At 47.2% G+C, this 144,179-nt stretch overlaps 3 protein-coding genes and 1 pseudogene across 3 annotated transcripts; 2 read left to right on the top strand and 2 right to left on the bottom strand.

Annotated features, from left to right (window-relative positions):
• Positions 1 to 5,405: 5,405 nt before the first annotated feature.
• On the bottom strand, positions 5,406 to 31,103 carry p2rx7 (purinergic receptor P2X, ligand-gated ion channel, 7). The gene is made up of 13 exons (XM_056284530.1): positions 30,851 to 31,103; positions 27,869 to 28,016; positions 27,714 to 27,785; positions 26,280 to 26,352; positions 24,851 to 24,944; positions 22,932 to 23,012; positions 21,369 to 21,504; positions 18,086 to 18,222; positions 17,475 to 17,565; positions 14,346 to 14,411; positions 12,308 to 12,412; positions 8,366 to 8,473; positions 5,406 to 6,978 (listed from the first exon to the last, which is right to left on the bottom strand). Exons 1-13 carry the CDS (start codon positions 30,967 to 30,969, stop codon positions 6,397 to 6,399), a joined length of 1,812 nt encoding a protein of 603 aa, XP_056140505.1. The 5' UTR covers positions 30,970 to 31,103; the 3' UTR covers positions 5,406 to 6,396.
• A 14,246-nt stretch (positions 31,104 to 45,349) lies between these two features.
• Positions 45,350 to 46,297, top strand: LOC130112773 (taste receptor type 2 member 16-like). Its single transcript, XM_056280260.1, has one exon. The coding sequence runs from the start codon at positions 45,350 to 45,352 to the stop codon at positions 46,295 to 46,297; it is 948 nt and encodes a 315-aa protein (XP_056136235.1).
• Positions 46,298 to 54,154: 7,857 nt separating this feature from the next.
• On the bottom strand, positions 54,155 to 93,421 carry LOC130112763 (glutathione S-transferase theta-1-like; annotated as a pseudogene).
• A 1,090-nt stretch (positions 93,422 to 94,511) lies between these two features.
• Positions 94,512 to 142,497, top strand: mmp11a (matrix metallopeptidase 11a). The gene is made up of 8 exons (XM_056280239.1): positions 94,512 to 94,613; positions 114,406 to 114,644; positions 124,091 to 124,234; positions 129,473 to 129,606; positions 130,857 to 131,080; positions 134,166 to 134,370; positions 138,621 to 138,881; positions 142,379 to 142,497. The coding sequence occupies exons 1-8, from the start codon at positions 94,512 to 94,514 to the stop codon at positions 142,495 to 142,497; spliced, it is 1,428 nt and encodes a 475-aa protein (XP_056136214.1).
• The last annotated feature ends 1,682 nt before the right edge of the window (positions 142,498 to 144,179 follow it).

The raw sequence follows: 144,179 nt of genomic DNA, 5'->3' as shown, positions 1-144,179 counted from the left end.
GGTCAACTGTACCTCCTTACGGTGTGGGGTGGTACTGCAGGTAAGTAGACTATGACCAGGTCGTCAGTATACCACACACATGAAACCGATCACTGGTTTCAGTTGTGACGCAATTGTGCCGGTTTCGGTCGCTATGCCACTGTGTTGTTTATAAGGGTGGGGACGCCTGCAGTCAGCTGAGACTGTCAAAATCACTTAGATGAGTGATTAAACGTTTCTGCCTCTAAACGTTGGGTCCAGATGAGCCGATTCTACTTGCTGGGATGTAATGGTTTGTGAATTTGTGAACTCGGCTCGCTGACCCTCATTCATTTTACACTTAATGCTCTACGAGCGCCCCCTTTTGGCCATTTTGAGAGTGACATAACTTTCGTTTAGGCCAAAGTACCTTAAGCTGAAACATCTGACACAACTGGTTAATGTAATGAACTACCTGGCCGAATAGCAAACCAGCCTGCTGGTACCTGAGGACCTAAATGAGAACCACTGATGTGGGCAATCAGGGGACTCTGCGGACTAAGTGCCTCCGGTTCGGTGAGGTATAGATCCTAACTAGTGATGATCTCGGGCAGGGAGCAAGCTGCGGTAACATGTCATAGTGCCTCCTACAGGTGAAGGGATGTCTGTACAGCTGTGGGCAGATGTCGTGGTTGGCAAATGGCAGGATTTTAGGACAGAGGATTGGACGGGGGCGGGGGGGGGGGGGGCAGTTGCACTTTTGTCTGGTTTTCATGATTAAAACACCCAGACATTTTTCTGAAACTCTAAATCCTAAACGTCTCAATTTCTTCGTGCGTGCAGTAGACCAGTGTTTCTCAACCGGGAGTCCGCGGACCCCTAGTGGTCCGTGGGGTAATTGCAAGGGGTCCGTGAAAATAAAATATCTTTAAAAAAAGATCCTGTGACATTTATAGAAATAGGATTATTTTACTCAAATCTGACTGAGACCTTTATCTACCTAAACTATAAAGGGTAACAGGACTTTTTTCTCTAATTACATCTGTTTCACAAGTGTAATTTATTGTGTTTTAATAAGAGATCTCGCTCCCGTTTGCATTGTTAAAAGTTACTGCATAAAAATTCTGTTTTTACATATATCTGAAAGTTACTGAATACATATTCTGTTTTGTTACATATATCTGAAAGTTACTGAATACATATTCTGTTTTGTTACATATATCTGAAAGTTACTGCATAAGAATTCTGTTTTGTTACATATATCTGAAAGTTACTGCATAAGAAATCTGTTTTGTTACATATATCTGAAAGTTACTGCATAAGAAATCTGTGTTGTTACATATATATCTGAAAGTTACTGAATACATATTCTGTTTTGTTACATATATCTGAAAGTTACTGAATACATATTCTGTTTTGTTAACTATATCTAAGTTACAACTGAAAGCTCTTATTTTTGCCCCAAAGAGTGAATAAATGCTACAATGCAATTTAAAATGCAGTTTCTACTGTTTCTATTAAATTACAATCCCCCCCCCCCCAAGATCAGGTGGAGGGGTCCTCAGGGTAGATCAAAAATACGCAGGGGGTCCAGGACCCCAAAAAGGTTGAGAACCACTGCAGTAGACTATCATAGTGTGGTACAACATCAGTCCTGTATTATACGCCAGCGTTACTTCACCCATCCTTCCATTTACCTGTTGATCAATTTAGTAATCTGACTCATCTACAAAACTATTTATCCTTCCATTTATCCCTAATCCATCAATCTATTAATGTTTCCATCTATCCATCCATCCAGCTCTCCATCAGTATTCTAACCCATTTGAAAATCTACCAACCATCTAGCTGTCCATTAATCTACTCTACATCCATCCATCCATGGATGGTCATTCCACCAAGCAAAGGTTCCAAGATCAACATTGGGCAGTCCAGCTGGCAGGCCTCCGTCTCTCCCATCGATTCTCAGAATAAATGTTTTGCTCTCTGATCTGCGGGAGAGTCATAGCAGACAAGTCACATGGGACGGCGGCCAAGTTGGAAAAAACAAAACAAAAAGAAAACTCACTCCTTCATGTAATTTAGTTTTACTGGAAGCCCCCCGCCCCCTGTTAACAAAGACATGCTCACAGATTAACCTGTAAATCACCACTTAGGGATTCTGGGCAACTAAAAGGAGGAAACGAGGATGTCTGGCTGCCACCAGGACAAGCTGTTGGGAGCTACTTCAAGTTTGAGGCTGTTAAACAAAGGAACCATATTTGGCTCTAGAGGTGCACTTATAAAACAAAGGCTGTTGTCTGGAGGTCAGACCCAAAACCAGCTCGCCTGGTCTTAAATACACCACCTGAAGAATAGCCTGGGAATGATATATATACACTATATTTGAACAAGTCTAACAGTCTTAAAATACCAGAAACATGTTTTATCACCTTTTTCCAAGATTCATTTACTCATTAAGAACTAATATGTAAGGTTATTCATCATGACCTACTTGTACTTGTGTGTTTTCTGACTTGTCAGTGTAAATCTACTTTGTACTTTTGATTCTCCCACTCATTTCCTATTGATGACTCAAGACACACTAACACTAAATAATAATAATAATAATAATTTTATTTATATAGCACCTTTCTAAAACAATGTAACAAAGTGCTTCACAAAAAAACAAACAAGATAAAACCTGACAAGGCAGGAATAAGAGTAAGATCAAATAAGAGTAAAATTAAAAACAGTAAAAATAAAAACAAATATCAAGCATTTGTAAAAGCTTTCATAAAAAGAAAAGTTTTAAGACGAGGTTTAAAAGAAGCTAAAGACTTAGTTCGTCTTAGCTCAGCAGGAAGAGGGGTCCATAGTGTGGGGGCTCTCACAGCAAAAGCCCCATCACCCTTTTTGTGCAAAGATGCGGTGCTCTCGGCAACATGTAATCTGGATGTGACCCTGAAGTGCCCCGTGTGGTGAATGGGGAATATGGCCCAAATATCACAAAACAAATATGGGCCACCTTTGGCAAATATGTGGCACATGCGGCATTGCTATCTATGGCTTGGTTCTGGCCCAGATCTGGCAAACAGGAGCGGACCGCCCAAGTGCCATCATTCCACGCAGTATGTGGGCCGGATCAAGTGCCAGTGTGGGACGGGTCCGGGCCACGGCAATTTTGCTATATGGGCTACTACTACTACCTCGTATAGTACTACTGTGATAGGATTACAGTGTGGAGCGATGAGATGGCAGCTGGTGAAACTTGTGTCTGCTCATAAGTGACTGTACTGGAAGTCGGTTTGGATAAAAGTGTCTGCCAAATGAGCAAATGTAAATGTAACGATGTAAAAAATATGCATCCCATGTTATCTTAGTTATTTCATCTTAAAAAGAGGATTTAAAGAAGTAAATCATTTTGTGAAGAATTGCTTTAAGTGGTTTTGTGTAATAACTGCATGCGAACAAGTGATTGTTTTCTTGCGTCTGGGTCGTTATGCCGCTGTATTGTTTATAAGGGTGGGATACCTGCAGTCAGTTGAGACTGGAGAGGTCATTTAGATGAGCGATGAAACGTTTCTCTCAATAAACGTTTTGTACACATGAACTGATTCAACCTTCTGTGATGTTCTTAGTTAGTTTCTCATCTAATTTGATATTATTTTTTAAAACATATTGTAGCGAATTCAGAGGGCAGCAAGGAACTGCCACAGCCGGGAAGCGAACCCGAGTCTCCCGCACAATGGCCGACTACGTTAACCAGTCAACTAAAGGGTCTGACACATTAGCCAAGGGCTAGCGAGTCTACACATCTGTAGTTGTTACACTAGCCCCCTACTTCGGGAAGTGAGTCTCCGCACTTCAGCATATCAGCCCCCCCACGCCTCTGGGCGCACGTGCTTCTGCTGGCCTCAAGGTCTCACCACCCCACAATGTAGTGAATTTGGGGGGCAGCCGGGAACCACCACAGCCGGGACGCGAACCCAGATCTCCTGCACCACGGGCGACTACGTTAACCAGTTGACTGAAGGGTCCGACCCATTAGCCAACGGGCTAGCGAGTCTACCCCAGATAGCAAAGTTGCTGTGGCCCGGACCGGTCACACACCCGACTTTCATCTGGCCCACATACCGCGTGGAATGATGGCACTTGGGCAGTCTGCTCCTGTTTGCCAGATCTGGGCCAGAACCAAGCCATAGCAATGCCGCATGTGCCACATATTTGCCAAAGGTGGGCCATATTTGTTTTGTGATATTTGGGCCATATTCACCATTTACCACACGGGCCACTTCAGGGTCACATCCAGATTACATGTTGCCCAGAGCACCGCATCGTTGCCAAAAAAGGCCCACATTTGATTTGGCATATTTGGGCCATATTTACTATTATACATGTGGGCCACTTCAGGCTCACATCCATTTTGTCAGGGTCAGAAGAAGACCATCAGTGCCGCATCATTGCCTGAAGTGGCCCACATCCGGAGGCTATCTGGGACACATCCGTGGTTGTTACACTATTTTTTACTGGGAACCTGCAAGGTATGTACATGTAAGTAAGGCAGTGATAAGCAAGTAACTAGTAGTCACTTGAGAGTAGTGGAGGTTAACATGCCATGGTGCTAACAGCATGTATCCTGTTTTCCCATGTCTTCATCAGTCCACCTGCACTTCAAACAGTTTAGCTCCTCTTCATCTCCTCACAACACATCCCCACAACCGAATGGTGAAAATGTGTCCCCCCCCCCCCAACATTTAATTTGAAGGTATGGTGAATGATTAGCATACAATTTGAGAGAGGAGGTCTGATTCGTGAGGGATGGGCAACATGATCCAGAAAGGGCCAGTGTGGGTGCAGGTCTTTGTTCTAACCAAGCAGTTACACGTCCGAGTCTACAAATCAAGGTCCTTAGCAAAGACTATTGGTTGACTAATAGAATCAGGTGTATAACTGCTATGTTGGAACAAAGACCTGCATCCACACCGTCCCTTTCTGGATCATGTTGCCCATCCCTGGATGATGGATGAGACTGGTTCCGAATACACGGACACGTCCCCTTTTTTCAGTCTGCTGTGTAAAAACACAGAGGATCGGCCGGTAGATGTTTTTAGGTTTGTCAAACGGAGACCTAACTGACACCAGAAATGTGCTTTACAAAGTGACCATTAGCCATTTTAGCTCTGTCGTATGAATCATTTTGTAAAATCAGATGTTACTTTAGACAAACAGTGAAAACCCCCTAAATCTACTTTCGCTGGGTGCAGATGGACATCGCACCCACTTTATAATAAATCTATTTATTTTGTATACGATATGATGGATGGACACATTCTAGGTGAGATGAACCCTTTTTCTGAGGAGGGTCGCTGCGTTAAATACTATTTCTGCCCTATAAAGGCAAACTTCAGCGAGCGCTCCGAGTGTGCAGCGGAGAAAAATGACTTCAAAAGTTTTTTTTTCCCTGTTGTTTTATTTTTCATGTACAAGAGACTTGGCCAAGAGACTTGGAAAAAAGGGGCTCTTTGAAAATGTGGTGATTTGTTGATGTTAATAAGAGGCAATTCTTTACACTTGCTATCCTCCAATGACCCAAAACTGACCGGCCAGACTATCAAAGTCTCACTCCCAGTCCGGATAAGAGCCGCCAGAGTCCTGCAGCAGCCCACATCACATACAGCTAGCGGCTATGTTTCTGTTGTAGTTCAATCTTACAGGCACGAATGAGGGCCAAAAAACATACACGGGTCGTTTGCAGATAATAATAATATACCATAAACATTCATACCTATGAAACTAAACCCATCAATCACACACATCTCCTGTACTGCGGATGTGTAGCACTCATGCTTGGCTTTTGTTGAAATAGCCACTGACGCCCTTGTGTGAAATGACTGAGGACTTATGTGGTGTTTTCTCGTCGGCATTTGATAACTGTCATACGTCATGCGTCTGTGGATTTGGTTGTCAAAAGCAACGGCACATGGCAGATTGCAGCATGTTGCCATGGTGACCGCATCATCTTCGGAATCCGCCAAAAAAAAAGAGACGCGGACGACGATCAAAGGAGAGCTATGGCAGTCCGGAGATGGAAAAACGCAGGGGGACGTTAAGGAGCTGATGGCCGTCTAAGCGTCATGTCGCTTGTTTGCGTTACTTTTTTTCAACTAACAAAACCGGGTGTGTTTTCACCAAATTCATCAGCCAGTCAGTCACTCAGCCTCCATGTTGGCTCAGTAAATCAACATCCGCTTTCTTCTTTTGCTCAGCAGGACGGCAAATGTTGTGAAAACGGAATTCTCGGCAGGTCCGCTGGACTTTGTGGTACACAGACGAACCCGTGCAGGACTCTGGCTTCCGTCTCCTCCCTTTGTCAAGGTGGACTGAACACTGTTAGTGTTGTTAGTGGGTCAGTCTGTCGGCGAGTCTCTGAATTTGGTAATAAAGAGCCATTCTCCATCAGAGTCGTCCGTTTGAACAGGCCTGCATGGACACCACTCCACCCAGCCTGAACCCGCTGTACTGTCCATCAAGAGAGGGATACTCTGCCCGGATCCTCCGCACACAGCAGCTGGGGATTGCTGGGTGCGTGTCGAGTGGTGGAACCCCAAACCTCCATCTGATGTACTGCTCATAGGCACAGTGGCGCAGGGCGGCAGTTTGCATACCCTCCGTGGGCTGCCCGATGAAAGGGTCACGGTACAGAAGCACAGTGTCTAGGAGGGACCGACGGAGCACCAGCTGTTCAAACAGGGGGGAGGAGGTGATGCAGGGGCCGTCAGAGTGCCGGCAGCACAGCTCCTCCTGGGGGTGAGAGGAGGATTTGCAGTTGCCGCACACACACCAGGCTGGGCGAGCGGGACCGGAGTCTTCGCTGAGGCCAGACCCAGACCCTGTGTTGGACCCAGACCCTGTGCTGGACCCAGACCCGGGTGTGGGCTGGGGGTCGGGGCCGGGGTCACTGGCAGGTTTGGGGGGTTCGTCTTGTGGGTTTCGTTGCTGCAGGGCTCCCAGCATGGCTGTCAGGTGTCCAGTGTCCTCCTGGTGACGACAAGCCAATAGGACTGTTTAAAGCTGCATTAAGCGATGTCTTTATGCATGCCCAATAATCCAGGTAAGAAAATCAAAGAACTGATTCAACTTTCTTTGCTGCATTAAGCAATATTTTTGTTATTAAAAGGGAATCTAATGACTTCCTGTAATGTGAAAGGCACTTGTACTGCCGACCGCATTGAGAATCAACATGGCAGTCCAGTTTTCCTTAACCAGGGAGCCCGTCTTCAGCTTCAGCTCACTGTTTACATTATTTGGCCTGAAGGTGGTGGTGGCGCCCCCCCTCACCCCACCCCCCGCTACTATAAAACTGAATAAACTGCTCCTACGCGGCCACGGGTGAAGCTCACAGATTTAAGTAGGTTTCCACCGCCCTGGTGCCGGTGCCAGCGCAACAAAATCGCTGGAGCAGAAGTTGGAACCGGATGTCAGTGGCTATGGGAGGGGCTACCGCAAGAAATTCGCCACCCCTTAACCGTTGGCGCATGTCTGTTGGCGTTTAGTTTTGCAGTAAAAAGAAATTCGCTGCCATTTTGAGAAAACGAGTGAAAGTAGAGTGAAAGCTTCAAGAGACGACAGTTTTAAAGAAGAGGATTGGCGCCACCTTCCGGCCAGATAACGTTAAAAACAATGAGCTGCAAGTGAGTCTTCCTGGTTAAGGAAAGCTGAACTGCCGTGTTTGCGCTCGGCGGATCCTTTCACGTCACAGGAAGTCACTGTTAATATCAAAACGATCGCTTAATGCAGCTTTAATCAGCGTGTTTATGTCCGTGTCTTCATGCAGACATCCAGACATGACTAATTCCTCATGTGTGTATTCACACTCGGCCGGCACCGAATTTCAACTTGAGCTCAACTTTACAGAAGCATAAAACACAGAAATCAAAAACGTTGGTACACACATAATGAACTGAGGCGTGTGTTTATATTCACATTACTTTGGAAATGTTGCACTGTGCCGACCTCCCCACCGAGAAACCCAACAAGTCCAAGTTCAGGTGAAACAAAACTGATTCTGGTTCCAGCTGAACTTTTTCTGGTATGAAAGGAAAAATCCATATAAAAGTTTTTTTTGCTATTTTTCATCATTTTTATTATTATTATTTATTTTTATTATTGCTTTGAGTGGCTGTTGCAGCTAAAAAGCACTATAAAAATGCAACTTGATTGATTGATTGATTGACTGATTGATATTTCAAATCTTTTTGATTTTCAAGTTTTGTGGATGGATCCAAAACATCTCGGAATGAAATCCTTTTTATTCGTTCCCTTTTACAAATGAAAAAATCCACTGACACAAATACATTCACTGAATAACAGACAACATTAATCACTTCATCGGTTTTTCTCATTGTAAGTCAGTTTGAAAGCGTACCTGGTGCTGTTGTACAGCCATGGGCTTGACAAGCTGTAAGCTCTTCTTCTGTGACCTTTTCACCAGGCGGATGTGCGGCTCATCCACATAGGAGACGGAGAGAATGCACTGCAACAAAAGAAGAAGAAAAACAAAAAACAACTTTCAACCAGTTCAGATTGAGATAATTTAGAGCTAGTGTTCAAGAAGGTCCTGGGCTTGAACCCCGGGGTTCTCCGACCTGGGGGGGGGGGTGTCATCCCAGGTCGTCCTCTGTGTGGAGTTTGCATGTTCTCCCCGTGTCTGCGTGGGTTTCCTCCGGGTGCTCCGGTTTCCTCCCACAGTCCAAAGACATGTAGGTCAGGTGAATCGGCCGTACTACATTGTCCCTAGGTGTGAATGTGTCAGCCCTGTGATGGCCTGGTGGTCTGTCCAGGGTGTCTCCCTGCCTGCCGCCCAATGACTGCTGGGATAGGCTCCAGCATCCCGTGACCCTGAGTAGGATAAGTGGTTTGGATAATGGGTGGATGGATGGCTGGTTCAGATAGTCTGAATGTAAACTCATGGCCCTGACATCGCTTTCATCCACTGACCGAACCAAATTCAGGGTCGTGAGAGTCTGGAGTCTATCCCAGCATGGATCAGGAGCAAAGCAAGGAGGCACCCTGGACATGTCACCAGTCCATCACAGGACAAACAAACAAACTAACACACACACACACACACACACACACACACACACACACACACACACACACACACACACACACAGAGACACCATTCATACCTAAGGACAATTTACAGCCTCCAGTCCATTTCACGTGCATGTCTTTGGACTGTGGGAGGAAACCAACATGAACACTTTGAGAACATGTAAAGTCCAAACCGATGAGTTGGGATCGAACCCGGAACCAGACCTTTACATGCAGTTCCTTGGTAAAATTATGAGTCAGAAAAATATCTTTTAGAAATGTCTTTAGGGCGTCTGGGTAGCGTGGCGGTCTGTTCCGTTGTCTACCAACACGGGAATCGCCAGTTCGAGTCCCCGTGTTACCCCCGGCTTGGTCGGGCATCCCTACAGACACAATTGGCCATGTCTGCGGGTGGGAAGCCGCAGACATGGCCACCGCGAACAGGTGGGCGCCTGTTCGGGGTGGGGGGAGGGGGAACAGCGTGATCCTCCCACGCACTACGTCCCCCTGGTGAAACACCTCACTGTCAGGTGAAAAGAGGCGGCTGGCGACTCCACATGTATCGGAGGAGGCATGTGGTAGTCTGCAGCCCAGATAGCATCCGGATGTGGGCCACTTCAGGCAATGACATGGCACTGATGGTCTTCTTCTGGCCCTGACAAAAGGGATGTGAGCCTGAAGTGGCCCACATGTATAATAGCAAATATGGCCCAAATATGCCAAATCAGATGTGGCCCTTTTTTGGCAAAGATGCGGTGCTCTTGGCAACATGTAATCTGGATGTGACCCTGAAGTGGCCCATGTGGTAAATGGTGAATATGGCCCAAATATCACAAAACAAATATGGGCCACCTTTGGCAAATATGTGGCACATTGTGGCATTGCTATGGCTTGGTTCTGGCCCAGATCTGGCAAAAAGGAGAGGACCGCCCAAGTGCCATCATTCCATGCGGTATGTGGGCCGGATGAAGTGTCGGTGTGTGAAAATGCCAGGACGGGTCTGGGCCACAGCAATTTTGCTATCTCGGAGCCCTCCCCGGATCGGCAGAGGGGGTGGAGCAGCGACCCGGACGGCTCGGAAGAGTGGGGTAATTGGCCAAGTACAACTGGGGAGGGGAAAAAAAAAAGTCTTTATGCATGCTCCAGGTAAGAAAATCAAAGAAAGTTGAGGATCCTTTGAGGATGAGGATGTGCACATCCTTGATAGGGAGGAACGCTGGTTTGAACGGGGAGTAAAAGAGGCCGTCTATGTGAAGAGGGAACGGCCATCCCTGAACCAGGGGGCAGGGGTTAAGAGTCCATCTGTCACCATCTTACAATTCTGTGATTGTAAACATTCCCAAATCCTCTGTGAATAGTACACATGGCCATCGTAACTGTCGTTAATGGTCACACCCATATTTGCATATGAAACCGATCGTTGGTTTTGGTGGTTACGCCACTGTGTTGTTTATAAACACTGTATTGTTTATAAGGGTGGGATACCTGCAGTCACTGTGTTGTTTATAAGGGTGGGGATACCTGCAGTCACTGTGTTGTTTATAAGGGTGGGGATACCTGCAGTCACTGTATTGTTTATAAGGGTGGGGATACCTGCAGTCACTGTGTTGTTTATAAGGGTGGGGATACCTGCAGTCACTGTGTTGTTTATAAGGGTGGGGATACCTGCAGTCACTGTGTTGTTTATAAGGGTGGGGATAGCTGCAGTCAGTTGAGACTGGAGATTTACTGTGGCGGAAAGAGCGTCTTGTAAGCACAGTATAACCAGGGCAGTGAATATGCAGGACATAATGAATGGAACAGACGTGATATTAAAGTCCACCAGGTATTGCAGCGGCGGGTGGAGCAGTGATTGAGTGTTGGCTGGCAGAAAGAGAAAGCAGAGAGAGTGACGGGAAATGGAAACAGACCTCCACCGCATTAATTAATGAGATGACACCAGATAAAGTAAGGTAAGACGAGGCTCAGAAAACAAAGAGTAATAATAAAACCATGACACACGGTGTCGTGTGGGCAGCGACGCCCTGCAGAATAAAACTCGCCTACGGGAAACCATCAGACAGGAAGCCACAACGTCACACCCTCAATTTACATGTTAACATAAACTGTCTTGTGAGTTTGATGATCACATCTTACATCCTACCTGACAGCAAATAAAAACCAAGAACATCAGCATTAAAAGATAATGGCCACAGGGATCGCCGGTTCGTATCCCTGTGGTACCTCCGGCTTGGTCAGGCGTCCCAACAGACACAATTGGCTGTGTCTGCAGGTGGGAAACCGGATGTGGGTATGTGTCCTGGTCGTTGCACTTGTGCCTCTTCTGGTCAGTCGGGGCACCTGTTTGGGGGGGAGGGGGAACTGGGGGGGAATAACATGATACGTCCCCCTGGTGAACCTCCTCACTGTCAGGTGAAAAGAAGTGGCTGGTGACTCCACATGTATCGGAGGAGGCATGTGGTAGTCTGCAGCCCTCCCCGGATTAGCAGAGGGGGTGGAGCAGAGACCGGGACGGCTCGGAAGTGTGGGGTAATTGGCCAAGTACAATTGGGGAGAAAAAGGGGGAGGGAAAAAAATGTAAAAAAGATAATGGCCGTTAACCTCGGCACGGCACGGTGGCGCAGTGGTTAGCGCAGTCGCCTCACAGCAAGAAGGGATTGGGTTTGAGCCCCGGGGTAGTCCAACCTTGGGGGTCGTCCTCTGTGTGGAGTTTGCATGTGCTCCCCGTGTCTGTGTGGGTTTCCTCCGGGGGCTCCAGTTTCCTCCCACAGTCCAAAGACATGTAGGTCAGGTGAATCGGCCGTACTAAATTGTCCCTAAGTATGAATGTGTGTGTGTGTGTGTGTGTGAGGGCCCTGTGTGATGGCCTGGCGGCCTGTCCAGGGTGTCTCCCCGCCTGCCACCCAATGACTGCTGGGATAGGCTCCAGCATCCCCGCGACCCTGAGAGCAGGATAAGCGGTTCAGATAATGGATGGATGGATATCGGCCATTAAGCCAAGCAGATGTACACACACACCCAGACTTTTGTTTTGCTCCCGAGCCCAACACTGCGGACAGGGCTCGGTACAGACACCAAGACAGACACCTCCTGCAGGGACGATGACTAGTTTGTGTTGTTTAATTTGTCGTTTTGCCGCTTCATAAATCCAAATGCGTGGGCGAACCGGACCGGCCTCTCAGTGCATCCCACCTAGCTCGTTGCTCACTGTACTCCATCAAATCCCATCTCCCAGCTCCAGAAAGCCATCCCCGTCACGCCGCTTCACTACCTGCTGTTTGTCTTGGACCGACTCCACCTTCCGCTCCGAGTAGTTCTGTCTGGACTCCACGGAGTAACAGCTGGTCCCAATGAGCCAGTCGATGAACACTGTGGTCTGGGAAAACAAAGGGAGGTGTGTTGGTGTCATAAATCATTCAATGTGTGTGTCTGCATCACACACATTCATCCTCCATACAGCTACTGCTGTGACCGAGACCATGCAGATGAGCAGTCCGCAGAATCCTATTTACTGCACATTTATTTGCATGCATTTTTGCTAATATTATTACTCAGTGCATCGCTCTACGTCTGAATGTTGTATGAAGGACGCCATTTCATGTGTCTATGACTGTAAATGTGTCACATGTACATGGATAATAGCTTGTTTTGCTTTTGTTGACTTGTCCTACCACCTCCTGCACATGGAGAATCTAGCTGGCTCATGCAGACCTGTTTCACTTCATCTAGTACACACGCACTTGATTGACATTATCCTTATTGATTTCTGTAGACGTTTAAATCCGAATTTCAAATATGCAACAAAAACCTGTCTTATTTACATAATAATATACATTTGTTTACTTTGTGTCATGATGAGCAAGGCAGCTAGTCATCCATCCCTCCATTATCCAGGCCGCTTATCCTAACTAGGGCCGCAGGGATGCTGGAGCCTATCCCAGCAGTCATTGGGCGGCAGGCAGGGAGACACTCTGGACAGGCAGGCAGGCTGGCTGGCTGGCTGCCCCCCCCCCCACACACCTAGGGACACTTTAGTATGGCCAATTCACCTGACCTACATGTCTTAGGACTGTGGGAGGAAACCGGAGCACCCGGAGGAAACCCACGCAGACACGGGGAGAACATGCAAACTCCACACAGAGGACGACCCGGGATGACCCCCAAGGATGGACTACCCTGCGGCTCGAACCCAGGACCTTCTTGCTGTGAGGCGACTGCACTAGCCACTGTGCCACCGTGTCACCAAGGGCTAACATATTCTATGGAATACTGCTACTATGGCAATAGTACTTGCTATAGAGTACCCACTTTTAGTGTCCATCCATCCATTACCCGAACCGCTTATCCTGCTCTCAGGGTTGTGTGAGGCGACCGTGCTAACTACTGTGCCGCCGCACATTTGAATTTTTGTAGTGTGGAAACATGCCAGGATGTTTTCTATTTCTGCTTATAAAATCAAATATGAATGGACTGGACAAGATTCTGGAAGAAAATGGTGATGCTGCATAGTTATCATGGTAATACAGGTTGCATGAGCCATAGCCACATGTCACTTCTATTGGTTGACTGAGGACAGTATCATAGATTGACAATGCATACTACATGTGTTTTAATGGAAAGTTAATACTCAGCTTTGCGTGGTTCTGTTAGCACGCAGTATATGCCAACTTTTCAACTCATGAGCGTGTGAAAACAAATTTGTGCTTGAGAACATTTCAGAAACATGTCCCCGGAAACAAGCCATTTCAAGTGTGTGTACATGTTTAGCTATCCTTGTGTGGACATTTGGTCCACACAAGGATAGCAAAACCTGACAGCACGTACCTTGTGCAGACATTTCAGAGGTCCGCACAAGGAAAAGGGTCTATCTTAGGGTTAGGACTTGGTTTTAGGGTTACGGTTAGAATCAGGGTTAGGGTAAAGGTTAGGGTTAGGCATGTAGTTTGCGTGTTTAAGGTTAGGGTTAAGGGTGAGGAAATGAATGTAGTCAATGAGGGGTCCACACAAGGATAGTGAAACACGACTGTGTGTGTGTGTGTGTGTGAATCTAGTCAAATATCTAAAAATACTGACTCAAGATGAAAAAAATAATTCAGACCGCTACTTGCTTCAACTATTGCTGTTGCATTCTGGCTCCATCCCAGTGAGGAATGATTTGAAAACTGAACTTCTGATTTTAAAGGAGAGAGTTTGGTAAGGAGTCGGTGGGAGACGCTAGGTGTCTGTAAGGTTTTAGCATCGTTCATGTCACCAACTAACAGGGAATACAGGACTGCTACGATTCACTGTCAGCGTGTGTCTTCTCTCACCAGGGCGTAATAGGACAACGTAGATCCAATGTAGATGATCAGCTGGATGAAGCTGAACCTCCCCGCCTGCACAGAAAACACACCGTCAGTTTTTAGGTTTGATGACAGTCAGTGCGTTTACATGCACAGTCAAGTCAAGCTACGGTTATAGCTCCATTAGAAAATGTAACTGGACAACTGTCGTTGTCCCTGTATACAAGAACCGGGGGAGAATTGATTTATTGACGGGAGTATGTCCGACCCCGGTACGGTAGGTGGCGATATGCTCCCTGTCAGCTGGTTACTATTGGACCTTCTTCCGGTTGACCTATTGCATCACATACCAAACAAGCGACAAACAAGTTAGCAAGCCATGTACTTTAGGATATTCACCTCCTTTAGCTGACACAACATTAAGTTTGTCTCCTTGTCTGTCCAGAAATGCGTAGCTCTCACTCTAGCACTCGCCATGTTGATACTACGCTGTTCCACTTCCGGGTGAAAGACCGCCGCGGGACCTATGGATCATGCGCAGAACACCTAAGCCAGTTCGGGGCCAATTAAAGCGTATACATGCCAGAGTAAATCCATCCCCAACCGCATTATCTAGGTGTGTTAGTCCGACTTCGAGAAATTCGATTTAGTACGATTTCAGTCGGACTAACACGTTTACATGTATTTTAAAAGTCCAGTTTTAGTCAGACTAACACAACAAATCCACTTTTTCCAACATCATGTAAATGTTCTGAATGGTGCTCTTTAAAGGTCCCATCAAATGGAACAGTCCGGTGGGATTTAGTGAAGGGAGGGAGACCGATTTGACTGACAGCCAATCACAGCTGAGCATTTTTAGAAGAACGTGCACATCAATATGCGATTGGCTAGTTTCACTGTGGCGGTAGAACATTGCTCATCTTCTCTCCATCACACTTGCATTCATTCACTGGACTTTTTTTCTGTAAATTTATTTCTAGTTTTGCCCCTTATCCCACCCGATTAACCCAATGGCATATGGCCGGAACTCTTGTTGAATAACTCCCCTGGCACACATTTCCACAGGAAGGAGATAGTCGTAACAGCAGCTTCCTTCAAACTCATGTCGGCGGCTCTCGCTATTTTACACGGTGAAGCCTCGCATGGATTGCATCACCTTCAAGCCGCGAAGGAGGCGTAGGGAGAATGCTTTCAGTTGATTGGCTGCAGGCGCCCGGATGGGCCAGAGGGGTCGCTGGAGAACGACGAGTCCCCGAAAACTATGCCGATCTACACCCACTATCCCTCGGGTAAGGGTGGCCTAATGAATGCCTTACCCCGTGGACGCTCTGGCCGTGACCGGTTACGGCGAGTCTGGGATACGAACCTCCCAGCCACGTGACGAGCGGATTGCAGGAACGGCGGTTTAGTCCGCTTGGCCATCAGAGCGGCCATTCAGTGGACATTTTTGTTAGTGCACACCCCCAAGTGCAGGATGCCGTAACTTAAAAAAAAAAAATATATATATATAACATTTGTCAGTAAGAAAATTTTTTTTACTCTTAAAAATAAAACAAAAAAGTTAAATTTTTAGAAAAAGAAGTCTTATAGATGTAAATTAAGTAAGGGATAGTGTTACAATGGCCATGTTGACTATTCACAGAGGACTGGGGAATGTTTGCAATCACAGCACTGTAAGATGGTGACAGGTGTACTCTTAGTCCCCCCACTTGGTTCAGGGATGGTCGTTCACTCTTCACATAGGTGGCCTCTTTGACTCCCCGTTCCAACCAGCGTTCCTCCCTATCAAGGATGTGCACATCCTCATCCTTGAAAGAGTGGCCACTGGCCTGTAGATGGGTGTAGACTGGAGTCCTGGCCTGACGTGTTAGCTCTCCTGGGTTGTGCCGTCCTCCTGGCCAGTGTCTGTTTAGTTTCCCCAATTTACAAGTCACGGCAATCCTCCTTGGCACTTAACAGTGTACACTATACTGCTATGTTTGAGCCGGGGGACCCGATCCTTGGGGTGGAGCAGAAATTGGTCCACCCACCTGTATCATTTATAAGGTTGGGGATACCTGCAGTCAGTAGACTGACTGACTGACTACCACATGGTACTGGCTCAACTCGACTCCACTCGACTCGCTCCTGTGTCGTTTTCCATCAACAACAGACCACGGCTGGGATTTTCGGGTCTCCATTTTTTTAAATTTCAAAATGTACTTTTAAGATCACTCCCGTTTCGTCCGCTTCGGTATTTAATAACGCCGGATGATATCCTATGCGCGCATTGATGACGCAGTGATGCAAAATGACACAATGATGCATTTCTCTGACCAGTCAGAGGTCTGCATTGATTTTGGTGCCCGCTCCAGTGTTTTTGGAACCTCGACAAAGGTGGTGCCAGAAAAGTGGTAACAGTTACCAACATGCCGGTGCTTTCCAGTAATGGAAAACGAAAAAAGACGAGTCGGGTCAATAAGCCGGTAACCATGTAGTGGAGAAGGGGCATAACACTCCCAATTTAACACTCCAATCTGATGTATCACATGCAAACAAACTTATTCTTGACCCCCCCCCCCTTTTTCTCCCCAATTGTACTTGGCCAGTTAGGTTGCTGCTCCACCCCTGGAGCCACCAGCCGCTTCTTTTCACCTGACAGTGAGTGGTTTCGCCAGGGGGACGCTGCGCGTGGGAAGCTCATACTATCCCCCCCCCCCCCCCAAGTTCCTCCTGCCCCCTGAACAGGCACTCCGACTGACCACAGGAGGCGCTAGTGCAGCAACCAGGACACATACCCACATCCGGCTTCCCACCCGCAGACACGGCCAATTGTGTCTGTAGGGACGCGCGACCAAGCCGGAGGTAACACTGAGATTCGAACAGGTGATCCCCGTGTTGGTAGGCAACGGAATAGACCAGCACACTACCCGGATGCCCTATTCTTGACTTTTCATCATTTAGAGCTTGCAGTGACTCTGATAAAAGGTTTTTGTTCCCTGCACTGGTGTGAGGTGGAATAACAAAGAAAAAGCAAACACGGGTGACACAAAGACAGCACATCTTATAATAACGAAACTCTAAAAAGAAGGAAATAAAAGAAGGAAAATATGAAAAAAAAAATCAGGAAAATCATCAATGAATCAAGGGGAAAAAAAATAAAGGAAGCAGACAAACCTGTCCAAACACCATGATGTCAAACCGGATGCCAAACGCTTTATACAGTGTTCGCCCCTCGACTCCATTTTGTGTGTGGTACTTTGCAAACCTGGACATAAAACCCAAAAACACAGTTTAAAGTTAGACACTGAACGAGACACACGCCGTTAGATGAACACTTGAGAGGAAGAATGTTTGGAGACCAATCAATCGATCAAGCAACCACTCAAAAAAAAAAAATAAGTCAATATCTTTGTGGTCCCAAACAGGAGTTTGCTGTGCAGTCAGGATAAAAACAGTCTCAAACCCAATAGCCCCAGCAGACATCAGCAGATGGAACAAAGGAGGACTGTTCATGACCGTTGTGATTGGCCATGTTGGAAGAGTACCAGAACTGAAGGTTGTCAGTTCTTAGTTTTCAGAGCGAAGGAATGTTTTACGTCACAAAGACTTAAATTTCTGCAACATGGCACAGCACTGTAATTGCGCTGTAAAGAAAAATACATGACAATTTAAAAGATTACTATGTATAATATCACAATGGAGAAAGGCTTTTTCCTTATTTCTGATGGGTACACCGGTCACAGAGTGTGACCTCTGACCCCAGAGACATGCCCAGTCACGGTAACCTGAAGTTGAGGCCGGGGTAAAGCGTCCGGTTGCTCTCCTTCTCATCCAGCCGTCTGAAGGAGTATTTGGGCAGACACCTCTGAAACCACCGGTCCAAGTTGCAGTCCCATTTGATTTGGATGGCAATGACGCCCCCCTGTGGCGGATAGAGGTAACAGACTGAAACAGTAATTTCACTGAACTGTGGATGGCAAGCCGGAGCTGCCATCTACACAGAATGAGAGAATGACGACAGGATGTACTACTTAAGATCATTTTCTCTAATACAGCAAAAATTGCGGAACAGACCATTTAAATATGTTTTGTTTCTTAGTTGGCGTACAATATTTTAAAATGATCCCCATTATTACATTTCAGGCCTTTATATGGCGCTTTAAACCAGAGCTTCCTGCAGAGACAGGTTATAAAATGTTAAAGGAAGGATAAACCCACGGTAAAAAAAAAAGAGGAGATAGAACTTAATATATATTTACGATTCATGTGAAAATAAAATAAAGAGTTCATCCAACTCAGATCTGCATCTCTGAAAGTCAGTTTTAATCAGGATGTCCTCATCATGAAGGTTTCCATGTAAACTATGTGACGGTGTCAGAGAAATCCCCCGGAAGTATTGTGTAAACGCTCTGACGTCACGTCCGCTCAGCACACGGCCAGCAAGACTGGGAGCACTGGGATGGCAGCGCATAACATCAAGAGTTTTTTAAAGGACACCGTTAGTCTGATTCAGCCATTCCCAGAGACTGGGTCGAGATTTTATCTGGGTCGCCAAATAAATTTGCTGAATTTCTTCGTCTTTTAAGCTTTATATCTGCAGTACACCTTTAAGCCACATGAGGGAGTTGGTATTTCTACCACACTCACGGTTTCCGCCATAAGACTTGGACTGCTTTTATTGTCCTTGCCTCATATGCATGTCTCATACATACAAGGGAACGAAATTACGTTTCACAAGGACCACAGTGTCACATAAAAACAAATAACACACAATAAATATTAAAAACAAAAAGTGCATTAAAAACAAAAATCACTTCACAGACTTAAACTTCACAAGCACACCTTACACGGAGAGTGAGTAAGAGGGTCAAAAAGTCATCTTGTGCAAGGTCTAAGTGTTCAGGCTGTTGAGGAACCTCACAGCCTGAGGAATTAAACTATTGCAGTCTGGTGGAGGAAGCATGGATGCTGCGGTACCTCCTGCCAGAGGGTAGGAGGGTGAAGTGGATGTGGGAAGGGTGGGTGGGGTCCTTCATGATGCTAAGAGCCTCCCGGGTGCACCGTGTGTCATAGATGGCCTGGATGGAAGGGAGGGCAGTTCCTATGATCTTTAATTACCCGATATGCGTGTTGCACTTTCCTCCTGTGCACCAGACTGGAATGCAATACTAAAAACCAAGCAGGCCCACCCATTACATTAGCAACATGCAAGTAAAATTAATTTGCATGATTGGATATTATAAACTGCCCCAGTGCGCGCTGAAGGTCGCGTTCTGATGAAGCCAACCAAACTGCATCAACTGCAAAGAGCAGAGATGCAATTCTGAGGTTCCCGAAACACACTCCTCACCTTGAGATCCTGTCCACGAATATCACAAACAGATTCAAAGAACAGGGACAACCTTGGCGGAGTCCGAAATGGCCGGGATGAGAGTCAGCACCTCCAAGTCTGAGGCCGTGGTTCTCTACCAGAAAATGGTGGATTGCTCCCTCCGGGTTGGGGATGAGTTGTTGCCTCAAGTGAAAGAGTTCAAGCATCTCGGGGTCTTGTTCACGAGTGAGGGTAGGATGGAGCGGGAGATTGACAGGCGGATTGGTGCAGCACCAGTAGTAATGCGGACGTTGTACCGGACCGTTGTGGTGAAGAGGGAGCTGAGCCGGAAGGCAAAGCTCTCAGTTTACCAGTCAACCTTCGTTCCAACCCTCACCTATGGTCATGAGCTTTGGGTAGTGACCGAAAGGGTGAGATCGCGGATACAAGAGGCTGAAATGAGTTTCCTCCGTAGGGTGTCTGGCCTCAGCCTTAGACATAGGGTGAGGAGTTCGGACATCCGGAGGGAGCTCTAAGTAGAACCACTGCTCCGTCGCGTCGAAAGGAGCCAGTTAAGGTGGCTTGGGCGCCTTCCTTTGGAGGTAATCCAGGCACGGCTAACTGGGGGGAGACCCCAGGGTAGACCCAGAACTCGCTGGAGGGACTACATGTCCAATCTGACCTGGAAATGCCTTGGGATTCCCCAGGAGGAGTTGGAGGGCGTTGCTGGGGAAAGGGACATCTGAAGTGCCCTATTTAGCTTGCTGCCACCGCGACCCGACCCCGGAGAAGCGGCTGAAGATGAATGAATGAATGAATGAATGAATGAGTGAATGAATGAATTTGATATTTGGAGTAGGCCTGAAAAGATAATATTTAGGGTAAGTAAATAGCATGTAATGGGCCTAAAGAGGCCCATGACGTGGAATAGACCAGATGTGGTTAACCAAATGATTGTTGACTGTTTGACAACAACAATAACAACAGCTGTATTTAAACACAAGCCTAATTGTTCTGATAATAGACATGATCATTTCAAAAAATGTTCAACAAGAAGCATGTTTTTAATCGTACTGAATGTTCGTATTGCTCTGATGTAACTTATAACATTGACTCTCGTATGAAAGGCTAGCATACATTGTTTTAATGATAAGAGGAAAAAAAAGAGAGCCTGTTAACGCCGCCTAAATTAAATTATTTTGTCTCATTTATAAAGTATTTATATGTTTTCAATAACACCTGTACAAAACCAAGTTATGTTTTATCAATCTGTTCGAAATGACTGGTTTACCTATTCAAGATAATATAAATGAAATGGCAGTAAAAATTGTCAGAAACGTCCATTTATGCACAAATTTGCTCTTCTCATGATTCATAGATAAGGTCTATTGTGAACTGGATCTCAATGGATTGTAATTTTTAAAAAGTGTGTCCCCAGAAAAACAGTTTGGGGTCTGATTCATACTGGCTGCCTCCCCAGCCACTTTCCACCATCTGGTCTGTGGGAGTTGATTTGGGCTTTACGTGTTTTGTCTCTTCTGTATTGAAGAATGACATCAGTGAAGGTTCTCAGCATTGAGTCTATGTGACGTCACGTCACACAGCAACATGGCGCCTCCAGCGGCGTTACAGGATCACTCACAACTGTCTCATAAACAGTCAAACATGCTTTAAACTTTTCTTATGAGGTCTTTATACTACAAAATACGAACCCAGATGGATTCTATTTATATTTACTGTCCCTTAGGTCCCCTCACCTCCACAGCCATCTTGGAGAAATCCTCCTTGGCCTCTTTCACGATGTCTCCCAGCCGGAAGATAGGACAGAGAGGGTCAGTCCTACGCTGACAGTGGCTCAGGTAGCTGTCATTCATCCACGGCAGGATGTTCCGTCTGTCCAGGCGACACAGACGTCAGTGAAATGAGAACAGAAATAAAACAACATACAGGACCATGTGCCATGACCGGACACCATCCTGCCTTCTGCTAACAGACTTATGACTTTGCTCCATCTGTATCCTTTATTCCCTGCACTTTCATCCATATTCACTTGAGCCTGATGCACTTGAATCCACTATTTTTCAAATTTGATTTTACTATTTTTCTTTTTAGCTGATTCTAAATTTAATTCATTCATACTTTGACCCGTGTCTACATTCTCATTACAAGTGTATTAATATAATGTGTATGTGACAAACTCTGATTTGATTTGATTTAATTTGGTGTACACGCATGAATGAAATGGCTAAATTGTACAGCCAAGATGAAGACAGGTTATTAAAAAATATCTTGCCTCAAAACCAAAGACTACAAAACAACAAAGAGAAAATAAATTAATATGACCAGCAAAACACACCTGACTTTTCCTTTCGACAAAACATTATATTATGAACAGAGTAAACATATATGACAAAATTTGAATTTAGCTTTTCTTCGTAATTTCCAATTCATCCATTATCCAAACCACTTATCCTGGTCTCAGGGTCGCAGGGATGCTGGAGCCTATCCCAGCAGTCATTGGGCGGCAGGCGGGGAGACACCCTGGACAGGCTGCCAGGCCATCACAGGGCCGCCTATTATAAAAGCTAATATCAAAAAGGCAAAAAACTAACTAAACCACCACCGCCACACAAAAGACTATTAAAATGAAATAAACTCTATATTGATGTAAAACGTATCTCTACAATAACGACTCTATTGTCTCACTGCTCGTGATTAAACACCAGAGGTAGCTAACATTAGATATGACATTTTAAATTGGTAATGAATTACCAAGCCATAGGCACAGCTAGCTTGCTATTTAGGCAACACTGGAAATGAAAGGGTGAACTATCACGTTAGCTTAAGCTAGCTAATGTGAGTTAGCTAAACTGTAACTTAATGTGAAAGCAGTGGACAATGAAGACTTTGATCCTGAACACTTTTGGATGTATTTTATGGATTTTGGGCTGCTGATCACGAAAATCACCTTAATATTTTCCTATCTCATACCGTTTTGTAGATATAACCTATTTTTTTCTAAGATTTCCTGTCATATTTTAAGTCTATTAGTATATTGCTCACAAAGCAAGCTGTCAGTCCAAGCATGCCTGGGCATAATTTCAAAATTATTCCCAATTTCCAATTCATAACTCGTTCATTTCTTATTTTAATGACTTAATGTGTGTACTTAATGTGTAGATGAATTATTGACGCTCCATTTTCTGTTTAAATAAAAAAGCAACAGATATTCTCTGATATGAATGTACAGCCTCGGAGCTTTTTAAAACTGTTCCCCACCGGGAAAACCCTTTAGCAAGAGAAGAGAATGACAGACTGACCGGATGAAGTTGAAGGCAGGAAATCGGATGTTGTTTTTTATCAGGACAGTGAAGTTCTCAGCTGCTGCCAGCAGAGCCGGCCTGGATGGAAACACAAAAATACAAATACACTGTATCAGGAATCAGCTGACTGAAGTGGTCAGGGTTTTGGGTACTTTATTGTTGCATAACATAACACTCGTGAACATCTTCACTTTGCTTCTTCTCTTCCTGATATGCTACTCTGCATCTTCTCCTCTACCCCAGCATCTGCCTTCACAGACCCTCTATTGCCCACTAGTGACTATCCTGCTTTACTACAGCTGTGAACCAAAACAATGGAGTCATACAATAGAAATACAAAACTTTAGTGGCGCCACTGCAAAATGTTAAATAAATAATAAATGGACTGCATTTATATAGCGCTTTTCTAGTCTACCGACCACTTAAAGTGCTTTTTGTATGCCTTACATTCACCCACTCACACAATCATCCATCCACTGATGGTGGAGGCTGCCATGCAAGGTGCCAACCTGCTCACCAGGAGCAGTTAGGGGTTCTGTTTCTTGCTCAAGGACACTTCCACATTTGATGTCACGTCTGAATGACAATGATTTTAGATTAAGAAGAAGCTAAGATAAGATTTTTTTAAAAACTTTATTTCCCCTTTTCTAGTTTGGCACTCCCTGTGTGTTCCTGGATGAGCCTTATGCAGCGGCGGGGCATGCATGGTGGTCGTCTGGGTAGCTGCAGGGGGGCCATGCTAGATGAACCTCCCCTTGTGCCTTCCTTTGGGGAGGGTTTCTCCGACTGCTATGTGTGCCTCCTTCTGGGAGGTGCTGGGGCAGGTGTGGCTTGGTGCCCCTGGGCGGTGTAGGAAACTCGGCCAGCTGTGGAGGGCCTGGCTGGGTGTTCTGCCCACAATTGTTGGTGTCTACATGTTTATAATGCTGTAGGGCTTTATGTTGTATTGTCTATAGTGTTGGCGCAGTGGTTAGTGGTTGGGTTAGTCCAACCTTGGGAGTCGTCCCGGGTCGTCCTCTGTGTGGAGTTTGCATGTTCTCCCCGTGTCTGTGTGGGTTTCCTCCGGGTGCTCCGGTTTCCTCCCAGTCCAAAGACATGCAGGTCAGGTGAATCGGCCGTACTAAATTGTCCCTAGGTGTGTGTGTGTGTGGGAATTGTGATGGCCTGGCAGCCTGTCCAGGGTGTCTCTCCACCTGCCGCCCAAATGACTGCTGGGATAGGCTCCAGCACCCCTGTGACCCTGAGTAAGGATAAGCGGTTTGGATAATGGATGGATGGATGTCTATAGTGTGTCATAATGTGTTTTATGTGATATGGAAAAAAATATCACAAAAAAAAGAACCACACTTCAGTGGCTCCACTGCAAAATATGACCATGATATGGTTATTTTAGATTAAGAATAAGATAAGATGAGGTGATAAGATAAGATAGGGCACCGGGTAGCTGAAAGTTTACATCACATGGCACAACTGCAACGTCTCTGGTTCTGTTCCAACCAGTGATATTTGTTGTGTGTCATGCCCATCTCTCCCTCCCCTTGTTTCCAGTCTGCCACTTCACTTTTCTTTATCCAATAAAGGCAACAATGCCACAAAAAAAAGAAGTTAAAAACAAAGAAAAGCAAGGGATAATTGAAGCAAACCTCCACGTCGCTCATCGTTTTTCAATAGAACATCACCTCAGAGTGGAATATCCCACCTATTACATGCCTTATGAAATATACCTTATGAATGACATCGATACACTGACAGAAAATTTCTTTTTTACTTAGCTTGCATTTTTTACTGAAGTTTGACTAAATATCAGGTGACTGTTTTCATTTTCCATAACATGAATAGTGTTTCACTTATTTATTCATTTATTTTTACAGGGGCCACAGCAGAGCGATGTTAGCGTTAGCGGGCTTGTGTTTCACCTGGGCGGGTTTCTCTTGGTCTCTATTGGACACCACGCAGAAACCTCACAGGTCTTCCTAAATCCGGACTTCACACAAGAGCCAGTCTGGATCCCTGAAAAAGCAAAGAAAACCTGTTATAAATGAATACACTGCATCGCTCTCCGGTAAGTACAACCCATCCACACAGGTCTTTCAAAGGGATGTAGATTCTATTTTTTAAAATGATGTGATCTTCTAAGGTTTTTCTACAATAAAAAGTTGTGTTCATATCCTTGCATCTTTATGTCTAAACTGACTGAGCAGTTAAATCTCAGCTAATCATAGGGTTATGATTTCTTTTTCGTTTTTAAATTTCCACCTATTTCTCCCCAATTCCCAGGGAGTAAAATTGCTGTGGCCCGGACTCGTCCCACACCGACACTTTCATCCGGCCCACACACTGCATGGAATGATGGCACTTGAGTGATCCACTCCTGTTTGCCAGATCTGGGCCAGAACCAAGCCATAGCAATGCCGCATGTGCCACATATTTGCCAAAGGTGGCCCATATTTGTTTTGTGATATTTGGGCCATATTCACCATTTAGCAATCGGGCCACTTCAGGGTCACATCCAGATTACATGTTGCCAACAGCAACACATCTTTGCCAAAAGAGGCCCCCATTTGATTTGGCATATTTGGGCCATATTTGCTATTATACATGTGGGCCACTTCAGGCTCCAGGCCACATCCATTTTGTCAGGGCCAGAAGAAGGCCATCAATGCCGCATCATTGCCTGAAGTGACCCACATCCGGATGCTATCTGGGTTGTATCTGGCCAATTACCCCACTCTTCCAAGCCGCCCCAGTCGCTGCTCCAGCCCCTCTGCCAATCCGGGGAGGGCTGCAGACTACCACATGCCTCCTCCGATACATGTGGAGTCGCCAGCCGCTTCTTTTCACCTGACAGTGAGGAGGTTCACCAGGGGGCATAGCGTGTGGGAGGATCACACTATTCCCCGCAGTACCCCCCCCCCCGAACAGGCGCCCCGACAGACCAGAGGAGGCACACTGCCGTGTGTGTGTGTGTGTGTGAGAGGTATTCAGTGATTATAAAGCGCTTGGGTGGTTGTTGCAGCTACAAAAGTGCTATATAAATGGAATTCGACACTTTTTAATTGAAACGAAAATAGAAATCATGTTCTTTACAATTATCCTGTTTTGTTCGATGAATCACATTCATCTGTTACTGGTGTTGAGGGAAACTGGTCACCATGGAGAGGGGAAAGTGAAATAGATGAAGTGAAACTAAACGACTCGACACGGAGTCACTTGTCAGGGAATACAACTAAATATAATGGTTTCTGAATATACAATGTACGTTTCTCATCTCACACTACAAACACAGTGTAATGGATGTTACGGATCGCTGGGGCATGAAACACACATGGAGAGAAGTTACTGTACCGTGGCTGTGCTGGGTCGAGGCTCCTACCTCACAGTCCTTGTTAGTTTCACACACTTTGCCATAGGGGAGCACCTGTAATGGAAAAACTGCTGCAAAATCAGATTTAGGGTTTTAATCCACCTCAAATATTGATATCAGTTATTGTACATTACTGATAAACTACCATCACATTGGAATTAACTTTAAAATTCTACTACAACTACTACTAATAATCATAATAATTACTAATAAAGTTATAAGAAATATTTTTGTTGTATTTTATATATATATATTTTTACTTAAGAATGCACTGATCTTTTGTCTTTTATCGCTCTATACTAGGCCTATGTCTTTTTTCACAGTGACAGACTAAGTACCCCCTTCCATTTCACTGCATGTTTTACTCTATTTCTGTGCATGTGACAAATATTATATATATTATATTATTATATATTAATTATATATATATTCATATGAAAGTCAGTAGGAGCAAGACGGAATACCTATGCGTGAATGAGAGAGAGGACAGTGGAATGGTCAGGATGCAAGGAGTGGAGGTGACAAAGGCATTGGAGTTTAAATACTTGGGGTCAACTGTCCAAAGTAACGAGGAGTGCAGTAGAGAGGTGAAAAAGAGAGTGCAGGCAGGGTGGAGTGGGTGGAGAAGTGTGTCAGGAGTGATTTGCGACAGAAGGGTACCAGCAAGAGTTAAAGGGAAAGTTTACAAGATGGTTGTGAGACCAGCTATGTTATATGGTTTGGAGACAGTGGCACTGACGAAAAGACAGGAGGCGGAGCTGGAGGTGGCAGAGTTGAAGATGCTAAGATTTTCACAGGGAGTAACGAAGAAGGACAGGATTAGGAACGATTATATTAGAGGGACCGCTCAGGTTGGACAGTTTGGAGGCAAAGAAAGAGAGGCAAGATTGAGATGGCTTGGACATGTGTGGAGGAGAGATGCTGAGTATATTGGGAGAAGGATGCTGAATATGGAGCTGCCAGGGAAGAGGAGAAGAGGAAGGCCAAAGAGGAGGTTTATGGATGTGGTGAGGGAGGACATGCAGGTGGCTGGTGTGACAGAGGAAGACGCAGAAGACAGGAAGAAATGGAAACGGATGATCCGCTGTGGCGCCCCTAACGGGAGCAGCCGAAAGTAGTAGTAATTATATATATATTCATAATATTATATTTTATATATTATCATATATTAGTTATAATTATCATGTTATAAGAAAATGATAATGTTACTGATAAACTACCATCACATTGGAACTAACGTCAACATTCTACTATTAATACTACCACTACTGCTACTAATAATAATAACGATATTAATAATGTGGTGGCCTTAGTGGAGAGTATACAGGTGTTTCTACTGAATCTACAAGTAAAAGCAATACAAATATGAATATTACTATTGATGATCATCATAAGAATGAAGAGGATGAAGGCACCTCTGGACATTTCCCCTGCTTTTGGTTCTGTGTCACAATGACGTTGGTCACCACAAAGAAGGAGTTCCTCCCCTAAAAGGAAACCAGATCGATAATAATAAAAATCAGATTCTGGTGACGTCCCGTGGACAGCGCACAGACGAAGAGGAGCCCACCTGAGGAGTGGGGCTGTAGTCCACGTGGTCCCACACCAGCGGGCCAACGCCGGGCAGGCTGGCCAGGGCCACCCCCTTCACCTTGGAGGTGACGGAGCTCACCACCAGGTCAAAGTCTTGGTATGTTTTGTTCCACAGCAGCATTACGCTGCAAATTAAAAAGAAAACAGTTACCTTTTGTTAGAAACACGTGACTTGGTGTTCTCGTTTAATCGCCACGGTATCTTGAACGCCGCCAAATTCCTTATTCCCGTCGGTGCCGCCATATTGGAGCACGACCTGGTTGTGAAGGCGCGTAGCAACGCGTTCCCGCCGCGGTTTTGCTCGAAAGTGCGTTTAAAAGTTATGAAAAGCACATTCTTACTTCGTAAAATTGTTTTTGTTTCGTTTAGTTAAACTTGATAAGTAGCTAGCTCTGACGGAAGTAGGAACAATTCTTCGAGTTAGTGTCTACCGTTTTAGGCCATAAGCCTACCCGATCAAACGTATCCGACATGGCGGCAACGGTACCTGTATCCAACATGGCGGCACCGCTGCCTGTATCCAACATGGCGGCAACAGTGCCTGTATCCAACATGGCGGCAACGCTGCTGTATCCAACATGGCGGCAACGCTGTCTGTATCCAACATGGCGGCAACGGTACTGTATCCAACATGGCGGCAACGGTACCTGTATCCAACATGGCGGCAACGCTGCCTGTATCCAACATGGCGGCAACGCTGCCTGTATCCAACATGGCGGCACCGAGACGGTGACGTGGCCGACGGGAATAATGAATGATAAACGCGAGCGGCGCTTCGCCACCCGAATACGATCAACTGAAGGGGGGGCGAAGCAAGACTAAAACAAAGGAAAAGGCACTCGGGTAGTGTAGCGGTCTATTCCGATGCCTACCAACAAGGGGCTCGCCGGTTCGAATCCCCGCGTTCCCTCCCTCCGGCTTGGTCGGGCGTCAGACACGAAATTGGCCGTGTCTGCGGGCGGGGAGCCGGATGTGGGTCTGTGTCCGGGTCGCTGCACTTCCGCCGTCCGTATATCAGGCGGCTCGCCTGCACGGCGCCATCTTCTTCGTCTGGTTTAGCGGCGGTTCCGAAAACGCTGCTTCCAGTCCGGCCACTCCGCCTGGCTTACCGGAGGGAACGTTCGTCGGGGGGGGGGGGGGGGGTTGAATTTAACCACGACCCTCTCGTTGTTTGGGGCTTTCTTTAGCTTTCGCCGGTTTTAATGAATCACCGTCACACAGCACTCATGTACACTCCCTCCGGAACTAGTCCTACGTTTCCTGTATAGCGACGTACGTCACACCGTATATGCGCAAGCGCATTTGGCTACCGTATATGGCGGTTATGTGTCCGGGTCGCTGTAAAGTTGTTAAATCTAATTCCAAGGCAGCAACGTCATGTTTCAATTCCTTTATCAACTTCTTTAGCTTCAGTGCTTGGCAATCGTAACTACCTAAGGCGATTCTACATTTCCGGGTTCTTTTCTTCTTTTGTCTTTCAACCCACAACCGCTCACAACAAAATGAACCAAGAGCGCCCCCTAATGGGAAACCCCCCCCCCAAAACAAACATCAAGTTACAACACAAGAAGCATCACATGCGTTATAAACCATAAACATTACAGCCGCTGCACTAGCGCCTCCTCTGGTCGATCGTGACGACTGTTCGGGGATGGGGGAACTGGGGGGAGGGGGGATAGCGTGATCCTCCCACGCGCTACGCCCCCCCCCGGCGAAACTCCGCACTGTCAGTTGAAAAGAAGCGGCTGGTGACTCCACATGTATGGGAGGAGGCATGTGGTAGTCTGCAGCCCTCCCCGGATCGGCAGAGGAGGTGGAGCAGCGACCGGGACGGCTCGGAAGAGAGGGGTAATTGGCCAAGCACAATTGGGTAGAAAAAACAAAAACAAACAAAGGAAAAATATGTTCAGCTGACAAACACAAACGTCTGTACAGAAGACTACATAACAACACAATAGATAAGTAGACAATAAGTAGAAGCAGAAGCCCCCTGGTCAGTGGCGGCTGGCCAGTAGAGGGCGCTGGGGTGCCGCCCCCTTCAAATATCAAGAGATGAGAATCTACTTAAACATGTTAAATATAATTTAGTTGTATAATGTCAATAATTATGAAATAAAAATTTTATCTGGTTGGTTTCTGCCTGAATACATATACTTCCTGGGTGAGGGGCGCCGGCCAAACCAGACCTTATGTAAGCCCTCAAACTTGTGGCGAGCATGTGACCTGAGGCTGCTGTCTGATTGGTTTCTTCGGATTTTCCAGGGGGCGCAGTTCTGTGCTGCCCCAGACACTCCCACTTTTATTGGCATTGAATTGGTATTGTTCTAATGTTTTTTGATTTGCTGTGATTGGACAATTCTCGTGGCTGTCAATCATGTTCACACCCTCCACGACGCGTCGTCTCGGCTGTCAATCATCCACCGTCTACGAACCCTGATAAAATCTATGGGCTACATTGTTCTTCTTAATAACTCTGTGACTGTGTGGACACTAAAGCAGCTGTCAGGTGTGCTGCGCCAAGCTAAATTGCGCCCCCCCCCAAAAAAATTTGTTTTAGCACCAGCCGCCACTGCGAACAGGAGCCTAAACTACATTGTTTCTAGTGAGAAAGTCATGTCAGGTCATGTAGAAACACAAAACCAAGTATATTTCCATCAGCCAGCTATAGAAGGTTCCTCGTCCGTTGTTGTAAATTAATTGCACAGAATATAAAGATATTACAAACTTTTCCCTTTGACATATCAACTATACAATTGTTGCTTGATACCCCCCCCCTCCCAAAATAAAGACAGTATAAAGTCTGTAATTACTGACAAAGTCAATGGTGCAACATATCACAGAACAACGAGAAAGGAGATGGATGTGGTTAGGGGCGGTTTGGGGGGGCTCGTGGTATAAAGTGGAATTCTACTGACTCGCGTTCCAAGACGCGGAGGCGTCAGAAACATGTCTTACTCACCAGATGAACATCAGAATCAGCCCGTTCAGGGTCCATTTCAGCGAGCCCAGTCTCACGCTCCTTATCCGGACCAGTTTGTTGGTTTCGTACTGACAGAGATTGAACAGCTTGCTCGACATGTCTTTTACCCGAGGAGGATTTTGAGGAGGAATCTCTCTGACTCATTCGGGACTCTTCTCTCCTTCCTGTGTGCGGGTCACATGTGCAAGCGTTTCTGCAGCTGTCCGCAGCGGCACCCAGGCCAGAGAGACTGTCCCGCCAAGTTTCGCATCCCCCCCGTAGAAAAATGTATCCCAGACACGTGATTACCCGCCTGCCGCCCAATGACGGCTGCGATAGGCTCCAGCATCCCCGCGACCCTGACAGCGGGATAAGCGGGATGGACGGACGGATGGATGGAGCAACATGAAGTTGGACGGGCCCCGTTATAACAACGTGATCTGCACGCGATCCCAAACTGATGGTAGTTCGTCCAGTCGTGCAAAAGAATCAATAATTGATTGTGATTCACGTTTTCTACTCTGGTCATTTGGAGAAGATGCAGACGAGCCGAAAGCGTTTTCCCAGTTTGCAGCTGGCCCGTTTTCACTGTGCTACTTTTGTTAAACCCAAGTCGACGGAATAGACATAGTAACAAGAGAGTAAACTAAGCAATCTCCGCCATATGTTTAATTTCATCCTCCTCTTAAGTGGAAGTGGAGACCCAAGGTCCGGTTTAGCTGACCATAAGGGATACGTATTCTATCGGTGGGTACAAATCTCGGCAGAACACGTCCCGAGGTCCGGTTCCGCTGGTTCGGTTCTGTCTTCTCTCTGGTCGGTCTTTCTGGGTGGCAGATTAAATGCATTCAAAGCCCGAACAAAGCGGACATCCGCTGTTATCAGTCTAAGTCCGTTTTGCTTTACCGAGTTCAGAGATGTTGTATAGCCAGCTGACGGAGCAGAACTCGGTTTCTTATTCCAATTCTTCATTCCACCTTAAAAGATTCTGCAATGGCGTTATTTGGCGGGTAGGTGGCAGTGTAGCCCTTTACCTCTAATCTGTAATCAATACTGGGGAGTAGAAGAAAAAAACAAAAACATTTACTTTGTAGTTCCATGTTTTGATTAGAAATACTTAATAATGTTGAAAATCTACTTTTAAAATGCACAGTCACTATGAGACAAGATGGACTGTGTAATGATCTGTGCCCTCTGGCTATGTTAACTTATAACATTAATAAAGCAAGGACGACTTCTCTCGTGCTGGGTGTTTATTCACCGACCGGATTCCGACTGACGTTGTTACGTACATCACGTGACTTTGTTGTGGCGCTACGGAAAGCCGTAAGGGACATTAGCAAATCAAATATTACTAGCAAATATTACATCTCCCTTTTTCTGAAAAGTGCTGCTTTCTCTGCAGAGATACAGACCACGTTGAGCACGTTTATAAGCGAATACAATCTTAATAAGAAAGAATATGAAAGTGGAACTCTTATATAACTGGACTGCAACAAAGTAGTGTAAAACATTTCCTTCACTGTCTAAATGTGACACCGTAATAACATTTCATCTTTTTTTTTCATTTCATTACTGGTAACTGCAAACAGCAGGTAGGTACACAAGGTAAGTGAACGCTGTAAATATTTCTTTTCAAAACATAGCAGGTATAGTACAGGTTGGTGTAAAATTCTCTTTTTTTTTTTTAACATTCATAAGTCAAGGATTTGTCTTGGTTTGATCGTGCGACCTGACCTCGTGGTGTAACCAGGCTGTGTGTCTGGTTGTCGCTGATTGTTCGTGTCTGGAGGTTCAGCATGCTCTTGCTGATGGGCTTGTGTGTTGTTGTTAGCGCTGGTAACAGTCTGCTGTGAAGTGTGTGTGTGCGTAGTGTGAGTGTTCACTCTGCTTTGTCGCAGGTGTTGACGGTTGCGTTGGTAGATCTGACCTTCTTTGGTTTGGATGTGGTAGCTCCTCTCTGTGTTCGCTGGTCTTTCCACAGTTGCAGGTCTCCAGGATCCATCCTCCTGCCGGAAGCGGATTGGTGTGCCTGCGGGCAGGTGGGGCAGAGGTTTGGCTGTTCGGTTGTAGTATGCCTGCTGGCGCTGTTGACATACCTCTCTCCTTTTGTGAACATCCTCCTGACTGGCGATCTGTGGCTGCAGGTGTTTTGCTGTTGATGGGAGAATGGACCGCAGCCTCCGACTCATCAGTAGCTGTGCCGGTGATTTCAGGTTGTCCACCGGTGTGTTGCGATACTCCAGTAAGCTCATGTAGGGGTCTTTGTTCTCAGCTTTGGCTTTGTCCAGGATGCGTTTGGCCGTCTGGACAGTCTTCTCGGAGAGGCCGTTGCTCTGTGGGTAGTGGGGGCTTGTGGTGGTGTGTGAGAAACCCCATGTCTGTGAGAAGTTGCGGAACTCACCAGAGCTGTAGCACGGACCGTTGTCGCTGATGATAGTCTCGGGGATTCCGTGTCGAGCCATTGCTGCTTTCAGCTTCATGATGACGGCAGATGAGGTGCAGCTGTAAAGTCTCTCTAGCTCGAAGAATCTGGAGTAGTAGTCCACAGTGACTATGAAGTCCTGTGAGTTCCATGTGAATAGGTCTGTGCCTATCACTTGCCACGGCCGCTCGGGTATGGCGTGTGACATCATTGGTTCCTTTGCATTTGCGCTGCGCCGTTCTTGGCATATGCTGCAGTCTGCTACCGCATCCTCGATCTGTTTCCCCATGCCAGGCCAGAACAGTAAGTCTCTTGCTCGGCATTTGCTTTTTTCCACGCCAAGGTGGCTGGCATGGATGCGCTGTATCATGTCCTTGCGAAGCTTTTGGGGGACAATGATTCTCTCACCTTTGAACAGGATACCGTCCATTTCTGAGATTTCTGCTCTGTGGTTCCAGTATTCCTGGATGCTGGGCGGGCACTTTTTCTTTGTGTCTGGCCAGCCAGTGAGTGTGGCTCGTCTGAGTGCGGTGAGCTGTGGATCTTGCGCTGTTTCCTGCTTGATTTCTGTGAGTCTTGTGTCGCTCACAGGGATGTTGCTGAGGACTGTGTGCACTTGGGCCTCCATCCCTTCCTGTAGGTCACTGTCGTGGTGTTCTATTGACTTGCGTGACAGTGTGTCGGCCACCGGTATATCCTTACCGGGGCGGTGGATGATTTGGATGTCGTATTTTTGGAGCGCCAGGATCATCCGTTGCAGCCGGGGTGGTGCTGCTGCCAGTGGCTTTTTTAGTATTGCCTCCAGAGGCTTGTGGTCTGACTCCACAATCACTTTTCGTCCATACATGTACTCGTGGAACCTCTTGCAGCCGAAGACCACAGCGTAGAGCTCCTTCTCTATCTGTGCGTAGTTTTCTTCAGTGCTGTTGAGTGACTTGGACGCATAGGCAATTGGTTTGCCATCTTGGAGCATGACAGCCCCAAGGCCACTTTTGGATGCATCCACTTGGAGTCGCAGCTCTTTCTGCGGGTCGAAATGTGAGAGTACTGGACCTGGGTGCTGTGTAATGAGATTCTTCATCTCTTGGAACGCCTTGTCGTGGACTGCATCCCACACAAACTCACTGTCCTGTTTCAGAAGCTGTCTGAGGGGTGAGTTTATCTGTGAGAGGTGTGGAGCAAATCTGGCGAGGTAGTTGATCATGCCGAGGACTGTCTCCAGCTCTGCTTTGTTCTGTGGGGGTTGCATGTCCTTGACCGCCTTCACCTTGTGTGGGTCTGGTTTGATGCCTTCGTGTGAGAGCGTGTGGCCGAAGTAGCTTACCTCGGACACGCATATGTGACACTTGTCGGGGTTGAGCCTCACCCCTCGCTCCCTTGTGCGCTTCAGCATCGCTCTGAGACGCTGGTCATGTTCCTCTTTAGTCTTGCCGAACACTAGTATGTCGTCCACTATGGCCGTCACACCGTCCAATCCTTCATATGTTTCATCCACGCGTCTCTGGAACTCGTCTTGAGCGGACACGATTCCGAATGGCAGTCTGAGGAAACGATACCTGCCAAACACTGTGTTAAATGTCGTCAACATTGAGGATTCAGTGCTCAGTTTGATGGCCCAATAGCCTGACCGCGCGTCTAACACGCTAAAGTACTCAGCTCCAGCAAGCTTTGTGGTGGCGTCCTCCAGCGTGGGGAGGGGGTAGTGAGGTCGTTGTATCACTTTGTTAAGAGCTCTGGGGTCTAAACACACTCTAAGTTTGCCTGTCTTTGGCTTCTCAACAATGACGAGTGCGTTCACCCATTCTGTGGGTTCTGTTACCTTACAGATTATGCCGCCTTTCTCCATGCTGTCAAGCTCGTCCCTCAGTTTGCTGCGTAGGGCGATGGGGATTCTGCGTGGCGGGCAGACGACCGGCGTTGCATCTGGTGTGACGCGGAAGGTGCATTCGCCTGGGAACTCTCCTATTCCCTGGAAAACATCTGCATACTCATCCATTATGCTCTGTGATGTGACATTGTTTTCCTCGCTCACAGCCATCACTATTTTTACCAAGTTTAGGTCACGGCATGTTTTCATTGCCATGACTGGTGGGGCGTTTGTGTCAATGACGTAAAAGTCCAGCATCATTGCATTGTCTCTGTACTTACATTTGAGTTTGCATGTGCCTTTCACGCTCAGCGCGCCTCCTCCATATTCAGTGAGTCTGTGTATTGCTGGTTTCAGTGTCACATTTTTGAACAGCGCCTGGAACAGGTTGGTGGGAATAGTATTGGCCTGTGCCCCAGTGTCTAGTTTAAACTTTACCTTCTGTGGAGGTGTGCCTATTCCAACCTCTACGTAGGCCTGCTCGTTGCTTTTTCCGTTGTTCTCTATTGAGATGCAGTCTATGTACAGCTCTGTCTGTTCTCCCACAGCGGTGCTCTCCACTGTAATGTTGTCGAAGTACAGTTCTTCCTGTTCTCTGTCAGTGGTGCACTCTTCTGGGTTCTCTCCGACGGCATGTACTGTGCCGCGGTAGTACTTTGTCTGTCCCTGGGAGCTAGACTTGCATACTTTAGCAAAATGATTGAGCTTCTTGCATTTAATGCATTGTTTACCCTTAGCTGGGCAAGTGGCTTTAGCGCCGTGTAGCCCTCCACAATAGCTACACGCCCTGGCGGCGGTGCTAACGTCCCTTTGTCTGAAGTTAGCGTTAGCTGCTTTGGGTGCGTTCGGTTTGTAAGTCTTTCTGCCTATTGCGTGCACCGTTTCATGTGTGCTGCCCTGGCCCATAAACGTTAGCTGTTGCTTTGCTAGCTCGTGTGAGCGGGCTACATCTATGGCTTTTTCTAGCGTTAGCTCAGCTCCCTGGCTAAGTAGCTTTTCTCTCACTCTGGGTGAGTTGGTGGCAAACACGATGCGGTCCCTGACCATCTCGTCGGCATTTGGGTAGCCACAGTCTTTGACTAGGAGCTTTAGCTCAGTTACAAATCGTTCGAAGGATTCACTCTCTCCCTGCATCTTTTCATGAAATTTATATCTGGCATAAATCGGGTTTGCTTTGGGGGTGATGTACTCAGTGTACTTATCGTAGTACGTTTCTAGCTTCTTGGCTTGTTCTCCGCTGAGTGTCCAAGTGTTGTGCACATCGCGCCCTTTTTCCCCTATCCAGAGCAGGAGGTAGCTGCATTTCTCCTCTTCATTCTTCCCGCGCAGGGGGCCCGTGAACATTAGCTCCGTTGTTTGTCGAAATCGTCTCCATGCTTCAGGTAAGTTCGCCGATTCCCAGTCCATCCGTGGAGCTGGAACGCCGTACGAATCCATATTGGGTATTTAAACTCCGCTACTCTGACACCATGTAATGATCTGTGCCCTCTGGCTATGTTAACTTATAACATTAATAAAGCAAGGACGACTTCTCTCGTGCTGGGTGTTTATTCACCGACCGGATTCCGACTGACGTTGTTACGTACATCACGTGACTTTGTTGTGGCGCTACGGAAAGCCGTAAGGGACATTAGCAAATCAAATATTACTAGCAAATATTACAGACTGTACATAAATAAGTGGTTCCGCTTTCTGTCTTGTTCCGTATCGGTTTTTACGTGTTTTATGCCTTTATGCAAAGCCTTTACATTGGGCTTGTGTATGAAATATGCTGCACATGGGCGATTCTTCAATTTGGGGCACTTTTGGCTTTAGAAATGTTGAAAATATAACATATGGATTTCTTTCAAATCTGCCCCCCCCAAAAAAAAAGCTCTATTAATTAAGTGGTCTGGAACAAACATCTTAATAAGGTTGACGTTATGACGCCTCTTTCAAAGCTGTAACAGCAGCGTGTGACGTCATGACGCGTGACGTCATGACGCTCCTCACCTTTTGGAGAAAAAGTTGGCAGTCTTAGACTTGCTAAGCTAACCTGTTAGCTAGCACACAGTGTACAATGAATATACGTGAATGGAGTGAATTTTCTTATTTCTGCTAATAAGCATGCTCTCAGATCAGGACACATAAATCTTCACATGACATTTGCGGCCATGAAAAGTCTCGCTTCCGCCATGACTGGTCACGCGCCTCTGGCACGTCTCGTTTCCATGGCAACCACACTGTTTGAAAAACGTCCTGGCTCTAAAATGCTGGGTGTGATGTAATGACAGAAGTATGTGGGACAGCGACATTTAACTATAAAAATGTGCAAATTGCACATATATAAACCACATGCATTTGAAATATGTCTTTATAAATTATTATGGCAAAATGCAAAGTAAAGCTTTAATGAATGTAACAATTTTCATTACTTTATTACTTTAGAGGGGAAGTTAAGAAGTCTGGGTTGGGGACAAGCCCAAAACAGTGAAATTCTGGCACATGTGAATTTTCAACACACTGAAAAAGTATTAAAATGTCACCACTGAGACACGAATCTTTTTTTTTTAATAACTAACACAACCTTACTCTAACTGTTTTTTAAAAATCAAATCAAATCAATTTTATTTGTGTAGCCCAATATCACAAATTAAACATTTGCCTCAGTGGGCTTAACAGCAACACAACATCCTGTCCTTAGACCCTCTCTTCGGATAAGGAACAACTCCCTAAAAAAACCCTTTAACAGGGAGAGAAAATAGGAAGAAACCTCAGGGAGAGCAACACAGGAGGGCTCTCTCTCCCAAGACGGACAGCGTGCAATGGATGTTGTGTTCACGCAATTCACATAATACAACACTGAAAGAGGATAACAGAATTATAATGGACAAAAAAATGTTTACAAAATTTTTTGTTTTTGTTCTTGTTTTTCTCTTGAAAATCTACCCTGGGGCCAGAAAAACTCCCTTAACTGAAGAAACAAACACCCAGTTGCCGTGGCCCTCGCTCCTGCCTACTGAAACGTCAGAAAAACCAAAACACTTAGGCCTGACAAACAAGGTAACGCAGCACCAGGAAATACTGAATGATTTTACTGCAGCATTTTCACTGTCGGACATATAAACCTGGTATATCAGACTGTGTGGCCCAGTGAGCAAAGTGTCATCGCGTAATTTCCCAATTCTCGTGATTGTGAAGACGTCAGAAAAGCCAGATGCTAAGGCCTGAGAACATGCAACTGAGCTACCGGAAGAGAGAGGAACAAGAGATTTGCTGCCATTATCTCTGACCCCTCTGTGTCAGCTCTTACAGAGTTTGGGGTGTTTACAAGGTAAGATCACGAGAAACCAAAACACCATATCTCATACACAAAGGCAATTCAAAGTGCTTTACATAAAGGCATAAACCACAAAAAACACAGAACAAGCAATAAATCACCTATTTGTCTACAGTCCATCTTGTCTCATAGTGTGACTGAGTTTCAAGTATAACAAGTAAACTGGAAGGTCGATGTATTTTCTCTCTTCTACTGGGGACGTTTCCACTATTGATTACTGATCAGCAGTAAAAGACTTCTTTAAAAAAATTTAATTGCAAAAAATACACATACAGGAATCAACACAACAGCAATGCACATGCAACGTCAGACAGAAAACAGAGACTCGCGGTGAACAAAACAGATTCCCCATTTGAAATATAACAATGTTCTGTATCATGAAAAAATACATAACCTGAATAAAAAATAAGCAGAATTAAAAAGGAAAACAACTGCATTGAAATTGAAAATAAAATATAAGAATAAAGAAGCATTAAGTCACAGAATTGTCAGAGGATTCTTTCAAGATGTTGTCACAGGAGTTTAACAATTTTCCACTCTTGTTGTCTTTTAATAACCTAACAGAATTTAAGAGAGATTCAAGTTCAAGCAGGGAATGTTGCAAATAAGGTCGGGAATTAGAGAATTCCTGCTTGTGCACAAAAAAATTTGCCAATGAAATTAAAATAAACCACGTGTTCCAAGATTTTATTTTGTGAATTGCCATAGCAACAAACTGTGTCTTTCAGGGTAAACGAATGTGTGAAGTTTGCATTTAAGAAAATGTGAGATCCTGGGCCTTTCCACAACTTATCTGTTACTGAACAACTAAGAAATAAATGAACAGGAGTCTCCTCATCGTTTCCACAAAAAAACAGCCGCCTACGGGCCAAATGACGTCATCGCCGAATCTTTTAAGGTGGCACGAAGATTTCGACTAAAGAGCCAAGTGCAGCCTCGCAGCCAAGGCGTGTTGCGTAACCAGTTTGCTGTAGTAAACAGTTGAGGAGGCTCGTGCCGGCTTAACCATAAAACAAATGAGGTTGATTGATTATCAAAACTGTGCAGAATACATGCAGCTGGTGAAGTATACCTATCACCACAGGGGATTTATTTGGTAATCAGACACTGTTTTCAGACCATGGCGTGGCTGTCTCTATGAAACCGGACCCAGACTAAGAGAAGAAATTAGAGAAGTGCAATAAATAAATAAATAGATAAGTTTTAAAAAATGAAACTACAGTTTAATATAAAGCCACAGAATAAAGACATAAAACAGTAGATGGCAGTATTATTCAAACTGGGTTTAAAACGAACACAGCCAACTGTAAAGTTCAGATAAGCCTTTAAACCTCCCAGTGTTTCTCAACCGGGGGTCCGCGGACCCCTAGTGGTCCGTGGTGTAATTGCAAGGGGTCAGTGAAAATAAAATATCTTTAAAAAAAAGATCCTATGACATTTATAGAAATAGGATTATTTTACTCAAATGTGACTGAGACCTTTATCTACCTAAACTATAAAGGGTAACAGGACTTTTTTCTCTAATTACATCTGTTTCACAAGTGTAATTTATTGTATTTTAATAAGAGATCTCGCTCCCGTTTGCATTGTTAGAAGTTACTGCATAAAAATTCTGTTGTTACATACATCTGAAAGTTACTGAATACATATTCTGTTTTGTTACATATATCTGAAAGTTACTGAATACATATTCTGTTTTGTTACATATATCTGAAAGTTACTGAATACATATTCTGTTTTGTTACATATATCTGAATGTTACTGCATAAGAATTCTGTTTTGTTAACTATATCTAAGTTCCAACTGAAAGCTCTTATTTTTGCCCCAAAGAGTGAATAAATGCTATAATGCAATTTAACATGCAGTTTCTACTGTTTCTATCAAATTGCAACCCCCCTCCCCCAAGATCAGGTGGAGGGGTCCTCAGGGTAGATCAAAAATACGCAGGGGGTCCAGGACCCCAAAAAGGTTGAGAACCACTGGACTAATGACGCCATCGGCGTTTGGATTGGTTCCCTATAAGCCTCGCTTTCAACATGCAACTCTGTCTGCCGCCGGGTCCGAGCTCCTGGGAAAACGAAGGCTCGATTTACGGCACAGAGGAAGTGAGTCAACCATTGCCCAACCAAAAGAGGAAGTCAAGTGAAGTCAATTTTATTTCTATAGCCCATTATCACAAATTATACCTTTTCTTCAGTGGGGTTTACTGCAATACCACATCCTGTCCTTAGACCCTCACATCGGATGAGGAACAACTCTCAAAAAAGCCCCAAAAAAACCTTTAACAGGGAGAAAAATAGGAAGAAACCTCAGGGAGAGCAACAGAGCAGGATCTCTCTCCAAAGATGGACAGACGTGCAATGGACGTTGTGTTTACACAATGTATTGAAGGGACAGCGCTAGAGGAAGAGGATGGCGCTTGTGTTTTCCAGCAGCTACCAGTAACTATCCTCAGTAGCGGAGATGGCGGATGGCGGAACAATTAGCGTGACAGTGGAAACTCTACCCGGCTAGAGAAAACGAACCTTGTTGATAAATGGTGCCATGATAACAACCTTGCTCCACATGCCTACTTACTTCTACTTTTGGCTGCTCCCATTAGGGGTTGCCATAGAGCACCATTCGTTTCCATCTCTTCCTGTCCTCCCTCACCACATCCATAAATCTCCTCATTGGCCTTCCTCTTTTCCTCTTACCTGGCAGCTCCATATTCAGCATCCTTCCTTACTCCCCCTTCACCTGGTCTCTTGGACACCGAGTATATCCTTCCTTCTCTCCATCATATCAGCCAGCTCTCTCCCTTTACCAGTCATAGTGCCAACATTCAAGATTCCGACTCTCACCTCCACACTCCTACCCCTCCTCCTCTCCCGCTGCCTCTGGACATGCCTCCCCCCTCTCCTTCTCCTAACAGTAGCATAGTTTCCACCGGCACCCTGCTGGCCAACAGTACCGGTGGCGGTCGTTGATAACTCGGGCCTCAACCGATCTGTTATGGAAATCTGATTTATGAACCACATATTTGATTTGGCAAAGGTTTTACGCCGGATGCCCTTCCTGGCGCACCCATCCATTATCCAAACCGCTTATCCTGCTCTCTGGGGTCGCGGGGATGCTGGAGTCTATCCCAGCAGTCATTTGGCGGCAGGCGGGGAGACACCCAGGACAGGCCATCATCCTGCTCGACCATACATCTCCAAGTTTCTCCCTATAAAATTTCCGAACTCATGTGGGTCCTTGAAAATCCCTTCTCTTTTTTTTATTTCCCCCCCTTTTTCTCTCAATTGTACTTGGCCAATATTACCCCACTCCCCCGAGCCGTCCCGGTCGCTGCTTCACCCCCTCTGCGATCCGTGGAGGGGTGCAGACTACCACATGCCTCCTCCGATACATGTGGAGTCGCCAGCCGCCTCTTTTCACCTGACAGTGGGGGGGAGGGGGGTCATGTGGAATACGAGGGCGAAGGGGAGGAGATGGTTAGGTGGGTATTTACCGGAAGTGGTGCGGTTCACGCGTGGTCCTGCTCTTGAAACACGCTAGATAAGCTTTAATTCATTAGCAAGGACCAAACCGTCATCAAGATGCGTTTAAATGATTTATTAAAGACAAAGATAGCTCTTGTTCTTCCAGTTGCTGGCTGCATTGTGGGGAGCTTCATAGGGAATCGGCCGTAACAGCTGGGCAAAGACGGACCCCCACTGAGTGGATCTAAGATCTTTGAGATCTGAACGGATGTAGTGGTGATATGTTTGGGAGGACCAATGGCCCATGAGTTGTATGAGGTGTTCTGGGATGCCATTGCAGGAGGCTGAAGTGGTGGCTCCGATCCTGACGGAGTGTCCAGAGTAATGAACGGGAGAAATGCCAGACAAGGAGTATGTGGCGGAAGTGACGGTGGAACCAGAATTGAATAGCCACTTGTCGGGATTTGGAGATGAAGAGAATCTGTTGATGTTGTGGTCTGAGATGACCGGAATAGCAAGTAATTTGCGAGGGTCTTGGAAAGATGTAGTGGTGATTCGACTTTGAAGTAAAAACGGGTGTAAGTTGACTGGATTGATTGTTTTTTGTTCACTTTAGGTAGAATACCATGGTGTCCGCTGAGAAATAAGATGTCTGACACGCAAGCGTGGTGGCGTGGGTCAAAGCGAATGGTTGAGGTGTTGAATTCGGAGTATCTGAGGAAACCAATAAAGCTAGCAAGACCATGGCTTCTTGAGTTTGAACAATGTCAGGAGTGCTGTATCCGGAGCAGATGGTATGGATGCACTCTGACAGCAAGTTGGCAGTAAGAGGAAGGCAGCGAGGAGTTATAGTTGGCCCCTGGCAAAGGAGTCCTTTAAGGTTGAAATTATCTGAGGATGGCTGGAGGCTGGGCTCAGACTGCCGGTTATCAGTTTGGAGAAGAAGCTGATGGCGCTGAGATAAATCCTGATGCTATGTGTTTTAATAGCCATCATGGAATGGGCGTTGGTAATGAAACAAGTCAAGGTGATGAGATCGAACGACAGGAAGGTTATGTTATACTGGTCGTGAAAGTAATGGAAACTTTTCCAAGCTGTCCAGTAGCATGAGAGGGTTGAGGGTGGTAGGCTGTCGATGATGGAGTTCTGGGAGTCAACGATCAGGGGTATTAGGGCAGGATTTACAAGTTGAATGCCAGTGATGAATATGCAAAATATTATTTCCACCCCATGAAAATTGGAGAACATGATACTACCATCTGGGTGTGGAAACAAAACAAAGAACTCTTTTATGTAGCTTTGACAAGAGGGCTCTCTCCAAACAATTCAGACATTCCTGCAGTAAAATCAAAAAGACCAGCTTGAAATGTTAGCTGGTACGATCTGGTCAAGCTGGTTGTAAACTGATGTGAGCTGGCGGACCAATTGGTCTGGCTGGTAGACCAGTTTCTGTGTTCTAGCTGGTAGAACAATTTAGCCAAACTGGTCAAACTAGCAATGAACTGGTTGACCAGTTTGAACCAGCTAACAGTCATCACCATTTTTAAGTACATGTTGAAACAGCTGGTCCAGGTGATGACCTAAACTGGTGACCAGCAACTCAAACTGGATCTTACAGGGAACCGCATCAACCCTTTATCTGTACCCTCACTTCTCTCACTTGCTTTATTTTCCTCCACTCAACTTTGTTTGTCTCGTTTATAATGACGTGTTATGTGTTTGATTATCCCAATGTCATTCCTGCACTCATACATTGAAACCTGTAATGGCTAAATTAGTTAATTCACTATGTATTACTTAGCAAATGTGCTTGCAGTTTTGTTTTGGAGTCTGACATCCACAAAAACGACTGACAGCTTCAGGACATTGATTGATAATTATTAATTGATTGATAAATATTGAGTCCAGGCTATGGTCATGAGCTATGGGTAGTGACCGAAAGGGTGAGATCGCGGATACAAGCGGCTGAAAGGAATTTCCTCCGTAGGGTGTCTGGGCTCAGCTTTAGAGATAGGGTGAGGAGCTCGGACATTGGGAGGGAGCTCGGAGTAGAGCCGCTGCTCCTTCGCATCGAAAGGAGCCAGTTGAAGTGGTTCGGGCATCTGATTAGGATGCCTCCTGGGCGCCTTCCTTTGGAGGTTTACCGGGCATGGCCAACTGGGAGGAGACCCCGGGGTAGACCCAGAACTCGCTGGAGGGACTACGTCCAATCTGGCCTGCGAATGCCTTGGGATCCCCAGGAGGAGCTGGGGGGCGTTACTGGGGAGAGGGTCATCTGGAGTGTCCTACTTAGCTTGCTGCCACCGCGACCCGACCCCGGAGAAGCGGCTGAAGATAGATGAATGACAAATATTGATTGATTGGTGTTTATTTTGTTTTTTGAACTAGTCTTCAGTCTGAATGATCATTCTGGGAAATGGTACAAGGATTCTTACATCATATCCTGTGTAGTGATACACATTTTGTGTTTCATGTGAATCAAGTCAAATTTATTTGTATCACCCAAAATCACAGTTCAGTCTCAGAGGGCTTTGAAAATCACATTACAATCTCCAACAGGTCGAATTCATTGCACGTAGAAACTTACTTGGTAAACCAATTTGAGACCTCGATGTGTAATATTTCCTTTTTCCTGAAGCATATCATGAATATTAAATATTTGTAATGTCTGGTGAATAGTACTGACTGAAACAAAGTGAGCGACTCCCATGGCTGTTCTTCTCCTATGGATCAAATCAGCCATATCCATTTGAATATCTAAAAGTCAGTTCAAAACGGATTTGTATATGCCGGCCATTCACTTTGTCAGCAGCTTTAACTTCTTGGGCATTTTTATTTCTGATCGTTCTTTCTTACTTTTACTTTTGGTCTTGAGAGAAAACTTAGTTTTCATTCCTCCTGATTGTGTGCGGACCAGCTTTGTTTGTTTGTGTTTCACAGTGCAACACAACAAAGATGATTTTGTGGTGTTGTTGAGCTAGAACATGTATTATTTCCTTTTGTTTCACTCTGGATGAGAGCATCAAGTAAATTACTCAAATGTAAATTTTTATGCTAAATTCAGTCTGGTTTCAAGAAATGCAAATTCTGTCTGACCACAAGACATGAACCAGGAGGAATAAGGTCAGAGTACTGTATAAAGTACCCTGTTAAAACATGCACACACACAACTGTGACATTATAAAAACTGCAGTTTTTCCTTCCATAGAAGATGACCACACTACTTTGGTCATTTTCACAAATGAATTAATCACTGACTACTGATCTTCAGGAGACTGATTCATATTTTCATATGTGTCTTCATGAACAGACAGGTGACGCACAGGAGCTGATTTGCATTTACAGGGCACTTTTATGTTCTGTTCCTGGTAACACTTCTCAGTCTCCTCCAAAGACCGGTGACAGTTTGACTGCAGCTGCCATCATGTTCGGGTTATTAGACCTCAAATTGTACGGGACTGCGATTCTGGTTCTGGTCGGAGTTCTGTGGAACATCTTCAACCTGACTGCCACCATCGTGGAGCAGCTGCGGTCTGGAGGCATCTGGATGGTGGCTGCCATCATCTGCTCCATCTCCCTGTGCAACATCCTCCTGCACATCGCCACCTTCTTGTTGGCGATGTCGGAGTGGTTCGGAGTGCCCTGCTGGAGCGACCTGCCTTGGCTACACAGTCTGGTTCTGTTCATCTGGTTCTGTGGCAGCTGCACCAGCTTCTGGTCCACTGCCTGTCTGAGCCTGATCTACTGCATCAAGGTGGTGAGCTTCTCCTCGCCGCTATTCCACGGGATCAAGAGGAACATCTCGGCCATTACTGGCGTGATCATGGCGTTGACCCTAATGACCTCCTGTCTGTTCGTCACCCCCATGTTATTACTGCGCCGCATCAAAGTCAACGAGTCCCTCCCTATTAACGCCCTTGAGAACACCACCTGCACGAAGGAGATACACCTGTTCCCCTCTTGGATCGACACCAGTTCGTACATGGTCAGCTTTGTCTGCTATCTGGCTCTGCTGCCCTTGGTGGTGTTGCTGCCCACGGCCCTCCGGCTGGTCATCTTCCTGTGCAGACACACCATATCCATGCAGAAGAACCAGAACACCCCATCTGGCATCTCTTCCTACCTCTTGGTGTCCCAGCTCACAGTGGCCCTAGTGGGGGTCTATGTGACCACGACGTTCACCATCTCTCTGTATTATTTCAGCTATTTCTTCAAATTTTCCCTCAGCACGGACATGGTGTTTTTGAGTTTGTCCATTTACTGCATCGCCTCCGCGGTCCTCCAGACCGCCTCCAACCGCCGCCTGCGGGAACACCTCTGTGCGCTATTCTGCAACGCAAAACCACCGAACACGTCCACAGCAACCATATGAAGGCAGACAATGGGAAAATACATTGACATGCTCATAAAATCATCGTCTCACCCCTTTAAAGACCCAATCTATAATTTTTGATTTGACCATATAAATTTGAGGTATAGTCACATGGATAATTAAAAGGTTTGAGTTATAGATGGAAAGTAAGGATTTTGTGTCTTTCTCAAACGATCAAAACTGAAAATATAGGTCTGTTTTACTCCAAACTTTACAACCATTAGTGAAGTGAACAAACCTTTTACGGCATCAATCAATCTGGGAGTGACAGCAGCTTCTAATACTGTGTTTTGAATTTTAGAAGCAGGACAAACCTTAGGTCTACATCTGGATAACAGATTGTGCCTTTAACTAAGTGTAGAATTACTTAATATCTTTACTTATGATTCATTTGAGAACAGTTCAGAACATGAAATTAGAGCTGTAATTTCATGTCTTGTTTAAAAGGTTGTGTGACAACACTATCTTTTTGGGGGGTTTAAATGCAGAGGACAGGAAGAGATGGAAACGGATGATCTGCTGTGGCGCCCCCTAACGGGAGCAGGCAAAAGTAGTAGTAGTAGTAATAGTAAATCTTACTGGAGTCATCACTGCTGATAATAAATGCAGGTATTGTGCTTTGGACAAAAACAGTCAACAACAGCGACGATGTTGTTAGGATGGCGTATGTTAACTGGATCAAATTCTATAAAATATGTTTTAAAATATCCTTCGAGTTGTCTTTTATGGTCTACAGGTGGGTCTAAACTGTACAAGTGTATAATAAAAAATGTCAAAAAAATTACTGTGGGATTTTTAAATGATGTTACTGTTATTTTATTTCTCTTTTCTTCTTTGAAATAAAAAACAGTTATTTCAAAAAGCACCACGTCTTACGTATTGTATTCCGAGCATAGCAGATACGACCTGCCTTTGGGACTTTTCTTTTGAAAGTGGAGCTTTTATTCTGAACGGCCAGTAGTGCTTCCTTTGCCCTAAGAAAGGAAGTTGTCACAGCCTCTCGCCCTTGACATCAAAGCGTTCGCCCCTGACACCTGCTGACCCCCCCTGTCACAACCTCTCTCCCTTGACTTTAAAGCAGTCAGCCGCTCTCCCTTGACATCAAAGCGATCATCACCCTTAAAAAGCCTCCACTGTGGTCCAGTCTTCGCTGGAACGTCGCCTTTCATGGACTTCTGCCTGCCTGCCTGCCTACCTGCCACTGAGCCGACTCCTGCTCTACCCCTGAGATCGGTTACTTCAATAAAGACTTGATTCTTCCCTTACCTGGTTGTCCCATCTGCTTTTGGGTTCTTTCCTGATACGTGACAGTACGTTCCAGCCACTATGGACCTAGCAGACCATTCCACCACAGACCTGGCCACAGTCTGCCAGGCTGTAGCCAACCAGGAATCGGTCCTCGGCCAGCACAGCCAGGTGCTACAGGAGATGGCTGACGCCCTCCGTGAGCTCGGCTCAAAGATCTCCGGAATCCAGACCCAACTTGGTGCCTCTGCTAGCCCGGGACCCGCCCCTCCAGCTCCGCCACCCTCAGCGCCATCAACTTTGGCCAAGGAACCATGGGTTGCCCCGCCCGATAAGTATGATGGAGATTTTGGACTTTGTCGCCCTTTTTTGATGCAGTGTGAGATTGTGTTTAACCAGTAGCCCCAGTCATATTCCACGGATGGAGCCAAAGTCGCTTACATCATGGGTCTTCTCCGGGGAAGCGCCCTGGATTGGGCTACAGCGGTGTGGGAAATGCGGGCCTCCACTTCCTCATCCTACGCTGAGTTCACCACCGCTTTTCGCCAGGTTTTTGATCATCCCGTGCGGATAAAGGATGCGTCAAAAAGACTGATCTCTTTCCGCCAGGGTTCCCGCAGCGTCGCCGACTACTCAGTTGAGTTCCGTACGCTATCAGCGGAGAGCGGATGGAACGAGTCCCTCCAGGCCGGCTTTTCCAACGGTCTCAGCGAATCGATAAAGGACGAATTGGTTTCCTACCCCGAGCCTGGGGGGTTGGAGGAATTGGTTACCCTGGCCATTCGTGTGGACAACCGTCTCCGGGAGCGGAGGCGAGAGAGGACGCGCCGCTTTCCTGGTCACAACAACTTACCACGGGTCACACCTCCAAACTCTGGGGGCCGAGCTCGCTCGACTGAGGTTGCCGTCCTCCGAGAAAGCCCGAGGCGGGACTCTTCCCCAGCTTCAGAGCCGATGCAACTCGGCCGCTTCCGGCTCAACCCGGAGGAGCGTCAACGCCGCATCACCGAGAACAGCTGCTTGTATTGTGGTCAGCCTGGTCACTTTCTCGCCTCCTGCCCTCACCGTCCGTCAAGACTAGCAGGCTCACGAGGGAGGGGGAGGATCCTCGTGAGCCCAACTGTCTGCCCTCCGTCTCCTCGTCCACGTACCCAGTTGCAAGCTACCATCAGTTTTAAAGGTCAGTCCCCTAAACTTTTGGCTTTAATTAACTCTGGAGCTGATGAAAGCTTTTTGGATGCAAGTGTTGTGAAGCAGTTAGGTCTTGCCACTGTGAGTCTGGACCAGCCTCTTGAAAACCCCTGGATGGACGTCTCCTGGCCCGGATAACCTCTAAGACCGAGCCTGTGCGCCTCCTGTTGTCGGGAAACCATCAAGAGGAGTTAAGTTTTTTTGTTATCAATTCTCCACTTGCTCCCATTATACTTGGTCATCCTTGGCTGGTTAAGCATAGTCCCCATATTGATTGGTCATCGGCCAGAATTTCAAGTTGGAGTCCCGTCTGTCATGCCATATGCCTCCAGTCTGCTCTGCCTCAGTCTGTCCCCTGTCGGGTGTCAAGCCCTGGCTCCAGGAATGCCAAGCCCGATGCTCTGTCTCGTGTGCATGGGGAGGAGTCTGAGCCCAAGCTCCAACCTGACACCATCGTTCCCTCTACCTGTGTGGTTGCGGCTGCGGCTGTCACCTGGAACATTGAAAGGGAGGTCATGGCAGCACAACAGACTCAGCCTGACCTAGGTAACGGTCCCCCCGGGTGCTTGTTTGTTCCAGACGCTGTTAAATCTAGCGTGTTGCAGTGGGCTCACTCTTCCAAACTTACCTGCCATCCTGGAGTAACCCGTACCCTAGCCTTCCTCCGCAGGCGGTTCTGGTGGCCCTCCATGACGGAGGATACTGGGTCTTTTGTTTCTGCCTGTCCTGTTTGTACCCAGAATAAGCCCTCCACTCGGGCCAGTGCCGGTCTGCTGCGCCCCCTGCCTGTTCCACACCGTCCCTGGTCGCATCTGTCCTTGGATTTCGTCTCTGGTCTGCCCGCCTCCGACGGTAACACCGTCGTATTGACTGTTGTTGATCGCTTCAGTAAATTTGCTCACTTTTTGCCCTTGTCTAAACTGCCTTCGGCCCGAGAGACTGCGGATCTGCTGGTCAGGGAGGTTTTCCGGGTCCACGGTCTTCCCCGTGATATAGTGTCTGACGTGGTCCCCAGTTCACTTCTGCTGTCTGGAAGGCTTTCTGCTCTGCCATCGGTGCCACCGTCAGCCTGTCATCGGGGTTCCATCCTCAGACCAACGGCCAGGCCGAGAGGGCCAACCAGGCATTGGAGACTGTCCTCCGCTGTCTGGTGTCTGCCAACCCATCCTCTTGGTCCTTACAACTTCCCTGGGTGGAATATGCCCATAACGGTTCCATGACAAATGCTCACAAGACAAATGCTCACAACACTAAAAGAAAAAGAGACAAATGCTCACAAATTGTTTTATAATCTATATTTACAGCGAAAAATGATAGTATACAGATATACAAATATGAAATATGTTTACATATCGATTTAATTATGAAAATATGTACAAATACTTTAAAAACCCAATGCACTAGTAAAATATGTACATGAAATCGATTTCCTTTGTAGTTCTATTTCACACCTCTTAATTAGGTCACTGTGATCCCTATTACATGCTTAGACCTATGTGATATTTCTTGTGACATGCAACAGACTGTTCAATGGAATATTTTTCCATGAATAAAGGTTAATTAAGATTATGTACTACCAAACAGTAATTGATAGTCTCATTATCATGATTATCTTTAAGATCACCATTTCATTTGTCAGGGAGATGTGATCCCTCTCACATGCTCAGGCCTATGTGATATGTCTTATGTGACATGCAACAGAATGTTCAGTTGACTTTTTGAAAAATAAAGATTGTAAAACAATTTGTGAGCATTTGTCTCTTTTTCTATTAGTATTGTGAGCATTTTTCTTGTGAGCATTTGTCTACACACCGCCCATAACACCTTGCCATCGTCTGCTACTGGGTTGTCTCCTTTTCAATGCCTTTACGGCTATCAGCCCCCCCTTTTTCCTTCTCAAGAGGTAGACCTTCCGGTTCCGTCTGTCCAGGCCCATGTCCGTCGGTGCCGTCGGACCTGGCGGCGAGCCCGTGCTGCGCTGCTCAGGGCCTCCGGCCGTTACCAGCGCTTGGCGGATCGTCATCGCACCCCGGCTCCGGACTACTCCCCCGGTGACCAGGTATGGCTCTCTACCAAGGATCTACCCTTGAAATCGGACGCTAAGAAACTGTCCCCCAGGTATATTGGTCCCTTTCCCATTGTCAAAGTCATTAACCCCTCTGTGGTCCATCTGAAGCTGCCCCGCACTCTCCACCCTTCCTTCCATGTGTCCTGCCTCAAACCTGTCTCTACCAGCACTCTAGTTCCTCCGGCCCCCCCGCCCCCACCTCCTCGTATGATCAACGATCATCCGGCTTACACCGTTCGTTGTCCCCTGGACTCTCGGCGCCGCGGTCGCGGCCTGCAGTATCTCGTGGACTGGGAGGGATATGGCCCGGAGGAGAGGTGTTGGGTCCCTCGTCGCCTGGTCCTGGACGCGAACCTCATCCGGGACTTCCACAGGACGCACCCTGACGGGTCTGGTAGGTCGCCCGGTGGCGCCCCTCGGAGGGGGGGTACTGTCACAGCCTCTCGCCCTTGACATCAAAGCGCTCGCCCCTGACACCTGCTGACCCCCCCTGTCACAGCCTCTCTCCCTTGACTTCAAAGCAATCAGCCGCTCTCCCTTGACATCAAAGCGATCATCACCCTTAAAAAGCCTCCACTGTGGTCCAGTCTTCGCTGGAACGTCGCCTTTCATGGACTTCTGCCTGCCTGCCTGCCTACCTGCCACTGAGCCGACTCCTGCTCTACCCCTGAGATCGGTTACTTCAATAAAGAGTTGATTCTTCCCTTACCTGGTTGTCCCGTCTGCTTTTGGGTTCTTTCCTGATACGTGACAGAAGTCGGCCATTTTAGTTTGCCAAGAAGTCAGCGGGACATGCGACAAAAGCATCCACTGTAATCCTTGCTTCTTGTGTTGCCTTCGTAGGCGTTGTCTGTGAGTAGTTGTCCATCACATATTGTAGTTTATTGTTCTTTCATTATTTTGGGGAATTTGGGTGGTAGCGATACATGGGGCCTGATTTGAGATGAGCATGTGTTTTCGGTGTGCAAGTTAGCTTAGCTTACACTGTTTAGCCTAGCTTCACGTAGCCAATTGTTTATTTAGCCTAGCCTAGCCTGCTATTTTCTAGGCTAGCCTATTTTAGCATATGCTATTATTTGATGCAACTGTTTGAATGTGAGTTGTATTAATGTCTATGTATGCCGATGTTTAAATACTGCTTTATTGTTTTTATTTTCAGTTTTACCCCATTCATTGTGAATGCAACAGTGCCGCAAAATAAAGCACTAAGAGCATAGAAAGCTACTCCCTGACTCTGGTATTCATTTTGACGGAGTTTGGCTGGCTGCTTAGTTGTGTTTCTTTCCTCTTTACACACAATGAGAGCAGTACATCTTAGAAGTTCTGTCATGAAATGTGCAGGTATAATACAAAGTCACATTTGGCAAATAAACTGACACCGTCACATCTGGCTTGATCATTTTCAGGCATTATTATTTTCCATTTCATTTATTATCATTTCACACCCGTATCTAGAAGGGAGGATTCTGTGAGTTCGGGTTGGAAGATTTAACAGTGTTTCTCAATCTGAGGGCCATGGACTCCCAGGTGGTCTTAAAATGAATTTGGGGGAGACGACAGATGGTTTGTTTAATCTGTACATATTCATCCGTTATTAAAGAATTCAGATCGTAGTCATTGTAGTAAATTCTGTTTGTGATATAAAGAATATGCAAAACCACTGGTGTGAATAATAATCGGGAAGCTATCCTGAAAGTGGAAAATAAAAATAAAAAAACAATGTTGAGGAGGGTTGTGCTTTTTTTCCTCTCCAAATTTACGGAATTTTTTCTGCATTGTGCTTGAATTTCTGTACTGGGTTTGACAATCTGAGAGTAGATCAATAGGGTATGACCATGATGTTTGGTGTTATCTCGGTCACATCACTACGGTCATTATCTGTCCCTCAATATGCGATACGAAAGTAAAATTTGGTTGGGTTTCAAAATGTTTGGGATTGGTTACAAGCTTCCGGTGTGGGAAGATGGCGGCGCAGAGTCACATTTGCAGAGGCCTCGCCCAGTACCTGTGTGAGAAGATGGCGGCGTGAATTCACGTTTGTGGCGGCCTCACCCAGTACCATCCATGCAGTGTCCTTGTCCACGTCTGCGTCTAGGTTTGTCTTCGTTTCATGGCTGGGAGAGCTGGCGCTGGATTGGTTGAGAGAGCTTGGTCTGCTGCATCCTGTGGGCCCAGGGACCACGGCCCTGCCTGGAGCTGTGCCCGAAGTGGTAACAGCGAGGACAGTCTGACAGGATGCGGAAGCGGGGCAGGCTAAGCTAATTGCTAGCCCATGCAGACCAGCAGTTCCAATAACACCAAGGGTGGTCTGGCGGCGGCCTCACCTAGCCATGACTGTGTTTTTAGTGTCATCACGTGGAGTGTGGGGAGGTGTGTCGAAGGTGTCTGGCTGGGAGAACTAGCATTGGATCGGCTGAGGGAGCCTGGTCTGCTGCGTCCTGTGGGCCTAAGGACCATGGCCCTGACTGGAGCTGCGACCGAAGAGGAAACACAGAGGGCGGTCAGACAGGACGCGGAAACAGGGCAAGCTAAACTAACTGCTAGCCCATGCAGACTGGCAGTTCCGGTGGCGCAGTGGTTAGCGCGGTCACCTCACAGCAAGAAGGTCCCGGGTTTGAGTCCCGGGGTAGTCCAACCTTGGGGGTCATCCTGGGTTGTCCTCTGTGTGGGGTTTGTATGTTCTTCCAGTGTCTGTGTGGGTTTCCTCCTGGGGCTCCGGTTTCCTCCCACAGTACAAAGACATGTAGGTCAGGTGAATCAGTTGTACTAAATTGTCCCTAGGTGTGTGTGTGTGTGTGTGTGTGTGTGTGTGTGTGTGTGTGTGTGATGGCCTGGTGGTCTGTCCAGGGTGTCTCCCCGCCTGCTGCCCAATGACTGCTGGGATAGGTTCCAGCATCCCTGAGAGCAGGATAAGCGGTTCGGATAATGGATGGATGTGTTAGTTTGAATCAAGGTGTTCTTGTAGTTTTTGGATGTGTGTTTTTTTTTAACCCTATGTTGCACTGCCTTGGGCTGGGGAAAACAATATTTCCTTTCATTTCATGTGCGCAAGTACATGAAATTAAATGACATAAATAAGTGTTTCTGATTCAGAAATATGTTTTAGTTTTACGAACATCAGGACTGATCGTTAACACTTTTCCAGATGTTTCCAGACTTTCTGTCACTCCTCAAACTTTTCAAGACAACTGATATTTTAAACTGAATTTTCTCAGACTTTTCCAAAACTAACAGCTTAGAGCACAACTAAAATATCAGTGTTTGCTGGCTGTGTTTGACAGTGGTGATAGGTTAAACCTTCCTCCGTGTTTCTGAGACGGTTCCTAGCTGGACCTCTTCTGGAATGCGAGGCGTCAGGACTTCCAGCATGCCGTTCTTCTCCACGGTCTGCTGGAGGCTGTTCTCTTGTGGACTTCGTTGAAAAAATCCTCGCCGATCTGCTTCACCTGGTCTGTCCACGTGCTCAGCGCTGGCCTGCCTTCAAACACGTCCAACCGAGTCCGGCCAGCTGTAAAACAGGAAATGAAAGAAAAACAAAGCGGAAAAAAAACAAAACTTAATTCAGTCCAGGTTTCTGGAGATCAAGTCCTACAACATTTAGGCTGAAGACAGAATGTAATTTAGGATATCACACAGACAACTGCTTTTATAGGGGACACATCATCCACACTTTCACACACATCTACACACAACACACACATCCACACACAAGCAGTGGTAGTAGGAGTAGCAGTAGTATCTGTAGTAGTAGAACTTGTGGAAACATTCATATTAGTTGTAGTAGGAGAACTAGAAACGGTAGTAAGTAGCGGTATTACTAGACATGACAGTAATGGTAGTAGTAGCAGTAGTAGTGGTACTAGTAGTAGTAAAAGAAACAGTAGCAGAGGCATTAGTACTAGCAGTAATAATACTACTACTATTGTATTGACTTCAAGATCCTGCTCCCCACCTTTAAGGCCCTTAATAACCTAGCTCCTTCATATCTTTCTGAACTCCTTCATATCCACACGCCCTCCCGCACTCTCAGATCCTCTTCTGTCCCCCGCCTATGGAACTCTCTCCCACAAGACATTCACAACAATGAGTCTCTTTCAACCTTCACATCCCATCTCAAAATGCACCTTTTCAGACTGGTAAATTCAGTCTGATCCACGCTTCATTGAGTTTTGTGTAGATGATGATTTTATACTTATCCGTTGTGTTAACTTTTTAATGTCTACCCTGCTTTGTTTTGATTTTATGCTGTCTGATACAGTGCTGCTTGTTTTATTTACTGTGTTCTGTAAGGTGTCCTTGAGTGCTCTGAAAGGTACCCACAAATAAAATGTATTATTATTATTACTACTACTACTACTACTACTACTTTCGGCTGCTCCCGTTAGGGGGCGCCACATCAGATCATCCGTTTCCATCTCTTCCTGTCCTCTGCATCTTCCTCTGTCACACCAGCCACCTGCATGTCCTCTCTCACCACATCCATAAACCTCCTCTTTGGCCTTCCTCTTCTCCTCTTCCCTGGCAGCTCCATATTCAGCATCCTTCTCCCAATATACCCAGCATCTCTCCTCCACACATGTCCAAACCATCTCAATCTTGCCTCTCTTGCTTTGTCTCCAAACCGTCCAACCTGAGCTGGCCCTCTAATATACTCGTTCCTAATCCTGTCCTTCTTCATCACTTCCAATGAAAATCTTATCATCTTCAACTCTGCCAGTAGCATTATTACTAGTGCTACTATTACCTGCATAATCTCCATTATTGCCACCAGATCGGCGAGAAGGATTTTCTCTCAGCGATAAAAGCTTTGTCCTGGAGGAAGTTCGACTCAAAAAAGATCAAGGAATAGTTGAGGTCCACCAGGGTGGCGGCCCTCTTCTCCTTCGGTACCTCTGAACCTGTCACCAGGGCAGTATGGCCTGCGTAGGGACAGTATTTGTATTTTGTTTTCAAAGGGAAATTTCACCGGTTTTTATGTGGATGTCCCATCAGTGTTATTGGCAAATATCTGAGTTCTTCTGGTCACGGAGCCGTGCTGGCAGTGCCTACATGTACCAGGATGCATTGTGCGCAAACTTCCGGCAAACGACCCTCAAGTCATTCCAAAACCCACCCAGCTCATGGAGGTGGGAATTTCTTGTGGCTTTGTGTACTGAAAAACAACATAAATTGCATTGGATTAGTTTTATCGACAACAAACATGCCTTCTTGTTTTATAGTTCCTGGATGCGACAACTACAGGAAAAGGAGAGAGGAGGGATTAAGCGTAAACTACCACTGATTACCAACACATGTTGAATGGTGCAAACAATGGCTCCAAGTGCTAAAAAATTTTTTTTTTACAACAACGCACTGACATCAGTACTGGGAAATCTTCAGGTATGCTCTTTGGATTTTGCAGCAGATGACTACAACACGGACAGATACTTCAAATGTGCAATACTCTGGTGTACATTTATACTGCAGGAGTACTGCATTCATATTCTGCACAAATCTTTACATATGACTCATGCAGACCCAAGAAACGTCGGATCCGAACCCGCCAGGCAGCTTCTTCAGGCCAAAGAGGCAGTCTACAGGAGTGGCGATAGGATCAAGTATAACAAAGCCAGAAATACAATCAGAAAGGAGATCGGAGAGGTAAAAAGGTGCTACTCTGAAAAGTTGAAAAACAGGTTTTCTGCCAACGACCCATCATCAGTCTGGAGAGGTTTGAAAGACAGTACCAAATACAGGTGAGCCCCCCCCACACACACACACACACACACTGCAGGGAACCATCAACTGGCTGATGACCTAAATGGGTTTTACTGCAGGTTTGAAAAGTGAACTTTCACACCCCTCACCCTCTCCAGCCACAACACACAACCAACTGCACTCCCAGCCAGCCACTCTCCCCTCCTCACCGAACCCCCACCCACATTCAGGATCTGTGTTGAGGACGTGTGTCAGCTCTTCCAGAGACGGAAGACCAGTAAGGCACCAAGCCTGGATGGTGTCTCACCCTCCTGTCTTAAAGTCTGTGCTGACCAGCTGGCCCTCATTTTCAGACTGATCTTGAACAGATCACTGGAGCTGTGTGAAGTCCCCTCCTGCTTCAACAGCTCCACTATCATCCTGGTCCCCAAGAAACCCTGTATTGCAGGATTAAATGACTACAGGACCATTGCCTTAATGTCTGTGGTCATGAAATCCTTCAAGAGACTGGTGTTGGCCCACCTGAAGGAAATCACAGGCCTCCTGCTCGACCCCCTGCAGTTGGCCTACCCAGCAAACAGGTCAGTGGGTGAGGCAGTCAACATGGGATTGCACTACATCTTCCAACACCTCAACTCCCCAGGGACATATGCAAAGGTCCTATATGTGGACTTCAGCTCAGCATTCAACACCATGATCCCAGATATCCTCCACTCCAAACTCACCCAGCTCATTGTACCAGCCCCCATCTGCCGGTGGATTAAAAACTTCCTGACAGACAGGAGGCAGCTGGTGAGGCTGGGGAAAATCACATCCAGCACCCGGACAATCAGCACTGGTGTCCCCCAGGGATGTGTGCTCTCCCCTCTACTCTTCACATAAATGACTGCACCTCAGGAGACCCGTCTGGTAAACTCCTTAAGTTTTTGGACGACACAACCATCACTGGCTGTGTCATCCATCATCATCTGGGATGGTGACGAGTCTGCAAATAGACGGGAGGTTGATCAGCTCGTCCTCTGGTGCGGCCATAACAACCTGGAGCTGAACATGCTCAAAACAGTGGAGATGACAATGGACTTCAGGAGGAACCCCCCAACGCCTGCCCTCCCTCACCGTACTCAACAACATTGTGTTTACAGTGAAAACCTACAGATTTCTGGGTTCCATAATCTCTCAGGACCTAAGTCAGACATCCAAAATAGACACAATCATCAAAAAGGCCCAGCAGAGGATGTACTCTCTCCGCCAGCTCAAGAAGTTCAACCCGCACATCCATCCATCACTGTCTGGTTTGGTTCGGCCACCAAACAGGACAGGGACAGACTACAACAGGCAGTTAGGTCTGCGGAGAAAATCCTTGGTGCCAATCTGCCCTCCATTCAGGACTTATACACCTCCAGACTCAAGAAACGGGCAGGCAACATCACTGCATACCCATCACACCCTGGTCACACCCTGGTCACAACCTGTTCCAACTCCTCTCCTCTGGTAGGCGCTACAGAGCACTGTACCCCAAAACAACCAGATATAAAAAGTTTATTTGCGCGGGCTGTCATTCAAATGAACGCTTAACACTGTCACATAAATCCCACCATTTTGTATTAAACTGAGCGTTGTAAATTCTTAAAATTTATTCTTAAATTTAAAAAAAAACTTAAATTCTTAAAAAATTTTAAAACATTCTTATAAGCCTCTTTTTTCTTTTTACAAAAAGGCCTTTGTAATGGTGTCATGTATGTGCTACTGCAAAGTATGGTGCTTCTGTTTACATTTTTATACTGTTTTAAGGGTTTTTTTCTTTTTCCTGTTTTACTTTTATTTTATGTATGTGTTTAGCTGTTGTAACTGTGAAGCGTTTTGTAACTTCATTAAAAAGGTGCAATACAAAGAAAGTATGATTATAATGTGACTAGTAAATATAATTGCTAGTAAATATATAAATTAAAATGATCAATTAGTAAATATAATTTCTAGTAAATATATAAATATGTAAATATCATATGACTTTCAAATATATGTGGGACCGGTATAACCAGTAAATAGGATGATGTGATGAGTAAATATGACATGACTACTCTGTATGATGGTAAGACTAGTAAATAGCAGTAGGTGATACTCGGTGGGGCTGAATCAAACCAAGTACACGAGTCAGGTTTCTCCTGCTCTACAGGACCTGCTGACTGTTTCAGTTGTTGTTTGCCACCCTCCAAAAGTCATGGAGGAGGTCAACTGAGGGTGTCTGAAGACGTGTTTGGCCTCTATTATCGTCCTTTTTGAATTACTGTAATTTGTCTCGTCTTTCAACGTGTTGTTGTCATTCACACGTGTGACCCATAGAGGGCAGCACTTAAGCAGAAATGAAACATGGCTCCTTTGCAGAACGATATTACAATTCGAGTTCGGCTGTATGAGAGTCTTTCTGTCGGGTTGCTGTGCTACCGTGGCTCTGACGGATAGCGCCACCTCAGTTTAGAGGGGACATAATGTGACGTGAAGGGGACGTGACATGGTGGTTACACAGAGTGGGCTTACTGAGGGCGAGATTGTTGTGAAACGGGGTTGGTTTTTCGCTCCCTGAACCAGAAGACCTTTGACCCCTGGGCTCTGATGGATGAGTGCTGCCAGGCGGGGTGCTCGTTAACCCGGACCCGACTCCACATGTCAGCTGGGTACCAGTACTGCAGGAGAGAGGAGGAAAACTTCTCCACCGTGTACTTCAGGATGGGAATGCTGTAATGAAGGGGGAGGGGGAGAGAGCGATAGACAGACAGAGAGAGAGAATGATCAAGAGAAGGAGAAAGACAGAATGACGGAGAATGAGAGAAACAGAGAGGGGGGAGAAAGAGAAGGGGGGGAGAGAAAGAGAGAGAGATGGGGGAGAGAAATATGTACATTGTTACAGCATGCCAATAAAGCCATTTGAATTTGAGGGGGGGGATGGGGGGTGGGGGTGAGCGACTGAAGAGAATGTGAATGAAACAATGTCCCCCAAAAGATTCAGGTGTGAGTTAAGGCTGGACGCAGCATGAAGGCTGCAGGGCTTCCTGTCTCTCCATGCTTCTCTTCTTCCTTCCTGTCTCTCCATGCTTCTCTTCTTCCTTCCTGTCTCTCCACGCTTCTCTTCTTCCTTCCTGTCTCTCTATGCTTCTCTTCCTCCTTCCTGTCTCTCCATGCTTCTCTTCTTCCTTCCTGTCTCTCCACGCTTCTCTTCTTCCTTCCTGTCTCTCCACGCTTCTCTTCCTCCTTCCTGTCTCTCTATGCTTCTCTTCTTCCTTCCTGTCTCTCCATGCTTCTCTTCTTCCTTCCTGTCTCTCTATGCTTCTCTTCCTCCTTCCTGTCTCTCTATGCTTCTCTTCTTCCTTCCTGTCTCTCTAAGCTTCTCTTCTTCCTTCCTGTCTCTCCATGCTTCTCTTCTTCCTTCCTGTCTCTCTATGCTTCTCTTCTTCCTTCCTGTCTCTCCATGCTTCTCTTCTTCCTTCCTGTCTCTCCATGCTTCTCTTCTTCCTTCCTGTCTCTCTATGCTTCTCTTCTTCCTTCCTGTCTCTCTATGCTTCTCTTCTTCCTTCCTGTCTCTCCATGCTGCTCTTCTTCCTTCCTGTCTCTCCATGCTGCTCTTCTTCCTTCCTGTCTCTCCATGCTTCTCTTCTTCCTTCCTGTCTCTCCGTGCTTCTCTTCTTCCTTCCTGTCTCTCCGTGCTTCTCTTCTTCCTTCCTGTCTCTCCGTGCTTCTCTTCTTCCTTCCTGTCTCTCCATGCTTCTCTTCTTCCTTCCTGTCTCTCCACGCTTCTCTTCTTCCTCCCTGTCTCTCCACGCTTCTCTTCTTCCTTCCTGTCTCTCCACGCTTCTCTTCTTCCTTCCTGTCTCTCCACGCTTCTCTTCTTCCTCCCTGTCTCTCCACGCTTCTCTTCTTCCTTCCTGTCTCTCCACGCTTCTCTTCTTCCTCCCTGTCTCTCCACGCTTCTCTTCTTCCTCCCTGTCTCTCCACGCTTCTCTTCCTCCTTCCTGTCTCTCCGTGCTTCTCTTCTTCCTTCCTGTCTCTCCATGCTTCTCTTCTTCCTTCCTGTCTCTCCATGCTTCTCTTCTTCCTTCCTGTCTCTCCATGCTTCTCTTCTTCCTTCCTGTCTCTCCACGCTTCTCTTCTTCCTCCCTGTCTCTCCACGCTTCTCTTCTTCCTTCCTGTCTCTCCATGCATCTCTTCTTCCTTCCTGTCTCTCCATGCTTCTCTTCTTCCTTCCTGTCTCTCCATGCTTCTCTTCTTCCTCCCTGTCTCTCTATGCATCTCTTCTTCCTTCCTGTCTCTCCACGCTTCTCTTCTTCCTTTCTGTCTCTCCATGCTTCTCTTCCTCCTTCCTGTCTCTCCATGCTTCTCTTCTTCTTTTCTGTCTCTCCATGCTTCTCTTCTTCCTTCCTGTCTCTCCATGCTTCTCTTCTTCCTTCCTGTCTCTCCATGCTTCTCTTCTTCCTTCCTGTCTCTCCATGCTTCTCTTCTTCCTTCCTGTCTCTCCACGCTTCTCTTCTTCCTTCCTGTCTCTCCACGCTTCTCTTCTTCCTTTCTGTCTCTCCATGCTTCTCTTCCTCCTTCCTGTCTCTCCATGCTTCTCTTCCTCCTTCCTGTCTCTCCACGCTTCTCTTCTTCCTTCCTGTCTCTCCACGCTTCTCTTCTTCCTTCCTGTCTCTCCACGCTTCTCTTCTTCCTTCCTGTCTCTCCATGCTTCTCTTCTTCCTTTCTGTCTCTCCATGCTTCTCTTCCTCCTTCCTGTCTCTCCATGCTTCTCTTCTTCCTCCCTGTCTCTCCATGCTTCTCTTCTTCCTTCCTGTCTCTCCATGCTTCTCTTCTTCCTTCCTGTCTCTCCACGCTTCTCTTCTTCCTTCCTGTCTCTCTATGCTTCTCTTCTTCCTTCCTGTCTCTCTACGCTTCTCTTCTTCCTTCCTGTCTCTCCACGCTTCTCTTCTTCCTTCCTGTCTCTCCATGCTTCTCTTCTTCCTTCCTGTCTCTCTATGCTTCTCTTCTTCCTCCCTGTCTCTCTATGCTTCTCTTCTTCCTTCCTGTCTCTCCATGCTTCTCTTCTTCCTCCCTGTCTCTCCATGCTTCTCTTCTTCCTTCCTGTCTCTCCATGCTTCTCTTCTTCCTTCCTGTCTCTCTATGCTTCTCTTCTTCTTTCCTGTCTCTCCATGCTTCTCTTCCTCCTCCCTGTCTCTCCATGCTTCTCTTCTTCCTTCCTGTCTCTCCATGCTTCTCTTCTTCCTTCCTGTCTCTCCACGCTTCTCTTCTTCCTTCCTGTCTCTCCACGCTTCTCTTCCTCCTTCCTGTCTCTCCATGCTTCTCTTCTTCCTTCCTGTCTCTCTACGCTTCTCTTCTTCCTTCCTGTCTCTCCATGCTTCTCTTCTTCCTTCCTGTCTCTCCATGCTTCTCTTCTTCCTTCCTGTCTCTCCATGCTTCTCTTCTTCCTTCCTGTCTCTCCACGCTTCTCTTCTTCCTTCCTGTCTCTCCACGCTTCTCTTCCTCCTTCCTGTCTCTCCATGCTTCTCTTCTTCCTTCCTGTCTCTCTACGCTTCTCTTCTTCCTTCCTGTCTCTCCATGCTTCTCTTCTTCCTTCCTGTCTCTCTATGCTTCTCTTCTTCCTCCCTGTCTCTCCATGCTTCTCTTCTTCCTTCCTGTCTCTCCATGCTTCTCTTCTTCCTTCCTGTCTCTCCATGCTTCTCCTCTTCCTTCCTGTCTCTCCACGCTTCTCTTCCTCCTCCCTGTCTCTCCACGCTTCTCTTCTTCCTTCCTGTCTCTCCACGCTTCTCTTCCTCCTCCCTGTCTCTCCATGCTTCTCTTCTTCCTTCCTGTCTCTCCATGCTTCTCTTCTTCCTTCCTGTCTCTCCACGCTTCTCTTCCTCCTTCCTGTCTCTCCATGCTTCTCTTCTTCCCCTTCACAGCTGTGGACAAGTCCATCATGAAGACCCTGCATGCAGACCAGCAGAGAAGAGTGATGATGTGTTTCCCTCCAGGCTGCTCCCTCCTTCATCACAGCACTCTTCTTCAGAATGCTGACTGGAGCCATGCCCTCCCTGCACCGCTCACCTGTGATACACATCCATACACAACACACACACATCCAACACACAACGTACACATCCGCACACAACACACACATATCCACAACACACACACACACACATCCAACACAACACACATATCCACAACACACACACACATCCAACAGAAAACACACATCCAACACACAACGCACACATCCACACACAACTTGCTTGCTTGCTGGTTGTCCATGGTGCCCGATGATGACCATCTTCTTCTATTTGTGGGTCCTTTGAGGACTCAGATAGCAGAAGATCCCTGCGCAGCAGAGATGGTTTTTAAAGTGGCATGGGGGGTGCGCTTCTCCCAACGCCACATGACTTGATTGTAGAGGAGATGGTTCCGATGGCAAGGGGGATCCCTAGACGACCGGCACCTCCACACAACTGCAGGGGGCTGCCGGAAATCCAGTTTTTCGGAAACCGCCTCGAAGCGTACCGCCACAGCTTGCTATTCTGTTGGGGTAAGCTCCCTTAGCCTTATGTCTTCCAGACTCACCCACAAGGCAGCGGGGCAGTGGTTGATAGGTGCCAGGGCGTGTCCACCAGGGTGGGCCTGCACACCATATCTCTGGGGCCCACTGCTGCTCCGAGATCCCCTGCCCAGTTAGCCTGGGGCCGCAAGACCCCAGTTACCACGTGTGGCCACGGGGAGGCCTGGCAGGAGTCTTGGTGAAGGAGAGGCTATGTACTGGCAAGGGAAGGGTTACACGCTAGCATGCTTCCCTATTAGCCACAGAGGCTAGCCAGCGGCAGCAAGCTAAGGGCAGAAAGGACACAAGCGGGTTGGAAGAACACATGCACCTTCCCTCCAACTACACACTGCTGCACTAGACGCATCACAACACCCTGTGTGTATGTACACACACACACTCCACATACACACATCACACAACGTACACATCCACACACAACACACACACCACATACACATCCACACACAACATACACATCCACACACAACACAACACACGTCCAACACACAATGTACACATCCAACACAACACACATAATGTACACATCCAACACACAATGTACACATCCAACACAACACCAACACATCCACACACAACGTACACAGCCATACACAAAACACACACATCCAGCACAATGTATACATTCGACACAACACACATTCACACACAATACACACATACAGACATACACACAACAACACAACACACACAAATATACACACACAGTGTATACATCCATACACAAAACACACACACATCCAACACACAATGTATACATCCAACACAACACACACACACACACATCCACACACAATACACACATACATACACACAACAACACAACACACACACAAATATACACACACAACACACACACAACATACACATCCAACACAGTGTACACATCCAACACACAACATACACATCTCACACACACACATCCAACACAGTGTACACATCCAACACACAACGTACACATCCAACACACAAACATACACATCCAACACACAGTGTACACATCCAACACACACACACACATCCTCACAACCATACACAAAACCCACACATCCAATACACAGCGTACACATCCAACACACACATCCACACAATACACACATATACATACATACACATAAAACACACACATCCTCACAACCATACACACAAGCCACACATCAACACACAACGTACACATCCAACAACTACAACTTCCACACAATACACACACATACATACATACACACAACACACACACACATATCCACACACAACACACACCCATTCATACATACGCAACACACACACACACATCTAACACGCACATGCACGCAGGCGCGCGCGCACACACATACACACAACACATCCACACGTAAACACTCAAACTCAAATCCACAAACAACACATACAAAACAGACATGTCCACACACACAGTGCACACATACCGCCAACCACATGCAGTAGTAGGATGGGTGTGCAGGTTGGAACAGACAAACAGGCCGATCTAACACACTGCAGAACAACAGACTGGTCCCGGTCCGTCTGAGGACACACAACTGACACAACCCCTCCCCCTCCACGGATCCTCGTGCCTCAGCAGAGCATCACGCGCGTTACGGCGCGGTCCCACCAAACGCTTTACGTGCAGCGAGTTTGATCGCGGGATCATTTGTTTTGCGTTACTCGCGCGAGTTTGGCCGCAGGATCGAGTACGCGAACCCGCGACGACCAGCTCGTCCTCCGTCCTCTGACTCAACAGGACGCCGGAATCAGTGACGTCAGGAGAATCTCGACGCTGATAGGCTTTCGCGACACAGCGTCGCGCGAATTTCTCGCTCAAGCCGAATATTTTCAACTCGCGCGAACACTGCAGCACCCGGGGAACAACTCCAGTTCTTCTTTCCATTGCCTTGCTCAGGGGCACAGGCAGGAGAATTAACCCCAACATGCATGTCTTTTTGATGGTGGGAGGAAACCGGAGCACCCGGAGAAAATCCACGCAGACACGGCGAGAACATGCAAACTCCACAGAGAAAGGACTTGGGACAACCCCCAAGGTTGGACGACCCCGGGTTCGAACCCAGGACCTTCTTGCTGTGAGGCGACAGCGCTAACCACTGGGCCATCGGGCCACCCATCTTAGGCTTCACTGCCGCATTTATCATCACTTCTTCTGGGCTGGAGCTAATGTAATTTTGGATCTACTACTATTACCTTCGGCTGCTCCCGTTAGGGGGCGCCACAGTGGATCATCCGTTTTCATCTCTTCCTGTCCTCTGCGTCTTCCTCTGTCACACCAGCCACCTGCATGTCCTCCCTCACCACATCCATATACTTCCTCTTTGGCCTTCCTCTTTTCCTCTTCCCTGGCAGCTCCATATTCAGCATCCTTCTCCCAATATACCCAGCTGTGCCTCTAATATACTCGTTCCTAATCCTGTCCTTCTTCCTCACTCCCAATGAAAATCTTAGCATCTTCAACTCTGCCACCTCCAGCTCCACCTCCTGTCTTTTCATCAGTGCCACTGTCTCCAAACCATATAACATAGCTGGTCTCACAACCATCTTGTAAACCTTCCCTTTAACTCTTGCTGGTACCCTTCTGTCGCAAATCACTCCTGACACTCTTCTCCACCCACTCCACCCTGCCTGCACTCTCTTCTTCACCTCTCTTCTGCACTCCCCGTTACTTTGGACAGTTGACCCCAAGTATTTAAACTCATACGCCTTCGTCACCTCCACTCCTTGCATCCTGACCACTCCACTGTCCTCCCTCTCATTCATGCATAGGTGTTCCGTCTTGCTCCTACTGACTAATGTCATGTTCGATCAAATGGCTAAAATGTGAAAATGGACAACACTTCTATAGCAAAGCATGCAGGATGTTCCAACCCACGCCCACAAATTTTCTATGAAGTTACAAAACCCCCAAAAGTAAAGACAACAAAAAAAGAGTATTCACAAAAAATGGCTGCAAAATTATTCATGCAAAATATCAAACTCAAACCAAAAAAAATCTGAAGTGCATCCACCCAGCATGTATAGGGCCTGTCTGTAAAAGGCCTACCTGAGGAGAGGTCCACAGCCTCATACTCAAACAGGATGGCGTTTATTCTGACGAGCAGAAAACAGGACCAACATGGCTGAGAATGGAGATGGAGGTGAAGCTGCAGCGGCATTTAATCCAGACGGCCGGTGGCTCCAGATGTCAGTGGTCAAAGTTCTCTCTGCTCCCGTTTCCTTCTTTATGTGTCCAAAACTCCTCCTCCCGCTGAGGCCGAGTCATTTTTAAGTGGAGGTGACGGTTCCAAGTGAGCGGTCTGACACATCCTGGACCAGAGACAATTCAAAATATATTACATCCAACTGTCAGTAACTTTAAAGTAATGATTAACAACAGGGCTCCACACACTTTAAAGGCATGTGTGATGTTGTAATTATGTTGTAGGCTTACATAGAAGGAAGTAAAAGTCCTGAGACTTTGGATCCTTCAGTTTCTCTTTAGGTACGTCATTTTACAGCCTGTAGTGCCGGACTGGAATGTGATGGCCTGTAGTGTTAAACCAGAGCTAGCTCGTTGTTTTCTCCCCACCCCCCCTAAATTAGCCCTTCCCTTACACTGACTTCATAAAAAAAGTCTTTGAATGATGTATCAGATTGCAAAGCATCTCACAAACTTACTGCATCAAAGTGTCTTTATGCATGCTCAATAATTCAGGTAAGGAAACCTGCATCAAATGACTACATCAAATTGATGGGTGACGTAAAGCAAGGCCGGAAAACCCAGTCATCCACCACAAACAAAAACATGATTATGGAAACCAAAACCCAGATTAGCCCCGCCGTTTTGATCTGCAGGGCTTCGCTCACCTCAGCCGGGGCTTTGTTGTGGTGAGTCCCATCAGAGGTTGGCCGGGGTCATGCCAAAAGCAGAAAAAGAGGCCTAATGGCCTCGCTGCCCCCCCCCCCGCCCCGGGGTTGGCTTTCAGAGCACTGCGCCCCGCCAACGAGAGGAGGCAGCTGGAGACCGATTGCTTCCATCCACGAGTATGGTTCGCATTAAACCAACACATGTGCTCTTTGTTTTGAGGCGAAGCTGACACGAATCCATAACGGAGCCTATGAAAAATGGACTCCTCACAGAGCGGATTTAGACACCACTTAGTTAGAGCCCATGCTTCAGTCCACGATGAGGGGGTACAACCAGGAGACGTGTTGCAGGACTTGACGTCGGCGTCAGGGAGTTTCATTTTGTTAGAAGTAGCAGAGTGGCTCAAATGTGTTCAGCCTTCATAGAAGGAGCTTATCCCGGATAGCTGAATATATATCTCCCAGATTAACTTCAAACGTCACATTTCACAAGTTATGGTTAAGGCTCACGCAGAAACATCTGGGCATTAAGTTGACGCTCTGAAGCCGAGGGAGACACAAAGGAAAGTATTTCTCTAAGGAGACAGAGTGCAGGACCATCTACTGACATGCTGGATGTGTCGGATCCAATAGTTAAATTGCTGTGACCCGGACCCGTCCTACACCCGACACTTTCATCTGGCCCACATACTGCGTGGAATGATGGCCCTTGGGCGGTCCGTTCCTGTTTGCCAGATCTGGGCCAGAGCCAAGCCATAGCAATGCCGCATGTGCCACATATTTGCCAAAGGTGGCCCTATTAGTTTTGTGATATTTGGGCCATATTCACCATTTACCACACGGGCCACTTCAGGGTCACATCCAGATCACGTTGCCGAGAACACCGCATCTTTGCGGCCACATTTGATTTGGCATATTTGGGCCATATTTGCTATTACACATGTGGGCCACTTCAGGCTCACATCCATTTTGTCAGGCCAGAAGAAGGCCATCAGTGCCGCATCACTGCCTGAAGTGGCCCACATCCGGATGCTATCTGGGACACCATTTTGTCATTTTTTTATCAATCATTCATTGAAAGTCTTAACTTTCTCATTTACTTGCTGGTTTAATTGGTGATCTATGAAGGACAAGAATAGCCTAAATGGTATTGTTAAGGTCTGTTCCGAGATAATTGGAATCCAGCAACCATCAGTCTACCATCAGGATGCTATCTGGGGAGGGTTTTGAACCCACGACTCTTTGATATCAAAACAGTCCTTACGGCCTTGTAACCGGTCCTGCCACGCTAAACACAACAGCATATTTCTGAAACAGGAAAGTTTAAGGAAAAAGTTTCTTAAGGCCTCCTGCTGTGACACGCACCATTAAGAGGCCAACAGGCAGCAAGGCCTTAATTCAGCAACATTTATAACAGCCATTTGCTTCAGAGTGAACCCGCTAACAAGTGCAGAAACACAAACACAAACACGCACACAAACACACACACACACACACACACACACCGCATTAGCTCACTGGATCGGAGCGCAGTTCCGTTTGGAAGAAAAAGCAAAACCATAAAAGTGGCTCAACAAAAGGAAACACTGGGATCCAGCAAGTTGACCTGCACCGATAAGCAGACGGAGCTCCCATTCACAACACGGCAGCGCCGCGCCAGATGCTAAACAGCCAAGCCTTTTATGTGTAACCAAAAGATCGCCGGGTTGATTTTCATGTGGACAAAAGCGAGAGAGAGAAACCGCAGGCGTGCCAAGATTGAGTTGGCAGATGTCACATAATTGACTCCCATATTCTTTTATTTACAATAAAACATGAGCCCTATTTAAGTTTCTGATTGAAAAGTTGTGCGAGGGCTTTGAAATGAAAACGTTATGTGCTGAAGTGAAGGACTCCCTATAAAAATCCCTTCAATCTTTATAATTTTGTCAATTGAAGGCTGAAGTTCAAGCTAGTTTCATTTGGATTTGATCTGAATTAATGACGCATTAACAGCGCTACGCTAGCTCTCCAAGTTTACCCAACACAACCAGGCTAACGTGACTGAATGCCTTGTAAAAAGAGTATCCAACGTTATTTTTGGGAGTTTTTTGGATCCCCCCCTTTTCTCCCCAATTGTATTTGGCACAGCGGCGTCGTAGTGGGGGGGGGGAACCTACCAGGGCCCAGAAGGGAGGGGGGGCCCTCAGGAAGCCTGGAATTAAAAGTTTGTTTTGGTTTGCACATTTTTATTTCTAACTAATTAGTGTCAAATTAGCTCAATACATTGGTTGAGGGACAAAGAAAATAGTGCATGCGTGAGAGACGAAACAGGAAAGGGGCCCACAGAGACTGCTTATGCATAGGGCCCAGAATTTTGTGCTACACCCCTGCTTGGCCAATTACCCCACTCTTCCGAGCCGTCCCGGTCGCTGCTCCACCCCCTCTGCTGATCCGGGGAGGGCTGCAGACTACCACTTGCCTCCGCCGATACATGTGGAGTCGCCTGCTGCTTCATTTCACCTGACAGTGAGGAGTTGCACCGGGGGGACATAGCATGTGGGAAGATCATGCTACCCCCCCCCCCAAACCGGCGCCCCGACCAACCAGAGGAGGCACTAGTGCAGCGACCAGGACACATACCAACATCCAGCTCCCTACCCGCAGACACGGCCAATTGACCCGACCAAGTCGAAGGCAACACGGGGATTCAAATTTGCCTACCAAGGCAACGGACTGCCACGCCACCCGGACACCCCTATCCTACGTTTAGTCTGGACGCTGTCATATGCTATCCCATTTCACACCAAAACCACTCATGACAAACCACTCATCCCATCGACAGGTAAACAATGTCAAGAGGCAATAATAGTCTACATTGGCAGATGGCATTGTTGTACATAACTTTTACTTTTGCACATTTTCTTTTGTATAAATAGTATGCCTCATCTTTGTTTTGTGTTTTCTTTGTTCATTATGGGGGTTTTTTCAGAACGGGTTGATTTGTTTGAGTCGACTGAGATAGATATCATGGATGCTGATGGCTGTAAACTGAGCTTTCATTTCAACAGTATATATAAGTTCTCCACTTCTTCTGACCCCTACACTTATATGCTGCTGATGATAGTTTATTTGCCTTTAATGCTTGTTTTTTAACATGTTCAATAAAATTGATTGATTGATTGCTTGATTGATTTATTGCTTGATTGATTGATTGATTTGTTGGGCTGTTTTGTTGCATGTTTTCATTGTTGCTGTTTCCTTGTCATACTGTAAGAGCCTGAAAGGTAATATAAATTTTCCTGTTCTAATTAACTTTTCTGACATCATCCATTCTGTAAGATGACACTTAAAGCATACAGGTGCACCTCAAAAAATTAGAATATGGTGGAAAAGTTGATTATTTTCCGTAATTTAATTCAAAAAGTTAAATATGTCAAACCTTTTTTGTTTTAATCTTGATGATTACGGCTTACAGCTCATGAAAATAAAAAATCCAGTATCTCAAAATATTAGATTACATAAGACCAATCAAAAAAAGGATTTATAATTCAGAAATGTCGACCTTCTGAAAAGTATCTTCATTTATGCATTCAATACTTGGTCGGGGCTCCTTTGTATGAATTAGTGCATCAATGCGGTGTGGCGTGGAGGCGATCAGCCTGAGGTGTTATGGAAGCCCAGGTTGCTTTGATAGCGGCCTTCAGCTCGTCTGCATTGTTGGGTCTGGTGTCTCTCATCTTCCTCTTGACAATACCCCATAAGCCACAGAAGGTCATTGCTGAAAGGGCTGGCTGTTCGCAGAGTGCTGTATCAAAGCATGGAAAGTTGACTGGAAGGGGAAAGTGTGGTAGGAAAATGTGCACAAGCAACAGGGATGACCGCAGCCTTGACAGGCTTGTCAAGCAAGGCCGATTCAAGAACTTGGGGGAGCTTCACAAGGAGTGGACCGAGGCTGGAGTTAGTGCATCAAGAGCCACCACGCACAGACGTGCGCAGGAACTGGGCTACAAGTGTCGCATTCCTAGTGTCAAGCCACTCCTGAACCAGAAACAACGTCAGAAGCGTCTTACCTGGGCTAAGGAGAAAAAGAACTGGACCGTTGGTCAGTGGTCCAAAGTCCTCTTTTCAGATGAAAGTAAATGTTGTATTTCATTTGGAAACCAAGGTCCCAGAGTCTGGGGGAAGAGTGGAGAGGCACAGAATCCAAGTTTCTTGAAGTCCAGTGTGACACTTCCACACTCAGTGATGATTTGGGGTGCCGTGTCATCTGCTGGTGTTGGTCCACCGTGTTTCATCAAGCTCAGAGTCAACGCAGCCGTCTACCAGGACATTTTAGAGCACTTCATGCTTCCGTCTGCTGACAAGCTTTATGGAGATGCTGATTTCATTTTCCAGCAGGACTTGGCACCTGCCCACAGTGCCAAAACTACCATGGTATTACTGTGCTTGATTGGCCACCAACTCGCCTGACCTGATACCCCATAAAGAATCCATGCAGACAAGCTGAAGGCCACTATCAAAGCAACCTGGGCTTCCATAACACCTCAGCAGTGCCATAGGCTGATTGCCTCCATGCCACGTCGCATTGATGCAGTAATTCGTGCAAAAGGAGCCCTGACCAAGTATTGAGTGCATAAATGAACATACTTTTCAGAAGGTCGACATTTCTGTATTATAAATCCTTTTTTTGATTGGTCTTAAGGAATATTCTAATATTTTGAGATACTGGAGTTTTGATTTTCATGAGCTGTGAGCCGTAATCATCAAGATTAAAACAAAAAAGGCCTGACATATTTCACTTTATGTGTAATGAATCCAGAATATAAGAAAGTTTCATTTTTTGAATTAAATTACGGAAAATAATGAACTTTTCCACAATATTCTAATTTTTTGAGATGCACCTGTAGAGACAGCCATGTACAAATGTACTATTACTTGTAAAATACCCACTGTGCACTGCATGATTCCCAAACTAGTGCTGCACCCGCCATTCATCCACAGGTGGTTGTAGTAGTACTGTTGGATGGTAGTGCTGTTCGGTGATAGTGTTTGGTAGTAGTACTGTTTGGTGGTAGTACTGTTAGGTGGTAACAGGTACTGTTAGGTGGTAGTACTGTGAGGTGGTAACAGGTACTGTTAGGTGGTAATACTGTTAGGTGGTAGTACTGTACTGTTAGGTGGTAATGTTGTGAATTAAAATGTTGACTAAGTTAATATTAATACGTAAATACGTTGATTGCAGTATGCTTATGTTTGACAAGCATGTTTACATGAGATCCCTGCTGTATTGTTTTTTGATCGTACAGACTTTTATTTTGAAGTGCACCTCTGTCAGAATACTACTTCCTGGTAGATTAGCCACTTGAATGAGTGATTTCTGACGACGCGGTTAGAGAAGAGAAAACGAAGTAGGTTGAATAGTTTGTGTTTAAACCTCGTTTTATTTACAAATGAAGAGTCAGTAAAGTGCTCTTGGAACGCTCAATACTTGTACATGCAGTCATTAATATCTCCGACGACATTTTTTGGGGCCCAGTGGCGCCCCAAGGGGTGGCCGTGGCCCCCCTGATACTACCCCCCCCCCGAGTTGCATGTGCAGAATATGCTTCTGATTATGCATATTATCGTAGCGAATTCGGGGGGCAGCCCGGCCGGACCGTCACAGCCGGGACGCGAACTCGTGTATTCCGCTCCGCGGGCGACAACGTTAACCAGTCGACTAAAGGGTCCGATCCGTTAGCCAAGGGCTACCGAGACTATTCATCCGTGATCGTTACATTGCCCGCTTCCTTTGGGATTCGCGTCGCTACCGCCAGGACGCGAACCTGGGGCTCCCGCACCGCAAGCGACATCGTTAACCAGTCGACTAAAGGGTCCGACCCGTCCATGCACGTTACACTAACCCCCTTCTTCGGGAAGCGCGTCCGCGCGCATCCCACTTCTGACACCTACTACTACTACTACTACTTTCGGCTGCTCCCGTTAGGGGGCGCCACAGCGGATCATCAGTTTCCATTTCTTCCTGTCTTCTGCATCTTCCTCTGTCACACCAGCCACCTGCATGTCCTCCCTCACCACATCCATAAACCTCCTCTTTGGCCTTCCTCTCTCCTCTTCCCTGGCAGCTCCATATTCAGCATCCTTCTCCCAATATACCCAGCATCTCTCCTCCAAACATGTCCAAACCAACTCAATTTGCCTCTCTTGCTTTGTCTCCAAACTGTCCAACCTGAGCGGTCCCTCTAATATACTAATTGTTTCTAATCCTGTCCTTCTTCGTCACTCCCAGTGAAAATCTTAGCATCTTCAACTCTGCCACCTCCACCTCCTGTCTTTTCGTCAGTGCCAATGTCTCCAAACCATATAACATAGCTGGTCTCACAACCATCTTGTAAACCTTACCTTTAACTCTTGCTGGTACCCTTCTGTCACAAATCACTCCCGACACTCTTCTCCACCCACTCCACCCTGCCTGCACTCTCTTCTTCACCTCTCTTCTGCACTCCCCGTTACTTTGGACAGTTGACCCCAAGTATGTGAACTCATATGCCTTCATCACCTCTACTCCTTGCAACCTCACCATTTCACTGTCCTCCCTCTCGTTCCCGCATATGTATTCCATCTTGCTCCTACTGACTTTCATAAGAACTCTGAATGAGGAATATGAAGCGGAAATTGAAAGCACACAAGATTACCAGGCCTGCATTATTCTGTAGAAAACACGTGCTACCAGACTGATTAAAAGGGTATATAGACCGCGAGTATGCGTGTGAGTAATGTAAGTGCAAACTCTTTTGGCTCTATGAACAGTTTTTCAAGCAGCCAAAATTAGTAATTGAGAAGTTTCATGGAGAATAAGCCAGTGGCAGGAATTCTGGAGCCAGTACAAGAATGCTATTCATAATAATGATGTGCTGTGCAAGAAGGAGAAATTTATTTACCTGAAATCCTATCTAAATGGCGCAGCAGCAAAAGCAGTAGTGGGGCTCACGCTTACTAAGAGTAATTATGATGTAACAATTGATTTGGTTAGAAATAGCCGGATGTGGGTATGTGTCCTGGTCACTGCACTAGCGCCTCCTCTGGTCGGTCGGGGCGCCTGTTCGGGAGGGGGGGACTGGGGGGAATAGCGTGAGCCTCCCATGCATTATGTCCCCCTGGTGAAACTCCTCACTGTCAGGTGAAAAGAAGCGGCTGGTGACTCCACATGTATGTAAAAGTGGAAGTCAAGTCAAGTTTATTTATATAGCACATTTAATACAACCACAGTTGAACCAAAGTGCTGCACAAGCTTAAAATACAATATAAAATAAGTGACACATATGAATATAAAAATATATGTAAAGAAGACATAATAAAATAAAGAATATAAAATGTAAACAATAAAATATAAGAGTAAAGTATATTTGCACAATAAAATCATGGTGTCAAGCTCAACTTGAATTGAATGCCAGCGAGAAGAGGTAGGTCTTTAACCAAGATTTAAAGGTCTCTAGGGTCTGAGCAGATCTTATGTGTACTGATAAGTTGTTCCAGAGATCACGGGCAGCAACTGCAAAGGCCCAGACGCCCCTCTTCTTAAGCCTGGATCTGGGAACATGTAAGAGCATCTGGTTTGTTGACCTGAGTGCTCTGACTGGTGTATGATGATGTATTAGCTCAGATAAACAAGATGGTGCCAGCCCATTTAAAGACTTAAAAACAAGTAATAAAATCTTAAACTGGATCCTAAAACAGACAGGAAGCCAATGAAGGGAGGCCAGTACAGGCGTTATGTGATCACATCGTTTCTTTCCTGGCAGCAGGCGAGCAGCTGCATTTTGTACAAGCAGCAGGCGATGAAGCGACGACTGAGCTACACCAACATATAATGAGTTACAATAATCCAAACGAGAGGTAATAAATGCATGAATTACCCTTTCCAGATCATTTGGAGGGAGATAGGCCTTTACTTTTCCCAGAAGCCGTAATTGAAAAAAACTTGTTTTGACTACTGAGCTTATTTGTTTGTCAAAGTTAAAAGAGCTGTCAAAAATCACCCCAAGATTCCTAACAGAAGAGTGACTGTAGGAAGCTAAAGGGCCAAGAGCACTATCATAACCATCCAGCAGATCAGGCTGTCCATATACAATAATTTCAGTCTTATTTTGATTTAGTTTCAGGAAATTTAACTCCATCCATGTTTTGACATGTTTGTTTTTACAGGCAGATAGATTTGCAAATCATCAGCAAAACAATGAAAAGACTTTTTTTTTTTTAAATGGACCCTAAGGGCAGCATATACAATGAGAAGAGAATGGGGCCCAAAATGGAGCCTTGGGGGACCCCACAGTTAAGTGAGGCCGCAGCTGAAGAGAATTGGTCTATATGGACAGAAAAGCTTCTATTTGACAGGTAAGACTTGAACCATTCTAGGGCAATACCTTTAATGCCTACACATAGCTCAAGACGTGATAAAGGAATATTATGGTCAACTGTATCGAAGGCAGAAGTCAGGTCCAAAAACACCAGAACAGCAGAATTCCCAGAGGTCCGTCAAAAAAGGGATATATTATGCTTTTCACATGTGCCATTACTAGAACAGTGCATTTATAGTTAATATTGGATCAGACAACTGAGAACTTTCTTTTAGCGTTAAAAAAGAGATTCATTGCGAGAATGCAAAGACATCTAAAAGAGCAGCCTGGGGTTTAAGAGAACTGTGCAAATTTATTAAGGAGTCTAAATTCACAAATTTTGTTTTTACTGAAAGAGGAATAAAGTGGAAATTTATTGCAGAGTGAGCAGTGTGGTGGGGCAGTTTCTGGGAAAGGCTCGTTAGATCAGTTAAGACGTGCTTAAAAAGGGTCTTAGCCTCGCTTAACTTTGAGGAGCTGACTACCTAACATGCTTACCGAGGAAGAGGCAGTGTTAAATTCCAGGCCCCTCTTGTATGTGCACTCTGATACCGACGAACCTCAGCCAATCACATCCACTCACTTTCTAGTAGGGAACAGACTGACTTTTAGGTAGGTAGGTCTTTATTTCAAACATAGAAAGCAAATGTTACTATTTCAAACACAGCAAAAAAACAAACGTTACACGTTTGAAAAGCCATGGTCAAGCCCTACACCCCCGCCCGACCACTTCGCTCTGCTGCCTCAGGACGCCTGGTTGCCCCGTTGCTCAGAGGCCCCTGCTGCCGATCGACCCGGTCACGGCTCTTTTCTGTCCTGGCCCCACAGGGGTGGAATGAACTCCCCACTGAGGTCAGGACAGCAGAGTCGCAGCCCATCTTTTGGCACAGGTTGAAAACTCACCTCTTCAAGAACTACTACCCTGTTACTTGCTCTTAGCACTTATTGTATTCACTCATTTAAAATAAAATCTCTTTCTTGTGCTTTTACTTAAGCACTGGTTTTGCTCTTAGATGCTTGTTTAGAGAGAAGACACACTTATGACCTCTGACGACAAATACTCCTTATTTCCTACGTTAAATGCACTTATTGTAGTCGCTTTGGATAAAGCATCAGCTAAATGAATGTAATGTAATGTAATGTCAGGTAATGTAAAAAAGGAGCAGGAGGAAGTTTCTACTTATAATATCCTGCCCCCTCTCTGATGCTCAACCTATACAATCTCGTTAATAAACTTGTTTTTTTTTTACACATTAGAGTATGCCTTACTCATATACCTTGTCAATGAGTTAACAAAAAAAATGAATAGTAATGATGGAAATTAAAAATGGAAATAAAAAGAACAGTGGAAATGAAATGAATGTGTGTTTGTGTGTATGGGTGCGCACGTGCATGTGCGTGTGTGTAAGTAAAGGAATTAAAGCAACAAAAATACCAAAAACACGTGAAAAAGAAGCCCAGATAATAAAAGCAATAATAATTAGAAAAAGAACGGTGACAGCAATAAAACACTGGGGGGAAAAAACCCAACAATAAAAACAATAATGAGGAAGTACAACAATAGCATCCACCGAGGTATCATTGTCATGAGAGAAGCAAGGCCTCCCCCTCCTCCTCATTATTATAGCTCTTTAAAACCATTTTTTGGTACCTTTTTATGAAATGATTTAAACTTGTGCTTTCCTTTAGTTCTTGATCTAAACCAGTCCACAGGCTAACGCCACAGTAAGAAATACACATACTTTTGCAAGTGATGCGAATACTTTTTTTAAAATTTCAATATTCTTCTTAAATTATACCCACCCTCTCTATCTGAGAGCAGTTGTCGTATGTTGCAAGGAAGTAGATCATTTCTTGCTTTGCACAACATTTGTGCAGTCTTGTGTTCTACAAGGTCCATGAACTTCATGGCCCTTGAATTTAAAGACAGTTTGTTGGTGTGTTCCTGATATCCTACATTGTTCACTATCATTATAGCTTTTTTGCAGTACACATAACGGTTGTAGGTTGTTTTTGTAAGTATTCTCCCATACCTCCAATCCATAATTAAAATATGGCAGTACAAGTGAACAATACAGTAAGTACAACGTTTTATGATCCAGAATGGGCCTCGTCTTTCCCAGCACTCCAATGCTCCTTGCCATTTTTGTCCTCACAAATCTTATATGAGGTTTCCAGCAGATCTTGTGGTCAAGAACCACACCCAGATATTTATTCTCATATACTCTTTCAATGTTTATATTGTCGATCATTATTTCTACTTGTGTGTCTATTTTGTGATTTCCAAATAACATAAACTTGGTTTTGTTCAGATTTAAAGATAATTTGTTTTTGTCAAACCACATTTTCAACTTTTTCATTTCAGCTGTGATCAACTCCAAAAGCTCCTTTAAGTTCTCCCCAGAACATAAAATTGTTGTGTCATCTGCAAACAGAATGAATTTCAATAGAATTGATACCTTACGTATGTCGTTGATATACAAAATGAATAATTTAGGGCCTAATACTGACCCTTGAGGGACACCACAAGTAATATCCATGCATCTTGATTTGTAATCACCTATCTGTACAAATTGTCTACTTCCCATATAACTTTTCAGCCAGTTTAGCCCCACCCCTCTGATACCATATTTTATCAATTTATTAAGTAGTATTTCATGGTCAACTGTATCAAAGGTTTTTTTTTTCAAATCTATAAATCCACCCACTGCATACTTCTTGTTATCAGTACAGCTAGTTATAGCTTCCATCAGCTCCATTAATGCCATAGATGTTGATCTGTTTCATCGGAACCCATACTGACCGTCTGACAACAGTTTGTGTTTCTCAGTAAATTTATCCAGCCTTTCAGCATAGTTTTTCCAAACTCTTAGAAAACTGTGAATGTAATGATACAGGCCTGTAATTGGTAAACTGATGTCTATCACCCTCTTTATAAAGTGGGATGACTTTGGCAACTTTCATTTTGCAAGGAAATGTACCAGTTTTGAAAGAGAGGTTGCAGATGTAAGTTGGTGGGTTTGCAATCCCATCAACAACTTTCTTAATTAGAGCCATATCAATTCCATTCCAGTCGGTCGTTGATTGGTTCTTACTCTTGTTAACAGTATCAATGACGTCCTTTCCTTCGACAGCTTTCAGAAAGACTGAGCTTTGAATTCTGTCTCCGTGATCCTCAATGGTCCCCACATCATTAGGATGTGAGTCAACAATTTCTGCTGCCAGCTTTGGTCCCTCATTTAAAAATGACGTTGTTAAACCCAGTTACCACATCATTCACAGTGTTTATGGTTTGATCATTGTCCATGAAATACTGAGGGTAATTTGTGTTTGTTGAACCATTCCTAATAATGCTATTTAATACTTTCCCATGTCCCCTTGATGTTATGTTTGTTATCCTCTAATCTCTTGTTTTCCTTCTTGCTCAATCTCAGAATATTATTTAAGTTGTTTTCATATCTTTTGTATCTATTTTCCGCCTCCACTGTTGCACATTTCAAGAACTGCCTATAAAGAGAGCTTTTTTTTTTACATAGGCATTTTGCAGTCCTTTTGTAATCCACGGTTTGTTCTCATAGTTTTGCTTCCTGTTGTATAGTTTTATTGGGCAGGTTTTGTCTTCCAACAAAGACTGCGATGCAGGAGACTGAGTCAACCAACCTTAACAGGGAGAAGATGGTCCACAGGCGGAAGTACAGAGACTTTTGAACAGCCCGTGGAACTGCTGGTGTAAGGACTGTAACGGAATTAAAATCCGCTCACAAATATTAGACCCCTACACCCATTATGCTAAAGGCGGGAGACATTGTTGTTATTGGAGAGGACAATACACCACGCCAAACCTGTAAATTAGGGAAGGTTGGACAGCCGTTTCCTGGGTGTGATGGACTTATTCGTCCATGTACTGTTCGTACTTCTAAAGGAAGTGTTTTGAGAACACCTGTTCAACTGATATATCCTTTGGAGATAGTTGAATAGAGATGAGTAGTTATAACTGTTTAACGATGAACTGCTATTCATCAGGTGGGAGGATTTTTGAATTAAAATGGTGAATGAGTTAATATTAATAAGCAGATAGGTTGACTGAAGTATGCTTATGTTTGACAAGCATGTTTACATGAGATCCCTACTGTATTGTTATTTCATGGTACAGACTTTTATTTCGAAGTGCATAGTTGCCAGAATACTACTTCCTGTTTGATTAGCGCCTTGAGTGAGGGATTTCTGACGACGTGGTTAGAGAAGAAAAAACGAAGTAGGTTGAATAGTTTACGTTAAAACCTTGTTTTGTTTACAGCTGAAGAGTCAGTAAAGTGCTTTTGGAACATTCAACACTTATACATTATGTTTTCCACTACAGGTAATACTGTTAGGTGGTAGTACTGTTAGGTGGTAGTACTGTTTGGCCGTGATATGTGGTGAGGTCAGTGGCTAGGTAGGCAGTGGGCATTCACAAATCCAAATTACATCCTTTTGTGCTCACTAATATTTTATAACAATCTCATCCCACTTCATTCTTCCAACTGCCACAGAATTCTAGAATATTGTGCTCCCTGGCTGATCTACATTCCAAATGAAAACCTAAACAAAAATAATGCCAAATATGAAGTACTTTTTTCTTGTTTTATATGGTTTTTGATAGCTGTGAAATGACTAAGTAACACCATTGCCTTTCCTTAGAGCTCCCAAACCATTGTGGATTTCATTGCGGTCACTACAACAGCAGTTACGAGATATCATTTGTAAATACAAAACGTCTGTGCAACTAGCTTTTCCTTGCAATTGTAAGCGTCTAAAATGCCCAAGACATGCTCTGCAACTGCAGCAGCTCTCTAGTCCTTGCTGACATCACTAAATCCCAAATACCGCAATACAACAGATAGCTGCGCTTTGTTGGTTGTGTCAGTGGTCTAATCGACTTGTACAGACACAAAAAGGGGGTGCATTTACCTCATCTTGAATGTTCTGTCGCACAGTGTGACTTGCTGCCAAGATGAGATCGTTTTGAATATGGTTCAATGTTCCGGAAAACACGGAGGAAACTTCAGGATGCGTCACCACCCAGATAGCATCCGGATGTGGGCCACTTCAGGCAGTGATGCGGCACCGATGGCCTTCTTCTGGCCCTGACAAAACGGATGTGAGCCTGAAGTGGCCCACATGTATAATAGCAAATATGGCCCAAATATACCAAATCAAATGTGGGCCTTTTTTGGCAAAGATGCAGTGCTCTCGGCAACATGTAATCTGGATGTGACCCTGAAGTGGCCCGTGTGGTAAATGGTGAATATGCCCCAAATATCACAAAAAAATATGGGCCACCTTTGGCAAAATATGTGGCACATGCGGCATTGCTATGACTTGGTTTTGGCCAGATCTGGCAAACAGGAGCGGACCACCCAAGTGCCATTATCTACGCGGTATGTGGGCCGGATGAAAGTGTCGGGTGTGGGACAGGTCCGGGCCACAGCAATTTTGCTATCTGGGCAACCGCTGGTCTTTCTCCGCAATGAGGTTTAAGAGCTCCACATAGTTTCCCCAGTTTGATGAGCCGGTGCTTTCCTTGTTTCCCCTGAAGGCTAATTCCTGTTTCGCTAAGTAGCAAGTAGCATGTATCATGTTCTTCAGAATCTCACGATTTTCCCTCACTTTCACGTTGTGTGCGGAGACTTGCTGCTTCATTTCAAGCTAGGTTGATTGGAGTACGGTTTTCAATGCTATTTGACGCTGAATGTGTGAACTGGACCGCTCATGCTTGACTTGCACTGCAGGCAGATTGTTCGGGTCACAGTAGCTAGCACCTACCCATACATTGTCCTGCTCTCTGAAAAACAGCAAACAAGGGAAGCAGTACAGCCTGCTGGTAGCATCGGAGCCGCAGCCGCATAGCCACTCTTCCCTTATATACCACTCCAGCTGGAATGATCGGATGAATTTCTGCCCTTTATGCTAGTGGAGGTCAGGGAGAGCTGGTTTAGGCCTGCCTTGCTTGATGACAAGTTATTTTTGCTGGTAATCCAGTTTATTAAACCTCTGAAGATGTACGATGGTCGACAGTACTGATTTCGCTCTGAAGTGTAGCCAAGCTGCTCAAATTCAAATGAGCTAGCTTGCTTTATTGATAGCACAAATATCTAGGACATTGTAGCAATTTAGACCTTGATGGCTCTGATTGGCTCACACTCCCGCCATAAGCAGTGTCTTTCCTTGTGCATTGATTTTGCCTTGAGCTACGCAGTATGCATGCACAAACTCTGAAATTCACAATGTTAAAGGCAATCCTGCAAAAAGCAGAGCCTACCCTTCCCATTGAAAAACTAGGCAAGCTTGTTCACCATACAGCATTTCGCTCTTAGAAGCTTAAGGACTTAAAAAGGACAAGGACATAAAAATATCATTAAAAATACGTTATAACACAGCATACTTGTAACTAGAGTGAGATTTTGATATGGTTGGTGGAAGTACTGTTTGGTGGTAGTACTGTTAGGTGGTAGTACTGTTTGGTGGTAGTACTGTTAGATGGTAGTACTGTTTGGTGGTAGTACTGTTCTTTCAGCAGTCTTCAGAAGATAAAGGGAATGTCGTGATAACTTGTAGGTTGAACTCCATTACAGTACGGTTTTAACAGATGACTCATTGGTTCAACAGAACTGAACCTTAATTGCAGGACGGATGCAGATAAACAGATGAAAGGGGGATTTCTACAGTGACTTAGCCTATGCTCAAACTTCTTCAGAAATCAGACTGGTGTCCAGTGTTCTCCTAAAATGTGACAGAGACAGCATTTACAGAGTAGAGTGAACACAGAAATAAAACACATTGAAATATATCTGAGTCCTGAATTGATTCATGTTCACGTGTGTTCCTAGACTAGATATTCGATGATATGCAGCCATGCGACCCGAGTCTGAACGGTAAAATCAGAGTTTATGTGGATTTTACGTGTCTCTAGAATGGAGTAAGGTCTGCACATTAAATTGCAGCCTGAAGCTATTTTATTCAGCAACATTTCAATCAGCTAGATCTTCCTATAACTGATCAAAATGTTGCCGAATAAAATGGCTTTTGGCAGCAATTTAGTGTGCAGACCTTACTCCTTCATTCTAGTTTTGCTATTTTTGTCTTGCACCTTAATATTTTCTGGATGTGCGCATACTTGGTTCGTCTTCTGAAGAGTTTGCATTTCCCCCACAGCTCAGGTTGCTGCCGTCATTCCTCTCTGCAGGTGGGTTTAATGTTTAGTTCGGTGCTTCATACAAAGCAGTGATGTTGGAAAGATGAAGTCACTGACTTGACATCGATTTGAGATGATTCCTCTATTGAAGCTAAACTTGAGGGCACATACTGTTGCATGGTAAGTATTTGAAAGAACTATCGGTGAGATAACTGTGTGTGGGGGGGGGGTCACAAGATGGCAGCTGTTGTTGTGCATTTGGATGGGGATCTGTTTGCACTGATATTGGATTTGGGTCATGTTAAAAAATTAACATGAACAATCTATCAAAAGAAAAGAAAAGAAAAGGAAATTGATCATTAATCCTACAGTGTGGGTGTCCTTAAAACAGTTGCTATTCCTTCAGCAAGGCACAAAGCCGCTGTTTTCTTAGGGGAGCTGATTAGTGACCAGCAGTTTTCGTCGAACTGATCAGTTCCCAGTAGCCATTAGGGTTGCACTGGGCAGCTCCCAGTACGCAAAAATGTGTGGAAATGAATGACTGAAGAGCAGAGCTTACAGAAAGCAACCTTCACAACACAAACAAGCAACGCCCAGACCCGCGGTGCATGCTGGGGGTTTCCCCTCCCTGCCCTCCCTCAGGATCAACCTCAACACCGATCTTTGAGTTTGTGTCTAACTCGAAATGTTCTACCATACGTGACTCACTTCTACATCATGGAGATGAGGGAGCAATTGCACCCTGGCATTTGTTTGCGATTATGTTCCAGGAACAATTTATATTTGCCATTTCGTATTATGTACTACGTACACAAAGGAAACGCAATTCCGTTTCCCCCAGCCCACAGCAGTGCAACACAAAAACACATATCCAAAAACCTCCAAAAACAACACCACCAAAAACATACAAAAACAGAGGGAAGCAAAAAAACAAAACAGCCAACAACACAGTCCACCCAGGGCAAGACGGTCCACCCAGGGCAACACGGTCCACCCAGGGCAAGACGGTCCACCCAGGGCAACACGGTGCACCCAGGGCAAGACGGTCCACCCAGGGCAACACGGTCCACCCAGGGCAAGACGGTCCACCCAGGGCAAGACGGTCCACCCAAGGCAAGACGGTCCACCCAGGGCAACACGGTCCAAAAACCCCACCGTCCAGAGAAAGAACGCAAGCCAGCAGGACTGCCAGAACCGTCGGTCTGCATGGGCTAGCTGTTCGCCTAGCCTACCCCGCCTCCGCGTCCCGTCAGACCGCCCTCGGGTGTTTCCCCCTCAGGTGCGGCTCCAGGCGGCGCCGTGGTCCCGGGGCCTATCGGATGCAGCAGACCAGGCTCCCCCCCCCGCCGATCCGACGTCAGCTCTCTCAGCCGGACACCCTCGACACACCTCCCCCGCGCCCCACACGACGACACAGACGCAGACAAGGACACCGCACAGTCGACGCCAGGCGGGGCCGCCGCCAGCCCGCCTCGGTGTCTCCTCTCGGGCAGGGCCGCTAGCTGGCAGTTAGCTTAGCCTGCCCCGCCTCCGCGTCCCGTCAGACCACTCTCGGGCGTTCCCTCCTGGGGCCCGCAGGACACGGCAGACCGGCCTCTCCCAGCCGAGCGGAATCCGCGATCAAAATAAAGAAACTTCACACGGTGACACAAACTCTGACGCAGACGTGAGGCCGCCGCAACCGCGACTCCGCGCCGCCATCTGGGAGTCAATCATAACCTAAACGTGTCATGACTAAAACTAGGCTAACGTTATAGCTAGCTAGTGTAACCGGATATTTTCTTGCCCGGTGCGGGATTCGATACGGGCTGTACTGTGCCACAAGGCGACGTCACTAACCGCTCGGCTAAAGGGTCAGACCCATTAGCTAGGGGCTAACGTGTCTTATTAGTAGTTTACAGTCGTCACCCTCCCCGGAAGCGCGTCCTCACGCTTTGTTATTCCCGCGCTCCGAAGAGACTTCTGAGGATCTGCACACTTCCGGATCCCACCGCTGCCACCAATGTAACCGAGGGTTTTTAGATGTCGCCTATACCAGTGGTTCTCAACCTTTTTGGGGTCCTGGACCCCCTGCGTATTTTTGATCTACCCCGAGGACCCCAACACCTGATCTTGGGGGAGGGGGGTTGCAATTTGTAGAAACAGTAGAAACTGCATTTTAAATTGCATTGTAGCATTTATTCACTCTTTGGGGCAAAAATAAGAGCTTTCAGTTGTAACTTAGATATATATATATATGTAACAAAACAGAATATGTATTCAGTAACTATCAGATGTATGTAACAAAACAGAATATGTATCCAGTAACTTTCAGATATATGTAACAAAACAGAATATGTATTCAGTAACTTTCAGATATATGTAACATAATTTTTATGCAGTAACTTTTAACAATGCAAACGGGAGCGAGATCTCTTATTAAAATACAATAAATTACACTTGTGAAACATGTAATTAGAGAAAAAAGTCCTGTTACCCTTTATAGTTTAGGTAGATAAAGGTCTCAGTCACATTTGAGTAAAATAATCCTATTTCTATAAATGTCATAGGATCTTTTTTTTAAAGATATTTTATTTTCACGGACCCCTTGCAATTACACCACGGACCACTAGGGGTCCGCGGACCCCCGGTTGAGAAACACTGGCCTATACTGCATGAAACTATAAAATAACAAATACGGAGGTTCCACTTTCGCACGAGGACCACTTTATTTGGATTCTTCCCCCCAACAGAACTCCGCAGCAACAACACTGCATACAGCACTTCCGCTCTCTCTTCAGCCTTCAAAATAAGAGCTCAAGGCACATACTGTGGCAACAGCTTATAACAGGAACTTAAAATCACTAACAGGCCAAGTCCAGAAAAATAGGTTACACTAGCTATGTAACGTCCTCACCTCTGTGATGTCACTTGTCCCCCGCGTGTCCATACGTCAGCTGCGAGCGCGCCCTTCTCGGGTCCTCCGCGAGTCACCGAATTTGCGCCCTGGGGGGGGATACAGGACGGATTCTGACGCAACAGAACCAGCGTGTGTGAATGAAACCAATGCAGTCTGATATGTTTTCCCTTACCGCTCCTGTCTGGTTCTCCTCCCCCCGCATTTGTGACCGTTTTGTTGTATTATTGTGGTAAAGATCAGCGTTCAGGGTCAAGGTTCGGACGGTGGGCCGAAGTCTGACGCAACAGATAAGACACACACACGGCGTCACTCGAGCCGCCTATATGGGCCCCTTTTCCACGACATGGTACCGGCTCTACTCGCTTCCGTGTCGTCTTCCATTACCGTAACACACTCGACAGACCACGGCGTGGGTTTTCGGCTCCATTTTTTTTCAGTTTCAGAACGTACTCGTAAGGTAAACCCGCCTCGACCGCTTCCGTGTTTAAAAATGGTAGAGGCTAGTTCCCGTCGATGCGGAGAACGGTCAACTGAGCATGCGCAAGTGCTCGTTGCCTCCGTTGTTTGGGTAGGTTAGGGTTAGGGCGGGGTTTAGGGTTAAAGTTAGCCAATCAGACGCAGAGTAGGGGCGGGTCTTCCTAGTATCCTAGCGCCTGGATGCTACGCGGGGCGTGTGGAGGCGTGGTAGAGGCGTTTCGCGCATGCTCAGTTGACCGTTCTCTACTCCGTTTCCGTTCTCTGCATCGATGGGAACTAGCCTCTACCGTTTAAAAATGGCAGGCGATATCTTTTTTTTTTTATTGAACAAAACATATAAACAAGAATATATTACATCACAATAGGACAAAAAGTAGTTACAAAAATATAAATTATTTCACAATTAAAATTTACATATCCATAAAAAAAATAAAAAAGACAAAATAAAAAAGCTCGAGATACAGGATTTAAGTTAAATTATATACTTCACATCGTCTTCTGGTTTTGCTGGCTTTAGGATTCATAATGGCAGGCGATATCCCATGCGCGCATTGATGACGCAGTGACGCGTTTCTCTGACCAATCAGAGGTCTGCATTGATTTTGGTAGCCGCTCCAGTTTTTGTTTTTTTTGGAACGTCGACAAAGGTGGTACCAGAAAAGTGGTAACAGTTACTAAAAATGCTGGTACTTTCCAGTAATGGAAAAGGAAAAAAGGGCGAGTCAGTCGGGTCGAGCCGGTACCATGTAGTGGAAAGGGGACATATGACTGTCCTCCCTCTGGATCCCTCTGGGTCCTCAGGCGGGTGCAGAGGCCAAGCCCGGAGCCGCATAATGAGAGGACGTCTGTGCGTGACAGCTTTTTACGTGGAAAGGCTGATGGGCCTGCAGCCACCACATGGTCCTTGGCAGCGGGTGGCCAGAGTCCAATGGCATGGAGAACCAAGATGATTGGGGACCACCCTCTGTTGCAGCCTTCATCCGCCTTCATCACTGCTGTTGTGACCTGGAGACATCTTCCACCAGCTCTGCCGCTGAGGTCTTTGTTGGATCGCACTTCATCTGGAACCCCCCCCCCCCCCTTGACCTATCCAACTTGGGTGACCCTACCAGGAGCCTAGCTCCGGACGGCATAGCTCTTGGGATTATTGGTACACACAAGCTCCTCCACAACGACAAGGTGACACTTCTCAGATAGCAAAATTGCTGTGGCCCAGACCCGTCCCATACCGACACTTCATCGGCCCACATACCATGTGAAATGATGGCACTTGGGCGGTCCGCTCCTGTTTGCCAGATCTGGGCCACAACCAAGCCACAGCAATGCTGCATGTGCCACATATTTGTCAAAGGTGGCCCATATTTGTTTTGTGATACTTGGGCCATATTCACCATTTACCACACGGGCCACTTCAGGTTCACATCCAGATCACATGTTGCCAAGAGCACCGCATCTTTGATTTGGCATATTTGGGCCATATTTGCTATTATACATGTGGGCCACTTCAGGCTCACATCCATTTTGTCAGGGCCAGAAGAAGACCATCAGTGCTGCATCACTGCCTGAAGTGGCCCACATCCGGACGCTATTTGCGAATCCAGGAGAACACAGACACACACAAACACACACACACACATTCATTCATTCATTCATAAACAATCATTGAACAGAATCATTGCTATACTAACACTGTTTAAATAATCCGATTATTGTGACCAACAGCCCCCCCCCCCGCCAAAAAAAACAAAACAAAACAAACAACAACACAAAAAAACAACAACAAAACAAAAACCACAAGATAATTCAGGAAATCTAATGTTAAAATGTTTGTTTTTCACTACCAGGATCCTGAATGGATCTTTGCTCTGAAAATCCAGAAATCCACCTCTGAAATCACCAGATAGTCTAATGAGTCCTACACTTCTTGTACTGTTACAGTACAATAGAGACAGTAGAATACTGCCTTTCAGTTCAATCTAGCAAAGTAGAAACGTCGTGTGTTTCATTACATTATACCAATTTAATAAGTGTACACATGTCGATTAGATGGCAAGGGAAAAGAAGAAGGAGCTCCTTGTCTGAAGTGATCAATATTGATCATATCTGACTGGATGTGATCAATATAAGCAGTTTCCACCAAGCACAACGTGGAAGCCCACGTAGAGTCAACCCTGTGTCCTGCATGCACACTACAGACGAGTGCTAGCTGGGGTTTGAGTATGTAGTGAGTTCACACTGGAAAACTGAGAAAATGAAGCATCCCTCCACACCGCCACATGCACACCACCCGAGTCTGATGCAGCCCAGCGTGCTGTTGATGGGCACGTCTTGTGTGTAGAGACTGGAGTAAAACGGGCCCTTATTTTCAATTACCACAGAGAAGACCAGAAGGAGCTACCTTGTGTCTTTGTGGATTTAGAGAAAGCGTACGACAGGGTGCCGAGAGAGGAGGTGTGGTATTGTATGAGGAAGTCGGGAGTTGCAGAGAAGTATGTAGGAGTGGTGCAGGATATGTATGAGGGAATTGTGACAGAGGTGAGGTGTGTGGTTGGAATGACAGATGGGTTCAAGGTGGAGGTGGGATTACATCAAGGATCGGCTCTGAGCCCTTTCTTGTTTGCAATGGTGATGGACAGGTTGACGGACGAGATCAGGCAGGAGTCTCCATGGACGATGATGTTTGTGGATGACATTGTGATCTGTAGCGAGAGTAGGGTGCAGGTGGAGGAGAGCCTGGAGAGGTGGAGGTATGCACTGGAGAGAAGAGGAATGAAAGTCAGTAGGAGCAAGATGGAATACCTATGCGTGAATGAGTGTGAGGACAGTGGAATGGTGAGGATGCAAGGAGTAGAGGTGAAGAAGACATTTGAGTTTAAATACTTGGGGTTAACTGTCCAAAGTATCGGGGAGTGCAGAAGAGAGGTGAAGAAGAGAGTGCAGGCAGGGTGGAGTGGGTGGAGAAGAGTGTCAGGAGCGATCTGCGACGGAAGGGTACCAGCAACTGTACTGGCTCCAGAATTCCTGCCACTGGCTTATTTCTCTGTGAAACTTCTCAATTATTAATTTTGGCAGCTTGACAAACTGTTCATAGAGCCGAAAGAGTTTGCTCTTACGTTACCCACACACATACTCATGGTCTACATACCCTTTTAATCAATCTGGTAGCACGTGTCTTCTACAGAATAATGCAGTCCTGATAATCCTGCGTGCTTTCAATTTCCGCTTCATATTCCTCATTCAGAGTTCCTATGAAAGTCAGTAGGAGCAAGACAGAATACATACTATGTGTGAACGAGAGGGAGGCCAGTGGAATGGTGAGGATGCAAGGAGTAGAGGTGACGAAGGCGTATGAGTTCACATACTTGGGGTCAACTGTTCAAAGTAACGGGGAGTGCAGAAGAGAGGTGAAGAAGAGAGTGCAGGCAGGGTGGAGTGGGTGGAGAAGAGTGTCAGGAGTGATTTGCGACAGAACAGTACCAGCAAGAGTTAAAGGGAAGGTTTACAAGATGGTTGTGAGACCAGCTATGTTATATGGTTTGGAGGCAGTGACACTGATGAAAAGACAGGAGGTGGAGGTGGCGGAGTTGATGATGTTAAGATTTGCATTGGGAGTGATGAAGAAGGACAGGATTAGGAACGAGTATATTAGAGGGACCGCTCAGGTTGGACGGTTTGGAGACAAAGCAAGAGAGGCAAGACTGAGATGGTTTGGACATGTGTGGAGGAGAGATGCTGGGTATACTGGGAGAAGGATGCTGAATATGGAGCTGCCAGGGAAGAGGGGAAGAGGAAGGCCAAAGAGGAGGTTTATGGATGTGGTGAGGGAGGACATGCAGGTGGCTGGTGTGACAGAGGAAGATGCAGAGGACAGGAAGAGATGGAAACAGATGATCCGCTGTGGCGACTCCTAATGGGAGCAGCCAAAAGTAGTAGTAGTAGTAGTAGTAATAGTAGTAGTAGTAGTAGATTTTCAATTATCACAGGTTGAAAAAGACACAAAATGCTTATTTCCGTCTGTGACTTAAACTCTTCAACTATGTACCTACGTATATAGACTTCCATTTTATATGGCGGCACAGTGGCCAAGTGGTTAGCACTGTTGCCTCACAGCCAGAAGGTCCTGGGTTCGATTCCCAGGCCGTCCCAGGTCCTTTCTGTGTGGAATTTCCTGTTCTCCCTGTGTCTGCGTGGGTTTTCTCCGGGTGCTCGGGTTTCCTCCCACCATCAAAAAGACACACATGTTAGGGTTAATACCCCTGTCTGTGCCCCTGAGCAAGGCAATGGAAAGAAGAGCTGGAGTTGGTCCCCGGGTGCTGCAGCTGCCCACTGCTCCTATACAATAGGATGGTTAGATGCAGAGGATGAATTTCATTGTAACCAAACTGTACAATGACAAAAATAAATAAAGTGGTTTTCTAAATCATCAATTGGGCCTTTAAGACCCGGAAGTGCTTCCGCTTCTGGTGTGAGAGGATGACGGCGCAAACTTACGTTGGCAGTGGCCCCACCCAGTACCGTCGATGCAGTGTCTTTGTCCCTGTCTTCGTCTAAGTTTGTGTCTTTGTTTGATGGCTGGGGTCTGCTGCATCCTGTGGGCCCAAGGCCCATGGCCCTGCCTGGAACTGCACCCAAAGAGGACACACCGAGGGCAACCTGACAGGATGTGGAAGCGGGGCAGGCTAAGTTAACTGCTAGCCCATGCAGACCGGCAGTTCCGACAGTCATCCTGGCATTCGCTCTCTTGGACATTGATTTTTTTGTTGTTGATATGTTGGATATGTGTTTTTGTAGTTTGGATGTGTGTGTCCTTGTAGTCTGGATATGTGTGTTCTTGTAGTCTGGATGTGTGTGTTCTTGTAGTTTGGATGTGTCTGTTCTTGTAGTCTGGATGCGTGTGTTCTTGTAGTTTGGATGTGTGCTTGTAGTTTGGATGTGTGTGTTCTTGTAGTCTGGATATGTGTGTTCTTGTATTCTGAATATGTGTGCTCTTGTAGTCTGGATGTGTGGGTCCTTGTAGTTTGGATATGTGTGCCCTTGTAGTCTGGATATGTATGTTCTTGTAGTCTGGATGTGTGCGTTCTTGTAGTCTGGATGTGTGTGTTCTTGTAGTCTGGATGTGTGTGTTCTTGTAGTCTGGATATGTGTGTTCTTGTAGTCTGGATGTGTGTGTGTTCTTGTAGTCTGGATATGTGTGTGTGTGTTCTTGTAGTCTGGATATATGTGTGTCTGGATATGTGTGTTCTTGTAGTCTGGATGTGTGTGTTCTTGTAGTTTGGATGTGTGTGTTCTTGTAGTCTGGATAGGTGTGTGTTCTTGTAGTCTGGATGTGTGTTTTGGTCTTTGTGTTGCACTGCTGTGGGTATACACTACCGTTCAAAAGTTTGGGATCACCCAAACAATTTCGTGTTTTCCATGAAAAGTCACACTTATTCACCACCATATGTTGTGAAATGAATAGAAAATAGAGTCAAGACATTGACAAGGTTAGAAATAATGATTTTTATTTGAAATAAGATTTTTTTTACATCAAACTTTGCTTTCGTCAAAGAATCCTCCATTTGCAGCAATTACAGCATTGCAGACCTTTGGCATTCTAGCTGTTAATTTGTTGAGGTAATCTGGAGAAATTGCACCCCACGCTTCCAGAAGCAGCTCCCACAAGTTGGATTGGTTGGATGGGCACTTCTTTGAGCAGATTGAGTTTCTGGAGCATCACATTTGTGGGATCAATTAAACGCTCAAAATGGCCAGAAAAAGAGAACTTTCATCTGAAACTCGACAGTCTATTCTTGTTCTTAGAAATGAAGGCTATTCCATGCGAGAAATTGCTAAGAAATTGAAGATTTCCTACACCGGTGTGTACTACTCCCTTCAGAGGACAGCACAAACAGGCTCTAACCAGAGTAGAAAAAGAAGTGGGAGGCCGCGTTGCACAACTGAGCAAGAAGATAAGTACATTAGAGTCTCTAGTTTGAGAAACAGACGCCTCACAGGTCCCCAACTGGCATCTTCATTAAATAGTACCTGTTAGAGCCTGTTTGTGCTGTCCTCTGAAGGGAGTAGTACACACCGGTGTAGGAAATCTTCAATTTCTTAGCAATTTCTCGCATGGAATAGCCTTCATTTCTAAGAACAAGAATAGACTGTCGAGTTTCAGATGAAAGTTCTCTTTTTCTGGCCATTTTGAGCGTTTAATTGACCCCACAAATGTGATGCTCCAGAAACTCAATCTGCTCAAAGAAGTGCCCATCCAACCAATCCAACTTGTGGGAGCTGCTTCTGGAAGAGTGGGGTGCAATTTCTCCAGATTACCTCAACAAATTAACAGCTAGAATGCCAAAGGTCTGAAATGCTGTAATTGCTGCAAATGGAGGATTCTTTGACGAAAGCAAAGTTTGATGTAAAAAAAATCTTATTTCAAATACAAATCATTATTTCTAACCTTGTCAGTGTCTTGACTCTATTTTCTATTCATTTCACAACATATGGTGGTGAATAAGTGTGACTTTTCATGGAAAACACGAAATTGTTTGGGTGATCCCAAACTTTTAAACGGTAGTGTACGTGTACATGAAATGAGATGACCACCGAACGCTGCTGATTCCTGACCTAAAGCCAACAGGACGAGCAGCATGTGGTGTAGCAATAGCACAGAAGGAAGCCCTCCATACTGTGGCCCCCCCGCGTCATGTGGGTGTCACCCGGCTTCCCGTGCGGTGGTGCGGATGGACGGAGGACGCCATCGAGGAAGACGTTGCTCTCAGCGTCACAGACAGGATGACGTCAGTGTCGCTGCCCGGTATGAATGAACCGTGTCTCCATCCGCTGTGTAGCGGTCGCTGTCGAATGGCCGCCTGCACGTGTGGACTTCGTGAAGGTGTAGTGGTAAATGAGGAGGCGCCGGGTCGAAGTCTGGCAGTAATCGGCCCATGCAGGCCGCTCTGGCCTGAGCCGGCTTCAAGGTGCAGTAATGAACGTACTTAGTGCAGAGCTACTCGGTCCAAATTACACATGCGAGCTCACATATAGTCACTTTGTGAGTCCTAAAAAAGCCCCTCGCTCCCTCTCTCCCTCTCCCCTCTCTCTCCTCTCCCTCGCTCCTTCTCTCTCCCTCTCCTTCTCTGTCCTTCTCTCTCTCTCTCTCCTTCTGTCCTTCCCCTCTCTGTCCCCTCTCTCTCCTTCGCTCTGTCCTCCCTCTCTCTATCCTTCCCTTTTCACCCTCTCTCTCCTCTCCCCCTCTTTCTCTCTCCTTCTCTTTCTCACCCCCCCTCTCTCCTTCTGTCTCCCCCCTTCTCTCTCCTCCCTCTCTCTCCTCTCTCTCTCCTTCTGTCTCTTTCTTTCTCCCCCCCTCTCGCCCCCCTCTCTCTTTCCTTCTCTCTCTCCCCCCTCCCTTTGTAAACGGTGTGGTCCTGATGTGAACGTCTCCTTGTGGCACATGAGTTTTTATTGGAACGTTTCTCCTCACTGGGCTCCTTCAGCAGAGCTGGGCTCCTTCAGAGAGCTGGGCTCCGCTAGACTCTCCTCTGCTATCAGTGTAATGGTGGGTGGGGGTGGGGGGTGTGTCTCCATCATATAAACAGGTCTTGTCACAGTCCTCCTTAATGAGGGGTCTTCTCAGCAGAGAAAGAAAGACCCCTCATCTTTTAGTGTCTCTGCAGAGAAAAGAAACTCAAACGTCAGCAGGTTTTATCTCCTCCCTCATCCCTCGCTTTTTAAAAAAGATTCATGTTGTTCACTGTTTTTTTCTTCCCTCCACTGTCTCCTTTCCTCCGAGAAAAACGCCAAAACCACCCTCCTCTTCCTCCTCCTTTCGTCTAACCCCTCCTCCCTCTCCGGGGCACCGCCGTCCCCCGTGTGTTTACCTCGCCCCCATCTCCCAGACAGATCTAATCGGTTTGATCCTCCTCCCTGATCCCCATCTGCTTTTCTTACACCTTAAAGCGACAACCCCTGATCCAAACGTAAACCACGGGGTCCCCCCCCCCCGCCCCCGGGGCAGGAAGCTGCTGTCACTCCCAGCTTGATTGACAGGCCTCTTGAACACAAGGGCCATCAGTGAACAACGACTAAACACGCGTTTGTGATGTTTTCTGACGCTGTCACAGGTTTGATCCCTCGTGGCTGTGAGGACCGGAGTCCACCTGACCCACAGCTTCGCAAGGAGGCGCGCGGCAGCAGCTAATGGCGTGGCGTTGTCTGCACGCGGACGGGTGAGACCGGCGTGCTCCCGTTATGAGCGTAAACCCGGCTTCGTTTAATTAATCGCGGACTGCGCCTTTAAAGCCGGGGACGCGTCGCTCCTCTCGTTCGCTCGCGCGGATAGCAGCAGCGGAGAGCGGGCGTCTTCTCGCTCTCTCCGGCGTGCGCGTGCGGTGCGGACGAGGGGCGCCGCGGCAGGGAAGGGGTTAACAGTGACGTGGGTCGCGGGTGGTTTTCTCACCCCGGGGTTACCAGGAGAAAAAAAAAAGTTTGCGGAGGAAGGGGGGGAGAAAAAAGAGAAAGAAGGGGGGAACAAAGAAATCGGAATCTATTTAAAGAGAGTCGGCCGGAGTCCCCAGCCGCCAGTCAGTCAGCCAGTCCGCAGGGCCGCCGGCTCCGCTCCTGCTCCTGCTCCTGCTCCAGAGACCAGCTCCTCCTCCTCCTCCTCCTCCCGGCCGACATGCGGCTCTCCGCGCCGCTCTCCGCCGTACTCGGCACGCACCTCCTCCACCTCGTGCTCTGCTCCCCCGTGCAGCCAGCCAGCAGGTACAAAGATGCACCGGTGAGTCGAGAACTTTACCTTAACCCCCCCTCCTCCTCCTCCGTCCCCCCCCTCTCTCCTTTGTGTCGGGGGCGAAAAGAAAGTGTGCTGGAGAAGCGAACTTGCGTTGAGCTTTCTGAAGCGTGTTTGATTCGGCGGGGGAAAGTTGTGTTGACGCTGCCTTCACGGCTCGCATTCAAGTTGCGAAGTCGGCTCTTCGCGTTCCTCTTCTCGTACTTTTGAGGGAATCGGTCCATCGGTCCCGTTTCTGCGGTTCCTCACTTTCGTTCACACGCATTCCCTCGCTGCAAGCGACCCCCCCACCACCGGCACACACGTGAGCGCGCGCGCGCGCGTGTTTGTTTTTCTATGCTTGTGAGGACCCTCGCTGGCCACAGTCATTCCCTAGCCCTCAACCCTAAAACCCAAGTCCCCGACCCTAACCATCACAGCTACGTGACTAACTCGAACCTAATTTAACCCCCGACCCTAACCCTAAAACCCAAGTCCCCGACCCTAACCATCAGAGCTACGTGACTAACTCGAACCTAATTTAACCCCCGACCCTAACCCTAAAACCCAAGTCCCCGACCCTAACCATCAGAGCTACGTGACTAACTCGAACCTAATTTAACCCCGACCCTAACCCTAAAACCCAAGTCCCCGACCCTAACCATCAGAGCTACGTGACTAACTCGAACCTAATTTAACCCCCGACCCTAACCCTAATACTCAAGTCTGGACTCTAACCAACAGAGTTAGGTGACTAACTCGAACCTAATTTAACCCCCGACCCTAACCCTAAAACCCAAGTCCCCGACCCTAACCATCAGAGCTACGTGACTAACTCGAACCTAATTTAACCCCCGACCCTAACCCTAAAACCCAAGTCCCCGACCCTAACCATCAGAGCTACGTGACTAACTCGAACCTAATTTAACCCCCGACCCTAACCCCAAAACCCAAGTCCCCGACCCTAACCATCAGAGCTACGTCACTAACTCGAACCTAATTTAACCCCCGACCTTAACCCTAAAACCCAAGTCCCGACCCTAACCATCAGAGCTACGTGACTAACTCGAACCTAATTTAACCCCCGACCCTAACCCTAAAACCCAAGTCCCCGACCCTAACCATCAGAGCTACGTGACTAACTCGAACCTAATTTAACCCCCGACCCTAACCCTAAAACCCAAGTCCCCGACCCTAACCATCAGAGCTACGTGACTAACTCGAACCTAATTTAACCCCCGACCCTAACCCTAAAACCCAAGTCCCCGACCCTAACCATCAGAGCTACGTGACTAACTCGAACCTAATTTAACCCCCGACCCTAACCCTAAAACCCAAGTCCCCGACCCTAAAATAGACCCTTGAAGAAGTGAGGATCGGCCAAAATGTCCCCACTCTGCAAAAACGCTCTCATTCTTGTGGTCAACAACTAAAACTGGTGCTCACAAAAGTAGAAGTACAAGAACACGTGCACGCACGCACGCACGCACATTTGCCCCACATGTTGAGTTCGTCAGAAGCAACGGCGCTAATGATATTTATAATGAAGTAAATGGTTATTTTAGACCTCCGCGGGAGCTGAGCTGTCTCTGCAGTTTGGCTTACACTGCACCTGGACCTGCATTTACTTTGAAGAAATGACTGTCATCAGGTTGCTGTCCACTCAGCATTAGAGCCGTCATGTCTCTGCAGCAAAACTTCCCCTTAACAAGCACGCTGTCACGCTCTGCGTGGCCAGCGAGTGTGATCAGGCCTGCGGACAGACCAGGACCAGGGAGGGAAAGTTTGATGGGTTCTTGTGTCTGCAGGACAGGAAGCTGTAATAGCAGCTCTTTAAGACATTCTGTCAACAACGCCATAAAAACAGAGGGAGAGGCGACCTTTGGCCCCGTGACGATGCCGTGATGGCGTCAAGCGGCAGTTGGTGGCTTTAAACCCAAAGTCGGGGAGGGCAAATCTCAGTCCGACCGCACTTTTAATGGTGCCGTACTGTGTACCAGGGCCACGTTCGAGTGTGTCACCAGCACATGTAGGAAGTACTCTAGGTGCTGTTCCCAGACAGCAAAGAATCTTTGGCTCAGATGTGGCGCCCATCCGCAGTTACGGCCCACGGTTGGCCTTGAACGACGGTGTTGACTCAGGGCGAGCGTGGCTGCCGCAACTCAGCCACACCTGGGCCACACCTGGCCCACATGGTGTGTGCTGTAACCCAAGGCAAGCGCGGTCCATTACACGTGGGCCATGTCCGGCCCGCACAACAGTTGCCGGTGCCGTAACTGAGCCGTGAGTAGCAACAGTGCCCCAGACTGGGTCCCGAACGTGTCCGCTATCTGGGATGCTCGTTATAGGTTGCACCTGCACGAGCACAAGTGTGAAAAGCAAGCCTCTGTTACGTATATACACTGCTACATATTTTAAATCAACACGTGTAAATAAACCTGTAGAAAGACGTCCACTCTGCAGGCGGTGTTGTATTCATCCATACGTTACATGCCCCCCCACCCCCCACCCCCCCATGGCATCACACGCTGGTTGTTTCCCTTGAATAGGATTTTTTTTCCCTTTCTCAATGTAAAGATAATGCAAACGTGGATGGAGTGAATGTGAACCCATTCTTTCCCAGCCGCAGATTATCGGAAGCCTTTCGCACCTGCGACGACGACTTTGTTATGTCTCTTGTTCATTTGCCTGGAAAGTCTAATCTGCAGTTTCGTCAATTTGTTCTCCATTGTTGACAAAAGACTGAGTGATTGCACAAGTCCGGACAAGCCTCCCGATCTGTGGCATCCAGGGCAGCAGGATACACAAAGTGTCTCTTTTTTTTTTCTCCCCCTCCTCCTCCTCCTCCTCCTCCTCCTCTCTCCCGGGGTGGGGTGGGGGGGGGGTGGAGGGAACGTGGCGGCAAACTGTTTTGGAGATCTGTGTTGTCAGTAAGATGAAGGCCCCTCGGCCCTCCTTCCTGCTTGGCCCCGTCGTGTCCACGTCTCCGGCGCGGGACGATTGGCGCAGACACCGTGAGAGCGCAGGTGACGTCACAGAGCCGGCGTCCTTTCCCATCGCCTCCCGGGAGCAGAAGTAGGTCACAGCTGCAGCTGCGGCGAGCACGCCGGGGTCCGCAGCTACCGGACGTACCGGTCACACCGTGTGGAGGTGTTAGTCACACGCTCGTTAGCAGGTGTGTTAGTGTGTTTGGGGGGGGCGGGGGCTTTTGCCTCGTTATGAATTCTGCATCAATATGGCCAGGTCACGTGAGGGGAGAGTAGCATCATCAGCATATACATGCAGACCAAAGATCGACCTTTCTCCCCCCCCCTCCCCTTTTTCTACCCAGTTGTATCTGCCGAGCCCTCTTTTCGCCTGACAGTGAGGAGTTTCGCCAGGGGGACGTAGCACGTGGGGGGATCGCGCTATCCCCCCCTCCGAACATGCGCCCCGACCGACCAGAAGAGGCGCTAGTGCAGCGACCTCGACGCCCGACCAAGCCGGAGGCCACACGGAGATTTGAATCGGGATCCCCCGTGTTGGTAGCCAGCGGAATAGACCACTACACTACCCGGACGCCCCCAAGAGCGACCTCTCTAACGTACGGGTGTAGTCGGGAGAGTCAGGAAGCTGCCCCAGGAAAAGAAAGGTCCAGAAGTTTAACTAAAGTATATTCAGTGAAACTAAGCAGCAGTTACCCTAGGACCAAAATAAACTCTTCATCTCTACTTCTTCCTCTTCTTTCAGCTGCTCCCATTAGGGGGCGCCACAGCGGATCATCTGTTTCCATTTCTTCCTGTCCTCTGCATCTTCCTCTGTCACGCCAGCCACCCGGGGACTAAAATAAACTCTTCATCTCTACTTCTTCCTCTTCTTTCAGCTGCTCCCGTTAGGGGGCGCCACAGCGGATCATCTGTTTCCATTTCTTCCTGTCCTCTGCATCTTCCTCTGTCACACCAGCCACCCGGGGACCAAAATAAACTCTTCATCTCTACTTCTTCCTCTTCTTTCAGCTGCTCCCGTTAGGGGGCGCCACAGCGGATCATCTGTTTCCATTTCTTCCTGTCCTCTGCGTCTTCCCCTGTCACGCCAGCCACCCGGGGACCAAAATAAACTCTTCATCTCTACTTCTTCCTCTTCTTTCAGCTGCTCCCGTTAGGGGGCGCCACAGCGGATCATCTGTTTCCATTTCATCCTGTCCTCTGCGTCTTCCCCTGTCACGCCAGCCACCCGGGGACCAAAATAAACTCTTCATCTCTACTTCTTCCTCTTCTTTCAGCTGCTCCCGTTAGGGGGCGCCACAGCGGATCATCTGTTTCCATTTCTTCCTGTCCTCTGCATCTTCCTCTGTCACGCCAGCCACCCTAGGACCAAAATAAACTCTTCATCTCTACTTCTCCCTCTTCTTTCAGCTGCTCCCGTTAGGGGGCGCCACAGCGGATCATCTGTTTCCATTTCTTCCTGTCCTCTGCATCTTCCTCTGTCACGCCAGCCACCCTAGGACCAAATTAAACTCTTCATCTCTACTTCTTCCCCTTCTTTCAGCTGCTCCCGTTAGGGGGCGCCACAGCGGATCATCTGTTTCCATTTCTTCCTTTCCTCTGCATCTTCCTCTGTCACGCCAGCCACCCTAGGACCAAAATAAACTCTTCATCTCTACTTCTTCCTCTTCTTTCAGCTGCTCCCGTTAGGGGGCGCCACAGCGGATCATCTGTTTCCATTTCATCCTGTCCTCTGCATCTTCCCCTGTCACGCCAGCCACCCGGGGACCAAAATAAACTCTTCATCTCTACTTCTTCCTCTTTCTTCAGCTGCTCCCGTTAGGGGGCGCCACAGCGGATCATCTGTTTCCATTTCTTCCTGTCCTCTGCATCTTCCTCTGTCACGCCAGCCACCCAGGGACCAAAATAAACTCTTCATCTCTACTTCTTCCTCTTCTTTCAGCTGCTCCCGTTAGGGGGCGCCACAGCGGATCATCTGTTTCCATTTCTTCCTGTCCTCTGCATCTTCCTCTGTCACGCCAGCCACCCTAGGACCAAAATAAACTCTTCATCTCTACTTCTTCCTCTTCCTTCAGCTGCTCCCGTTAGGGGGCGCCACAGCGGATCATCTGTTTCCATTTCTTCCTGTCCTCTGCATCTTCCCCTGTCACGCCAGCCACCCTAGGACCAAAATAAGCTTAGTCTCCACCACGGGATGTTTTTAAGCCTGAAACGTCCGGTATTTGGCGATCCTTCCACTACACAACAAGCTTTACTACACTACAGAGTATGGAGTACCCGTAGCCATAGGAGGTCAAAGGTCGGCTGGCATAAGGTATCCTGTGCTAGGAAGAATGACTGCTCCGCTACAGTGTTAAGTTTCTCAACGCTGAAGTGATCTGGGAAGTTTTTGTCCGTACACATTTACCTGATGCCTGACAATGTTTTAATGAAGTCAGGGTTTAGAAAAAGGGAACTTATTCTTTAAGCTGACAAGCCGTGCAGAGCTCAGTGCCTCACAGCGCCTCACAGTGAAGGAGCCATGTTGTGGGCTGAAGGCTGCCCAGTGCGTTTTCTAAGGGCACTCTTGCAGTGGCGGATGGCCAGTACAGGGCGCTGCATGGGGCGCCGCCCCCTTCAAAAGTCCAGAGGTTATAATCTATGTGTCCCGCCACCTGCCGCCCAATGACTGCTGGGATAGGCTCCAGCATCCCCGCAACCCCGAGAGCAGGATAAGCGGTTAAGGCAATGGATGGATGGAATACAATTTAGTTGTATGACACAAATAATTATGAAATAAAAGTGTTTTTCAGGCTGTGAGCAGCCATTAAATATTGGCTCCAAATGGTATTTGGTTGATTTCCGTCTGAATACATATACTTCCTGGGCGAGGGGCGCCGACTGGACAGTTCTCGTGGCTGTCAATCATGTTCACACCCACCACCACGCCTCGTCTCGACTGTCAATCATCCACCGTCTACGACCCCTGATAAAATCTATAGGCCGCATCGTCCTTCTTAATAACTCTGTGACTGTGTGGACATTAAAGCAGCTGTCAGGTGTGCTACGGCGAGGTAAATTGCAACCCCCCCCCAAATTTTTTTTTAGCACCAGCCGCCACTGCGTGCCTCTTGACAGACGGGTTAGCTGCTAAAGGCGGCTGAACCCTGCCAACCTGCTGACTGACAGGCAGACAGAAAACGATGAAGCCAAAGTTTTGTTTTCGTGTCGGGGAAGATAAGCGTATTGAGGGAATAACCAGAGGATGTTCCGGATGTTCACTTGATATGCGGGATTAAGATGATAAGGAGGACTGTGACGAGGCATTCATTGACGGAAAACCACGAGTAAATCTCTCCCCTATCTGCTACAGCAAAGCCTCTTTCTGTGCAAGCGGCTCTTTTGTCTGACGATAGTACACCCATCACAACTTTGACATTATCTGTCACACAAGTAGACCGCCACTTCAGACCTACTTCCTATCATCTGGGATTTCCCACAACTTGGTTTAAATGTTTTGGACATTTAGGCCTCATCTCAGTGGAAACTTCTCCCCTGTTATCCACCATGCATGGTTCCTGCGGTGGGCATTACGGTTCTCTTAAAGGGTGACGCAACACACCCTTTCAGAGTGTCTTCTGTGAGTACGTCCTGATTTATATGGGGATGAGCGAGGTGGGAGAAAGGGGCATGTCTCTAAAATCGAGGGTGTGGAGACACAACTCAAACTGACACTGTACTTCGTGTTTGTTGGCTGAAATCAGATTACCTCAAAACCTCCAGTACTACATCACCACTTGGGACGGGACTGGCAGTGCAGCAGCGGTGAACTGAAAACAGCAGTATATCTACTTTGAGGTTGGACCGGCCGGCAGGCCAGCCCTACAAATGGGAATATCACTGACTGACTGACTGATCATGTTTGACACGATGGGGCCGCTGGATCAGGTGAACAATGGCGTCACTGACATGACACGATTGGTGGGCCGAGCGCCAAGAGGCACGAAGGAGAGCCACAGTTAAAGCACCCCAAATAACAATCACTCAGGCAAAACACTCACTGGCCAAGTCACAAAAGGACTGCGTGGCTTTTGCAGCCGCTAAACCTGCACAAACCTGCACCTGCAGTGGTTTGCACTGTCGCCTCACAGCAAGAAGGTCCTGGGTTTGAACCCCAGGGTTGTCCCACCTTGGAGTTTGCATGTTCTCCCCGTGTCTGCGGTGGGTTTCTTCCGGGTGCTCCGGTTTCCCCCACCATCAAAAAGACATGCATGTTAGGGTTAATACTCCTTCCTGTCTGTGCCCCTGACCGAGGCATAGCAAGACGAACTGGAGTTGGTCCCCAGGCGCTGCGTGGCGGCTGCCCACTGCTCCTAGCTACACAGCTAGGACGGGTTAAACGCAGAGAAAGAATTTACCCCACGGGGATCACCCCTAACTATGCTGCCAAGCAAATAGGGTCTCGGTGCACTTTGCAAGTATTTACATTAGGTAATATGCACACGTTTGGCACGAAATTGGCCCTCTTCGAATGAGCCTCACTGCAGAACACCAGAATCAGAATCAGAAACACGGTGTCGTTTCATTCCATGCACTTGCGCACATGAAATGAAACGAAAATTGTTTCACCCAGCCCACAGCAGTGCAACACAAAGACAAAAACATATACACAAAAACTACAAGAACACAACTATATATAACCTAACACATATATCTAAACTAAACAAACAAAAAAAATCACTGTCCAGGAGAACGAACGCTAGCCAGGGTGACTGTCGGAACTGCCGGTCTGCATGGGCTAGCAGTTAGCTTAGCCTGCCCCGCTTTCACGTCCTGTCAGACCGCCCTCGGTGTTACCTCTTCGGGCACAGCTCCAGGCAGGGCCGTGGTCCTTGGGCCCACAGGACGCAGCAGACCAGGCTCCCTCAGCCGATCCAACACTAGCTCTCCCAGTCAGACACCTTCGACACACCTCTCGGCACTCCACACGACAACACTAAAAACACAGTCAAGGCTAGGTGAGGCCGCCGCCAGACCACCCTCGGTCTTATCTGAACTGCCGGTCTGCATGGGCTAGCAGTTAGCTTAGCCTGCCCCGCTTCCGCGTCCTGTCAGACCGCCCTTGGTGTTACCTCTTCGGGCACAGCTCCAGGCAGGGCCGTGGTCCTTGGGCCCACAGGACGCAGCAGACCAGGCTCCCTCAGCCGATCCAACACTAGCTCTCCCAGCCAGACACCTTCGACACACCTCTCGGCACTCCACGCGACAACACTAAAAACACAGTCAAGGCTAGGTGAGGCCGCCGCCAGACCACCCTCGGTCTTATCTGAACTGCCGGTCTGCATGGGCTAGCAGTTAGCTTAGCCTGCCCCGCTTCCGCGTCCTGTCAGACCGCCCTTGGTGTTACCTCTTCGGGCACAGCTCCAGGCAGGGCCGTGGTCCTTGGGCCCACAGGACGCAGCAGACCAGGCTCCCTCAGCCGATCCAACACTAGCTCTCCCAGCCAGACACCTTCGACACACCTCTCGGCACTCCACGCGACAACACTAAAAACACAGTCAAGGCTAGGTGAGGCCGTCGCCAGACCACCCTCGGTGTTACCGGAACTGCCGGTCTGCATGGGCTAGCAGTTAGCTTAGCCTGCCCCGCTTCCGCGTCCTGTCAGACCGGCCTCGGTGTTACCTCTTCGGGCACAGCTCCAGGCAGGGCCGTGGTCCCTGGGCCCACAGGACACAGCAGAACAAGCTCTCCCAGCTGATCCAGTGCCAGCTCTCCCAGACATCAAACGAAGACACAGACTTAAATGCAGACGTGGACAAAGACACTGCATGGATGGTACTGGGTGAGGCAAACGTGAATTCGCGCCGCCATCTTCCCACACTGGTACTGGATGGTTACCAGCGCCAATAGCCACATACAGTCAGAGTGAAACGACTGGCATTTTCAGAGAGCTGGTGATAAGTGATGCCCAGACTTTCCAGTGATCATGGCAGCAGTGATTGTAGCCAGGCGAAGGCCTCGTCATGCCAGGTGTACTCATGAGCGGATATTTCACTGGAGAATATCACTTTTTGATTTAACTGAGACAGAAATCATTCACAAGACACAGGTTGCCAGGTCAAATAACTCTTTGTTATACTTGATGACATCAAGGATGCCATTGAACCTGCCTACTGTGTTCTTGGAGCAAAGCCACTTTGCCACATGGCTAATTGCAATCAGATGCAAAACAGGCAAATTGCACTTGGCTGCAAAACTTTACGGGCGTTTTTGTGGTGTAATATCATTAGTGTAATATCGTTAGTGTAACACGTTTTGTGAATTGGAACCTTGAGACGGGGCAGACATCGGTTGCCAGTGGTGCACAGTTCATGGTGCCATCAGCGACCGCAATCCATTCTTTGTGAATCCACCTGTCAGTACAGAGTGAGTCTTAGAAAAACGAGAGACATCCGCAGATAGAAACAGATGAAAGAGGAGGGTTAACCGATAATTAGCATAGCGATACTTACAATTAAATGAAGTTCTCTTTCAAATCAAACATCTCAAGATATGAGTGGAAAGTATTGTTCTCTCATCTTCATTTATAACCTTTTTAACCATGTCGTGTGACATGCTACTTCAGTACACTTTAACAACAGCTATTACTGGACCACTACCAGAAGAGCATTTAATATCCAGGAAGTCACGTTACAGACACTGCCACTGACCACCCCTCTGACAGTTTCGAACATCGACCGTTCATGGTTCAGCTATATACTGAGTTTTGACCTGGTCTTGTTTCCCTTTGAGAACGGTTAGGAAATGGTTGGCCATTGTTGAAATACACAAGCAATCTCTGTGGGGCCCTTTCCTCTTTTGTCTCTGATGCATCACTTTTTTGAGTTCTAGCACACTGCATATTATTTACAATCACAGTACATTAATCTATTTTAACTTAACCTAGTATCAGCAGTCACTCGCCACAGGACTAGATGAGCTGCACTGAGAGACGCTCCTGAGGGGAGAACTAAACCATTTTGCACCTTTTCCAAGGGGTGAAAGGGGCCTCGGAGAGGGGTGAGAGGGGCCTCGGAGAGCCGCCACTATTTTCTTTAAGTCCCTCAACCGATGTGTTGAGCCAACTTTAACTGACGTTATGACACTAATTAGTTAGAAATTGAAACACTTGGGCACAATTTTGAATTTTACAGAGTGGGGCGGCATGGCTCAGGAGGTAGAGCGGGCCGGTCCAGTAATCGGAAGGTTCCTGGTTCAATCCCCAGCTCCTTCACAGAGTATGTCGAAGTGTCCTTGAGCGAGACGCTGAACCCCCAACTGCTCTCGATGAGCAGCTTGGCGCCTTGCAATGGCAGGCGGTGCCATCAGTGTATGAATGTGAGACAGACATTGCAAAGCACTTTGAGTGGTCGGTAGACTAGGAAAGTGCTATATATATATATATATACATATATATGTAGTCTATTTACAGACAAATCGCTTTAATTTATTTACAGAAGTAAAAATTTGCATTTGCAAACCAAAACAAACTTTTAATTCCAGGTTTCCCGAGGGCCCCCCCCTCACTTCTGGACCCTGGTAGGTCCCCCCCCCCACTACGCCGCCACTGTTCAGTACTGATACGTTTCAACACTAAGTAGGCAAGTAGACATGTCCACAGCTCAAAAAACCTGGTTTAGGTTTTCATTCCAGATTCAGAATCAGCCTGGCTTTCGACGAGAAAGTCGACAACCTCGTTGTCTGGCCCAGGATCTACTCGGCTTACCCTGAGCTCTCCACCCGGGCATGTCGAGCTAAAGCAAACCAACGTGATGGTAATTTTATTTCTTTTAAAGTACTTTAGAGGAAAGTCAGGCGGGGATTTGCCGTTGGAACAGAAATGCTTTTTGGCAGCGCCGTGTACAGACATGTTAGCCGTGCTCTCTGAATACCACTGCTCGAACCCCGGCCCCCACCCCCCCCACCCCCATTTACTTCTCCGTATCTCACAGATCTTGTCATAACTGTAACCAGAACCTCGATGTGTCCATACATGAAACAGAACCCCCCCTCCCTCCCCCACGCACACTCCCTCACATGTTCACATAACTATAAAGCGTCCCATCATGCCCCTGGGCGGTCTCATCGCAGCGCTTCTTGCTCACTCAGCAGAATGTGTCAGTGACTAATTGTCCCGAGGGGGGTTTTTCTGGAGCCTGGTGCCACAGTCTCCTCACAGGATTTCCATTGTCTGTGCTGAAATTGCAGCGGGACACGTGAACAGGACCGCAGGACTTCGCTCAGCTGCTGAGCGGGTAAATCCCCTCGACGTTTGAGGTTGACTCAAACTTTACTGCTGATCCCCCCTCCAGCTGACTCCAGTTAAACGACTGCGATTTAATAGAAGGGAAGACAGCATGAATGAAGATGCCTTCACACAGTAAACAAGAGGCATGCACACGGAAAACACTCTGTCAACTTCTATTTCACACATTTGGTGCACAGGGTACATTGGGGTAGGTAGTACTGGTTGGTGTAGGTGTCTCCGGCGCATCTCAAACCCCCCCCCCCCGGCCCTGCCACTGTCCCTGCCTCGCTCCACCCACCGAGCCAAACATGACCGACCTTTTGAACCCTACGAGTTCGTCGGGGTCTAACCTTGAACTTTGACCCTAAATCCGTCGGCCATTAGGGAGATCGACTCACCCGACAGGTCAGACAGGTCAACCGATCCATTTGACACACGGTTGGGGGGGATTAGGGGTTGACGGGGGGGGGGGTAGGGGCAGATGTGTGTGCGGGGGTGGCGGGTTATTGTTTTAACCGGTCTTTTCCAGTAATCCTTTGAAATGACAGGTGAGGCCCAGGACGCCCACTGCTTAGATTTAGTCAGGTTTTACGACCTGAAAACGAATACTCTTTTCTCCTCAAACGATTGCCAGCCAGACGCAAAACCGTCGTCCTGGAGATGACGGTGGACCGAGACTTTGTCCGTTTGAAACACCGGACCAACTGGTCATAAAAGCTGAGCGGGTTCGGGGAAACGCACTAAAACCCCCAATTGTTTCAAGGTGCCAGGTGCTCCGAAGGGCCGCCGGTAGAAGGCTACATTTTAAGCAGGGCTTTGTCGGAGAAGTGCGTTCGCCATCCTCAGCCGGCTGTCCCTCGACAAGACACCAACCACGTCAGAGACCGCTGTGTTAAACGCCACAGATGCAGGGGCCGGTCCCACAGACCCCCATCAGGGGATCTTTATTAATCCACGCTGCAGATCAGGAGAGTTTCCGGAATAGTCATTCTAATTCATTGTCACCCTTCTGTTTTCTAGTGTGTACAATAACTTGAACAACATGGATCTCTTGAAAAAACTCAGTGTACACATCTGAATTCACCAATCCCCCCCCCCACGGTTTATCTCCCCAATTGTACTTGGCCAATGGGACAGCGTCTGAGTGATGTCACAGCATCGCTGTCGCTATGGGCGCGTCACAGGAAGTCAGACATGCGAGGCACGTTAGACAGTACAGCGGGGCTGCGTTTCCAACACCGACTCACAGGATATGCTGCCATGTATCCGATACTATGAAGTTACACAAAAAACGAAGAAAATTACGACAAACTGCTTACTTCTAACGTAGTCTAGCGCATCCGATGCCTTGCTGCGAAGCTTCCGCTTCCGCTCGATAAGGGCTAAAAATAGCTCATGGCCGCTGCCCCATTTCCTCACTCTTCCGTAGCTGCTCCACCCCCTCTGCCGATCCGGGGAGGGTTGCAGACTCCCACATGCCTCCTCCCATACATGTGGAGTCACCAGCCGCTTCTTTTCACCTGACAGTGAGGAGTTTCACCAGGGGGACATAGCGCGTGAGAGGATCACGCTTTCCCCCCAGTCCCCCCCCCCAAACAGGCGCCCCGACCGACCAGAGGAGGCGCTAGTGCAGCGACCAGCACACATGTCCACATCCGGCTTCCCACCCGCAGACACGGCCAACTGTGTCTGTAGGGACGCCCGACCAAGCCGGAAGTAACACAGGGATTCGAACTTGCGATCCCCGTGCTGGTAGGCCACGGAATGGACCACCACACTACCCGGACGCCCTGATTTCAGCAGTCTAACCGATGTGTTTTATTTTAGAACATCTAGGAATTTTCTTAACCTGCGATATAAATTTGGCGGGCTGCCAAGCCAGAATGTTAGCGCCATGTTCTACTTATCAAGCTGCGTGGGGAACTGAACTCCTAACCGCGGGTGGTGTTAGTGCCGTGAGACCGGACCGAAACCCCGACACAGACGCAGCTGTAGACAAAAGAATCCCATTCCGGGATCTTCCTTCTTTATACACTTCCGCTGTCGGCGTCCCACAACAGAAGCGACAGACACAGCTAGCGGCCGCTTCATGCTAGCGGTAGCTCATGCTAGCGGCCGCTTCATGCTAGCAGCCCCTTCATGCTAGCGGCAGCTAAATGCTAGCGGCCGCTTAATGCTAGCGGTAGCTTAACGATAGCGGCCGCTTCATGCTAGCGGTAGCTCATGCTAGCGGCCGCTTCTTGCTGGCAGCCCTTTCATGCTAGCGGCAGCTAAATGCTAGCGGCCGCTTAATGCTAGCGGTAGCTTCATGCTAGCGGCCGCTTCATGCTAGCGGTAGCTCATGCTAGCAGCCCCTTCATGCTAGCGCTCCCCAAAATGAGCAGTGCCAACAAGCTAAGTAAACCCCGCCTCCCTGACGTGCCTGCTGGGGGAAAGTAAATAAATAATTAAACAAATAAAGAAATAAATGGGATAAAAATTCTAAATGTTAAAGTGTCCCTTTGATTAGACGAACCTTGTGTGTGTGTGTGTGTGTGTGTGTGTGTGTGTGTGTGTGTGTGTGTTTGATCTGAAAGTTAACTTCTTGACCAAAATCCGTCAGTCACTTCAGTGCTCCAACACATTCCACAAACCCCGCCGGGTTTTGTTCCTCTGGAAACTAAACAGCAGCCAGACGACCTCTGGGCCCCTTTGAACACAGTGAAAACACCATCATGACGTCACACCATCTCTCCACGTTAAACAGTGAAAACACCATCATGACGTCACACCATCTCTCCACGTTACACAGTGAAAACACCATCACGACGTTACACCATCTCTCCACGTTAAACAGTGAAAACACCATCATGACGTCACACCATCTCTCCACGTTACACAGTGAAAACACCATCACGACGTTACACCATCTCTCCACGTTAAACAGTGAAAACACCATCATGACGTCACACCATCTCTCCACGTTACACAGTGAAAACACCATCACGACGTCACACCATCTCTCCACGTTAAACAGTGAAAACACCATCATGACGTCACACCATCTCTCCACGTTACACAGTGAAAACACCATCACGACGTCACACCATCTCTCCACGTTAAACAGTGAAAACACCATCATGACGTCACACCATCGCTCCACGTTAAACACCATCATGACGTCACACCATCTCTCCACGTTAAACAGTGAAAACACCATCATGACGTCACACCATCTCTCCACGTTAAACAGTGAAAACACCATCATGACGTCACACCATCTCTCCACGTTAAACAGTGAAAACAACATCATGACGTCACACCATCGCTCCACGTTAAACAGTGAAAACACCATCACGACGTCACACCATCTCTCCACGTTAAACAGTGAAAACACCATCACGACGTCACACCGCATCTCTCCACGTTAAATAGTGAAAACACCATCATGACGTCACACCATCTCTCCACGTTAAACAGTGAAAACACCATCACGACGTCACACCATCTCTCCACGTTAAATAGTGAAAACACCATCACGACGTCACACCATCTCTCACGTTAAACGGTGAAAACACCATCACGACGTCACACCATCTCTCCACGTTAAACAGTGAAAACACCATCATGACGTCACACCATCTCTCCACGTTAAACAGCGAAAACACCATCATGACGTCACACCATCTCTCCACGTTAAACAGTGAAAACACCATCATGACGTCACACCATCTCCATGTTAAACAGTGAAAACACCATCATGACGTCACAGTCATTTAGTAATTGTTCTTATCCAGGGAGACCGGCAGTCAGAAAAACTGTTTTTTGGAGGGGGGATTTTTCCCCACTTTCACCCCACTCTTCCGAGCCGTCCCGGTCGCTGCTCCGCCCCCTCTGCCGATCCGGGGAGGGCTGCAGACTACCACATGCCTCCTCCCATACATGTGGAGTCGCCAGCTGCTTCTTGTCACCTGACACTGAGGAGTTTCGCCAGGGGGATGCAGCACGTGGGAGGATCACGCTATTCCCCCCAGTTCCCCCCCGAAACAGGTGCTCCGACCGACCAGAGGAGGCGCTAGTGCAGCGACCAGGACACCTACCCACATCCGGCTTCCCACCCGTACACACGGCCAATTGTGTCTGTAGGGACGCCTGACCAAGCCGGATTCGAACCGGCGATCCACGTGTTGGTAGGCTACGGAATAGGCCGCTACACTATCCGGACGCCCTAAAATTTTGTTTTTTTACACCTTTATCCATAACTGTTCTCAGCCGTCTCAGGAACTGAGGGCGTGGCCTATTCCTCATTAATATTCATAATCTGACATTTGAGTGACAAATACAAGCAATGGTTGGTAGTAAGGGTGGGTGGGGTTTCCTATTTTTTTACTTGATCCGATTGGCTGTATGTAAATAAGTGTCTGATGATGTCAGCTGAGAGAAGGTGAACTAAGGGGGGAGCTCTTAAAAAGGAAAAAATAGAAAAACTGCTTTTCTTAGTTCCCCCCCCCCCTACAAACTGCATGACGATTAAAGCCAGGAGTGATGTCAGAAAGTATTAGCGTTTCAATTTTAGTTTGTTTTTAAACAAGAGGAGGTCAAGGGTCACGAGGCCAAAGAGCATTGAAAACATTCCTGTGAACCTGGAATGCCGACTCTACAGAGAAATGTTTGGGGAAAAAGAGCAAGAAAACAAAGAGAGGTGAAAAAACAGAAGGACGCGTGGGCAGTTCTTTCAGAGCAGTATCTGACCCAGACAGCGTCCGGATGTGGGCCACTTCAGGAAATGATGCGGCACTGATGGTCTTCTTCTGGCCCTGACAAAACGGATGTGAGCCTGAAGTGGCCCACATGTATAAAAGCAAATGTGGCCCAAATATGCCAAATCAGATGTGGGCCTTTTTTGGCAAAGATGCGGTGCTCTGGGCAACATGTGATCTGGATGTGACCCTGAAGTGGCCCTTGTGGTAAATGGTGAATATGGCCCAAATATCACAAAACAAATATGGCCACCTGTGGCAGATGCGGCATTGCTATGGCTTGGTTCTGGCCCAGATCTGGCAAACAGGAGCGGACCGCCCAAGTGCCATTATTCCACATGGTATGTGGGCCGGATGAAAGCGTCGGTGTGGGACGGGTCCGGGCCACAGCAGTTTTGCTATCTGGGGAGAGGGAGACACGGAGGAGAGCGTTCTTGGTGGGACTCTCTCCTAAACCTGTCGGCAAACAAGCTGGACTTCAGAGGTCGCAGACTTATCCCCTCAATTATCTGTAATCACCATTTTTTTTTTTGTATAAAAATCATTTTCTTATCCTGACCTGGTCTGACTTGGCTTTAATGAGGGGTCCCGTTGGCTATCTCAGCGGTAGAGGAAGAGGAAATGAAAGTCATTTTGGCGTCAGAACAGAACACCCAGGAGTAATGCAGGAGAACGGTGGGACTCGAGATTCTAAAGCAGTTAGGACGTTTTTACTTTTTTCTATTTTTTCCAGTTGTGGCACATTGGGCGACAGCGAGGCGCTGCATCTGAGTCGGCGGTCCTCTGTAATTTGCCCCCGTGGTAATGAGCCCAGCCATTTCCTCTGAACAGGACAGGGGGGGTATTTACTGTAATAGTTTCGAGGTACAGGGATAACAGACGCCACGGGACCTGGCTAGGGGTCAGGTGGGTGGGTGGGGGGGCAGTGACCTGATTAAGAAAGTGTCATTTATTTAGGGAATGTTGCATTGATTTGAATCACAGACAATTATTTACACCCCCCCCCCAAAAAAAGCAGTGAATTACATGTTTACCCCAGGTGCTGTTTGTTGTTGTTGTTTCTCATTTTCTTCTTCTTAAAATTCCTCACATTCTTCCTTCCGTTTCTTCTGAATTAAAATAAATGTAAAAATTTAATGCTACTTGATTTTACAAGATGCATCCAACACACTAGCACGAGTGTGTGCATGTACAATATGCTGTTTAGAAGTACTCATGCCTGCACATACCAGCATAAAGACCATCACTATGTGAAATGGATAGGAAAGCCTGGGAAAGGTGAATGGGACTTTCATGTCCTGGCCATCTAGCCAGCCCCCTCCAGTCTCGGTTGCTTTGACAAAGAAACTGGTTTTAAAGGAATAGTTCTGAATTTTCTAAGCCTCTCCGTTTTATTCCCGCTTCCGGTGTGGGAAGACGGCTTCGCGAAGTCATGTTTGTGGCGGCCTCACCCAGTACCGGTGTGGGAAGATGGCGGCGCTAACATCTAACTTGTGTTTGTGGCGGCCTCCCCCAGTACCAGTGTGGGAAGATGGCGGTGCTAACATCTAACTTGTGTTTGTGGCGGCCTCACCCAGTACCGGTGTGGGAAGATGGCGGCGCTAACTTATGTTTGCGGCGGCCTCACCCAGTACCGGTGTGGGAAGATGGCGGCGCTAACTTATGTTTGCGGCGGCCTCACCCAGTACCGGTGTGGGAAGATGGCGGCACTAACTTATGTTTGCGGCGGCCTCACCCAGTACCGGTGTGGGAAGACGGCGGTGCTAACTTGTGTTTGCGGCGGCCTCACCCAGTACCGGTGTGGGAAGACGGCGGTGCTAACTTATGTTTGCGGCGGCCTCACCCAGTACTGGTGTGGGAAGATGGCGGTGCTAACTTGTGTTTGCGGCGGCCTCACCCAGTACTGGTGTGGGAAGATGGCGGTGCTAACTTGTGTTTGCGGCGGCCTCACCCAGTACCGTCCATGCAGTGTATTTGTCCACGTCTGTGTCTAAATTTGTGTTTTCGTTTGATGGCTGGGAGCCTGGTCTGCTGTGTCCGGTGGGCCCAGGGACCACGGCCCTGCCTGGGGCTGCATCTGAGGAGGAAACACCGAGGGCGCTCTGACAGGACATGGAAGCGGGGCAGGCTAAGCTAACTGCTAGCCCATGCAGACTGGCAGTTCTGATAACACCAAGGGCGGTCTGGCGGCGGCCTCGCCTAGCCTTGACTGTGTTTTTGGTGTCTTTGTGTGGGGTGCGGGGAGGTGGGTCGAAGGTGTCTGGCTGGGAGAGCTGGCGTTTGATCGGCTAGGGGAGCTTGGTCTGCTGTGTCCGGTGGGCCCAGGGACCACGGCCCCGCTTGGAACTGCGCCCGAGGAGGAAACACCGAGGGCGCTCTGACAGGACGTGGAAGCGGAGCAGGCTAAGCTAACTGCTAGCCCATGCAGACCGGCAGTTCCACAGTCATCCTAGTGTTCGCTCTCTTGGACAGTGATGTTTTTTTTATTTTTTTTATATGTTGGATATATGTTTTTCTAGTTTTGTTGTAGTTTGGATATGGGTGTTCTTGTAGTTTGGATGTGTTTTTGTCTTTGTGTTGCACTGCTGTGGGTTGGGGGAAACGACGCTTTGTTTCATTTCATGTGCGCAGGTGCATGAAGTTAAATGACAAATAAATGCTTGTGTTTCCTGATTATTGACACCACTCTTGTACTCCATAAGTAGGTTTCATTTTCAGTCATCCATCCTTTTCTGGATGCTGGACACACAGCTCCAGCTTGTCATCTGCACTTCAGTGTAATTAATGGAGGGTAAAGCCACAATCCTTCAGCGTAAAAACACTGCACAGTTCAGAAAAGCAAGCATGATGCTACGGCAGTCTGTCAAAGTGAATTCAAGTGTTCATTTCAAAAATTTACATCGGTTTTATTGTTAAATTTTCTCTTAGTGTTTGTTTTGCTGTGTCGTGGTCGAGCGCCTCCTGCTGGTAATCTCTAGTAGGCTGTGTTGGAGAGGCTAACACGGTAGGAACCATAACGTAAACAACTGTTAAAAAGGACGGTAAATTTGTGAAACGACCACTTTAATTATTTCAATAGTTTGGGAACAATAATAGTTTACGATTCAAAAATTCCAAACTCTTTCTTTTAATTGTCATCACAACACTTAGTGACCTCCCAGATAGCATCCGGATGTGATGTGGCACTGATGGCCTTCTTCTGGCCCTGACAAAATGGATGTAAGCCTGAAGTGGCCCACATGTAAAATAGCAAATATGGCCCAAATATGCCAAATCAAATGTGGGCCTTTTTTGGTAAAGATGTGGTGCTCTGGGCAACATGTGATCTGGATGTGACCCTGAAGTGGCCCGTGTGGTAAATGGTGAATATGGCCCAAATATCACAAAACAAATATGGGCCACCTTTGGCAAATATGTGGCCCATGCGGCATTGCTATGGCTTGGTTCTGGCCCAGATCTGGCAAACAGGAGCGAACAGCCCAAGTACCAACATTCCACGTGGTATGTGGACCGGATGAAGTGTCGGGTGTGGGACGGGTCCGGGCCACAGCAATTTTGCTATCTGGGTTCTAATAAACTCCAATAAAGATATATCAACTAGGTTTCAGTCTTTGCCTCATTAAAAACTTACTTTGTCAATTTCAGTTAAATCCATTAATTTATATTTGTGATATTGCATAGGCCTCAAAGAAGACACGATACTTATGACTTGACATCTGATTCACGGGTTGATTTATACTATTGAGCGCTTCACTGCTGTGCAAATGAATAAACCCAGCCGTAGTTCCTCATCAAGGCTTTTGTTTCGACAGGATTTGGTCCAGGTGTCAGAGAAGTTCCAGGACCTGAAGAAGAAGGGGAAGATACCCCACACTCAGGACGTGTTGAAAGAGGCGGGACTTCCCCCCCTCACCACCCAATCATGGAACCGACCTCGCTGCGGCGTCCCCGACTTCCCGGGGCAGAAACAGGTCCATTTGAGGAGGGGCCACAGGAATAAGCGCTTCGTTGTGTACGGAGGACGCTGGGATAAGACCGACCTGACTTACAAGTACGTATAACTCTGTCTTAATGACCGTTACCTGTTGACCGTCTCATTCGCTCTATTAGATGAGTATGCTAGGAGGTACCAGCAGAATCTTTGTTTGGTAGGACTGATGCAGGGACAAAAACATGATGGGGAAACTAGTCTTGCAGGAAAAACATTTCAGTACTATTTTACAAGAATAATGTGTGATGAATAAACTTCGATTTGATGTGTTGGTACCTTAAAATCAGTTGGGTGACATCACCAAAAAAATATGTGTAACAAACATGACTGAGTCGCCTCGCTAGCTAGTTGGCTAACAGGTCAGACACTTTAGTCTACTGGTTAATGTAGTCGCCTGTGGTGCGTGCGACCCAGGTTCACATCCCGGCTGCGGCAGATTCCCGGCTGCCCCCCGAATTCGCTACATTGGTGTCAGAAGTGGGATGGTGAGACCGTGAGGCCATTGGAAGCGCGTGCACCCAGAAGCGTGAGGGAGCTGGTATGCTGAAGCGTGGGGGGGGGGGTAGTGTAATGATCATGGATGTGTAGACGCGCTAGCCCTTGGCTAAAGGGGTCGAACCCTTTAGTTGACTGGTTAGCGCAGTCACCCGTGGTGCAGGCGACCCGGGTTCACATCCTGGCTGCGGCAGATTCCCAGCTGCTCCCGAATTCGCTACATTGGTGTCAAAAGTGGGATGGTGAGACCATGAGGCCATTGGAAGCGCGTGCACCCAGAAGCGTGAGGGAGCTGGTATGCTGAAGCGTGGGGGGGGTAGTGTAATGATCATGGATGTGTAGACGCGCTAGCCCTTGGCTAACGGGTCGGACCCTTTAGTTGACTGTTTAGTGCAGACTCAGGTTCGCATCCCAGCTGCCCCTGAATTCGCTACACGTGTGACTTGATTTTAAAAAATGTTAAAAACACCTGACATGCAAGGTAAATCTTCTCACTTGCCCAAAGAAAGGTATGATACCAGGACTAGATATAGATTCAATTACTTGTGAAAGTGGGTATTATCCTGCGCACAATTTAGGACTTACAATTCACACAGACCCGCACAACACAGAGACTTCATCGATACAGGTTAAACTCTTCAGCACGTGTGTACCTTCAACATGCTAAGTCTAAAACATACTGTAAAGTTTCAGCTGAACCTAAGAGGAACTGTCATGTTGTGTGATCATATAATAACAGTAGGCATGGTGACGCAGTAGTCACACGGTGGCGACGTGGTTAGTGCGGTCGCCTCCCAGCAAGAAGGTTCTGGGTTCGAGCCCTGGGGTAGTCCATCCTTTAGCGGGTCATCCCGGGTCGTCCTCTGTGTGGAGTTTGCATGTTCTCCCCATGTTTGTGTGGGTTTCCTCCGGGGGCTAGGGTTTCCTCCCACAGTCCAAAGACAAACTCAAAACTCAGAAGTGCTTTCTGGTGATGCAGTCATAATCAAGAAAACTTTACTCAAAATAAAACATCTTTATGAAAAGTGAAACTTGATCTCACAGTATTGATGGCATGAATTTAAAATAAAAGGATAGTGGCCGATTTAAGCCCCGAAATGGGTATACAGCCTCTTGGTAATGAGGTCTTAATTTATGGTTCTGTAAAAGAAGCCAACCAAACCAGGCACCAGTCAACATCTTCAGACGAGGAACAAAGACCTGGCAATGGTTCATCACCTCTCTGAGTCTCCTATGGGCCTCTAAGAGGAGCAGACAGAGACAGAGAGACAGAGAGAGAGAGAGAGAGAGAGAGAGAGAGAGAGAGAGAGAGAGAGAGAGAGAGAGAGAGAGAGAGAGAGAGAGAGAGAGAGAGAGAGAGAGAGAGAGAGAGAGAGAGAGAGAGAGAGAGAGAGAGAGATTGGCTTTCTACCAAATCACCGCGCTACAGATCAAATCTACACCCTACACACCCTAATTAATCAACATGTTCACCAAAAAAATAAAGGAAAAATATTTGCATGCTTCATCGATTTGAAGAAAGCATTTGATTCTATCTGGCACGATGGCTTATATTATAAAATCATCCAAAGTGGTGTAGGGGCAAAGAGTTTGACATAATCAAATCTATATATTTGGAAAATAAGTGCGGAGTAAAACTTGGCGACAAAAGAACAGAATACTTCACCCAAAGGCAGGGGGTGAGACAGGGCTGCAGTTTGAGTCCAACCCTGTTCAATATCTACATCAATGAGTTAGCGGTGTTACTCAAACAATCTGCAGCTCCTGGCCTCACCCTAAACAACACAGAAGTTAAAATTCTTGCTCTATGCAGATGACCTGGTGCTGCTGTCACCCACAGAACAGGGTCTACAACAGCATCTGGATCTGCTAGAGAAATACTGTCAGAACTGGGCCCTGGCAGTAAACTTAGAAAAGACAAATATTATTATCTTCCAGAAGAAACTCACGTGTCAGGAAAGCAGACACCTATTTACTCTAGGTAACACCGCCCTAGAGCACACGTCAAATTATGATTATCTGGGACTGAAGATCAGTGCCTCGGGCAGCTTTGGTCTGGCAGTGAATGCACTTAAAGAGAAAGCCCGAAGAGCTTTCTATGCAATAAAAAGAAAAAGCTATAAAATATAAATCCCAATTAAAATCTGGTCTGTCATCCTGCCCATTGCAGTATATGGAAGTGAAGTATGGGGTCCATTCAGTCAGCAAGACTACACTAGATGGGACAAACATCCAATAGAATATGCAGGGCATAATTAGGCCGTTTCCTATTGATAATAAATATCCAAAACAGATCACTTAAATTCTGGATGCACCTTAAATCAAGTCCCCACCACACACTGCAATTTAAAGCATTCCAAATCCAATAGCTAAGAAACAGTCAGCTGGTTGTGAAACTAACTGACCCCGTAACCACTGACACAGATGAGTTTCAGACTCGCACCGCTAACCAACCACAGATTAGATTAAACCACATCATCACACAATGCAACAACTTATATGTGGAATATTGGGACATAGAAACCAAATTACAACACAAATGAGAATGTTATGGGGCCCTAAAAAGAGAACACAAACTGGCTGACTGTTTGTCCACTGTCAGAGACAGTAAGCAGAGACACAACCTTACCAAGTACAGGCTCACTGACCACAGTCTAGCCACAGAAAAGGGACAAACACACAAAACATCTTGGCTACCATAAGAGCAAAGAATATGTGGTCACTGTACGGCAGGTGAGGTGGAGACAGAGATGCACTTCCTGCTAAATTGTGAGAAATTCCGGAACATAAGAGAAAAATACCAGGAGAAATTTGAAAACCAGATTTCAAATGTTCTACTCCTGGATGAGAAATAACAATGGCCACTTACTGTAGGAGAAGGTCAAAGGTCACACCTTGCAGCATAATATGTGTCAGAACGCCATAGCCCAAGGGTCCGTGAGTGACCAAAACACTCTCAGCTACTGTCAGTTGCTGCTCAAGCGCTGTTCTATGTTTCTGCCAGACCTATGTATTCCTTTTTCCCTTTTTTTGTTTTTGTTTTTTTGTTTAGTACTCTGTTGACCTGTTTTGCTTTGGCAACATTTTAATTAATGCAGTCATGCCAATAAAGCATCACTGAATTGAATTGAATTGAGAGAGAGAGAGACAGCGAGAGTGACAGAGAGAGAGAGAGAGAGAGAGAGAGAGAGAGTGACACAACAAGAGTGACAGAGAGCAGGAGCGACAGAGAGGGAGAGTGGCAGAACGAGAGAGGGTGAGAGACAGCAAGAGAGAGCAAGAGCGAGAGAGCAAGAGCAAGAGAGAGAGAGCAAGAGTGAGAGACAGCAAGAGAGAGAGCGAGAGAGAGAGAGCAAGAGTGAGAGACAGCAAGAGAGAGAGCGGGAGAGAGAGAGCGAGAGAGAGAGCAAGAGTGAGAGACAGCAAGAGAGAGAGCAAAAGAGAGAGAGCAAGAGTGAGAGACAGCAAGAGAGAGAGAGCAAGAGAGTAAGCAAGAGTGAGAGACAGCAAGAGAGAGTAAGCAAGAGTGAGAGACAGCAAGAGAGACAGCAAGAGAGAGAGCAAGAGAGAGTAAGCAAGAGTGAGAGACAGCAAGAGAGAGAGAGAGAGAGAGAGAGAGAGAGAGAGAGAGAGAGAGAGAGAGAGAGAGAGAGAGAGAGAGAGGGCGACAGAGAACAAGAGAGAAAGTGAGAGAGCGAGAGAGCAAGAGCGAGTGAGAGAGCGACAGAGTGAGATCAAGAGCGAGCGACAGAGAATGAGAGAGAAAGAGAGCGTGAGAGAGAGAGACAGAAAAAGAGAGCTTTAAAGAGAAAAAGAGAGAAAGGGGACCGTGAGAGATAGACAGGTGAAGGGGGGCAGTTTCAATAACACCGTTAAATGGAGACAGATAAGATTCTTTAGAAACCAGCTGATGAGCTTGTTGTTGTAGCGACAGTTGACAGGGAGATAGATGTCAGTCTGGGTCACGGCAGCCCCACCCCCAACCCCGCCATCCATCTTCCCCCCCATTCAAACCACATTCCTTCTTGATGAAATGGTCCCATCACTTCTCCTTTGTGGCCTACGAGGAGAGCGGTAGGCCAGGCTCAGTCTGTGGAATGGCTTTTTTTTTTAGGGCCTTAAAGTCAAAGTCTGCAACTTTCCTCCATTAATAAATAGTTATTTTCTCCATGTGTTTGACGTTGTCAGGTTCCATAATACTATGGTTGGAGACACTCTCAAGTCTCTGTATACCACTGCTGAAAGGTTTTGACCAGGTGGGACGAACACTGGTGCGGCAGTAAATGCGTTCCTACTGAAACAGGAAAAAAGACTGAGACGCGATGCCAATGTGTCCATGACAACCAATATGACTGTACACCAGTGTTCCCATATAGTGTGATGTAGTTTGTAACACATTAGACTGTCTGTGTTAGCTTTGGTCCCAGGATCCATGTTTACAAGGGTGGTAACTGTTTACTGCTGAGCTGACAGCACACCAGCCACAATGGCTGCTGCACCTGGTTTGTAGTCCTGCTACACCTTGTCCGTAGTCCCAGAAAATCAGAGTCAACAGGTCTATTTCTCTCTGCCTCCTACATCCACTATATCACAACAGTGTTCTACTAGAAGACTGACTGTCCAACACCACCACCACATCACCTCCACCTTTCAGATGGAGAAAATAATGACATATTAATGGAGAGCAAAAACTGATTGCTGCTTTAAGCAAGGCATCATTGTCCTCATGGAAGTCTGATGAAGAGAGGAAGCCATGGCCCTAACACGACAGTAATTGGTCCTTTTGCTGTGTTGAGAATCAAATGCAAGGTCCTGGTCCAGGTCCTGGTCCTGGTGACCATGACCACGTCGGACAGTTGAGCTGCAGACTTGTTACAGTCACTCTGAGCTGAACTGAATGGCAGTGTCGGTTGACTTCTGGCCCAGAAGCAAATGAGAGATGCATCTTTTTGCCCTCAGCAACCACTGCCACAGTGCCACCAAGCAGTTCAGTTCATTAAGACCCAAATCATTCTAGTGAAACCGTTCAGCAGCCATGGTGACCTACAGTAACAGACTTCTGCATGAGAATTAGAAGGGCAGCCAGGATTGAATCAATGTATTGTCTATAGGCTGATACACTGATTCGGCCCATGGTCTTTTTGACCCAAACAGAGCACAAGGGTTAAGTCACTTTAAGCTACAGGACACATTTTCTCCTGTAAATGGACTTTCTACTTATCAGAACCACAAAGTCTGGATGTGAAATGTTACTGGGGGAAACGGTTCTGGGGCCGTATGCATGAAACATCTAAAGACTTAAAAGTTCCTGTGAACCGGCTGATTTAGAAGAAAATAGTGGGCTTGTGACTCCTTATTTTAAAACTGTGAAGTTTCTTCAGCATTTTAACTCTAAATGTGTGAAATATGAGGAGTAGTCAAGAGGACTCCTAAGTCACCAAGACCAAACCAGAACAGCCCCACAGATGGCTACCACCATTAACAGTTGCTGCTGTTAGACTGGGAACTGATCCCACATCCAAATTTAATTATCTGTTTCCTTTCATAGATAAGGTGTGCAAAAAGTAAAAGCTGGTCTTGCGTCCAATTTGGTTTTCTGCTTGTTACAAGCATAGCACACCTATGGTCATGAGCTTTGGGTAGTGACCGAAAGGGTGAGATCGCAGATACAAGTGGCTGAAATGAGTTTCCTCCGTAGGGTGTCTGGCCTCAGCCTTAGAGATAGGGTGAGGAGCTCGGACATCCGCAGGGAACTCTGAGTAGAGCCATTGCTCCTTCGCATCGAAAGGAGCCAGTTGAGGTGGTTCAGGCATCTGATTAGGATGCCTCCTGGGCGCCTTCCTTTGGAGGTTTACTGGGAACGGCCAACTGGAAGGAGACCTCGGGGTAGACCCAGAACTCACTGATGGGACTACATGTCCAATCTGGCCTAGGAACACCTTGGGATCCCCCAGGAGGGGTTGGAGGGCGTTGCTGGGGAGAAGGACATCTGGAGTGCCCTACTTAGCTTGCTGCCACCGCGGCCCGACCCCGGAGAAGTGGCTGAAGGTGAATGAATGAATGAATGAATACAAGCATAGCAATATCTTGGGCTTGTTCCCATCAACCATGGTCATTCAACATTATTAATGAAACACGGCCTATCTGATCATTATTTTAGGAGGTGCCAGACGTATAAGATGTTGCATTAATCATCAAAAAATAAACCCTACTTGGTCAAGTCACTATGATTTTTATGAACTGAGTGTTCTTAAATATATGAACTGACATGTGACATCATCAAGTCTTCTCCCCAATACGAGATTCCAAAATCCCACCATTCATTTCTGCGGTGATATTTTATGGAAAAAAAAAAAGTTCAACGTCTGAAAAAAATTAAAGGGTAATTTCACCAATGGTTTTGTATATGTGCAATCAGTACTGATGAGTGATGTAGTAGATTGAAGCAATAAAGTCCTCACAGTGTATTATATCGACAGAGAAATCGGTATACTGCACACAGTCTTTCCCACAGCGCCTACATGTACCGCAACACATGTTGAGCACAGGCGTAACGAGTCAGGGCTGGGCCCCCAGTGCAAGACGGTGAAGGCGGCCCCAGCCGGCCCATCACAATCAGACTTAACATCACCTCATGTCAGTAGTGAATGAACGCAGTGAAAGCACGCAGCTTTAAAATGACCAGCAACAGCGAAATAAATGCACCGCACCATTGACGCCTAAAGGAAATGATACTAGGAGAACAGACCACTGTGCTACAGGAGTCATGATATGAAGAATTTAGAGGGGGGGGGGGTCACACAGGAACAACTTGAGGATTATCCTCCCTAAACGAAATTATACTAGGAGAACAAACTGTCATGCTATAGAAGAGGAGTTATCGTAGCAAGGCCAAGATAGTGATAGACTAGCCTACTGACGACATCTGGTATTGGAGCACCATAACAGATAAAAACCTTATCGGTGACAGCACACCCGCACATTGACAACATCATTCATGTCTGCTCATAGGCTTTATGAACATAAAACCCACGTGTGTAGCTTGATTATTAGTCAAATAAATTCTACTTATGGGCGGCACGGTGGCGCAGTGGTTAGCAAGAAGGTCCTGGGTTCGAGCCCCGGGGTAGTCCAGCCTTGGGGGTCGTCCCGGGTCATCCTCTGTGTGGGGTTTGGATGTTCTCCCCGTGTCTGCGTGGGTTTCCTCCGGGTGCTCCGGTTTCCTCCCACAGTCCAAAGACATGTAGGTCAGGTGACTCGGCCAAACTAAATTGCCTGGCTGCCTATCCAGGGTGTCTCCCCACCTGCCGCCCAATGACTGCCGGGATAGGGTCCAGCATCCCCGTGACCCTGGGAGCAGGATAAGCGGTTCAGATAATGGATGGATGGAAGTTCTACTTACATCACAGGCGCATTCTCCAGGCTTTTCGCTACGTGAAGTCGTGACACCAGGCTAGCTAGCTAGCTCGCTCTTCTGTGGGGATTTTTGTCGTGATTTGCAGAGTGGACCCAAGTGTAGACACAGACTTGGAGGTAAATAAATGAGATGGATTTACTAACAAAAGCAAGCAGGGAATTGTGGCAAAATAAGAGGGTCTGTGGCTGTGGAAGGCAGGCAGGTGAGAGATGATCCTGGGCACAGGAGAGGAGACAGCGGTTGGCACAGGGTAACGTGAGAAAAAGGGGTAAACGAAGCACGAGGAATGCTCTCTAAATAGTTAGAGAGGCCGAGTCCGCGGTGGCGTAGCGGTCTAAGCATCGGCTTGGTGTCGATGCAGTTGCCCACTGGGGACTGGGGTTCGCGCCCCGGTCTCGTCAGATCCGACTATGGCCGGACTCGATGAAGCGGCAATCATTGGCAACGCTGTCTTCGGGAGGGGGGCGGAGTCGGCTTGTGTTCGTCATATGAATGCGTCTCTGTGTGTGACGGAAAAACAGTGGTTCGGCTTGGATTCGCCTTGTCACGAAAGTGGGGCGGCGCTTTCCTTCGAGACTGCCGGCCGGAGAGATGCAGTTGGCGAACGCATGCAATACGAGGGTGGGTGTTTGAATTAAAATAGGGATCAATTGGCCACTAAATTGGGAGAAAAAAGGGGAAAAAAATCAGAAATAATAATTAAAAAAAAAAGTTAGAGAGGCCTGAAGCTGAGGCAACGGTCTGGTGAAGAGTGGGTGAAGAGCCGGGGCAGATACACCACAGGGGTTGGTGAACTTGACGGAAGACAGGTGTGGATGAGCAGGGGGGGGGGGAGGAGCGCTACACCCATGCCAGGCAAACTGGGTGGCACGGACCCAGTAGCCATAGCGATTCTGCTACGCAGTAGTACGCGTGTTCACAATTATGCGCAGGCACACTTTGCACATTTCCGAACATACCGTATACCCAGATTCAGTGCTGGAGATCTTTAACACGCCATAGTGGCGGGATAAAGAGGGGTCAGTGCGCACGGGTCCTAGACTGTTGCCCCAACGCAGCCGCATAACCTGCATGTACGGTAGTTTCGCCCCTGATTTCGAGTAAGCTTCTGTATCACTGTTAATAAAATTCTCTGTGCCGAGCGTCCGGGTAGCGTAGCGGTCTATTCCGTTGCCTAGCAACAGGGGAATTAGTGGTTCGAATCCCCGTGTTACCTCCAGTTTCGTCGGGCGTCCCTACAGACACGGTTGGCCGTGTCTGTAGGGTGGGAGGCCGGACGTGGGTATGCGTCCTGGTCGCTGCACTAGCGCCTCCTCTGGTCGGTTGGGGCGCCTGTTCAGGGGGGAGGGGGAACTGGGAGGAATAGCGTGGTCCTCCCACGTGCTACCCCCCCCCCCCGGCGAAACTCCTCACTGTCAGGTGAAAAGAAGCGGCTGAGATGGCTTCACATATCAGATAAGAGGGAGGCGTGCGAGGTCGGTGGTCTCTGATCTGCCTGTGTGTGTGTGTGTTTGTGTGTGTCTGTGTGTGCATCTATGCTTATGTGTGTGTACGTGTGCATGTGTACGCACGTGCACTCCCCCCCCCCCCACAGAATCATGCGCTACCCGTGGCAGATGAGCAAGGACAAGGTGCGACGTGTCTTACAGGAAGCGCTGAGAGTGTGGAGCGAGGTCACGCCGCTCACCTTCACCGAGGTTCACAGCGGCAAGGCCGACATCATCATTGACTTCACCAGGTAGGGAGACTCGGATCCGGAGATCTGCCCCGGGGTCCCGGTTTGATTGCGAAGAGATTGGGACGAACACGTTTGTTATGGTGCACGACACAAAGCAACAAAAGACAAAACCAGATGAGAACACCCTGATAGCATCCGCATGTGGGCCACTTCGGGCAACGATGCGGCACTGGTGGTCTTCTTCTGGCCCTGACAAAACGGATTTGAGCCTGAAGTGGCCCACATGTATAATAGCAAATATGGCCCCAAATATGCCAAATCAAATGTGGGCCTTTTTTGGCAAAGATGCGGTGCTCTGGGCAACATGTGATCTGGATGTGGCCCTGAAGTGGCCCGTGTGGTAAATGGTGAATATGGCCCAAATATCACAAAACAAATATGGCCCACCTTTGGCAAATATGTGGCACATGCAGCATTGCTATGGCTTGGTTCTGGCCCAGATCTGGCAAACAGGAGCGGACCGCCCAAGTGCTATCATTCCACGCGGTATGTGGGTCGGATTAAGTGTCGGGTGTGGGACGGGTCCGGGCCACAGCAGTTTTGCTATCTGGGGTATCTGGGTGGCGTGTTGGGCTACTCCATTGCTTACCAACACAGGGATCGTCAGATCGAATCCCCGCGTTGCCTCTGACTTGGCTGGGCGTCCCAACAGACACAGTTGGCCGTGTCTACGGGTGGGAAGCCGGATGTGGGTATGTATCCTGGTCCCCGCACTAGTGCCTCCTCTGGTCGGCTGTTCGGGGGAGAGGGGGAACTGGGGGGAATAGCGTGATCCTCCCACGCGCTACGTCCCCCTGGTGAAACTCCTCACTGTCCAGTGAAAAGAAACAGCCGGCGACTCCACATGTATCGGAGGCATGTGGTAGTCTGCAGCCCTCCCCGGACCGGCAGCGGGGCTCGGCAGAGTGGGGTAACGGGCCAAGTACAGTTGGGGAGGGGGGAAAAAGAAATCAGATGATGAGATAATCACAACACGCTACTTGGAACCAGCTCTTTAGTGTACATGAGGTTTTGGGTGCTTACCAGTGACATTATACAGACCCCTGACTGTATAACCAGAATCGCCTTTAAAAATAAAACACTTAGAAGTAATAATCTTGTACTTTTCTTATATAAGTACATGTCCATTTCATTACCATTGCCCATTGTAATAACACAATACTTCAGCTCACTCTCAATTCACGAACGACTGCTTGTGAAAGCATTTGCATTTCATAAGTCAGTTTCGGTACGACGCTTTGCCAAAACAAACTTAAAGCCGAGCATATGAACCTGATGCGTTGTACTCAGTCGGCAGGGGTGGGTCCACTCGCTATCGCCGCTCCCCCTCTCCATCCACTGTCTAGCTGGCTCGACCAACGCTGCTCCCTGTCGCTGCAGGCATGTGCATGTTTGACCTAGATCGGGCAGCGACAGTATCAAACATCTTTTCGGGTCTGAGTGGTGAAAGTAAACAACATCTCCATCGTATTTCGCAAGTCAGCAAATCATTCATGCTGATCTCAACACAGGATATCTGGAGGAACACTGGATGAACCAAAAATCTACTACTACTACTTTCAGCTGGTCCCGTTAGGGGGCGCCACAGCGGATCATCCGTTTCCATCTCTTCCTGTCCTCTGCATCTTCCTCTGTCACACCAGCCACCTGCATGTCCTCCCTCACCACATCCATAAACCTCCTCTTTAGCCTTCCTCTTCTCCTCTTCCCTGGCAGCTCCATATTCAGCATCCTTCTCCCAACATACCCAGCATCTCTCCTCCACACATGTCCAAACCATCTCAATCTTGCCTCTCTTGCTTTGTCTCCAAACCGTCCAACCTGAGCTGTCCCTCTAATATACTCGTTCCTAATCCTGTCCTTCTCCATCACTCCCAATGAAAATCTTAGCATCTTCAACTCTGCCACCTCCAGCTCCACCTCCTGTCTTTTCATCAGTGCCACTGTCTCCAAACCATACAACATAGCTGGTCTCAGAACCATCTTGTAAACCTTCCCTTTAACTCTTGCTGGTACCCTTCTGTCACAAATCACTCCTGACACTCTTCTCCACCCACTCCACCCTGCCTGCACTCTCTTCTTCACCTCTCTTCTGCACTCCCCGTTACTTTGGACAGTTGACCCCAAGTATTTAAACTCATCCGCCTTCGTCACCTGTACTCCTTGCATCCTCACCATTCCGCTGTCCTCACGCTCTTTCATGTATAGGTATTCCGTCTTGCTCCTACTGACTTTCATCCTCTTCTCTCCAGTGCATACCTCCACCTCTCCAGGCTCTCCTCCACCTGCACCCTACTCTCACTACAAATCACAATGTTATCCGCAAACATCATAGTCCACAGAGACTCCTGTCTGATCTTGTCCGTCAACCTGTCCATCACCACTGCAAACAAGAAAGGGCTCAGAGCCGATCCTTGATGTAATCCCACCTCCTCCTTGAACCCATCTGTCATTCCAACCGCACACCTCAGCACTATCACACTTCCCTCATACATATCCTGGACCACTCCTACATACTTCTCTGCAACTCCCGACTTCCTCATACAATACCACACCTCCTCTCTCAGCACCCTGTCGTATGCTTTCTCTAAATTCACAAAGACACAATCTAACTCCTTCTGGCCTTCTCTATACTTCTCCATCAACATCCTCAAAGCAAACATCACATCTGTGGTGCTCTTTCCTGGCATGAAACCATCACCGCTCCTCTTAACCTAGCTTCTATTACTCTTTCCCAAATCTTCATGCTGTGGCTGATCAATTTTATACCCCTGTAGTTGCTACAGCTCTGCACATCACCCTTGTTCTTGAAAATTGGTACCAGTATGTTTCTTCTCCACCCCTCAGGCATCCTCTCACTTTCCAAGATTGTGTTAAACAATCTAGTTAAAAACCCCACTGCCATCTCTCCTAAACACCTCCATGCCTCCACAGGTATGTCATCTGGACCAACCGCCTTTCCACTCTTCATCCTCTTCATAGCTGCCCTCACTTCCTCCTTGCTAATCCACCAGGCTTCCTGATTCACTATCCCAACATCATCCAACCGCCTCGCTCTTATTTTCTTCATTCATCAGCCCCTCAAAGTGCTCCTTCCACTTTTCTCAACACATTCTCCTCGCTTGTCAGCACATTTCCATCTCTATCTTTCATCGCCCTAACATGCTGCACATCCTTCCTAGCTTTATCCCTCTGTCTAGCCAATTGACACAAGTCCTTTTCTCCTTCCTTTACGTCCAACCTCTCATACAACTCACCTTACGCCTTTTCCTTGGACTTCGCCACTTCTCTCTTCGATTTACACAACATCTCCTTGTACTCCTGTCTATTTCCGTCATCTCTCTGACGATCCCTCCTCTTCTTGCCAACCTCTTCCTCTGTATACTTCGCTGTACTACCTCATTCCACCAACAAGTCTCCTTGTCTTCCTTCCTCTGTCCAGATGACACACCAAATACCTTCCTAGCTGTCTCCCTCACTATTTCTGCAGTGGTTGTCCAGCCATCCACCAACTCTTCACTACCACCCAGTGCCTGTCTTAACTCCTCCCTGAACTCCACACAACAGTCTTCCTTCTTCAACTTCCACCATTTGATCCTTGGCTCTGCCTTCACTCTCTTTCTCTTCTTGATCTCCAAAGTCCTCCTACAGACCACCATCCAATGCTGCCTAGCTATGTTCTCCCCTGTCACCACCTTGCAGTCGCCAATCTCTTTCAGACCACGCCTCCTGCTGAAGATACCTTCCTCCACACTTATACGTCACCCTGTGTTTCTTCCTCTTCGTGAAATATGTATTCATCACAGCCATTTCCACCCTTATTGCAAAATCCACCACCATCTGTCCTTCCACATTCCTCTCCTTGACTCCATACCTACCCATCGCCTCCTCATCATCCCTGTTCCCTTCACCAACATGTCCATTTAAGTCCGCTCCAGTCACCCCTCTCTCCTTCGGCACATTCCCCACCACTTCATCCAACTCACTCCAGAATTCTTCTTTCTCTTCCATCTCACACCTAACCTGCAGGACATATGTGCTGATAACATTCATCATCACACCTTTGAATTCCAGCTTCATACTCATCACTCTGTGTGACACTCTCTTCACCTCCAGCACTCTTGACATAGTCCTCCTTCAGAATTACCCGTAGCCCATTTCTCCTCCCATTCACACCATGGTAGAAGAGTTTGAACCCACCTCTCACGCTCCTGGCCTTAATCCCCTTCCACCTGGTCTCTTGCATATACAGTATACCTACCTTCCTTCTCTGCATCATATCAGCCATCTCTCTCCCTTTACCAGTCATAACGCCAACATTCAAAGTTCTGACTCTCACCTCCACACTCCTACCCTTCCTCCTCTCTCGCTGCCTCTGCGCATGCCTTCCCCCTCTCCTTCTCCTTTGCCCAACAGCAGCATAGTTTCAACGGGCACCCTGCCCACAGTACCGGTGGTGGTCGTTGGTAACCTGGGCCTCGACTGATCCAGTATGGAAATCTGATTTATGATCCACATATTTGATTTGGCAAAGGTTTTACACCGGATGCCCTTCCTGACTCAACCCTCCTCATTTATCCAGGCTTGGGACCGGCACTAAGAATGCACTGGCTTTTGCATCCTCAGTGGCTGGGTTATGAACCAAAGAAATAATTTGTCTTATTCACCTCACCACCATGTTTGTTTAACCGACATCATGAGGGAGATTAGATGTGGAAATGCCATAGGCTCAAATGTTTAAAACTCCGCTTTAAAAATACGATTTCAAGAGTAGGGTTAATCACAGTCACAGCTTGAAATAACCTCAGTAGGTATAATAAAATATTTCCCATGGCTGATCTGTTTTCTTAGTGTTATCTAATTGTTTTGGAATGAATGAAAGTCGTTCGCCTTCATTCATTTTATACCATGGAAACCATGACGGTTAAACACATCTGAAGTCTTCTAATAAGGGCCCCTTCTCCTGGTAGGTGATAAAAGGGGGGGTTTGTTGCCAAGTCCTGGCAGGGATTTGCACTCTACTGAGCGCACTCTTCTAGTTAACCCTGTTTTAATTTCTGTTTATTGTGGCCTCTGATTTGAGATTGCTTTGTCATCTGCATACTGCCTCATAATTCTGATTTAGAATATGCCATACTGCACATAGCTATTATCAGGCATGGAGGTTTATATCATCAACACTACCAATTACCCAGAAGCCCTTTGGGCACCCTCAGAGCCTCTCCTTTCTGAAAACAGATACTGGCATGGAGACAGTCTACCGTTTGACGGCCCCGGTGGAATTCTGGCTCATGCCTTCTTCCCCAAGACTCATCGACAGGGCGACATCCACTTCGACTATGATGAGTCGTGGACTTTGGGCAACAATATGGGTGAGGGTTTTGCTGGCAAAAAAAGTCTGACTGAAAATCTGAACTGGCTGTCGGTCTTGCAGAGATGCGTAGACTTGGGGTCAAACAATGTGAGTTGAGGGGATAACGTCAGACTTGAAACATGAGGTGGGAGACGGTTTACCATAGTGAGATGCTGAACTTGTAGAGTCCAATTTAGGAGTCTGCGGTTAAAACGGTCAGTTCTAGACCAGGAATGACAGAAGAAAGACAAAAATTAGGCAGCAGGTCGGTGGAATGAAGATTTAAAGTTTGTGTTCAACTCACTGTCTCCTATGTACTAGATGTTGCTAAGGTGTGTTGTTTGAGCTCCATTCAACAAACAAACAACAACAAAAAAAACCCTGGTTGAACCTGAGTTTTATTTATTGATGTTGTACTATCTGTTGTGTCAGAAACAGACAAAATAACCTGGTTGAGTTTTACTCGCTGATGTAGTGCCATGTGGTGGTAAAGGTCTTCTACCAGCTTGTTCTGTCATATCTGCTTGTTAGGCACAGCAGCGTCGCTTCTTCCTCAAACTCAACACTACCTGCCTTCCTCTTCCTTATTTGGCTGCTATGATGGTGGAAAACACTATGCACCCTGTCGTTTTTCCTGGCAAAGTCCTACCAGACACCAACCATTCAAATGAAAAACTTGACTTGGATATTCGTGGATTAGGTACGGTCTTAAAATATTGCAATTATGGGAAAGTTAAAAAAAAGATTGCGCAAGTAGGACTGTTGCTTTCACTGAAAGCTGAACAGAAAGGTCAGTGGAGATGTAAAACAGACAAAGCAAAATGCTCGGCCTCCGAAACAGAAGACAAAGTATTTAATGACATCTAGAAATGCCTTTAACGATGAGGGTAAACACCGCCGAGCCGACACAGGACCTTGTGTGGGTCGTGAGATTAGTGTGGGGAGCAGAAAATAGGTGACCTATTTCTGACTAAGAACTGTGAGGAGAAGAAAAAAAACCTCTTGTCAACATGCACATCTGTCTTCAGGTTAGCTAGGCTTACAGTTGTGTTTACGGTTGGGTTAAACACCATTTAGAGATACACACAAAAAAACTCTCTGCGACTGCTGCAGCCTGTATGCCAACTCCCCCCACCCCCCACTCCCCCACCCCTTCGTCTGTCGTGCAGGTCAAAACAAACGCTATGCATCATTTCCAGACACCATTTTGACCCAGGGGTTGCTGTGCGTCTTCTGAGTTGTTTCCATCTCCCTCGCTCTCCCCGGCAGGCACAGACCTCCTCCAGGTGGCCGCCCATGAGTTCGGGCACGTCCTGGGCCTGCAGCACTCCAGCGAGCCCGGAGCCATCATGTCTGCCTACTACACCTTCTCTTACCCGCTGCAGCTGAGCGAGGATGACAAGCAGGGCATCCAGTTTCTATACGGTGCCCGCCCCCAAGTCCTGCCGCCGCCTCCGGCCCACCCGGAGACGAATGAGATCCTCGTCAGTCCCGTGAGTGACATCTTTGTTCAGTGCAGAGAACCAATCAGGGCAGCAGCTGAACAGTAAGCTATCTTCAATCAGACAACTACCTTTTGATAAAATGATGCCTACTCTCAGACAAAATGTGATCATTAGCCATCAAAATGTCATCGTTAGGGGCGTCCGGGGAGCGTAGCGGTCTATTCCGCTGCCTACCAACACGGGGATCATCGGTTCGAATCCCCGTGTTACCTCCACCTTGGTTGGGCGTCCCTACAGACACAGTTGGCTGTGTCTGCAGGAGGGAAGCTGGATGCGGGTATGTGTCTTGGTTGCTGCAGTAGCGCCTCCTCCGGTCAGTCGGGGCACCTGTTCGGTGAGGAGGAGGCACTGGGGGGAACAGCGTGATCCTCCCACGCGCTACCTCCCCCTGGCGAAACTCTTTACTGTCAGGTGAAAAGAAGCAGCTGGCGACTCCACGTATCGGAGGAGGCATGTGGTAGTCTGCAGCCCTCTCCGGATCGGCAGAGGGGGTGGAGCAGCGACCGGGACGGCTCAGAAGAGTGGGGTAATTGGCCAAGTACAATTGGGGAGAAAAAAAGGGGGGGATCCCGCCCCCCCCCCCAAAAATTGGTCATTGGCCAAGATAACGTCACATATTTTCCAATGAAATCAACTGCCCTCTATCAGTTGAAATGTTCACCGCCGCTGCAGCGCTGGCCTCGCCCTGATCGGTGACGTCACACCAAAGATTTCGAGGTAGTCTGACGTCAGCGGGCAGAAATTCAAACATTACAAATCTGTCAGTCTGAGGTGACTCTCCGTACTTCCCCGGCTTTAGAAACATACCTGCTTTTCTCTTTGCTGTCCGCATCCACAAACCTACACTTCTCACATGAGGAATCGGGAACATTTACTCGTTGTTTCATTTCATACGGTTTCCCCCAGCCCACAGCAGTGCAACACAAAGACAAAAACACACATCCAAACTACAAGAACACATAGTCTATCATAACAACGCCGTCCAGCTCCTCCTGGGGGATCCCGAGGTGTTTCCAGGCCAGACTGGGAACACCAGCGAGTTTGGGCCTACCCCGGGGTCTCCTCCCAGTTGGCTGTGCCCGGTAAACCTCCAAAGGAAGGTGCCCAGGAGGCATCCTAATCAGATGCCCGAACCACCTCAACTGGCTCCTTTCCGTGTGAAGGAGCAGCAGCCCTACTCCGAGCTCCCTCCGGATGTCCAAGCTCCTCACCCTATCTCTAAGGCTGAGCCCAGACACCCTACGGAGGAAACTCATCTCAGCCGCTTGTATCCGTGATCCCACCCTTTCAGTCACACATACATCCAAACTACAAAAAGCTATAAAAACACATATATCCAACCACTGTCCAAGACAGCGAACGCCAGCCAGGTCGACTGTCGGAACTGCCGGTCTGCATGGGCTGCATGCAGCATCGGTTCTCCCAGCCAGACAACCTCGACACACCTCCCTGCAGTCCACAGGACGACATCAAAAACACCACAGTCAACGCCAGGCGAGGCTGCCGCCGGACCACCCTTGGTGTTATCGGAACTGCCAGTACACACGGGCTAGCAGTTAGCTTAGCCTACGCAAACGTATGTAGAGGGTAAAGACAAACCCAAACTGTACGTGACATCAGCCTACAAGATGTCCTGGTGAGCAGTTTGTCATGGATACAAAGAACTGCCAACGATAGTATAATTGCAAATCCCATTAGACAAGAATAACTTGCGAGTCTCAGGCTAAGGTTCCACTGAAGTCCGAAAGGTTTTGCAACCGACTGTTTGTGTTGACGTGCGGCACGGTGGCACAGTGGCTAGCGCGGTCACCTCACAGCGAGAAGGTCCTGGGTTCAAGCCCCGGGGTGGTCCAACCTTGGGGGTCGTACTCTGTGTGGAGTTTGCATGTTCTCCCCGTGCCTGCGTGGGTTTCCTCCTGGTGCTCCGGTTTCCTCCCACAGTCCAAACACATGTAGGTCAGGTGGTTGTGACTGTGTCAGCCCGGTGATGGACTGGTGGTCTGTCCAGGGTGTCTCCCTGCCTGCTGCCCAATGACTGCTGGGATAGGCTTCAGCATCCCCACAACCCCAATTCAGATAAGCGGCTTGGACAATGGCTGGATGGATGTATGTTGTGAGTATCTTGTGTTGTTGTGTGTTGTGTATTTGCTGTCCCCAGCTGTCTGGCTGTGCAGAAAAGGAAACCTACCTTCAGAGCATCTAGCACCTCCTTCGTACTTACTTGTGGATGTCTTCTACGCCAGCGTTTCTCAACCGGGGGTCCGCGGACCCCTAGTGGTCCGTGGTGTAATTGCAAGGGGGTCCGTGAAAATAAAATATCTTTAAAAAAAGATCCTATGACATTTATAGAAATAGGATTATTTTACTCAAATGTGACTGAGACCTTTATCTACCTAAACTACAAAGGGTAACAGGACTGTTTTCTCTAATTACATCTGTTTCACAAGTGTAATTTATTGTATTTTAATAAGAGATCTCGCTCCCGTTGGCATTGTTAAAAGTTACTGCATAAGAATTCTGTTGTTACATATATCTGAAAGTTACTGAATACATATTCTGTTTCGTTACATATATCTGAAAGTTACTGAATACATATTCTGCTTTGTTACATATATCTGAAAGTTACTGCATAAGAATTCTGTTTTGTTACATATATCTGAAAGTTACTGAATACATATTCTGTTTCGTTACATATATCTGAAAGTTACTGAATACATATTCTGTTTTGTTACATATATCTGAAAGTTACTGCATAAGAATTCTGTTTTGTTAACTATATCTAAGTTACAACTGAAAGCTCTTATTTTTGCCCCAAAGAGTGAATAAATGCTATAATGCAATTTAAAATGCAGTTTCTACTGTTTCTATCAAATTGCAACCCCCCTCCCCCAAGATCAGGTGGAGGAGTCCTCAGGGTAGATCAAAAATACGCAGGGGGTCCAGGACCCCAGAAAGGTTGAGAACCACTGGTCTACACCAAGCAGGCCCGAGACGAGACACAACACCTTGGATGATCCGTTATCGTGACATGTAAACACGTACAAACTGACCCACGTGTTTTCCTTCTCGATAGCCCGACGCCTGCCAGACGGACTTTGACGCCGCATCCATGATCCGGGGGGAGCTCTTCTTCTTCAAGGCGGGCTACGTGTGGCGCATCAGAGAAGGCCACCTGGAGAGAGGATACCCCGCGCTGGCGTCGCGCCACTGGAGAGGCATTCCGGACCGGGTCGACGCCGCCTTCGAAGACCCGTCTGGGAACATATGGTTCTTCCAAGGTAGGGGAACGGAGATGCTCCCGTCACGTGTTGTTTTCTTTGGTTTCACGTGAAGCTGAGACGAGGAAAACCTCGAGGTAATTACTCAGCCAGACAAGAGCGACCCCAATCAGCCGTCTTCGCCGTTTGAGGTGAGCAGCAACAGATGAAGGAATTTTAATTTGAACCACCCAATCACTATTAAGGCTTTCATCTTAATAGCGCTGGCAGACCGGCGTATGACGGCGCATGAAAATAATTACGGTTTTGCTTTAATTACCTCGTAGAGCTGTAGGGGTGGGCTCCGCCGCAAAATATAAAACAGTAAGTGGCGGAAAATTTCCCAATCAGAAGGCCCGCCGATGGGCACGGTTGGTTTTGTCTCGCTCGTCATTAACACGAGCTCCCCTCATACGACAAACGCCGGCCGCCTGTTCTGCTGAGCACGTTAAAACAAACCCATCTATACCGGAACCGCTCGGCTGACGTGCTCATCCAGAACCGAGTTGTCTTGCTCGAGGACACGTCGGCAGGACAGATAACGGAGATGTCACAGATAACATTTTAGCTGAACTGCCGAGCCTATCTGAGAATATGTCAGAGAGAGTGAACCTGGTTACCTGTTTGAAAGGTCTAACGTCCATCTCGTTCAAGTTTCTGCTTTGTTTTTAGCCAGATAAGAGTAAACGTAGTAGAAATGTCCCCTGGTGATACTGAACTTTAAGGATAACGTTATCAAGTTCAAAAACATACATACATCTGCGGACTTCCGGGCGGCGTGGCGGTCTATTCTGCTGCCTACCAACACGGGGCTCGCCAGTTCGAATCCCCGTGTTACCTCTGGCTTGGTCAGGTGTCCCAACAGACACAATTGGCCATGTCTGCGGGTGGGAAGCCGGATGTGGGTGTGTGTCCTGGTCACTGCACTAGCGCCTCCTCTGGTCAGTCGGGGTGCTTGTTCGTGGGGGGGGAATAGTGTGATCCTCCCACGTGCTACGTCCCCCTGGTGAAACTCCTCACTGTCAGGTGAAAAGAAGCAACTGGTGACTCCACATGTATGGGAGGAGGCATGTGGTAGTCTGCAGCCCTCCCCGGATCGGCAGAGGGGGTGGAGCAGCGACTGGGACGGCTCGGAAGAGTGGGGTAATTGTCAAAGCACAACTGGGGAGAAAAAAGGGGGGGGGGGCCACACAAAAGAACCAACCCATACATAGGTCTATAACCAAGGCTGTTTGTCCAATGTTCTTTCTGTGCTACTGTTCATTCTGGAGGTGGGCCCTCAGATACCGAGAGAAAAGGGCCTCTGAACGCGAGGCGGACATGCTCATTGGACATGAACAACATGACGAAAGGAAATATTCCTCCAGGCCGTTTTGTTTGATTTTCTGCAGCTTCTGAAGTCATGTGAAATAAAAAGGGTTTTCTGGTATCAACACGACTAATCATTTAATATTTGTTTTCGTTTCTCCTTACTGCTTTGTCAAGTACAGCGGACATAAAAAGCCTGCACACTACCGTTAAAATGAACGCAAGATAAATCATGTCAGAACATTTTCCACCCTCAATGTGAAATTGCATCCTATAAAGTTCAAGTAAAAAACAAACTGGAACCTTTAAGGGAAAAAAATAACCATAAATAACTTACAATAAGCTGGTTGCAGCACTCAGTCTTTTTGGGTAAGAGTCTTATCAGCTTGGCACATCTTTACTTGGCACTATTTCCCCCTCTCTTCCTTGCAAAAACATTCTAGAGCCACCAAATTGCGAGGGAATCTCCTGGACACAGCCGTCTTCGGGTCACCCCACAGATTTTCTATTGGATTCAGGTCTGGGCTGTGGCTGGGCCTTTCTCAAACACTGATCTTCTTTGGTGAAGCCACTCCTTTGTTGATTTGGATGTATGCTTTGGGTCATTGTCGTGCTGAAAGGGAAAATTCCTCTTCATCTTCCTAGCAGATGCCTGAAGGTTTTGCGCCAAAACTGACAGTATTTGGAGCTATTCATTATTACCTCCACCTTGACTAAAGCCCCAGTTCCGGCTGAAGAAAAGCAGCCTCAAAGCATGATGCTGCCACCGCCGTGCTTCTCCGCGGGTCTGGTGTTCTTGTGTTATTTTTGTGCCAAACACACCTTTTGGGATTATGGCCAAAAAGTTCAATCTTGGTCTCATCAGACCATAACACGTTTTCCCAAATGGTTTTGGGGGACTGGACGTATATTTTTGCAAAATTTAGCCAGGCTTGGATGTTTTTGTTTTTTTCTTGCGAAAAGGCTTCCATCTTGCCACCCTACTCCATAGCCCAGAAGAACACGGGAGACTGTCACATGTAGGGAGCACCCAGTACTTGCCAGAAATTCCTGCAGCTCCTTTAATGTTGTTGTAGGCCTCTTGGCAGCTTCCCTGACCAGTCTTCTCATCAGTTTTGGAGGGACATCATGTTCTTAGCAATATCACTAGTGTGCCATATTTTCTCCTCTTGTTGATGATTGTCTTCACTGTGTTTCATGGTATATCTAATGTCTGCTTCTCCATGTATTGTCACCTTGTCGCGGTGGAGAAGCTTGCGTATTCCTGAGATCCTGACAGCAATGCCATCTGGAGCTACAAACAGCAATTCAACCAAGACCTCAACAGTGGAACAGGCAGGATGATGGCTGACTTTAGGGAAGCATCACAATGGCTGGGAAGGCGGATGAAGGCTGCAGCAGAAATGGGCCCCAAATCGTCTTGGACTCCATGCCACTGGATCCTGACCCAGATCTGTAAAGGACCGTGTGGTGGCTGTCTGTGCACCAGGCACCAGTCTGCCCATGTTAAAACAAAGTCGCGCACAGGCATCCTCCGTAAAGAGAATCCACCCTAACATCCCGGATGAAGTCCTATGGTGACTGGCAAGTGGCGATGGGGGCAGGATTGTGAGATCTGAAAGCCCCTAGTCATGAGCCAGCACATCAGGTGGTGGGTGCTAGATTCAGTCACTGGGTTCTTGGAATGAGGTAGAAAGAGCCCTTCGAGGTATCCGGGTGGCCTAGCGGTCTGTTCCATTGCCTACCAGGGATCACTGGTTCGAATCCCTGTGTTACCTCCGGCTTGGTCGGGCGTCCCTACAGACACAATTGGCTGTGTCTGCAGGTGGGGAGCCAGATGTGGGTATGTGTCCTGGTCGCTGCACTAGCACCTCCTCTGGTTGGTCGGGGCGTGGAGAGGAATAGCATGATCCTCCCACGCGCTACATCCCCCTGGTGAAACTCCTCACTGTCAGGTGAAAAGAAGCGGCTGGCAACTCCACATGTATCGGAAGAGGCATGTGGTAGTCTGCAGCCCTCCTCAGATCAGCAGAGGGGGTGCAGCAGCGACCAGCATAGCTCAGAAAATAGGGAAATTGGCCAAGCATAATTGGGGAGAAAAAGGGGGGGGGGAGAAAGCCCTTTGGTAGCTGCACCCACAGCTGAGCAGCCCTCTTTAGGATCCATTCCGCTCACCCCACCTGAGGAAGGGGCTAGAAAATGTGCCCTAAAATAGCCAGCCTCAAACCTCCTGACTGGATTACCACATCCAGAGGGATCACCACATGCAGTCAGAATCATAGAAACGTGAACTCTGGAGCCTGGAATGTGCGTACACTGATGGGTAGTGCAAACAATGACAGACCAGAGAGGAGAGTCGTGGTCACTGCTAGAGAACTGAAGAGATGCCGGATTGACATAGCTGCCCTTTCTGAAACCCGATGGGCAGATGAAGGAAAACTCAAGGAGTAGAAGGGTGGCTACTGGGAAGGAAAAGCTGCTGATGGGCCCAGGATCCATGGTGTTGGATTTGCCATCAAGAACCAGATCATCAGCTGGTCTCATTTTTTATATCACAAAAACCTGCAATTTTAACACGGGTGTGTAGACATTTTATATCCACTGTAGATCTACAGTAGCCTTAGATTCCACTCTGGTCCTGCCGCTCCATTCTTATTGATTGGTGGAACTAGAAGTGACATTGATGAGCTTTGTGCTTCAGTAAAAGTTGAAATGATTTCATCTCTGTAAGAAGAGGAGCACTCACGGTGCTGAAGACTCTAAAAGAGGTCCTGTCCCTGCTTTGGGTGGAGAGCACTCAAAGTGCAACTTTTCAGAATACAAAAATACAAGGAACACTTTTATACAGGCCTGCCATAGATCCACGGCATATCTACGAATATCTATAGCAGAGTGTCAGCGTACCTGTTTGACCGGTGTGATTTCCATCTATTGAGCTTCTCTGATGTTTCTCCTCCTCTCAGGTGAGAACTACTGGGTGTTTGACGCCGAGAGACAGATCAGAGGTCCCGAGTCCCTCAGGAGTCTGGGTCTGTCCGTATCCCACATCCAGGCAGCTCTGCGCTGGGGCCCTGACAGCAACTACAACACCTACTTCTTCAAGTCAGGCAGCTACTGGAGGTTCAGCCCGCGGGAGGTCCGGGTGGACTCGGTCTACCCGCACAGCATGCAGGACTGGGGCGGAGTGCCAGACGACGTGGATGCGGCCTTCAAGGATATTTACGGTAAAACATCAGACAGATGGGCCAGATACACACTGATGTAGTTTGTCTGTTTTGTCTGCTAAGACTACTGAGCGTACCACTCATAAGGCCAATAGCCAACTTGTAAAATGACTAATGCTAGCAGGCTAATTCCACCGTTTATCTATCTCAAAGGTAACACCAGAATTGCTAGTGAGCAAGTGACAACTCCTTGGCATTTTCACATCCATTCAAATAAATAAATAAATAAATAAATAAATAAATCAGCACCTTCAGAAATCTGCAAAAAAAATTAGTGACAAATCTCGGTACAATCGTTAAAATTACAGCTGTATGGCGTCCGGGTAGTGAGTGTAGCGATCTATTCTGTTGCCTACCAACACGGGGCTAACTGGTTCGAATCCCCGTGTTACTTCCGGCTTGGTCGGGCATCCCTAGAGACACGATTGGCCATGTCTGCGGGTGGGAAGCCGGGTGTGGGTATGTGTCCTGGTCACTGTACTGGTGCCTCCTCTGGTCGGTCAGGGCACCTGTGCGGGGGGGGGGGGATAGCGGGATCCTCCCACGCGCTACATCCCCCGGGTGAAACTCCCGTCACGTGAAAAGAAGCGGCTGGCGACTCCACATGTATCGGAGACGTGGTAGTCTGCAGCCCTCCCTGGATTGGCAGAGGGGGTGGAGCAGCGACCGGCATGGCTCGGAAGAGTGGGGTAATTGGCCAGAAAATACAATTGGGGCAAAAAGGAGGGGGGGGGGTTACAACTGTACTGGGTGAGAAGGTTGCTGGAATAAGAACTTGTGTTTTATTCAGCAACATTTTCCTGTGTGGTCTTCAACAGGTAAACTGTGTGGCAAACTTTCTCACCTGCTGTCTTTTATCCGGCACCTGGCCTACTGAGGTTCAGATGTGCACTTGGCTATATTGTTAGTGTGTTAGAAAATTTGTGTTGGAAAAATATAACTTTAAAAATCTTAATTCATCGCTCATATTGGGTTGGAAATGTGACCTAGTGCTCACCTTTCTCCTCTTCAACATTCTTGCACTGTGATGTCAAGTCAATTTCACGACTCAAGAAGAATAGAGCGACTGTGCTTTGTTGATTTGCGTTTCTGGAATGAATGGCCCCGCGGTCACTGATAAGACTCCGAAGATAAAAAGAAATATGCACATCCCCAGGAATCAGGGACAATTGATTTGTCATTTCATCTTATGTGCTAGTTTGTACACAAAAGAAACAAAATTCTGTTTCCCCCAGCCCACACCACAGCAGTGCAGCACAAAAAACAAAAACACGTATCCAAAAACCTCCAAAAACAACACCACCGATAACATACAAAAACAGAGAGAACAAAGCAAAAACAGCCAACAACACAGTCCATCGTCCAGAGAACGAACGTAAGCCAAGAGGACTGTCGGAACTGCCAGTCTGCATGGGCTAGCAGCTAGCTTAGCCTGCCCCGCTTCCATGGCCTGTCAGACCGCCCTCGGTGTTTCCTCTTCAGGCGCAGCTCCAGGCAGGGCCGTGGTGCTTGGGCCCATCGGATGTGGATGTAGCAGACCAGGCTCCCTCAGCCGATCCAACACCAGTTCTCCAGCCAGACCCCTTTGACACATCTCCCCTGCACTCCACACGACGACACAAATGCATACGCAGACAAACACACTGCACAGTCGAGGTGAGGCCGCCGCCAGACCGCCTCGGTGTTTCCTCTCGGGCAGGGCCGTGGGCTAGCCGTTAGCTTAGCATGCCCCGCTTGCCTCCTCCTCGAGCCCACGGGACGCAGCAGACCAAGCTCTCTCAGCCGACCCAGCGCCGGCTCTCCTAGCCAAGCGAAATCCACGATCAAAATAAAAACTTCAGGACACAAACTTAGACGTAGACGTGGACAAAGACACTGCATAATCGGTACTGGGTGAGGCCGCTGCATACGCGAGTCCGCGCCGCCATCTTCCCATCTAGCCAAGTATACGTAAATACAAAAAAGGAAAACGGAAGGTTTTTTTCTCCATTGGTCTCGTATTTATCCTCGTACACTCATGTTCTAATCAAGAAATTTTGGTCCAAGTGAAATTCCTCATTGCAATGAAAAATTATTTTTGTGTGATCCACTTCTCAAAGACAATTTCTACTGAGGCCGATCACCTTGAATGAATGGCACAGCAGGAAACCCCGGGTAGCTAGTAACATTAATGACACCCCAAAGTCAATTTTGTGTAAAAATTTGAGACTGCCCTCCACCAAAAAACGACCCCATAGGTCGTTTGTACAAGCAGCTTATTATGACCTATAGTTACGTTTTAAAGTTAAGCGACCGCTAGCGGTCGTGCTGCCAATAGCAATCTTAGTTACTATACTAGATGGCGAAACAACACAAAAACGCACTGACTACATATTCTTATTGTTCTCAACTTGTTTTTATCACTATTTACTGACTACTTACCTTTATTAGCCTGTCAATGAGGTGTTGTAAAAAGGATGTCAACAAGTAGATAAACACCCACAATGCACAGAGTAGTATCTGTGGCATATCTCCTGCGGCCGGTAGGGGCGCTAATTTAGGAAGCGCTCCTGTGCGTCGTATTTAGAGGGTATACGACCTATGTGGTCGTATGGGTTGGAGGAATTGTAGAAAATTTTTATTAGAGTGAGTGTCTAGTTTTCCCAAAATGGAAGATATCTCACTTCGGAGTAAAATCCTACATAAATTGCCTTCATCAAAATAAATGGGTTCGAAAACAGTACTTCTTCCAATACTTTTGATGAATAAAATCACATTTTGTCATGTGACAGAAAAGCATTTTCATGCCTTCCAGACCAAGTAAAACTATACTCAGTTCATTTCCAAAGTACTCATCAGAAAAAGGAGCATTTCTACTCTTTCTGACACTGTCGTGGCAATTACTGAATTCCACGTTGACAGAAATGAGGAACGAGACAAAAATCTCTTACAGTATCGTCACACGATTTAATATATGTTCATGAACAGGCGCATCCAAGCCCAGGTGCCTGAATGCGCCCAGATCAATACAGTACAGCCTCTCTTATAGGGCAGTTGTCTGTTCTTCCCCTCCTTGTCTCATGTCTCCCAGCTCTCATCCCCCAAGGCCACTTCTCCATTTAGTGTGTACTGACTTACTACACAAGACTTGCTATACTCAGTGAGTCTCCCATACAGCCAACAATTAACAATAGGCCCTTATTTGTGTACCTGGAGAAGACACTTTATAAGACTGCCCTTGTTCTACTGCACGTGGACTTCAAGCATCTATCTAAGCAATGTAAGGTCATGTTGGAAGATTAAAAGTAAGCAAACATCAAATATGAATTGCCCCCACAGACACCTTTGTACCTTTCAATGGCATAAAACGAATATCAATACCAATAACCTGGACTGATAAGCAAGCATGTTGTGATGGTTTTCACTGTATCTCCAAACGGGTGCTGATGCTGGTAGACGGGTTTGATACGGACACTGGGGGTTTTGAAACTGAGCGACTCGTGTGTCTTGTTTTTCAGGGTACGCTCATTTTATCCGAGGGAAACAGTACTGGAAGTTCGATCCTGTCGGCATGAACTCTCTGGAGGGCTACCCTCGCTACATCGGTATGGATTTTTTCGGCTGTAGAAATGTGTGAAAAGTTTTCGGTCAATTTCAGAAAGTTTGGAATAACAGGATTGTTGTTTTGTTTGTTTTGCTGAGGGGGGGGGGGCGGGAAACGGAGCTCTCAGAATCGAGCCTTTTTCCTATTCATCCTACGGATTTGGACCAGACGATGAATCTTCCTTATATTTTGTTCACATGCTTTACTTCCTCTATTGGTACTCTGATCAGTTAACGCCATCTTCTCAGGAAACTCTGCTTAGTCGGACTCGGCACCTCCTGTGCAGCTACATTCATATTTATTTGAGGTCTTTTGTAATCCTGAGGCTGAGGTCTGGGCCCTGTCCTAATACTGTGAACAGCAGCCCTCTCACCTGCTTCCTTTGAGTCAGGAAAGGAGACATGTAACTATTTGTTAAGTCGTTACGGTTTGAATACAACTATCACCTCCCCTCCTTCCCTCATAAAAGAAAGAGAATTCCTGACGTACTCCCCTACAATGTTCAAATTATAGCACAAAAAGGCAAAACAGACCGTGTCATACTATTTAGGGGATTGCAAATGTTTTCTTTAATTTTTCCAGGGAATAATGATAACATTACCATCTGGAGTTTTGCTGCCAGTCTTTCAATATGTCTTGATGCATGCTCAATAATCCAGGCAAGAAAATCCAAGAAGGTTGAATCAGTCCATCTGGACACAGCCTTTATTGACAGATACTATGTTTCATCACTCAACTAAGTGACATCTTCAGTCTAAACTGACCGCAGGTATCCCCACCCTTACAAACAATAAGGTACAATAGAGTGCCTAATGACTGAAACCAACGACCACTTTCATATGTAAGTACGGGTGTGACCACTAACTAGAGTTTCCCGAGACGCGTATTTTCAAAACGCCGCATCTCAGTCGCTTTCAAACCCCAAAACACGCCGCGCCAGAAATTGGTCTACCCCAAGGATCGGGTCCCCCGGCACAAACAGAACAATATAGTGTACGCTGTTAAGTGCCAGGAGGAGTGCCGTGACTTGTACATTGGGGAAACTAAACAGACGCTGGCCAAGACGACGGCACAACGCAGGAGAGCTGATACGTCAGGCCAGGACTCTACACCATCTACAGGCCAGTGGCCACTCTTCCAAGGATGAGGATGTGCACATCCTTGATAGGGAGGAACGCTGGTTTGAACCGGGAGTCAAAGAGGCCATCTATGTGAAGAGGGAACAACCATCCCTGAACCCTAGCGGGGGGGGTTAAGAGTACATCTGTCACCATCTTACAATGCTGTGATTGCAACCATTCCCCAACCCTCTGTGAATAGTACACATGGCCATTGTAACTCTAGTTAATGGTGACGTCCATATTGGCACATGAAATTGGTCATTGGTTTCGGTCGTTACGCCACTGTACTGTTTATAAGGGCGGGGATGCCTGCAGTCCCTTTAGACTGAAGAGGTCACTTAGATGAGCGATGAAACTTTTCTGTCAATGAGCATGAACTGATTCAACCTTCTTTGGTCTTTCAATATGGTTTGTATTACATATGACCATTGGTGACCAGTCACCTTTCAGGTAAACATCAGCATGTGCCAGTCAGTGCGTTTACATATACAGTTAAGGCAAGCCACGGTTACAGCTTGATTAGGCCATGTAATTGGACTACTGTTGTTGTACCAGAATACAAGAACCGGGGGAGAATCGATTTATTGACAGAAG

This window comes from Lampris incognitus, chromosome 1 (assembly GCF_029633865.1).
Source record: "Lampris incognitus isolate fLamInc1 chromosome 1, fLamInc1.hap2, whole genome shotgun sequence".
Taxonomy (NCBI): domain Eukaryota; kingdom Metazoa; phylum Chordata; class Actinopteri; order Lampriformes; family Lampridae; genus Lampris; species Lampris incognitus.
This window is presented reverse-complemented; position numbering and strand designations above follow the sequence as displayed.

Excerpts from the sequence above, each read along its gene's own strand:
- LOC130112773 (XM_056280260.1), top strand. The coding sequence starts at position 45,350 with ATGTTCGGGTTATTAGACCTCAAATTGTACGGGACTGCGATTCTGGTT.
- mmp11a (XM_056280239.1), top strand. The coding sequence starts at position 94,512 with ATGCGGCTCTCCGCGCCGCTCTCCGCCGTACTCGGCACGCACCTCCTC. Across the intron at positions 124,235-129,472 it reads ATCATCATTGACTTCACCAG|ATACTGGCATGGAGACAGTC; the intron begins GTAGGGAGACTC and ends TTCTGAAAACAG. Across the intron at positions 129,607-130,856 it reads GACTTTGGGCAACAATATGG|GCACAGACCTCCTCCAGGTG; the intron begins GTGAGGGTTTTG and ends TCTCCCCGGCAG.
- p2rx7 (XM_056284530.1), bottom strand. The coding sequence starts at position 30,969 with ATGTCGAGCAAGCTGTTCAATCTCTGTCAGTACGAAACCAACAAACTG. Across the intron at positions 28,017-30,850 it reads CTGATTCTGATGTTCATCTG|CGTAATGCTGCTGTGGAACA; the intron begins GTGAGTAAGACA and ends TTTAATTTGCAG. Across the intron at positions 17,566-18,085 it reads TACCCCGGCCTCAACTTCAG|GTTTGCAAAGTACCACACAC; the intron begins GTTACCGTGACT and ends TTTTATGTCCAG.